The following is a 121,896-nucleotide window of genomic DNA, read 5'->3' on the forward strand; positions in this document are numbered from 1 at the left end:
ATTTTTAGTAGAGACGGGGTTTCACCGTGTTAGCCAGGATGGTCTCCATCTCCTGACCTTGTGATCTGCCCACCTCAGCCTCCCAAAGTGCTGGGATTACGGGCGTGAGCCACCGTGCCTGGCCTTTTTTTTTTTTGTACAGACGAGGTCTCCCTATGTTGCCCAGGGTGGTCTCAAACTCCTGAGCTCAAGTTATCCTCCTGCCTCAGCCTCCCAAAGTGCTGGGATTACAGGTGGGAGCCACCACTCACTGCCTTTTTAACTGTTAATTTAGAAATAATGATACATTCTGTTGAAGTTGGAAAAAAAGTACAGAGGTTCTGTGAATAATTTATGCAATTTTTGATGACTATAGTATAATATCAAAAGGAGGAAATTGATACTGGTACAATCCACCAATTTAATTCAAATTTATTCAGTTTTACAAGCACTTATTTGTGTGTGTGTGTGTGTGTGTACTGCTATGCAATTGCACCACATACATACACACGCACAAATCTTTTGTTACACGAATCACATGCGTAGATTCATGTAACAACCACTACCATCAAGATTCAGAATCATTCCCTCAGCACAAAGAGCTGCTGCTAGACTTTCATAGGCCCTTCTCCCCATCCCTGTCTCCTTGACAACCACTAATCTCTTCTCCATTTCTGTAATTGTGTTATTTCAAGAATGGTACCTAAATGGAATCACACAGTATAAAACCTTTGAGATTGGCTTTTTTTCCACTCAGCATCATTCCTTTGAGAACCAACTAAGCTGTTGCATTTATCATATGGAGGTACCACTGTTTATTTAACCATTCACTCACTGAACAACATCTGGGCTAATTCCAGTGTTTGGCTGTTACGGATAAAGCTGCTAAAGCCATTCATTGTACAGGTTTCTGTGTGAACGTAAATGTTAATTTTTCTGGGATAGATGCCCAGGAATGTAATATCGGGTCATATGGTAGTTTCATGTTTAGTTTTATAAGAAACTGTCAAAATATTTTCTGCCAGTCTGTAGCTTGTCTTTTCATTCTCTTCAAAGAGTCTCTCTGAGGGCAAAAATTTTTGGTTTTGATGAAGCCCAATTAATCACATTTTCATTTTATGGATTATGATTTTGCGTCATGTATGACACTTTCTCAGGCCTGAGGTCATGAGGATTTTTTAGGCTGGGGGTGGTGACTCACACCTGAAATCTCAACACTTTGAGGGTCCGAGGCGAAAGGATGACTTGAGCTCAGGAGTTTGAGACCAGCCTGGGCAACATAGTAAGACCCCGTCTCTATAAAAAGTACCAAAAAAAATGAGCTGCGCATGGTGATGCATGTACACCCGTAGTCCCAGCTACTGGGGAGACTGAGGTGGGAGGATCGCCTGAGCCAGGGAGGTTGAGGTTGCAGTGAGCCAAGATTGTGCCACTGCACTCCAGCCTGGGTGACAGAGTGAGGTCCTGTTTCAAAAATAAATAAATAAAATAAAATAATAAAAAATAATAGTGTACTCTACAGCAAAGGTTTCTCATCAGCTTGTGACAGGCTATTAGTGTTGTCACTGTCCTATGTTACTCTTATGTCTAAAGCAAAACCTATTCTTAAACTAAGAATGCTTTTTCTTTTTAAAGTACTAGGACATTTCCATAAATTCTGGATCTTTATTCAGTTAGTTAACATTATTACCTTGTTCCCTCAACCATGAACATCTTGTGACCAAGAGTGCCCAACCCTCGGGGAATGTAACCCAGCAGGTTTGGCTTTTTCTGGACTTTATTTTTTTTGCGACAGTCTTGCTTCGTCATCCAGGCTGGAGTGCAGTGATGCAATCACAGCTCACTTACAGCCTTGATCTTCTCATGGGCTCAAGCAATCCTCCTACATCAGCCTCCTGAGTAGTTGGGACTATAGGTGCACACCATCACATCTGACTAATTTTTGTATTTTTGGTAGAGAGAGGGTTTTACCATGTTGCCCAGGCTGATCTTGAATTCCTGGCCTCAAGCCATCTCCCACCTTGACCTCCCAAAGTGCTGGGATTACAGGCGTGAGCAACTGCACTCCACTCCTTTTTACTGTGTTGTCTTCCAATCCATGAACATGCTATGTCTCTCTATTTATTTGGATCTCCTCTGATTTCTTTCATTTATATTTTGTAATTTTTTTTTTTTTTTTGAGGAGTCTCACTCTGTCACTCAGGCTGGAGTGCAATGATGCAATCTCTGCTCACTGCAACCTCCGCCTCCCAGGTTCAAACGATTCTCCTGCCTCAGCCTCCCGAGTAGCTGGGATTACAGGCGTGCGCCACCACGCCTGGCTAATTTTTGTATTTTTTAGTAGAGACGGGGTTTCACCATGTTGGCCACGCTGGTCTTGAACTCCTGGCCTCAGGTGATCTGCCCGCCTCGGCCTCCCAGAGTGCTGGGATTACAGGCATGAGCCACCATGCCCAGCCTATATTTTGTAATTTTTAAAATACTAACCCTTTACATGTTTTGTTAGCTGTATACCTAAGTATTTTATCTTCTCTAGAGCAATTATGTATGGTATTGTGTTTCAAATTTTGGTGATAATATATAGAAATGCTAATCTTTTTTTTTACTCCAATAAAACTTTATTTACAAAACCAGCAGTCCACTGAGGTCAGGAGTTCGAGATCAGCCTGGCCAACATGCTGAAACCTGTCTCTACTGAAAATACAAAAAATTAGCTGGGCCTGGTGGCAGATGCCTGTAATCCCAGCTACTCGGGAGGCTGAGGCAGGAGAATCACTTGAACCCAGGAGGCAGAGGTTGCAGTGAGCCGAGATCACACCACTGCACTCCAGCCTGTTCCACAAGAGTGAAACTCTGTCTCAAAACAAAAACAAAAACAAAAACAGTGGTCCATATTTGATTGCTGGGCCCTACTCTAAGATAACATAAAAATAACTTGGCCGGGCACGGTGGCTCATGCTCGTAATCCCAGCACATTGGGAGGCCGAGGCAGGCGGGTCACCTGAGGTCAGGAGTTCAAGACCAGCCGAGCCAACATGGTGAAACCGCATCTCTACGAAAAATACAAAACTTAGCTGAGTGTGGTGGTGGGTGCCTGTAATTCCAGCTACTCAGGAGGCTGAGGCAGGAGAATCGCTTGAACCTGGGAGGCAGAGGTTGCAGTGAGCTGAGATCACGCCATTGCACTTCAGCCTGGGCAACAAGAGCAAAACTCCATCTCAAATAAGTAAGTAAATAAATAAATAAATAAAACTTAAAACAGATATACTCAGGGTTTCTTCTCACAGACAGAGTTCCATTATTTCTAAATAAGCAAAAAATGACAATTATCTTTTCCATTTTAAAAATTTTCTTTTCTTTCTTTCTTTCTTTTTTTTTTTTTGAGACAGAATTTTGCTCTGTTGCCCAGGCTGGAGGGCAGTGGTGCGATTTCAGCTCACTGCAACCTCTGCCTCCCGGGTTCAAGCAATTCTCCTGCCTCAGCCTCCCGAGTAGCTGAAATTACAAGTGCATGCGCCACACCTGGCTAATTTTTTGTATTTTTAGTAGAGGCAGCGTTTCACCATGTTAGCCAGGCTGGTCTTGAACTCCTGACCTAGAGTGATCCACCTGCCTCGGCTTCCCAAAGTGCTGGTATTACAGGCATAAGCCACTACACCTGGCCCATTTTTAGAAATTTCTAACATATGACTGTCAGAAATATTATGATTAGTCCAGGTGCGATGGCTCAAACCTGCAATCCCAGCACTTTGGGAGTCCGAGGTGGGAGGATCACTTGAGGTCAAGAGTTCAAAACCAGCCTGGCCAAGAGTTTGAAACCAGACTTGGCAACATAGTGAGACCCTGTCTCTACAAAAATAAAAAATGAAAGAAAAAATAGCCAGTCATCATGGCACACACCTGTAGTACCAGCTACTTGGGAGGCTGAGGGGGGAGGATTGCTTGAGCCCAGGAGTTCAAGGCTGCAGTGAGCTGCAACCTACTGTACTCCAACCTTTGTGACAGAATCAGACTGTCTCTGAAAAAAAAAAAGCTGCGGGCCGGGCGCGGTGGCTCACACCTGTAATCCCAGCACTTTGGGAGGCTGAGGCGGGTGGATCATGAGGTCAAGAAATCGAGACCATCCTGGCCAACATGGTGAAACCCCGTCTCTACTAAAAAATACAAAAATTAGCTGGGCGTGGTGGCATGCACCTGTAGTCCCAGCTACTTGGGAGGCTAAGGCAGGAGAATCCCTTGAACCTGGGAGGCAGAGGTTGCAGTGAGCCGAGATTGTGCCACTGCACTCCAGCCTGGTGACAGAGCAAGACTCCGTCTACAAAATAAAAAATAAAAAAGCTGGGCGCAGTGGCTCATGCCTGTAATCCCTGCACTTTGGGAGGCTGAGGCAGGTAGATCACCTGCAGTCAGGAGTTCAAGACCAGCCTGGCCAACATGATGAAACCCTGTCTCTACTAAAAATACAAAAAAAATTAGCCAGGTGTGGTGGCAGGTGCCTGTAATTCCAGCTACTCAGGAGGTTGAGGCAGGAGAATCACTTGAACCCGGGAGCCGAGATCTCGCCACTGCACTCCAGCCTGGGTGACAAGAGGGGAACTCCTTCGAAGAAGAAGAAGGAGAAGAAGAAGAAGAAGAAGAAAGAGGAGAAGGAGAAGAGGAGGAGGAGGAGGAGGAAAAAGGGGAAGGGGAAGAAAAAGAAACAATATGATTAATTTTAGGCCAGAGTCACACAGCTAGCACATATCTCCATGACTAAACCATATCAATTCTAAATCCCTTTTATATATCTCCTCATCAAATGAAAATAATCTCTTTGATGCTTTTTCCCCTGGATGAAACCTTTAGATGGAAGATCACACATGGCCAGAAATTCAAGTGTGGGGGCCATAGGCTGTTGGCTCTCTAAAGGTTCGCTGAAAATCACTGACATGAGGTGAATGGATTAACAGGAGAAAAGGCATCCAGATGTATTTAACATGTGTACAGAGGAGCCTCCTTAAATACCACTTCGAGGTTACAGAAATAATGGGGTTTTAGATTCTGGTCACCCAGATTATGGGAGGGGGAGAAGAGGCTTGGCTGGCAAAGGTGGCCTTATTATGCAGACGAAGCTTCCCCCCTCAGAGAGAATTGATGGTGAAGGTGTTTTTTTTTGTTTTTTTTTTTTGAAACAGTCTGTTGCCCAGGCTGGAGTGCAGTGGTGCGATCTCAGCTCATTGCAACCTCTGCCTCCTGGGTTCAAGCAATTCTCCTGCCTCAGCCTCCCAAGTAGCTGGGATTACAGGTACTTGCCACCATGCCAGGCTAATTTTTGTATCTTTAGTAGAGACATGGTTTTACCACATTGGCCAGGCTGGTCTCGAACTCCTTACCTCAGGTGATCTGGCCTTCTTGGTCTTCCAAAGTGCTGGGATTACAGGCGTGAGCCACCGCACTCAGCCTGATGGTGAAGATTTTTAAAGGTGCTGGATTCTCAATCTCTCCTGGATCCAGGGAAAGGCAGAGAAAGGGAGGGGGCATGGATGCATTCATGAAGATTCTCTACAGATGCACATTTTCCCCACTTTAGACAGCTCTGCAAGGCCGCTGCTGTAAGGATGGCCAAGCGGCAGCCATTTCAAAATATGTCAAAGAAATGTATTCTGGGGTAAAATATTTTCATTTCTTTCATAAGCAACCTATTGGTCTTTGTTATATACATAGCAAGTTTGTTGTCAAGCCCTTTTATATCTTCATATGTTGTGTATGAATTCTTTTTTTTTTTTTTTTTTTTTTTTGGAGACAGAGTTTCACTCTGGTGTCCAGGCTGGAGTGCAGTGGCGTGATCTCGGCTCACTGTAACCTCTGCCTCCTAGGTTCAAGTGATTCTCCTACCTCAGCCTCCCGAGTAGCTGGGATTACAGGCATGCACCACCACGCCTGGCTAATTTTGTATTTTTAGTAGAGACGGGGTTTCTCCATGTTGGTCAGGCTGGTCTCGAATTCCTGACCTCAGGTGATCCGCGCCACCATGCCCAGCTAATTTTGTATTTTTAATAGAGATGGGGTTTCACCATGCTGGCCAGGCTGGTCTCTAAATCCTGACCTCAGGTGATCTGCCCACCTCAGCCTCCCAAAGTGCTGGGATTACAAGCGTGAGCCACCGCGCCCAGCCCATATGTATCAATTCTGACATTTACCTTTCTTCCCCTTGTGAAGGGAAACTAAAAACGCAGGACCCCAATTCACTTTGCCAAAAGGAAAAAATTAAGCTGAAAGCTGAGTCATGCAACTAGCTGTCTTTCCTTTTGTTCCTAAGCCAATAGCTACAGATAAAAGGTTAAATATCTGTAGGGGTAGCTACTGTGTGCTCCCTTATCTTATGTAAAGTGATTTACTGAGTGCAAGATGAATACATAATTGACTCTTCCTGTACCTGCTCCTTTCCTCTTGCAACATGTGGATGACCCATACCCTTCTCCCTCTTTCCCCTCCAGCCTGCTTTTCCCCTTTAAATATTGAAGCCTTCAAAATCATCTTTGGAGAAAGGCACAGATGTGTCTCCTGGGCATTGTCCTTAACCTTGGCAAGTAAACTTTTTTTTTTTTTTTTTTTGAGACGTATTCTTGCTCCGTCGCCCAGGCCAGAGTGCAGTGGCGCGATCTCAGGTCACTGCAACCTCCCCCTCCCAGGTTCAAGCGATTCTTATGCCAGCAGATGGCTAGGGAGTAAGACTCGAGAAATGACATGGTGCTGAGCCCTGTGGGTTTTCTTACGTATCCAAGACCAGGTGCTGGAGAAACCAGCAACCCAGAACACCAAGTGGTGCAGACAAAAAAGACCCAGGAAAGCCTGGCCGGCATGGTGGTGCGCGCTTGTAGTCCCAGCTATCCAGGAGGCTGAGGCGTGAGGTTCAATTGAGCCCTAGGAGTTCAAATCCTACATGGGCAACATAGTGAGACCCCCATCTCTAAACAAACAAAGACCCAGAGACCCAGGGAAACCTCTTTCCCTTAGCCAAAGGACCAGGTAAGGAAGGGGCAGCCTCGTAAGACAGTGTAAACCAAAAAGTATCTCAGACAGGTCTCAATCAATTTCGAAGCTTACTTTGCCAAGGTTGGAAAAAAAAATCATGTATATTTAAAGTAATTAGTAATATGTGTTTTTTATTTTTTTATTGAGACAGAGTCTTGCTCTGTTGTCCAGGCTGGAGTGCAGTGGCGCAACCTCAGCTCACTGCAACCTCTGCCTCCTGGGTTCAAGTGATTCTCCTGCCTCAGCCTCCCGAGTAGCTGGGATTACAGGCATGCCCACCACACTCGGCTAATTTTTGTATTTTTAGTAGAGACAGGGTTTCCCCACATTGGCCAGGCTAGTCTTGAACTCCTGACCTCAGGTGATCCACCCGCCTCGGCCTCCCACAGTACTGGGATTACAGGCGTGAGCCACCGCGCCTGGCCAAAAGTATCCCAGAGAGGTCTCAATCAATTTTGAAGTTTACTTTGCCAAGGTTGGCCAGGCATGGTGGTTCATGCCTGTAATCTCAGCACTTTGGGAGGCCAAGGCGGGCAGATCACCTAAGGTCAGGAGCTCAAGACCAGCCTGGCCAACATGGTGAAAGCCCCTCTCTACTAAAAATACAAAATTAGCCAGGTGAGGTGGCGCACACATGTAATCCCAGCGACTCTGAAGGCTGAGGCGGAGGTTGCAGTGAGCCGACATTGTGCCACTGCACTCCAGCCTGGGTGACAGAACGAGATTGCATCTCAAAACAACAAACAAACAAAAAAATGTGCATGTTAAGTAATTAGTAATATGTTTAGGCTTGTGCCTGCCATTTAATTTTATTTTTATTGTAAATTGGCAAATTATAATTGTATGTGTCTATGGGGTTCAAAGTGATGTTAGGATATATGTATACAATGTGGAATGATTGAATCAATCTAATTAACATATTCATCACTTCAAATACTTGTCATTTTTTGTGATGAGAAATTTGAAATTTACTGTTAGCAATTTTAAAATATATAATATGCTATCATTAATTATAGTAATCATACTATGCAAAAGCTGTCAAAAAACTTTATCCTGTCTAACTGAAACTTTGTATCCTTTGACTGACATCTCCCTATTCCCCTCACCCTGAGCCGCTGGTAACTACGATTCTATTCTCTGCTTCTATGAATTTGATTGTTTTAGATTTCATACATAAATGAGAACATGTGGTATTTGTCTTTCTGTGTCTGGCTTATTTTACTTAGCATAATGTCCTACAGGTTCATCCATGTTAGTGCAAATGACAGAATTTCCTTCCTTTTAAAGGCTGAGTAGTGTTCCATTGTGTGTATTTACCACATTTTCTTTATCCATTCATGTGTTGATGGACACAGGTTGATTCTCTATCTTGGCTATTATGAATAATGATATCATGAACATAAGAGTGCAGATATCATTTTAACGTATTGATTTCAAATCCTTTGGATGTATACCCAGAAGTGGGATTTTTAATTTTTAAGGAACCTCCATACAATTTTCCATAATGGTTGTACAAGTTTACATTCTCCACAACAGTGTGTAAGGGTTCCCTGTTCTCCACATTCTCACCAACATTTGTTATCTTTCATCTTTTTTAAAATTGTATTTTATGGTCTGGGTACGGTGGCTCACGCCTGTAATCCCAGCACTTTGGGAGGCCAAGGCGGGCGGATCACGAGGTCAGGAGTTTGAGACCATCCTGACCAACATGGTGAAACCCTGTCTCTACTAAAAAATACAAAAATTAGCCAGGTGTGGTGGTGTGCACCTGTAATCCCAGCTACTCGGGAGGCTGAGGCAGGAGAATTGCTTGAACCCAGGAGGCAGAGGTTGTGGTGAGCCGAGATCCCACCACTGTACTCCAGCTGGGGCAACAGAGCAAGACTCTGTCTCAAAAAAAAAAAAAAAGAAATTGTAGGGGTCTCACTGTGTTGCCCAGGCTGGCCTAGAACTCTTGGGCTCAAGCAATCCTCCCATCTCAGCTTCCCTAGTAGCTGATACTAAAGGCATCCACTGCTGTGCCCAACTTCGTCTTTTGGATAATAGCCATTCTGACAGGTGTGAGGAGATATCCCAGTGTGGTTTAAATTTGTATATTTTATTATTTTTTTATGTTTGTTCCCTCTGATTCTCATTTATTTGTTTCTCTCTCTTTGCCTTCCTTGAGGTGGGTACATGACCGTTGTTTTTAGAATTTCATTTTGACTTATTTATATAATTTTTGAGCATATCACTGCTATGTTGAATGTTTGTGTCCCTTCCAAAAATTCATGTCTAAACTTGATCCCCAATGCAGCAGTGTTGGGAGATGGGGTCTTTTGGGATGTGTTTAGGTCAAGAGGACTCTGCCCTTATGAACAGATTAATGCTGTTAGAAAAAGGCTTCATGGAGGGAATACCTCCCTTTTTGGCCTTTCCCCTTTTTTTGCCATGTGAGGACACAGTGTTCCCCTGCTCCAGAGGATGCAGCATTCAAGGCATCATCTTAGAAGCAGAGAGCAGCCCTTCCCAGATGCCAAACCTGCTAGTGACTGGATCTTGGACTTCTCAGCCTCCAGAACTGTGAGAAATAAAGTTTTGTGTTTTATAAATTATGCAGTCTCAGGTATTCTGTTACAGCAGCACAGAATGTACTATGACAATCACTTTGTATGATCTTCTTAGTGATTGCTCTAGGTATTACAACCTGCATGTGTAACTTATCACAGTCCACCGATGTCAGTGTTTTACCACTGTAATTGACATGGAAGAATTTACTTCCCTTTAGATCTCTTTACCCATCCTATTTTCAAAATGTAATTGTCCTAGGTATTTCCTCTATATACATTGAGAACCATATCAAATGGTGTTACAATGTTTTGCTTCAACCATCAAATATGGTTTTAAAACCTCATAAGAAAAAAAAAAAAAGCTCATGAAGAGAGTATTTACTCCTGTTTTAACCAATTCTGTTGTTCTCTTTTCCTTTCTGAAGTTCCAAGCCTTCATCTGTTATTTCACTTCTGTTTGAAGAACTTCCTGTCACCTTTCTTTAATAGCAGATGTCCTGGAAACAAATTTGCTATGGACTGAACTTTGTCTCCCCCAAAATTCATGTGTTGAAGCCTTCACCTCCCATGTGACAGTATTTGGATGAGGGACTTTGGGGAAGTAATTGGGTTTAGATGAGGTCATCACGGGCCCTTGTGATGGGATGAGTGCCCTTATAAGAGACACCAGAGAGCTTGTTTCCCCTACCCTTCTCTCTCCTCCCACCATGGAAGGACACAGCCAGGAGGCAGCCCTCTGCAAGCTGCTAAGAGAGCCATTTCCAGGAACCAGATCAGCCAGCATCTTGACTGAGGACTTCCCAGCCTCCTGAACTGTGAGAAATGAATTCATGTTGTTCAAGCCACCCAGTCTATGGTATTTCGTCATGGTAGCTTGAACTGATTAACACAGACTTGTTTTAGTTTTCCTTCGCCTGAGAATGTCTTTATTTCTCTCTCATTCCTGAAAGAGACTTTCCCCAATGTAGGACTCTCAGTTGACAGTTCTTTCAGTACTTGAAGAATATCATGCCACTTCCTTTTAGTTTCCCTAGTTTCAGATGAGAACGCCACTGTCATTCTAATCAGTGTCCCGTATGCCTCATGTGTCGTTTCTCTCTAGCTGCTTTCAAGGATTTTCCTTTGTTTTTAGTGTTTAGAGGTTAAACGATGATGTATGGGCATGGGTTTCGTTTGGTTTATCCTACTGGGGTTTGCTCAGCTTCTTCAATCAGTAGGTTTATGTCTTTTGCCCAATTTGGGAAGCTTGGGCCGGGTGCAGTGGCTCATGCCTATAACCCCAGCCCTTTGGGAGGCCGAGGCGAGTGGATCACCTGAGGTCAAGAGTTTGAGACCAGCCTGGTCAACATGGTGAAACCACGTCTCTACTGAAAAAAAAAAAAAAAAAATTAGCTGGGCATGGTGGCACATGCCTGTAGTCCCAGCTACTCAGGAGGCTGAGGCAGGAGACTTGTTTGAGCCCACGAGGCAGAGGTTGCAGTGAGCTGAGATCGCACAACTGCACTCTAGCCTGGGCAACAAAGGGAGACTCTGTCTCGAGAAAAAAAAAAAAAAATATATATATATATATATATATATATATATATATGAAGCTTTCAGCCATTATTTCTTCCAATATTTTTTCATCACTACTCTGTTTCTTGTCTACTTGTAGAAGTCCAGTCTAGTGATATAAATCTTAGATCTTTGTTATTGCTCTGCAGGTCTCTGAGACTGCCCATCTTTTTTCAGTGTATTTTATCTCTGTTGATGAGATTGGACAATTTCTACTGTTCTGTCTGCCAGATCACTTCTCTGTTACATTCATCCTGCCATTGAACCCTTTGCATTAGTTTTAACTTTTTTTTTTTTTTTTTTGAGATGGAATTTTGCTCTTTTTGCCCAGGCTGGAGTGCAATGGTGCGATCTCGGCTTACCGCAACCTCCGCCTCCCAGATTCAAGTGATTCTCCTGCCTCAGCCTCCTGGGTAGCTGGGATTACAGGCATGCGCCACCACGCCTGGCTAATTTTGTATTTTTCATAGAGACAGGGTTTCTTCATGTTGGTCAGGCTGGTCTCGAACTCCCGACCTCAGGTGATCCACCCACCTCGGCCTCCCAAAATCTTGGGATTACAGGCGTAAGCCACAGCGCCTACTTTTTTTTTTTTTGACAGAATCTCCCTCTGTCGCCCAGGCTGGAGTGCAATGGCGCGATCTTGGCTCACTGCAACCTCCGCCTCCCGGGTTTGAGTGATTCTTCTGACTCAGCCTCCTGAGTAGCTGGGATTACAGGTGCGTGCCACCACACCTGGCTAATTTTTGTATTTTTAGTAAAGACGGGGTTTCACCACCTTGGTCAGGCTGGTCTCGAACTCCTGACCATGTGATCTGCCCGCCTAGGCCTCCCAAAGTGCTGGGATTACAAGCGTGAGCCACTGCATCTGATTAGTTTTAACTTTCATTTATAATTTTTATTTCTATCATTTCTATTTGGTTCTTTTTCTATATCATCTATATGGTGAGATTTTCCTTCTTGTTTTTTTTTAAACAGGGTCTCACTCTATTGACCAGGCTGGAGTGCAGTGGTGCAATTACGGCTCACTGCAGCTTCAACCTACTGGGCTCAATCGATTCTCCTAGCTTAGCCTCTCAAGTAGCTGGGACCTCAGGTGCACACCATCATACCTGGCTACTTTTTGTATTTTTTGTAGAGGTGGGGCTTCACCATGTTGCCCAGGCTGGTCTCGAACTCCTGGACTCAAATGATTCAACCGTCTTGGCCTCCCAAAGTGCTGGGATTACAGGCGTGAGCCACCACGGCTGGCACAAGGATTTCTATTTCTTCTTTTGTTTCCAGTTTATTTGTAATTCCTTATTGAATCATTTTTATGATGACTACTCTAAAATCCTTGTCAGATAATTCCAGCATCTGATTCATGTTGTTATTGGCTTCTGTTTCTCTGTTTTGTTTTTTGGCTTTTTTTTTTTTTTTTTTTTTTTTTGAGATTGAGTCTTGCTCTATCATCCAGGCTAGAGTACAGTGGCATGATCTTGGCTCACTGCAACCTCTGCCTCCCAGGTTCAAGCGATTCTCCTGCCTCAGCCTCCCGAGTAGATGAGATTACAGGTGCCTGCCACCACACCCGGCTCATTTTTGTATTTTTAGTAGAGACAGGGGTTTCACCATGTTGGTCAGGCTGGTCTCGAACTCCTGACCTCAAGTGATCCACCCGCCTTGGTCTCCCAAAGTGCTGGGATTACAGGCGTGAGCCACTGCGCCTGGCCTGTTTGTTTGTTTATTTTGTTTTTGTTTTTGTATTTTGGAGACAGAGTCTTACTCTGTTGCCTAGGCTGGAGTGCAGTGGCACAATCATGGCTCACTGCAGCCTCAACTTAACCTGGGCTCAGGTGATCCTCTCAGCTCAGCCTCCCGAGTAGCTGGGACTACAGGCATGTGCCACCACGCCTGGCTAATTTTTCTGGGGTTTTTTTTGTTTTTTGTTTTTTGTTTTTGTAGAGATGAGGTTTCACCATGTTGTCCAGGCTGGTCTTGAACTTCTGGGCTCAAGTGATCTGCCTGCCTTGGCCTCCCAAAATGCTGGGATTATAGATGTGAGCCACCCTGCCCAGCCACTGTTGGCTTCTATTGATGGTCTCCTTTCATTTACATTGTGATTTTTCTGGGTTTTGGTATGACATCTGATTTTTTATTGTATCCTGGACATTTTTATATGCTAGGACATTCAGGGTCCTATTTAAATCTTCTATTTTAGTAGGCAGTCATTATGTTTAGGTTTAGCATTCAGGTTCCAATGACAATTAAAAAAAATTCGTGGAGACAAGATCTTGCTCTGTTGCCCAGGCTGGAGTGCAGTGGTATGATCATAGCTCGTTGCAGCCTTGACTTCCTGTGTTCAAGCGACCCTCCTTCTTCAGCCTTTTGAGTAGCTGGGACTATAGGCACGTGCCACCATGCCTGGTTAATATTTTAATTTTTAGTAGAGACGAGGTCTTGCTATGTTGCCTGAGCTGGTCTGAAACTCCTGGGCTCAAGCGATCCTCCCACCTCACTCTCCCAAAGTGCTGGGATTACAGGTGTGAACAACCACGCCCAGCCTCCGATGACAATTTTGTTTACAGAGACCTTGCAGTGTCCTTCTGGTCTGTTTCATTTGCCTGGTTCCATTAGGGCGTTATCTCAGTCTTTATTGGTGCCAGGGGCAGATGTTGCTTCCCTGGTTCCATCTGGTGCTGCTGTGTAGGAGATGGAAGATGTGGAGTTGGGAGGTGGGAGGACTGTTTTCAGCTTCAGGTGTTGGTAGGCCTTCTGCTCCATTTGCCTTGGTGCTGGACTTAGGAGTAGAAGGTCTTCTCCCCTTCCCCTGGGTCTGCATGATGCAAAGTTTTTTGTTTACGTTTTTGTTTTTGTTTTGAGACGGGGTCTCACTCTGTTGCCCAAGCTGAGTGGAGCGGCACAATCACAGCTCACTGCAGCCTCAACCTCCTGGGGTCAAGCAATCCTCCTGCCTCAGCCTCCGAGTAGCTGGGACTACAGGCACGCACTACTATGCCCGGCTAAATTTTTATTTTTTGTAGAGATGGGGTTTCACAATTTTGCCCAGGCTGCAAAGTTTTAAACAGAGTTTTTTGTGTGTGTGGTTGCACTGCTGCAAATGGCCCAGGGCACCTCATCAGACTTTCACTTAGTTGATCTGTCTGTGAATCAGATCCTGTTAGCCTCAGGAATCTCCATGTATCAAGGCAAGTGCCATATGCAAAATCCCAGGGGGCAGCATGACATAGTGGCAACTTCTTTTTGCCATAGCTTCTAGTCTGCATAATTGTCAGTCCCTGGCATTCAAAAGGCCCATTAGGCCTGACCGGCCCAAGTGTGATGGCACTCTGTATAGCCCGTTGGATTTTTTTATTCAGAGCACTGCCATCTCTATTAGGTTTTTGTTTAATACAGTGATCTTCTCCACACCCCTCCTCCATCTTGTGTTATTTTACCGATACCTCATGGCTGGGTGGAGGAAGCCAGGTGGACTCCTGCTTGTGTTCTATCCCACAGCTGCCGTTTTAATTGTAGCATTCCTCCATTGAGAACATCTCATATAATCAGGAGAAGGCGGGGCATAGTGGCTCATGCCTGTAATGCCAACACTTTGGGAAGCTGAGGTGGGAGAATTGCTTGAATCCAAGAGTTTGACAGCCTGGGCAACATAGTGAGACCATGTTTGTACAACAAATACAAAAATTAACTGAGCATGATAGTGCACACCTGTAGTCCCAGCTACTCAGGAGGCTGGGCAGGAGGATCGCTTGAGCCTGGGAGGTCGAGGCTGCAGTGAGCCATGATTGTGCACTGCACTCTAGCCTGGGCAACAGAATGAGACCCTGTCTCAAAAAAACAAGAAAACCAGGAGCAGTATTACACATCTATTATTACAGTACTTTTATTATTTATTTTATTTTTTTTTTGGAGACTGAGTCTTGCTCTGTTGCCCAGGCTAGAATACAGTGGAGCAATCTTGGCTCACGGCAACCTCTGCCTCCCGGGTTCAAGTGATTCTCCTGCCTCAGCCTCCCAAGTAGCTGTGATTACAGGTGTGCACCACCACGCCTGGCTAAATTTTTTTGTATTTTTAGTAGAGACAGGGTTTCACCATGTTGGCCAGGCTGGTCTTGAACTCCTACCTCAGGTGATCTGCCTGCCTCGGCCTCCCAAAGTGCTGGGATTACAGGCGTGAGCCACTGCGCTCAGACTATTACGGTACTTTTAGCAGCATCAGTTCAAACCACTTGAATGTGTGTCCGTCAAGTAAAACATAACACAGTTTGAACAAGTATCCTTCACAGTGGCAAATCCGTGTGGGTCTGCAGCAACCTCAATCCTTGCCTCATAAGAAGAAAGAATTCAACTGAGGGGCATAAAGCAGAAGGAGAGACTGAGGCAAGTTTTAGAGCAGGAGCAAAAGTTTATTAAAAAGCTCTAGAGCAGTAACAAAAGGGAGTAAAGTACACTTGGAAGAGGGCGAAGTGGGCGACTTAAGAGTCAAGTGCATGGTTTGACCTTTGACTTGGGGTTTTATACTTCAGCATGCTTCCAGGGTCTTGCGTCCTTTCTCCCCTGATTCTTCCCTTGGGGTGGGCTGTCCCCATGCACAGTGGTCTGCCAGCACCTAGAAGGGGCCACATGCACACTGTGTTTACTGGAGTTGTACGCAAGCTCGATACCAGTTAAACTCCGCCTCTTAGTGCACATGATTGAGCCCATTCGCCCAGCTCCTGGGATCTTATCAGAAAGCTGCTGTTCACCAGCTTCAGGTGTTTTCTATTTATTGGGAGACCACCTTTCCCTGGTGCCAACCTCAACCAATTACCACTTTAGAAAAACAGTTTAACAACCGCCTGACTGTCACCTGATGGTGGCCTGACATTCCTGGGGGTGGGGGTGGGGGCTCTCCTGCTCTGCTCGTGTCTGCCTGACTACCTACTGTAACAGTATCAACCATGGTGAGGCACCCCTGAGAACCTGAGAGGGTGTCACAGGTTCGATGTGGTCAATCTATTAGGAGCAGGTGGGGGCCGATGCCTAGTGTAATGGGGACTCTGTAACCACAAGACTAATGGACTAATGGTCTGGCATCCGAATCAGAAATGTAGAGTTCTCTACTTTGTAACAAACAGCATCTTTTCCCCCTCTTGGCTTCCAGAGAGCTGAGTATTTTGAATCCACCCCTGCAGATTCAGTATAAGAAACTTTACTTGGCAAGCAGGACTCTGGATTTTGTTGGGGTTGACCAGCTACCCCTGCTGGTGGAGGCGCGACAACACCTTAGTTCGGGCTGTTGAGACTAAGGCTTTTTTTTTTTTTTTTTCGAGATGGCGTCTCACTCTGTCACCAAGGTTGGAGTGCAGTGGCGCGATCTCAGCTCACTGCAACCTCCACCTCTCGGGTTCAAGTGATTCTCCTGTCTCAGCCTCCCGAGTAGCTGTGATTACAGGCACTCATCATCATGCCCGGCTAATTTTTTGGTACATTTAGTAGAAATGGGGTTTCGCCATGTTGACCAGGTTGTTCTTGAACTCCTGACCTCAAGTGATCCACCCGCCTCATCCTCCCAAAGTGCTAGGATTACAGGTGTGAGCTACTACGCCCAGCCGAGACTAATGCTTTTGAATCGCCACCCAACGGAACATCAGCTATGTAGTGAAAGCTCCGGACATCAGAGGGTAGAGGCACTTGCACTGAGAACTCACCCACTGGTGACAAATGGTAGTAGGGTTTTCCCTATGAGTGCTTTTTACATGTAGTAGTGCCCTAAAAAGAGAAAAAAAGTATGTGTGATCAGACCTCGGCGGCGGGGGGGCGGGGTGGGGGGGTGTCTCCCCATTGCCCTTAACTTGGCTTATAGAGCTCCTCTGTCTTCTCTCCAAAAAGACATTGTGACCTTACTTGGCTTCACGTTGGATGCCAATTTGTCAAGCGGCCAAGCAGTTGTTAAGCAGCAGCACAGTAAAGTTGGCTTGTCACATTTCTATAGATTCAACTGGTAAGGAGACAACAAACTCATTTTTATTTTTATTTTTTTTCAGACACAGTCTCACTCTGTCACCCAGGCATGAGTTCAGTAGCACAATCACGGCTCACTGCAGCCTCGACCTCCCAGGCTCAAGCGACCCTCCCACCTCAGCCTCCCGAGTAGCTGGGACTACAGGTATGTGCCACCATGCCTGACAATTCTATTTTTATTTTTTGTAGAGATGGGGTCTTGCTATGTTGCTTCAGCTGGTCTTGAATTCCTGGACTTAAACATTCCTCCTGCCTCAGCCTCCCAAAGTGTTACGGATTACAAGTGTGAGCCACCTTGCCCAGCCGCATAAGGATTTATTATGTACACACAGTAAAAGCAAGGTCATTGTATCATCCCAGAGGATGACACTCAACTAGATGACACAAAACATGCATGGTGGCTCACTTTGTTATGGATGACCCTCCTCTAAACTACAGCCAAGCTGTCTTAAAAATTACAATGAAGTCAGCTGGGTGCGGTGGCTCACGCCTGTAATCCCAGCACTTTGGGAGGCCGAGGTGGGTGGATTACTTGAGGCCAGGAGTTCAAGACCAGCCTGGCCAACATGGCGAAACCCCGTCTCTACTAAAAATGCAAAAAATTAGCCGGGTGTGGTGGTTCGTGCCTGTAGTCCCAGCTGCTTGGGAGGCTGAGACACTAGAATTGCTTGAACCCGGGAGGCAGAGGTTGCAGTGAACTGAGATTGTGCCGCTGCACTCCAGCCTGGGTGACAGAACAAGACCCTGTCTCAAAAAAAAAGAACCAGGGAGGCAGATGAGAAACGGCTTTGTGATAGCTCTTCATAGGACTGCTGTGTTCCAGGCGAAGATGCCAGGGCATGCCACCAGGATTCAGGTGACTGCTCTCAAGCTTTGACTCTGTAGCCTATGCAGAGAAATGCCAGGCTGCCACGGCACCTGGCTAGAGCCCTCCACATACAATTTATACAATGAAACAAGCCTTATAGCTTAGAATCTTATCAGTATTTATTTATTTATTTATTTATTTATTTTGAGACAGAGTTTCGCCCTGTTGCGCAGGCTGGAGTGCAGTGGCACGATCTCAGCTCACTGCAGCCTCCACCTCCCAGGTTCAAACGATTCTCCTGCCTCAGTCTCCTGAGTAGCTGGGATTACAGGTGCCCACCACCATGCCCGAGAGACAGGGTTTCACCGTGTTGGCCAGGCTGGTCTCGAACTCCTGATCTCAGGTGATCCGCCTGCCTCGGCCTCCCAAAGTGCTGGGATTACAGGCGTGAGCCACCGTGCCCGGCCCCTTATCAGTATTTTCTAGGAAATGTTAGTCTAGGCATCAAGGGTTAGTGAATAGAGAATCTTAAGTGGTACCATTAGCTGTAAGATTGTCTTATTGAAACCTGCTTAATGTGGTTCAAATAAAAAATATACTGTTAAAAACATTAAAACAGAAAAATAAATGTTTTATTATTCATGTGCCATTATTACAACTGTGGAATTCCCCTAATAAAAATGTAGGAGCAAATAGGTTAAATAACAATTAAATGGGCAAATCTTTTTTTTTTTTTGAGACCGAGTTTCACTCTTGTTGCCCAGGATAGAGTGCAATGGTGCAATCTTAGCTCACTGCAACCTCCGCCTCCTGGGTTCAAGTGATTCTCCTGCCTCAGCCTCCCGAGTAGCTGGGATTACAGATGCGAACAACCATGCCCAGCTAAATGTTGTATTTTTAGTAGAGACAGGGTTTCGCCATGTTGGTCAGGCTGGTTTCAAACTCCCGACCTCAGGTGATCCTCCCGCCTCGGCCTCCCAAAGTGTTGGGATTACAGGCATGAGCCACCGCACCCGACCATAGTGACTTTTTGCAAACCCTCAAGGGCTGTAAACAAAACAACTTTCCATTGCCAGAGAATTATATTTAAATCAACGTTACTATCCAAATGTCTAAATGTCTTTAACACATGGTTACTTGTTTACTTTTTCTCTAATCTATGCAGGATAAATTCAGATTCTTGTCCTCAGGAGTTTGGATTAAAAATATACTTTGTATTGCTGGTAATATTGTCATAAAATTAAATTTTCTTATAAAGATACATTAAAAAGCACAGGGAGTGCTGGGCTTGGTGGCTCATGCCTGCAATCCCAGCAATTTGGGAGGTCAAGGCGGGCAGATCACTTGAGGCCAGGAGTTCGAGACCAGCCTGGCTAACATGGTGAAACCTCGTCTCTACTAAAAATACAAAAAAAAATTAGTGGGGAGTGGTGGCATGGACCTGTAATCCCAGATATTTGGGAGGTTGAGGAGGAAGAATCGCTTGAACCTGGGAGGCAGAGGTTGCAGTGAGCTGAGATCACGCCACTGCACTGCACTCCAGCCTGGGAGACCCCGTCTCAGAAGAAAAAAAAAAAAAGAAAGAAAAAGAACAGACAAAATGAATCTACGGTGCAACAAGTGAGGGTAGGAGGCAAATGCTTGGGAAGGACACAAAGGGAGGTTCCGGGGGTGCTGGTGATGTTCTGTTCCTTGACCTAGGCATTGTCACTGTGGGGAATGTGTATTCACTTTGGAATAATTCGGTCAGTTGGACCCATGGGTTGTGTATATTTCATGCACGTCCGTGTGAAGAGACCACCAAACAGGATTTGTGTGAGCAACAAGGCTGTTTATTTCACCTGGGTGCAGGCAGGCTGAGTCCGAAAAGAGAGTCAGCGAAGGGAGATAGGGGTGGGGCCATTTTATAGGATTTGGGAAGGTAATGGAAAATTACAGTCAAAGGGGGTTGTTCTCTGGTGGGCAGGGGCGGGGGTCACAAGGTGCTCAGTGGGGGAGCTTCTGAGCCAGGAGAAGGAAATTCATAGGGTTAATCACTCAGTTAAGGTGGGGCAGGAACAAATCACAATGGTGGAATGTCATCAGTTAAGGGGGGGCGGGGCCTTTTCACTTCTTTTGTGATTCTTCAGTTACTTCAGGCCATCATGGTGTATACGTGCAAGTCACAGGGGATGCGATGGCTTGGCTTGGATTCAGAGGCCTGACAATATATATTTTTTTCCTGGCAGGTGAGTGGTTACACACTCCATTCCTTGGTGGATTTTGGCTTCCATGGCTACCGTCCTGCTACTTTGTACATTTTTCTGATAAAAGCTTCAGTGAAAGGTTTTACAAATCAACTGAAAGAATAAACTATGAAGAGGAAAATGGCCTGGGAAAAAATGATTTCATACAGATAAGCTTCCCAGACGCTCTTGTTTCCTGACTCCCGTCCAAGCGTGGTGGCCAGCCATCTAGGCAGCCTTCCTCAGGCTTTCTCTTGGCTTCCGCCTTTGTCTGCAGCCCTCCTTTCTTTTCACTCCAGGGGCTCTTTATTGATCTCCTTGCTGCCATGCCTTCTGTTCCCATGGTAACGCAGGGGCTGCCCCATGCTGTTATGCACTTTTCTCTCCTAGGCTCAAAACAAGCATTGCAGAAACGGTTCTTTGGAACGTGAGTCCCCCTAGATACTCTACGGAAAGAGAAACCGGTTCACGGTCAAAATAATTTTCAGGGGGCAGATATGGTGGCTCATGCCTGTAATCCCAACACTTTGGGAAGTCGAGGTGGGAGGATCGCTTGAGGCTAGCAGTTCAAGACCAGCCTGCGCAACAAAGTGAGACACCCTGCCCCCCCCTACACACACAATCTCTAAAAATAAATAATGAATGCCCTTACTCTTGGAATTTCCCAGTACATATTAGCATCTTAAAGGCTCTGCACCTGTTTAACCAAAATTTTCCCTAACTTTTTTGACCCTGGAGAGCCCTCCCACCGCTTTCCCTTTAACATTTGCTGATGCCCTGGGGGACTATCTTTTGTGGCAACCTTTTTGGGAAATGCTGCCCTTAGCCCTTTTTATATAACTATTTGATGGACAGCTCTATCTGGATGTCACAAAGATACATCAAACTCATCTTGTTCAAAACGGATCTGATACTGTCCCTATAATCTTCAGTTCCTACATCTTATCAGTCCTCCAACCCTAGGATTTACTTTCTTCAAATGTCTCTCAACCCCCTGACACATCTCATGCTTACTGCTTTTTTTTTTTTTCAATGGGGCCTCCCCCTATTGCCCAGACTGGAGTGCAATGGCACGATCTTGGCTCACCACAACCTCCACCTCCCGGGTTCAAGCAACTCTCTTGCCTCAGCTTCCCAAGTAGCTGGGATTACAGGCGCCTGCCACCACGCCCAGCTAATTTTTGTATTTTTAGTAGAGATGGGGTTTCACCGTGCTGGCCAGGCTGGTCTCGAATCCCCAACCTCAGGTGATCTGCTGCCTCGGCCTCCCAAAGTGCTGGGATTACAGGTGTGAGCCACCGTGCCCGGCTGCTCACTGCTTTTTAAAAAAATTAATTTATTGATTTTTATTTTTGTAGAGACAGGGGTCTCACTATGTTGCCTAGGCTGGTCTTGAACTCTTGGCTTCAAGCAATCCTCCTGCTTCAGCCTCCCAAAGTGCTGGGATTACAACCGGGCACTACCATGCCCAGCTAATTTTTGTATTTTTAGTAGAGACAGGATTTCACCACGTTGCCCAGGCTGGTCTTGAACTCCTGGGCTCAAGTTATCCACCCCCCTCAGCCTGCCGGAGTGCTGGGATTACAGGTGTGAGCCACCACACCCGACCTATATTCCAATTTAACAAGCTCTGACTTTGCAAAAGAACACCAAGATCTTGGTTCCAGTTGTCAAGAAAAGGTTTCCCTGGGGTCAGGGTGTATGGGCCAGGAGGTGCACATGCAGCGGGCCTCATGGTACAGGGAACCTGGCTAAGAGTGTTCCCTATTTTTACTTCAGGCCTTGATTACATTTTGCACCTGGACTTCTGCAGTAGTATCCTAAATATCTATCTGATCCCCACTTCTCTCCCCCTCCTTAAATGTACACTTTGCACTGCAACGCGACTGCTGGAAATACACCGTGATTATGTTATTCCCACTAGTTAAAACTTCCCATTGGGCCAGGCACCGTGGCTCACACCTGTAATCCCAACACAGGGAGGCTGAGACGGGCGGCTCACTTGAGCTTAGGAGTTGGACACCAGCCTAGCCAACATGGCAAAACTCCATCTCTACAAAAAACACAAAAATTAGCCAGGTGTGGTGGTGCATGCCTGTAATCCTAGCTACTCAGGAGGCTGAGGGAGGAGAATCACTTGAACCCAGGAGGAGGAGGGGGATATAGTAAGCCGAGATTGTGCCACTGCATTCCAGCCTGGGCTACACAGCAAGACTCTGTCTCCTCCCCCCCCCCAAAAAAAAAAGAAAGAAAGAAAAGAAAAGAAACAAGGTCGGATGTCGGATGTGGTGGCTCACGCCTGTAATCCCAGCACTTTGGGAGGCCGACGTGGGTGGATCACGAAATCAGGAGTTTGAGACCAGCCTGGCCAACATGGTAAAACCCTGTCTCTACTAAAAATACAAAAAATTAGCCGGGTGTGGTGGCAGGCGCCTGTAATCCCAGCTACTCGGGAGGCTGAGGCAGGAGAATTGCTTGAACCTGGGAGGCAGAGGTTGTAGTGAGCCGAGATCATGCCACTGCACTCCAGCCTGGGCAACAGAGCGAGACTCTGTCTCAAAATAATAATAATAATAATAATAATAATTTTAAAAAGAAAAGAAAAGAAACAAACCTCCCATTGGCTTCAATGAAAAGCTTGAATTCCATCAGCTCTGAAGCCTCTCATGCCCACCTTCTCTTCCCCTGGCCTGTGTACAGATCACAGAAGGTAGCAAATCTAATCCCACCCTGCACTCACTCTGCCTAGAATTTCTTTATCATCTTTATAGATTAGTAGAGTCAGACCTGGGTTCAAATCCCTGCTTTACATCTTGCTAGCTATGTGACCTCATGCAGAGTATTTCAGCACTACAGGCCTAATTTTCCTCATCTGTAAATTGGGAATCATCATAGACCCAGTGCTTAGCAAAAACAAGCAAACAGGCCAGGTGCGGTGGCTCACGCCTGTAATCCCAGCACTTTGGGAGGCCGAGGTGGGTGGATCACATTAGGTCAGGAGTTTGAGACAAGCCTGGCCAACATGGTGAAACCCTGTCTCTACTAAAAATACAAAATTTAGCTGGGCATGGTGGTGCATGTCTGTAATCCCAGCTACTCGGGAGACTGAGGCAGGAGAATCGCTTGAACCCAGGAGGTGGAGGTTGCAGTGAACTGAGATCATGCCATTGGACTCCAGCCTGGGCGACAAGAGCAAGACTCCGTCTTAAAAAAATAAAGAAATAGGCCGGGCACGGTGGCTCATGCCTGTAATCCCAGAACTTTGGGGGGCCGAGGCAGGCGGATCACGAGGTCAGGAGATCGAGACCATCCTGGCCAATACGGTGAAACTCCGTCTCTACTAAAAATACAAAAAATTAGCTGGGCATGGTGGCAGGCGCCTGTAGTCCCAGCTACTCTGGAGGCTGAGGCAGGAGAATGGCATGAACCCGGGAGGCAGAGCTTGCAGTGAGCTGAGATCATGCCACTGCACTCCAGCCTGGGTGACGGAGCAAGACTCAAAAAATAAAACAAAATAAAATAAAATAAAATAAAATAAAATAAAATAAAATAAAATAAAAAAATAAAATAAAATAAAATAAAATAAAATAAAAATAAAATAAAATAAATAAAATAAAATAAAATAAAATAAAATAAAGTAAAAATAAAGAAATAAATACAAATAAAGCTGTGGCCGGGCACAGTGACTGATGCCTATAATTCTAGCACTTTAGGAGGCTGAGGCTAGAGGATTACTTGAGCCTAGGACTTCGAGACCAGCCTGGGCAATATAGCAAGACCCTGTCTCTCTAAAAAATACAAAAATTAGCTGGGTGTGGTGGTATGTGCCTGTAGTCCCAACTATTCGGGAGGCTGAGGTGGGAGGATCGCCTGAGCCTGGGGAGTTGGAGGCTGCAGTAAGCTGTGATTGCGCCACTGCACTCCAGTCTGGGCCATAGAATGAGACCCTGTTTCAAAAAAAAAAACAAATAATTTTAAGACTCAACGTTTTGTATACAGCCCTTATTCTAACTCTGAATCTAATATTTAACCAAAAGTTACACATCTCAAGCCAGGTTCACCCAGAACACTGCTAGAGAGGATCGACCACCTTAACCCCACCCAGCTTCAAGCTTTACAAGGAGACCCAAGCTGCACACGGGACTCTGCTTACGATGCTGAGGAGAAGGTATGTTGAGAGCCTGCATACCCCTTCACCCTGAGATCTGATTCCCTGTCATCTCCAACATCCTGTCTTTCTGCTGTCTTTCTGGTCGCCCCCCTCCAACTTCCCTCAAGCCCCATGCCCCTATTACACCCAGTAACTTCTCACATCAAGCCTTTGTGTTTGCTCTTTCCCAGGTGCCTCGGTGGCTTGCTGCTCCCTCCTGTCTTTGCTCCTATAGCACCCCTGCATGGAGTCCTGCCTTGACCTTCTTGCCCCAAGTCAGAAAGCCATCATCCAGAATTTGAAAATGATAGCTTTTCACTGGTATATCTATACCGATGGATCTATTGATTGACTTATTGATAGATATAGTGCCCTCTTTAACTTGCTTTTGGCCTGACCTGTCTGGAGTGCAGTGGCATGATTTCAGCTCACTACAGCCTCCACCTTCTGGGCTCAAGCGATCCTCCCACTTCAGCCTCCTGAGTAGGTGGGATTACAGGCATGCGCCACCACGCCCAGCTAATTTATGTATTTTTAGAAGAGATGGGGTTTTGTCATGTTGCCCAGGCTGGTCTCGAACTCCTGAACTCAAGTAATCTGCCCGCCTCAGCCTCCCAAAGTGCTGGGATTACAGGCATGAGCCACGGTACCTGGCCGCAAGGGGATTCTTAATGTAATTGTTCACTTTACATTATATAAAAATGTAAAATGATTACTTTTTATATAATTATATATGTATATCTCTAAATTTATACTTTCTTGGTTTCCCTGTTGATATAAAAGCTCTTTTCTTTATTTTCTTTCTTTATTTATTTGAGACGGAGTTTCGCTCTTGTTGCCCACGCTGGAGTGCAATGGTGCAATCTCAGCTCACTGCAACCTCCGCCTCCCTGGTTCAAGCGATTCTCCTGCCTTAGCCTCCCGAGTAGCTGGGATTACAGGCATGCGCCACCACACCCGGCTAATTTTGTGTTTTTTGTAGAGATGGGATATCTCCATTTTGGTCAGGCTGGTCTCGAACTCCACACCTTAGGTGATCCACCCGCCTCGGACTCCCAAAGTGCTGGGATTACAAGCGTGAGCCACTGCGCCCAGCCTTCTTCTCTTTAAAAGTATGGTCTGCCATTGAGATTTTATTAAGTTAACCATGTTCTTAATCCTGGCACAATCCCCTAGGCTCCATCTAGAAAGCTGACGATCTCCTTCGGGCAAGCTCACTGGGGATTTGCGGTTGTAGACGAGGGGAGTAGGGGGCGATTTCAACGAACATAGCCCTCCCGACAGCGGTGCTATTCATCCTTCAGCATCCTTTGCCTTAACCTCAAACAAAATGGCGGCGCCCACACTGTAGCCTTCCTTGGGCGCCGCCATGTTGGATGACGTTTAGCCTCTCCCTCTCCCGAGAGTCAGCTCCTTGTTAGCCACGCCCACCCCTGGGCTTGCGTGATTCCCCCTCCCCCGGATTCACTAGGCCTGAATCCCATCCTCCTCACCACACCTGGCCAGGCCTGGTTACGATCCAGTCTCCAGCACATATGTACTCTGCCGAGCATTCTGTCTCTGATCGTGACCTCCAGGCCTCAGCGTGACCTGCCAAACGTTTCCATGGGAGATCTGAGGCCTGCATTGCTAGTGCCCCCACTGTAACTAAGGGGCTAGCTTGTTGCTAGGAGTTTCCTTGTAGCTAAATTCCAGTTTAGGAACTTAAGCTGCTTGATTGCAGGACAAGACCCTAAATCCCAGGCCTAAGCGTAGTGTTAATGTCAGTCCCTAGACTGATCACCAAGCCCAAGCTTGCACCCCTCAACCGATTAGACGCCCACCCACCAAGGGGAATGCCTCATCTGAGTCCACTCTCAGCACTCCCATCGTCACCCCACCCCCGCCAGCATGGCACTCTTGACCCTGTCTGAGCCTCCGTGTGGCCACCTGGTCCCATTCAGAGGTGGAGAGCAGGTGGTGAGACGCACAAGAGTTTATTCCGAGCTCCTTGCGTTGGCCCCTCGCACACTGCTCAGTAGCTTTGTCTCGAGGCTTCCTCTGTCCTCGCATAGTGAGCGGCGAGCAGTGGTCGGCTTCTGCAGTCGGCTCGGGCGGATCATGCACACTGAGAGGAGAGACATGGTACCCGCAGGGAGAGCAGCTGGGGGCCGCTGAGGAGAAAGGGAAAACAATACAAGGGACAATGAGGGTCAGGACACAAACATCCCTACACACTCTCCTCAGGCTGTTCCCTTCACCTTAGGACACTGTCCTTCCCTCCTCCTCCCTCCCACACTGCCTCCCAGGCATCCCTCCCTGCTCCTGGGGACAAGCAGGTCCCTGACATCATTGACCCTTCAGGCCCACGCACAAGTGCCAACCTGTTCTGGCTGCGGTTCACAGGCCGGCCGGGAAACAATAGCTTTAGCTCTTATACAGGAACACACACGTCTCATGCCCATCCAGGAAAGAATGGGTAAGCCTCTGCCTGAATGGCCAACATTCACCACCGCCACCCAGGGCCTTCAGAGACGTCTTGAGGCAGGAACTGGCGTCTTGGGAGGTGATGATCATGATCATAGAGTCCCTGAGACCTGCCCACTGATATTTGTCATCAATGAGACTGTTAATGCCCACTGGGGGCACAGTGCGGGAGGACTTGGCGATCGTCATCAGCAGCAAGAAGTTACCTCTAGGGTAATGACTCATTCGGAACGCAGTGGCTCATGTCTGTAATCCCAGCACTTTGGGAAGCTGAGGCAGGGGGATCAGTTGAGGCCAGGAGTTCAAGACCAGCCTGGGCAACATGGTGGAATCCCTTTTCTACAAAAAGTACAAAAACTAGCCGGGTGTGGTGATGGACACCTGTAGTCCCAGCTACTCAGGAGGCTGAGGCGGGAGAATCACTTGAACCCAGTAGGCAGGGGAGGCGGAGGTTGCAGTGAGCTGAGATCACCCCACTGCTCTCCAGCCTGGGCAACAGAGTGAGACCTCAGGTGATCCACCCGCCTCAGCCTCCCAAAGTGTTGGGATTACAGGTGTGAGCCACCACACCTGGCCAGCTCACATTTATTTCAGTATTTGATATGAGAAGTGTTTGGGGTCTTTATTTAGAAGTTTGGTGATATTTTGGTGATCAGAAATATGCCATAGGAGCTTAACCCTTGTTATGCCAATTAGCCTATAGAAAGATTGGTTTTTGTTATATGTTGTTTCTCTTCAATTCAAAGTTTCCAAGAACCTTTGGAGAATGTTAAATGAGGACTTCCTGTATACCAGATGAGTTGAAGAAAATTTCAAGATGTGAATAAGAAAGCAACTAGGGTTTTACAATGTGATCTCATCTTCGTACAAAAAAAAAAAAAAAAAAAAAGCCAGGCACAGTGGCTCAGGCTTGTAATCCCAGCACTTTGGGAGGCTGAGGCAGGCAGATCACCTGAGGTCGGGAGTTCGAGACTAGCCTGACCAACATGGAGAAACCCCGTCTCTACTAAAAATACAAAATTAGCCAGGCATGGTGGCGCATGCCTGTAATCCCAGCTACTCAGGAGGCTGGGGCAGGAGAATCACTTGAACCCGGGAGGTGGAGGTTGTGGTGAGCTGAGATCGCGCCATTGCACTCCAGTCTGGGCAACAAGAACGAAACTCCATCTCAAAAAAAAAAAAAAAAAAAAAAATACAACCTAACCGGGGGAGGGGGGAGGGATAGCATTAGGAGATATACCTAATGTAAGTTAATGAGTGCAGCACACCAACATGGCACACGTATACATATGTAACAAACCTGCACGTTGTGCACATGTACCCTAGAAGTTAAAGTATATTTAAAAAAAAGGATATATATATAAAATACAACCCAACCAAAAACAGTTCACATATGTGTTGGTTGTGTGCCCTTGAGAAATTTCCTTAGCTTCTCTGTTTGTCAACACCATGGAGATAATAACAGTATAGGGTTTTTGTAAAATATAGTGTGTATGTAAAGTCCTGGTTCTTGCTTTGTAGTAAATGTTCAATACATGTCAGCAACCTATCAGAAAAAGGCATGGAAGGACATTGCCAATCGAGAAAAATGATAAGACAAGTCTCAATCATTTTGGTTTATTTGCCAAAGCTAAGGAAGTGCGCCCATGACACAGCCTCAGGAAGTCCTAATGACATGTGCCCAAGGTGATTGGGACATAGCTTGGTTTTATACATTTTAGGGAGACATGAGACATCAATCAATATATGTAAGAAGTACACTAGTTTCATGCAGAAAGGCAGGCACGACTCTTGAAGCTGGGAGGGGGCTTCCAGGTCACAGGTAGGTGAGAGAGAAATGGTTGCATTCTTTTGGTTTCTGATAAGCCTTTCCAAAGGAGGCAATCAGAATATGCATTAATCTCAGTGAGCAGAGGGATGACTTCGAACAGAATGAGGCTGATTTGCCCTGAGCAGTTACTAGCTTGAAGGGGCTGAAGATATTTTCCTTTCACAACATAAACCAGGATGCAGAAACTGGTTACCAGGTGGAAGGAGGAAAGAAAACAAAATAGCATTAAAATAGATAGCTGTGAAAAATCATTATAATAGCATAAATATTATGATCCACTTTGGTAGAATTACGTGTGTATGTGTGTAGTGCTAACTGTACAGTGGTAGGATTTCAGTCATTGATAATTTTTTCTTTTTTTCTTTTTCTTTCTTTCCTTTTTTTTTTTTTTTGTTATGGAGTCTCGCTCTGTCACCCAGGCTGGAATGCAGTGGCATAATCTCAGCTCACTGCAACCTCCGCCTCCCAGATTCAAGTGATTCTCCTGCCTTAGCCTCTCAAGTAGCTGGGATTATGGGCGTATGCCACCACACCCGGCTAATTTTGTGTTTTTAGTAGAGATGGAGATTCACCACGTTGGTCAGGCTGGTCTCGAACTCCTGACCTCCAGTGATCCACCTGACTCAGCCTCCCAAATTGCTGGGATTACAGGGGTGAACCACCGCACTTGGCCTTTTTCTTTTTCTTTTTCTTTTTTTTATTTTTGAGACGGAGTCTCGCTCTGTCACCCAGGCTGGAGTGCAATAGTGCGATCTTGGCTCACTGTAACCTCTGCCTCCCGGGTTCAAGTGATTCTCCTGCCTTAGCCTCCCAAGTAGCCGGGATTACAGGTGTCCACCACCATGCCCAGCTAATTTTTTGTATTTTTAATAGGGATGGGGTTATGCCATGATGGCCAGGCTGGTCTCAGAGTCCTGACCTCAGGTGATCTGCCTGCCTTGACCTTCCAAAGTGCTGGAATCACAAGCATGAGACACCGCGCCCAGCCCCAAACCATTTGAAAGTTAGCTGCACACAGTAATATCCTTCAATTCTAAATAATTCTAAATAATTCCCTAATATTCTAAATACTTCCCTAATATTGCTTAATATCCAGTCCATATTTAATTTTCCCCAGTTGTCCTATACATCTTTTTTTTTTTTTTTTTTTTTGAGACGAAGTCTCACTTTGTTGCCCAAGCTGGAGTGCAGTGGCGAGATCTCGGCTGACTGCAACCTTCACCTCTCGGATTCAAGCGATTCACCTGCCTCAGCCTCCTGAGTAGCTGGGACTACAGACACCTGCCACCATGCCTGGCAAATTTTTGTATTTTTAGTAGAGACAGGGTTTCACTATGTTGACCAGGCTGGTCTTGAACTCCTGACCTTGTGATCCGCCCCCCTCGGTCTCCCAAAGTGCTGGGATTACAGGCATGAGCCACTGCGCCCGGCCCCCATACATCTTTTATAACTTTTTTAAAACACAAGACTAAGTCCAGGCTCATTTATTCCATACGGTTGCACCTCTTTAGTCTGTTAAACTAAAACAGTGTGTTCATTTTATTTTTATTTATTTATTTATTTATTTGTTTTTTCAGATGGAGCCTCCCTTTTGTCACCCAGGCTGGAGTGCAGTGGCACGATATGGCTCAATGCAACCTCTGCCTCCTGGGCTCAAGCGATTCTCTTGCCTCAGCCTCCCGAATAGCTGGGACTATAGGCACCCACCACCATGCCCGGCTAATTTTTGTATTTTTAGTAGAGATGGGGTTTCGCCATGTTGGCCAGGTAGGTCTTGAACTCCTGACCTCAGGTGATCCACCTGCCTTGGCCTCCCAAAGTGCTGGGATTATAGGCAGTGTGTTCATTTTAAATATGCCAACCCCCAGCACTTAAAGACGCCTGTAATCCCAGCATTTTAGGAGGCTAAGGCAGGAGAATCACTTGAGTTCAGGAGTTTGAGATCAGCCTGGACAGCATAGTGAGACCCCCCCCACCTCAATCTCTACAAAAATAAAAATAAAAATAAAAATATTAGGCAGGCATGGTGGCAGTGTTTTGTTTTGTTTTGTTTTTGAGACAAGGTTTCACTCTGTCACCCAGGCTTGAGTGCAGCAGTGCAATCTCAGCTCACTGTAGCTTTGGCTTCCCAGACTCAGATGATCCTCCCATCTCAGCCTCCCAAGTAGCTGGGACTACAGGGGTACACCACCACGTGTGGCTAATTTTTGTTTTTGTTTTTTTTTTTTTGAAGATACGGGGTCTCACTGTGTTGTTCACAATGTCATCCAACTCATCTTTTAACTTTTTCCCTGAAGAAAACAAAATGCCACCATCAGGCACGGTGGCTCATGCCTGTAATCCCAGCACTTTGGGAGGCAAAGGCTGGCAGATCACTTGAGACCAGGAGTTCAAGACCAGCCTGGGCAACATAGCAAGACCACCTCTCGATTATAACGTTATTACTTTTTTTAAAATGCCACCAGTTCATGTATTTAGACAACTTTATCACTATTGCTCAGGGGAAAAGCCTGTCTTGGTCTAGGACAATTCCACAGAACATTCTTTTATTTGGTAAAGTGGGAAATTCTAAGATCTGGTAGTGCATTAATCTAATTACTAAAATTAAAATGATACTACTTATACCATACTTGAATTACTGACTTTTCAATAATTTGAAAACCAAAAAAACCCATTTAACACTAAAAGTGAAAATAATTCCAACGTTGTTTCACTTGAAGAAAGCGGGTCCCAATCCTGTTGTGTTGCCGGTGTCTAACTTCTAGCTTTTTGCTAATCAACAAAGCCATCCTTTCTGTCTCACAAACTGTTCCCTGGACGTTTCACAATCTTTGTTGCACGCATTAGGGCTTTGTGGGTGATGATAAAAAGGGGGTGTTTTGTTTCATTTTATCATTAGGACCTTTAAGAGAGTAGCAAGTTATTCTGCTGGACTTCCCAAAAATGTAGCTGGGAAGAACAATATAGCTGATCAAAAGCTGAAAATTACTTTCAAGGACTCAGGAAGGGAACGTGTGGTACGTGCTGCACGGTATCTATTAAAATAGCCACTGTGCTGAAATCCCTTTGTGGGGAAAGGTAGAGACTTTTACAAATTCCAGACAAAATGTTACTTCTCTGGGTATGACCACAGTAACAAGGACACAGAAAAATAGGTCAGAACCAGAGGAAAGACGGCGTTATCTGTCCTGAGAATCAAAGCCTCCTATGGATCCTCACTCTGAGAGTGCCTGGGAATAAGAAGCTGAGTTTCATCGACAGCAGCAGGAAGTGCAGAGTGAGAAAAGCAGGAAGAAAGTTCTAGTAGCCGCAGAAGTTAGTTGCTTTGACCATGGGCATGATACCAGAATTTCAGAAGTGACAGAAAAAGCAGGCAGACAGATGGCAGAGATGTTTGCTGGAACCCTCAGGCCCTAAGGAAGAGTCTTGATTATGTTATCATCACTTCTGAACACTTTAGCAACCATAGCTCTCAGTCTGTGAGGAAAAGCCCTGCTGGCCTTTGAGACTGGTGTGAGGGACTGTCCTGCTCTGGAAAATGTGAGAGGGCTAAATCGGAAAAGCCCAGGCAGGGTGTCCAATCCTTGGGCTTCTCTGGGCCACATCGGAAGAAGAAGAATTGTTTTGGGCCACACATAAAATACACTAATACTAATGATAGCTGATGAGCTAAAAAAAAAAAAAAAAAAAAAAAAAACCAACAACAACAAAAAAAACACAAAACATCTCATAATGTTTTATTTTAAGAAAGTGTTGGGCCGCATTCAAAGCCGTCCTGGGTCGCATACGGCCCGCAGGCCGAGGGTTGCACAAGCTTGGCCTAGGGTTTCTTGGTGAGATGAAAGCTGTGATGGGGCTATTGAAGCCTAAAGAATCATTTTTCACTGTTGTTTTGGAGGGTAACCAATTAGCATTTTCTGCGTGGTTGTTTGGGCATCACAAGAAAAGGGCTTCTGAGAAAGCCCCGGCTCCTGGGACAACAGCACAGGTCACAACTTCAACCTCCAGCCCCTGCAATGCGCAAGGAGAGAACAATCGTGCTTCATGTGGCCATATTGGCACGATTGTTCCAACACCTTTATCACGGGCCATGGGCCACAGAGGGACTCGGGCCCTGCCTGGCTCCTTCTTAGAATGTGCATTTTCACAGCTCATGGGGCAGGAGCTGGTGAAACTGGCCCCTTCCCCAGGGAGCACTGATGCATTTCTAATACCAGGATGAAAACCAGTGCCAGGCCATCGAGACAATCGATTTCTCAAATGCTGATGTCTTGCAGATGTAGTGGCCTGAATCTATTTTTTTTTTTTTTTTTTGAGATGGAGTCTCTCTCTGGAGTGCAGTGGCTGGAGTGCAGTGGCTCGATCTTGGCTCACTGCAACCTCTGTCTCCCAGGTTCAAGCAATTCTCTTGCCTCAGCCTCCCGAGTAGCTGGGATTACAGGCATGCACCACCACACCCAGCTAATTTTTGTATTTTTAGTAGAGACGGGGTTTCACCATGTTGGTTAGTCAGGAGGATCTCAATCTCTTGACCTCCTGATCCGCCTGCCTCAGCCTCCCAAAGTGCTGGAATTACAGGCTGAGGCACCGTGCCGGCCTTCTTTTTTTTTAAGAGACATGGTCTGGCTATGTTGCCCAGGCTGGAGCACAGTGGTGTGAACTTGGCTCACTGCAGCCTTGACCTCCTGGGCTCAGGCAATAATTCTCCCACCTCAGCCTCCAGAGTAGCTGGGACTACAGGCACATGTCACCACGGCTGGCTAATTTTTAAATTTTTTGTAGAGACAGGGTCTCACTGTGTTACCCAGGCTGGTCTTGAACTCCCGGCCTCAAGGGATTCTCCCATCTAGGCCTCCCAAATCATTAGGATTACAGTTGTGAGCCACAACACCCAGTCATGGTCTGAATCCATAACTCACTATCCCAGTTATGACCCCAGGAAGCCTCAGATTTGCCGTGTTAGAATCTGTGTGGCCATCTGGTTTAATGGGGCTGATGAAGATGCTTCTTAGCAGTTCTTAAATTCCCATGATAAGACATTAGCAATTGAGGCCCTCAAAGAGTTGTCTCCAGCAAGCATAAGACAACCCAGTGTCTCACCAAAAGATTTCCCCCAGACTTACTTAAATACAGAAGGTGGCAGGGTACAGTGGCTCATGCCTGTAATCCTAGCACTTTGGGAGGTCAAGGTGTAAGGATCCCCTGTTCAAGACCAGCCTGGGCAACATAGCAAGACCCCATCTCTACAATAAATTAAATAATAAATAATAATAATGGTAATTAGCCTGGGCTGCAGTGAGCCATGGAGTGTGGAGACTTACTTGAGGCTGGGGTGTTGAGGCTGCAATGGGCCATGATCATGCCACTGCATCCAGGCTGGGTGACAGAGGGTCACCCTGTCTCAAAATAATAATAATAATAATAATAATAATAATAACAACAACAATAATCTGTAGATAATCTGTACATTGTGCCACTGCACTTACTCCTGCCTGGGTGCACTCCAGCCTGAGTGACAGAGCAAGACTCTGTCTCAAAGAAAAACGAAAGAAAAAATATATATTTTGGTATGCACAAAATATGTACAGATTTTTTTTTTTTTATTTATTTATTTATTTATTTATTTATTTTTTTAATTTCTGAAGTATTTATTGATCATTCTTGGGTGTTTCTCGGAGAGGGGGATATGGCAGGGTCATAGGATAATAGTGGAGAGAAGGTCAGGAGATAAACACATGAACAAAGGTCTCTGGTTTTCCTAGGCAGAGGACCCTGCGGCCTTCTGCAGTGTTTGTGCCCCTGAGTAATATGTACAGATTTTTAACAAAATGTGTACAAATTTTTTTTTTGAGACAGGGTATCACTCTGTCACCCAGGCTGTTGAATGGCACAATCATGGCTCATTGCAGCCTTGACCTCCCAGCCTTAAGTAATAATTCTCCCTACCTCAGCCTCCCAAGTATCTGAAACTACAGGCGTGGATCATCACACTCTGCTAATTTTTGTTTTGTTTTGTTTTTAGTAGAAACTGGGTTTTGCCATGATGCCCAGGTTGGTCTCGAACTCCTGGGCTCAAGTGATCCGCTCATCCTTGGCCTCTCAAAATGCTGGGATTACACGTGTGGCTAACTTTTTTTTTTTTTTTTACTTTTTTGTAGACATGGGGTCTTGCTGTGTTGCCCAGGATGGTCTTGAACTCAATCGATGCTCCCACCTCGGCCTCCCAAAGTGCTGAGTTTACTGGCATGAGCCACTGTGCCCAGTCCACGTATAGAATTTTTTTAAATGTATTATTTATTATTATTTTTTGTTTGTACAGAATTTTTATGGTAATAATTACAAAATGCCAATGCAAGAAATCAAAGGGCAAAATCAATGTAGAGATATACCATGTCCAGGAGTTAGTAAAGTCAATACAATAAAGATGTCAGTCCTCCTAAGAGGATCTATAGGCTTAATGCAATTCCTACCAAAATCTCAGCAAGGTTTTTTTTGTAGGCACAAACAAGCTTACTGTAGAATTAATATGGAAAGCAAAAGAACTAGAATGGCTAACACAATTTGGAAAAGAAGAATAAAATGAATGGGCTCACTCCACTTGATGTTAGGGCTTACTGTATAGCTATAGTAATTTGGGTGGTGTGATATTCGTGAAGGAATAAACATATAAATCGGTGGAATGGAATAGAGAGCCCGGAAATAGATACACACACAAATTTTATTTTATTTTATTTTATTTTATTTATTATTTTTTGTGTGTGTGATGGAGTCTTACTCTGTCTCCCAGGCTGGAGTGCAGTGGTGCAATCTCGGCTCACTGCAACCTCCTCCTCTTGGGTTCAAGCAGTCCTCCCACCTGAGTCTCCCAAGTAGCTGGGATTACACAAGCGTGTGCCACCACACCCAGCTAATTTTTGTACTTTTAGTAGAGACAGGGTTTCACCATGTTGGCCAGGCTGTCTCGAACTCCTGACCTCAATGATCCGCTGGTCTCAGCCTCCCAAAATGCTGGGATTACAGACGTGAGCCACCACACCCAGCCTAACCACCAGATTTTTGACCAAAGGTGTAAAAGCAATTCAATGGAGGAAAATACAGCCTTTTCAACAAATGGAGCTGGAGCTATTGGACATCCACGGGCAAAGAAAAAAAAAAAAAACCTTGGACACAATTTATAGAAAAACTACCTCAAAGTGAATCAGAGTTAAATGCAAAATGTCAACCTACAAACTTTAGAAAAAAAAATGTAGCAGAAAATCTTTGGGGTCACAAGCTAGGCAGACTTCTTAGACTTGACACCAAAAGCATGATCCATAAAAAAATTGGATTAACTGGACATCATCAAAATTTGAAACTTTTGGCCAGGTGTGGTGTGGCTCATGTCTGTAATTGTAGCACATTGGGAGGCCCAGGAAGAACTGCTTGAGACCAGGAGTTTGAGAGCAGCCTGAGCAACATAGTGAGACCCCGTTTCTACAAAACAAAGAAACAAACACAAACTAAAAAACTTTTGCTCTGCTGAGGACCCCATTAAGAGGATGAAAGACATCTGCAAACTACATACCCTATGAAAGAGTAGGATTTTGAATATATAAATAACTTTCAAAATTCAATAGTAAACAAAAAATCCAATGAAAAAATCTCCACAAGAGATGAACAGACAATTCCCAAAAGGATATATAGATGAAAAATATTCACATGAAAATATATTTTAAGGGCTGTGTGTGCTGGCTCACCCTTATAATCCCAGCACTTTGGGAGGCCAAGGTGGGAGTATCACTTGATCCTAGGAGTTCGAGGCCAGCGTAGGCAATATGGCGAGATGCTGTCTCTATTTAAAAAAAAGAAAATTAGCCAGGCATGGTGGTGTGCGCCTGTGGTCCCAGCTACTCTAGAGGCTGAGGTGGGGGGATCGCACAAAATACAACCCTGTACATGAATGTTCATAGCAGCTTTATTTGTAATAGCCACAAAGTGAAACAGCCCAAATGCCTTTTCAACATTAGGGATGAATGTTTATCTCTGTGATATGTGCATACTATGCACATATCTATGCACATTCTATGCACATACTATGGAACAGTGCTCAGCAATACAAAGGAGCAAACCCTTGATACATGCAACGATTTGGATGGATTTCCACGGGATTATGCTGAGTGAAAAAGCCAATCTGAAAAAATTGCGTATTGTATGATTTCTTTTATACAATAACCCTGAAATGAGAAAATAGAGATTAGGTGCTATGAGGGATTAGGGTGGTGGAGAAGGTAGGTGTCTGTTCCATTTATAGAGGGGTAGCACAAGAGAGCTTTGTGGGGATGGAAGCCTTCTCTGTCTTGAATGTGGTAGTGGTTACATGTGAAATAACTGAATGGAATTAAACTCACACAAATAAGTGCACGCAAAACTGGTGAAATCTGAATACACTCTGGATTGCACCAACGTTAATATCCTGGTTTTGACATGGTACTATAGTTACGCCGGATGTTACCATTTGGGGAATTGAGTGAAGAGTGCATAGGTCTTCCCTATATAATTTTTGTTACCACTGCATGTGAATTTATAATAATAATAATCATCATCATCATCATTATTATTTTGAAACGAGGTCTTGCTCTGTCGCCCAGGCAGGAGTATAGTGGCATGATCTGGGCTGACTGCAACCTCCCCCTCCTGGGTTCAAGTGATTCGTGTGCCTCAGCCTCCCAAGTAGCTGGGATTACAGGGGTGTACCATCACACCCGGCTAAGTTTTGTATTTTTAGTAGAGACAGGGTTTCCCCATGTTGCCCAGGCTGGTCTCAAACCCCTGACCTCAGGGGATCCACCCACCTCGGCCTCTCAAAGTGCTGGGATTACAGGCGTGAGCCACCAGGCCTGGCCTTCACTTTTTTTTTTTTTCCAAGACGGGTTCTCCCTTGGTTGCCCAGGCTGGAGTGCAGTGGCACAATCACAGCTCACTGCAGCCTTGACCTCTTGGGTTCAAGTGGTCCTCCCACCTCAGCCTCCTGAGTAGCTGGGACTGCAGGCTTACACCAACAGGCTCAGCTAGTTTTTGTATATTTTGTAGAGCCAGGGACTCCCTATGTTGCCCAAGCTGGTCTGGAACTCCTGGGCTCAAGCAATCTGCCCACCTCAGCCTTCTAAAGTGCTAGAATGACAGGCATGAGCCACTGTGCCCGACTAGAAAGGACATTATTGAGACAAGTGGTAAAACTTGAATGGAGTTTGAGGATTAGATGGTAGCAACATATTACATCATTTCCTGATTTTGATGGCTATATTTTGGTTATATAAGAGCACGTTCTCATTTGGAGGAAATACACATTAAAGCATTCAGGGCTGATGAGGCACCAGGTTAGCAACTTAATTTTTTTTTTTTTTTTTTTTTGAGACGGAGTCTTGCACTGTCACCTGGGCTGGAGGGCAATGGCACGATCTTGGCTCACTGCAACCTCTGCCTCCCGGGTTCAAGCGATTTTCCTGCCTCAGCCTCCCGAATAGCTGGGATTACAGGCGCCCACCACCACACCCAGCTAATTTTTTGTTATTTTTAGTAGAGATGGGGTTTCACTATATTGGCCAGGCTGGTCTTGAACTCCTGACCTCGTGATCCACCCCCCACTTGGCCTCCCAAAGTGCTGGGATTACAGGCGTGAGCCACCATGCATGGCCTTTAATTTTTTCTTTCTAACCCAAGTATGTGACCAAGCACTTTAATTTTAAGTAGTTCAAAAAGAAAAGTTATGTGTACTATACCTGTGACTTTTCTGTAAGCTTGGGATGTTTTCAAAGCAATATATTGTTTAAAACATCAACCAAGGTTATCTGCACAATTTTTTTTTTTTTGAGACAGAGTTTCATTCTTGTTGCCCAGGCTGGAGTGCAATGGCACGATCTCGGCTCATCGCAACCTCCGCTTCCTGGGTTCAAGCAATTTTCCTGCCTCAGCCTCCTGAGTAGCTGGGATTACAGGTGCGTACCACCACACTGGACTAATTTTTGCATTTTTAGTAGAGATGTGGTTTCGCCGTGTTGGCCAGGCTGGTCTTGAACTCTTAACCTCAGGTGATCCACCTACCTTGGCTTCCCAAAGTGCTGGGACTACAGGCATAAGCCACTGCGCCCGGCCTGCTTTTTTGTTTTTGCTTTTTGTTTTGTTTTGCTTTGTTTTTGAGACAGGATCTCGCTCGGTTGCCCAGGCTGGAGTGCAGTAGTGCTATCTCAGCTCACTGCAGCTTCTGCCTCCTGGGTTCAAGCAGTTCTCGTCCCCCCAGCAGCTGGTACTACGGGCGTGTGCCACCTCACCCACCTAAGTTTTGTATTTTTGGTAGAGACTGGGTTTCACCATGTTGCCTAGGCTGGTCTCGAACTCTTGACCTCAAGTGATCCTCCCGCCTTGGTCTCTCAAAGTGCTGGGATTACAAGCATGAGCCACCACACCTGGCACTTTTTTTTTTTTTAAACCAAAAAAGAAAGGCTAGGCTTGATGGCTCAAGCCTGTAATCCCAGTACTTTGAGAGGCTGAGGTGGGAGGTTTGCTTGAGGCCAACAGTTTGAGACCAGGTATGCCACTTCATAGGCTTGCTATATTGATAGCAAGACCCTGTCTCTACAAAAAATTTAAAAATTAGCTGGGCGTGGTGGTGCATGCCTGTAGTCCTAGCTACTGAGGAGGGTGAGGTGGAAGGAAGGCCTAAGACTGGGAGGTAGAGGCTGCAGTGAGCTATAATCCAGCCACTGCACTTCAGCCTAGGCAACTGAGTGAGACTCTGTCTCTAAGTTAAAAACAAAAGCAAACAAAAACTACCTAGTGGAATCTGTAAGATACAGCTAAATTGAAACAAGAAAAATCATTGCCTCAAAAACTTACCTTAACAAGAAAAAAGTGATGATTAATGAATTGACTATCCAATTCAAGAAGGAAGAGGGGACGGGGCGCGATGGCTCACGCCTGTAATCCCAGCACTTTGGCAGGCCGAGGTGGGCAGATCACCTGAGGTCAGGAGTTCAAGACAAGCCTGGCCAACTTGGGGAAACCCCGTCTCTACTGAAAATACAGAAGTTAGCCGGGCGTGGTGGTGCATGCCTGTAATCCCAGCTACCCGGGAGGCTGAAGCAGAAGAATCACTTCAAGCCCAGGAGGTGGAGTTTATAGTGAGCCGAGATCGAGCCACTGCACTCCAGCCTGGGCGACAGAGTGAGACTCCTTGTCAAAAAAAAAAAAAAAAAAGCAGCAGAAGGAATAAATAGATAAAAGAAGATATTAAATTATAAAATTGAAAAAGCAATAGCCCAAATATATACTTTCAAATAATTTTCCTTTGGATAATAAATATAGATAAGTCATTAGTGAACTAATTTGAACAAATGCAGATAGTAAGGAGTACAAGAGAAGGGCCAGATGCGGTGGCTCACGCCTGTACCTTGGGAAGCCAAGGCGGGCAGATCACCTGAGGTCAGGAGGAAAAAAAGGTATTAATACGGTAGGAATAGTAGTTGAATTGTATTTATTATTATTATTATTGTTTTTTGTTTGTTTGTTTTTGAGACAGAGTCTCCCACTGTCACCCGGGCTGGAATGCAATGGTGCAATCTCGGCTCACTGCAACCTCCGCCTCCCGGGTTCAAGCAATTCTCCTGCCTCAGCATCCCGAGTAGCTGGGATTACAGGTGCACACCACCACACCCAGCTAATTTTTTGTATTTTTAGTAGAGGCAGGATTTCACTATGTTGGCCAGACTGGTCTCAAACTACTGACTTGGTGATCCGCCCCCCTCAGCTTCCCAAAGTGCTGGGATTACAGGCATGAGCCACCGCTCCCGGCCAAATTTTATTTTTTAATGTCTTTTTGAGACAGGGTCTAGCTCTGTCTCCAGGCTGGAGAGCAGTGGTGCAATGATGGTTCACTGTGGCCTCAACCTCCTGGGTTCAAGTGATCCTCCCACCTCAGCCTGGTGAGCAGCTGGGACTACAGGTGCTTGCCACCACGCCCAGCTAATTTTTTAAATTTTTTTGAAGAGGCTGGGTGCAGTGGCTCGTGCCTGTAATCTCAGCACTTTGAGAGGCCAAGGTGGGTGGATCACTTGAGGCCAGGAGTTCAAGACCAACCCTGCCAACATGGCAAAACCCGTCTCTACTAAAAGTACAAAAAATGAAAAAAAATTAGCTGGGCATGGTGGTGTGCCTGTGGTTCCAGCTACATGGGAGGCTGAAACATGGAATCGCTTGAACCCAGGAGGGGGAGGTTGCAGTGAGCTGAGATTGTGCCACTGCACTCCAGCCTGGGTGACAAAGTGAGACTACGTCTAAAAAAAAAAAAAAAAAAGGCCAGGCGCTGTAGCTCACGCCTGTAATCCCTGTACTTTGGGAGGCCAAAGAGGGTGGATCACCTGAGATCAGGAGTTCGAGACCAACCTGGCCAACATGATGAAACCCCATCTCTACTAATAACACAAAAAATTAGCTGGGCGTGTGTGGTGGCAGGCACCTGTAATCCCAGCTACTCAGGAGGCTGAGGCAGGAGAATTGCTTGAACCCAGGAGGCAGAGGTTGCAGTGAGCCGAGATCATGCCACTGCACTCCAGCCTGGGCAACAAGAGTAATACTCCATCTCAAAAAAAATAAAAATTAAAAAATTTTAAAAATGGTTCTCCTGAGGCAGGAGAATTGCTTGAACCCGGGAGGCAGAAGTTGCAGTGAGCTAGATTACATCACTGCATTGCAGCCTGGGCGACAGAGCGAGACCGTGTCTCACCTAAATAAATAAAGGAAAAGAAAAAAAAGCCATATCTCAACATATCATTTGTAATATAACCCAGGAAAATAATTCAGGAAATAAGCTTTTCAAAACACGGAACTGACACATACCCACTCACTCACCCCAGGCACCCCGCATTCCTCACCCCGCAGACTCTCTATTAGTGACCCCATAGATAGGCACAACTTGGCTTTCCCCTACCCCTATCCCTGAGCGAAGTCATCATTCCTGACACAAGCCAGTGTCTAGGTGATTTGCTGTAACAAAGACCCCTTCTGCCTTACATCTGGTCCCGTCTCTTACTCCTGGCTTATATAATTGCCACCTTTCGCATCCTTCTTAGCAGCTGTGAAGTCTCAGTTTGCCCACAGCCAATATGGCCTTGGTGGCCTTGGGGGTCTTGCTCCTTCAGGTGCTTGGGGGCTGTCCGTCTGTCCGCAGTGACACCTCCCAAGGCGCAGCTTCTCCAGCGAGTGGGGCTCAGGTGTGGGGGCAGTGCAGGTGGCAGCCAGGGGTGGGGTGGGGTTGGGCGTGGAGTTGAGCATGGAGTTGGGTAGACAGAGGTTGGAGTGTTGGAACTGCTTCTCACAGTGTGACGTTTGGAGAACTCAAAGACATAAAACTCTAAAAACACATAAAGTCAATTATGGAGATATAAAAAGTCTATACACATACGTGATATATGTTGGATTTTAAGATCATTTTCATAAAAATTTTTGAAACTTGTAATAGTTACAGGCCAGTTCGTTACACTTTTTATTACCTTTGGTTCATGTGTTTTAAGTTTCCATAATAAAAACTTTTTAAAAGGCTGAAGTGCAATGGTGTGATCTCAGCTTACTGCAACCTCCGCCTCCTGGGTTCAAGCAATTCTCCTGCCTCAGCCTCCCAAGTAGCCGGGATTACAGGCATGCAACACCATGCCTGGCTAATTTTTTTTTTTTTTTTCAGACAGAGTCTCACTCTATCGCCCGGGCTGTAGTGCAGTGGCACGATCTCGGCTCACTGCAACCTCTGCCTCCCGGGTTTAAGCGATTCTCCTGCTTCAGCCTCCCAAGTAGCTGGGATTACAGGCACCTGCCACCATGTCCGGCTAATTTTTTGTATTTTTAGTAGAGACAGGGTTTCACCATGTTGGCCAGGCTGGTCTCAAACTCCTGACCTCGTGATTCACCTGTCTCGACCTCCCAAAGTGCTGGGATTACAGGCTTGAGCCACTGCACCCGGCCCTATTTTTGTATTTTTAGTAGAGACGGGGTTTCACCATGTTGGTCAGGCTGGTCTCGAACTCCTGGCCCTCAGGTGATCCACCTGCCTCAGCCTCCCAAAGTGCTGAGATTACAGGTGTGAGCCACCGCGCCTGGCCCTTCTTATTTATTTTTGAGATAGGGTCCCATTGTGTCACCCAGGCTGGAATGTAGTGGCGCAATTCGGCTCATTACAGCCTTCACCTCCTCAGCTCAAGCAATCCTCCCACCTCAGCCTCCTGAGTACCAGCTCAACTAGTTTTTGTATTTTTTGTAGAGACAGGGTTCTCCCTATGTTGTCCAGGCTGGTCTGGAACTCCTGGGCTCAAGCAACCTGCCCACCTCAGCCTCCCAAAGTGGTGGGATTACAAGTATGAACCACCGCCTGGTTACATGTCGTATTGACTTTATATCCTTCTGTATCTGTGATTGCATTTCCTGATATATATGTATGTGTAGTGTGTGTGTGTGTGTGTGTGTGTGTGTGTGTGTATGTGGTGTGTGTGTGTATCCTACTCATGTATTGCTGTATAACAGATTACCCCTGACCATGTTGGCAGAGGGAGTGCTTCTGTTGTACCAAATGGAAACCACCTGAGATGGCACCCATCACCTAGAAGCCACCCACCGACAAAGCCATGTTGTCTACCCCATGTTAACACTGTGGTACCAGAAATAAGGAAAGTCCTTATGACTCTGAGAGACCTGAAGGGGGTTTGCTGGGTGAGTGGTGGGGTCTGTTTGGTGAGTAATGATATAGTCTATGAATACAATGATGGGGAAGTCTGTGGCCTGAGTGCTGGGGGTTCTGGCGTCCTGTAGGCTGAGTGATGGACTCTGTGGGGTTAGGTATGCAGCATTGGGGCAGTGAGTGACAGGAGTGGCTCCATCATGGCTCACTGCATCCTTGACCTCCTGGGCTCAAGCAATCCTCCCACCTCAGCCTCCTGAGTAGCTGGGACCACAGGCACGCGCCACGATGCCTGGCTAATTTTTTAGTTTTTTTGTAGAGGTGGAGTTTCACGTGCTGCCCAGGCTGATCTTGAACTCCTGGGCTCAAGTGATCTGCCTGCTTCAACCTCCCAAAGTGCTGGGATTACAGGCATGACCCACCTCGCCTGGCCAATTTTCATTTCTCTAGGATAAATGCCCAAGAATGCAACTGCTACATCGTATGTTTAATTTTATAAGAAACTTCCCAAACCATTTTCCAGGGCAGTTGTACCTTTCTGCATTACCACTAGCAATCTAAGAATGATCAAGTTTCTCCACATCCTAGCCACCATTTGGTGTCACTATATTTTATTTCAGGTGCCCCGGTATATGTATACTGATATCTCATTGTAGTCAAAATTTGTATTTCACTAATGGCCAGTGATGTTGAACATCTTTTCATGTACTTATTTGCCACCTGTATACCCTCTTTAGTGAAATATCTCTTCATGTCTTTTGCCCATTTTCCAATTGGATTATTTGTTTTTATCCGATTGAGTTTTGAGAGTTCCTTAAATATTCTGGAAAGTGGTCCTTTGTGAGATATACAGTTTGCCAATACAGTTTGTTCAGGTAAATGATAGCTATTTTAAAATTTGTATGTCTGCATCTGTGATTAGATCTATGCAATATATCTCACAAAGTATATATCTCAAAACACGTTTATGAGCCTAACGTATTTTATAGCATTATTTCCTTATTATCTTTGTAATGGCTTTGTAAGATGTATAGTTTGCCAATATTTTCTCCCGGTCCGTAACTTGTCTTTTCACCTTCCATCTTCACATGAGATTTTATAGAATAAAAGTTTTACATTTTTGATGAGGGACAGTTGATCAAGTTTTCCTTTAATAGATCATGCTTTTGGTGTCAAGTTTAAGAACTCTGGGCCAGGCGCGGTGGCTCATGCCTGTAATCCCAGCACTTTGGGAAGCTGAGGCGGGTGGATCATGAGGTCAAGAGATCAAGACCATCCTGGCCAACATGGTGAAACCCCGTCTCTACTAAAAATAGAAAAAATTAGCAGGGCATGGTGGCACGTGTCTGTAGTCCCAGCTACTCGGGAGGCTGAGGCAGGAGAATCGCTTGAACCCAGGAGGCGGAGGTTGCAGCGAGCCGAGATCGTGCTACTGCACTCCAGCCTGGTGACAGGGCAAGACTCCATCTCAAAAAAAAAAAAAAAAAAAAAGAACTCTGCCCATCTCCGCTGGGCGTGGTGGCTCACGCCTGTAATCCCAGCACTTTGGGAGGCCAAGGCGGGCGGATCACTTGAGATCAGGAGTTCGAGACCAGCCGGGCCAACATGGTGAAACCCCGTCTCTATTAAAAATACAAAAATTAGCTGGGCGTGGTGTTGTACGCCTGTAGTCCCAGCTACTCGGGAGGCTGAGGCAGGAGAATCGCTTGAACCTGGGAGGCGCAGATTGCAGTGAGCCAAGATCGCACCACTGCACTCCAGCCTGGGTGACAATAGCAAAACTCCATCTCAAAACAAAAACCAAGAACTCCACCCATCTCAAAATTCCAAAAATTTTTTTCCTATGCCTTTTTCCTACAAGTTTTACAGTTTTACATTTTGCACTAACCCTTTGTGTAAGACGTGACTGAGTTTGAGATTCAGTTTTTCCCTATGGATCTCCACTTGCTCCAGCACCATTTGTTGAAAAGTCTATCCTTCTCCACTATATTGCTTTTGTAACCATACTTGTGTGGGGCTTCTTCTGGGTTTTCTATTCTGTTTCATTGATTTATGTGCCAGTTCCTCCACCAATACCGCACTGTCATGATTAATGTGGCTATATAGTAAGCTTTAATACTGAATAGAATGATTCCTTCTACTTTGTTCTTCTATCTCAAAATTGCCTTAGCTATTCTAGTTCCTTTGTCATTCCATATTAATTTGAAACAATTATTGTCTATGTCTGTGAAAAATCTTTGTTGGGATTTTGATAGGAATTGCATTAAACTCAGGTACCAATTTTGGGGAAAATGGGCATTTTTTTTTTTTGAGATGGGGTCTCACTCTGTCACCTGGGTTGGAGTGTAGTGGGGCAATCTCGATTCACTGCCTCCACCTCCCAGGCTCAAGTAATCATCCCACCTCAGCCTCCGAGTAGCTGGGACTACAGGCATGTGCCACCATGCCCAACTAATTTTTTTTTTTTGGTAGAGATGGGGTTTTGCCATGTTTTCCAGGCTGGTCTCGAACTCCTGAGCTCAGGAGTTCCACCCTCCTTGGCCTCCCAAAGTGCTGGGATTACAGGCGTGAGCCACCATGCCCAGCCTGAAAATGGGCATATTTACTGTGTTGAGCTTTCCAATCCATGAACACAGCGTGCCTCTCCATTTATTTAGTCTTTTTTTATTTTATCAGGATTTTGTAATTTCATCATATAGATCCTGTGTAAGTTTTGTTAGGTGTACACCCACATATTTCCTTTTCTTAGGACTAATTGTAAGTTGTATTGTATTTTAAATGTCAGTTTCTATATGTTTATTGTTAGTATACAGTGTGATTGTTTTGCTTGTTGATCTTCTTTTTTTAGAGATGGGGTCTCCCTCTGTTACCCAGGCTGGAGTACAGTGACATAGTCATAGCTTACTGCAGCTTTGAACTCCTGGGCTCAAGGGACTCTCCCAAGTAGCTGGGATGACAGATGCATGCCACCATCCTTGGCCAATTCTGTTTTGGTAAAGATGGGGTCTTGCTATGTTGCCCAGGCTGGTCTCAAACTCCTGGCCTCAAGCAATCCTCCTGCCTTAGCCTCTGGAATAGCCAGGATTACAGGTGCAAGCCACCACACCCAGCTCTTTCTTGTTTTTGCTTGTTGATCTTGTATTCAGCAATCTCACTGAGCTCCCTGATGAATTCTAGTTGGCTTTTTTTTTTCTGTAGATTTCTTGGGATATTTTACATAGACAATCATAAATGATAGACAATCATATCATTTACAAATAGGGACAGTTTTATTTTTCCCTTTATAATTGGTATGCTTGTATTCCCTTCTTTGTGTTATGGTGACTAGAACGTTTAGTACTATGTTGAATAAGAATGGTGAGAGAAGGCCGGGTGTGGTGGCTCATGCCTGTAATCCCAGAACTTTGGGAGGCCAAGGAGGAGGATCACTTGAGTCCAGGAGTTGGAGACCAGCCTGGGCAATATGGTGAAACCCTGTCTCTACAAAAAAACACAAAAATCAACTGGGCATGGTGGCACACACCTGTGGTCCCAGCTACTTGGGAAGGCTGAGGTGGGAGGATCGCTTGAGCTTGAGAGGTCAAGACTGCAGTGAACCATAATCTCACCACTGCATTTCAGCCTAGGTGACAGAGTAAGACCCTGTCAAAAAATAATAATAATAATAATAATAAATAATAAAAATGAAAAAATAAAAAAAAGAAGAAAAGAAAAAGAATGGTGAGAGAAGATATTCTTGCTCCCTATCTTAGGGGGAATAATTCAGTCTTTCACCAGTAATGTGATGTTAGCTGTAGGTTTTTTGTAGATGCTCTTTATCAAGTTGAGGTCATTCTCCTCTATTTCTACCTTGCTGAGACTTTTTTTTTTTTTTTTTTGAGATGGAGTCTCGCTCTGTCACCCAGACTGGAGTGCAGTGGCTCGATCTCAGCTCACTGCAACCTCCGCCTCCTGGGTTTGAGCAATTCTCCTGTCTCAGCCTCCTGAGTAGCTGGGACTACAGGTGCCCACCACCACGCCTGGCTAATTTTTGTATTTTTAGTAGAGACAGGGTTTTACCACATTGGTCAGGCTGGTCTCGAACTCCTGACCTCAGGTGATCCACCCACTTTGGCCTTATCAAGTGCTGGGATTACAGGCATGAGCCACTGAGCCCAGCTGCTGAGACTATTTTTTAAAAATCAAGAATTTGTGTTGGATTTTTTCAGATGTCTTCTCTACATCTACTAATGTGATTGTATAATTTTTCTTCTTAGGTTGTTAATATGGTGGATGACATTGATTGATTTTCAATACTGAACCAATATGCAATATTAAACCAAATTGCATATCTTGAATTAATCTCACTTGGTCATGGTTTATAGCTCTTTTAATACATTGTTGTATTTGGTTTGCTAATATTTTGTTGAGGATTTTTGTGTCTAGGTTCATAAAGGATATTGGTTTGCAGATTTCTTTTTTTCTTTCTTTCTTTCTTTTTTGAGATGAAGTCTCGCTCTATCAACCAGGCTGGAGTGCAGTGGCGTGATCTCAGCTCACTGCAATCTCCACCTCCAGGGTTTGAAGTGATTCTCCTGCCTCAGCCTCCCGAGTAGCTGGGATTACAGGTGTGCACCACCATGCCCAGCTAATTTTTGTATTTTTAGTAGAGACGGGGTTTCACCATGTTGGTCAGGCTGGTCTCGAACTCCCGACCTCAGGTGATCCGCCCACCTCGGCCTCCCAAACTACTGGGATTACAGGTGTGAGTCATCGCTCCCGGCCAGATTTGTTGTTTAATGTTGGCATTGGCTGAGTGCAGTGGCTCATGCCTGTAATCCCAGCACTTTGAGAGGCCGAGGCAGGTGGATCACAAGGTCAGGAGCTTGAGACCAGCCTGACCAACATGGTGAAACCCCGTCTCTGCTAAAAATACAAAAATTAGCCGGGTGTGGTGGCAGATACTTGTAGTCCCAGCTACTCGGAAGGCTGAGGCAGGAGAATTGCTTGAACTGGGGAGGCGGAGGTTGCAGTGAGCCAAGATCTTGCCATTGCACTCTGGCCTGGGTGACAGAGCGCAACTCCGTCTCAAAAAAAAAAAAAGTTGGCATTGCCTGTTTTTGTCTCAGGGTAATTCTAATGTCATAAAAGGAGTTGAGAAGTGTTCTCTTCCGTTTTCTATAAGCGATTACATAAAAGTGCTGTTAATTCTTCTTTAAATGTTTGGTAGAAACCTCCAGTGAAACCATCTAGATTTGGAGATTTCATTTCCTTGAGCTTTTAAATTATAAATTCATTTAAATTTATTTAATGGTCATTCAGATTATTTACTTCATCTTAGTTAAGTTTTGGTAGTTTGGGATATCCGAGGAATTGGTCCATTTTGTCTAAGTTATCAAGTTTATGAGCAGAACGTGTTTTGTAGTATTATTCCCTTATTATCTTTGTAATGGCTTCAGAATCTGTAATGATAAGCCCTATTTTATTTCTGATATTTGTGATTTGTGTCTTTTAATATTTGTCAGTCTTCCTAGAGGATTATAAATTTTATTGAACTTTTTTTTTTTTTTTTTTTTTTTTTTTTGAGACAGAGTCTCACTCAGTCGCCCAGGCTGGAGTGTAGTGGCGCAATCTCGGCTCGCTGCAACCTCCACCTCCCAGATTCAAATGATTCTTCTGCCTCAGCCTCCCAAATAGCTGAGATTACAGGTGCCCCCACCATGCCCAGCTAATTTTTGTATTTTTAGTAGAGATGGGATTTCGCCATGTTGGTCAGGCTGGTCTTGAACTCCTGACCTCAGGTGATCTGCCCATGTCGGCCTCCCAAAGTGCTGGGATTACATGCGTGAGTGAACTTTTTGAATTACCAGTTTATTTATGTTTTTTTTTTTTTTATTTGAGTCAGGGTCTCACTTTGTCGCCCAGGCTGGAGTGCAGTGGCAAAATCTGGCTTGCTGCAGCCTCGACCTCCCAGACTCAAGTGATGCTCCCACCTCAGCCTCCTGAGTAGCTGGGACTACAGGTGTGCACCACCACACCCAGCTATTTTTTAAATTTTTTTGTAGAGACAGGGTCTTACTATGTTGACCAGGATGGTCAAACTCCTGGCCTCAAGTGATCCTCCCACCTTGGCCTCCAAAAGTGCTGGGATTACAGGCATGAGCTCAACCTGATTGTGTTTTGAACATCTTCTATAACCTTGCTGATTTATGTCTAGTAGTTGTATAAGATGGGGAGCAGTGGGTATTGATGTTTCCAACTATAATTGTGGATTTAAGAATTTCTCCTTTTAGCGCTATCATTTTTTGCTTAATGTATTTTGAGGCTCTGTTGTTCAGTGCATAAATAATTAGTATATTTATGATTTGCTGGTGGATTGATTGGTACTTCTATCATTATGCAATATTTCTCTTTTTCTCTAGTAATTTTCTTTTCTCTGAAGTCTACTTTATCAGGTTTTAAAAGCCACTTCATTATTTTTCATTAATATTTGCATGGTATAGCTTTTTTTTTTTTTTTTTTTTTGAGGCAAGATGTTGCTCTGTTGCCCAGGCTGGAGTGCTGTGATGTGATTATGACTCACTGCTGCCTCGACCTCCTGAGCTCAAATGATCCTCCCACCTCAGCCACCTGAGTAGCTGGGACCACAGATGTACACCACCACACCCAGCTAATTTTTTGATTTTTTTGTAGAGATGAGGCCTGGCTATGTTATCTGGGCTGGTCTTGAACTCCTGGACACAAGCAATCCTCTTGCCTCAGCCTCCCAAAGTGCTGGGATTACAGGTATGAGCCACCCAGCCCAGCTAAATGTCTGTCTTTGAATTGGCGTATTTAGACCATTTACATTTGAGGCAGTTATTGCTATGTTAACACTTGTGTTTTTCATTTTATTATTTGTTTTCTGTTTGTTTTCTTTGGTTCTTGGTCCTTTGTTTTTCTTGTCTTACTGTGGGTTACTTGAATACTTTTTAGAATTCTATTTTGATTTATTTAATGTTTTTGAGTGTATCTTCTCCTTCCTTGTATAGTTTTCATAGTGATTGTTCTGGGTATTAAAATACACATGTGTCTCTTAGTCTCTTGTCACAGTCTATTGTGTTTTTTTTTTTTTTTTTTTAGAAGGAGTTTAGCTCTTGTTGCCCAGGCTGGAATGCAATGGAGTGATCTTGGCTCATGCAATCTCTGCCTCCCCAGGTTCAAGCGATTCTCCTGCCTCAGCCTCCCTAGTAGCTGGGATTACAGGCGCGCGCCACCATGCCCAGCTAATTTTTTGTATTTTTAGTAGAGACAGGGTTTCACTATGTTGGCCAGGCTGGTCTCGAACTCCTGACCTCAGGCAATCCACCCGTCTCAGCCTCCCAAAATGCAAGGTTTAGAGGCGTGAGCCACCACGCCCGGCTCAGTCTACTGTGTCAATAACGGTGTCTTTTTTTTTTTTTTTTTTAAATAGTGGTAACCTTCCTGCTATTAACCGTGTCTTTTACTTTCTGTTTTCTGATCCTTTACCATCTGGAGCCTTGCTGACTATGGAGGGGCTGTCCCTTCCAGGCTTCGCCAATTCCTGGAGATAGTAGGCAACTTGTCCGTGGGTGTACCTTTCAAATGCAAAGCAGCCAATCCAGAGTCCGTAACCCCAACCATCTCTTCTATGGGGCTGTCACATTCTTGGCCACTATCCCCCTGTCCTAACCATGCCAGGGGCAGGCAACTAGAAACTGTCTCTATGCCCCATATGCTGAAATTATTCAAACAAGCTAATCCTAAACCTTCTTACCCTGCATTGCCAGAGACAGAGAGATGGGGATGCATGTTATGGTGTCTTTTTTTTTTTTTTTTTTTTGAAACAGAGTCTCGCACTGTCACCCCAGCTGGTATGCAGTGGTGCGATCTTGGCTTGCTGCAACCTCCACCTCCTGGGTTCAAGCAATTCTCCTGCCTCAGCCTCCTGAGTAGCTAGGATTACAGGCACGTGCCACCATGTCTGGCTAATTTTTTGTATTTTTAGTAAAGATGAGGTTTCACCATGTTTGCCAGGTTGTTCTTGAACTCCTGACCTTGTGATCCACCCACCTCGGCCTCCCAAAGTGCCGGGATTACAGGCGTGAGCCACCATGCCTGGCCTTTTTTCTTTCTTTCTTTTTTTTTTTTTTTTTGAGGCAGGGTCTCACTTGTTGCCCCGGCTGGAGTGCAGTGACATGATCTCGGCTTACTACAACTTCTGCCTCCCAGGTTCAAGCAGTTCTCCCGCCTCAGCCTCTCTAGTAGTTGGGATTACAGGTGTGCACCACCACGCCCAGCTAATTTTTTGTATTTTTTAGTAGAGACAGTGTTTCACCATGTTGGCCAGGCTGGTCTTGAACTTCTGACCTCAAGTGATCCACCTGCCTTGGCCTCCCAAAGTGCTGGGATCACAGGCGTGAGCCACCGTGCCTGGCCTGGTGTCTCTCTCTCTCTCTCTCTTTTTTTTTTTTGTGGAGATGGAGTTTCTTCCTTGTGCCCAGGCTGGAGTGCAATGGCGCGATCTTGGCTCACTGCAACCTCTGCCTCTGGGGTTCAAGCGATTATCCTGCCTCAGACTCCTGAGTATCTGGGATTACAGGCGCCTGCCACCATGCCCAGCTAATTTTTTGTATTTTTAGTAGAGACGGGGTTTCACCGTGTTAGCCAGGATTCCTTCCCTCCCTTCCCTCCCTTCCTCACTCCCTCCCTCCCTTCCTTCCCCCCTCCTTCCTTCCTCCTATTTTTCTTTCCTTCTTTCTCTTTTTCCCTTCCTTTCTTTCTCTTTCTTTCGTTCTTTCTTTCTTTCTTTTTCTTTCTTTCTTTCCTTCCTTCCTTCCTTTTTTTCCCTCCCTCCCTCCCTCCCTCCCTTCCTTCCTTCCTTCCTTCCTTCCTTCTTTCTTCTTTGCTTCTTTCTAAGGGTCTGGCTCTGTCTCCCAGGCTGGAGTGCAGTGGCACAATTCCTGCTCACTGCATCCTCTGCCTACTGGGCTCAAGCGATCCTCCCACCTCAGCTTCCTGAGTAGCTGAGACCATAGGTGCATGCCACCATGCCTGGCTAATTTTTGTATTTTTTTTTTTTTGGTAGATGTGGGGGTTTCACCATGTTGCCCAGGCTGGTCCTGAACTCCTGGGCTCAAGCAATTTGCCCACCTTGGCATCCCAAAGTGCTGTGATTACAGGTGTGAGCCACCGTGAGCAGCCAAACTATCTTTTCAATGGCAGTTGTCTACTGACCTGTTGGCCTTATGGTACCTGAATAAGAAACACCTATTGTCTTCCTTTGTTTAGGCTGCTCTCTCAAAATATCATAGACTGGGTAATTTGTAAACAACAGAAATGTACTGCTTACAATTCTGGAGGCTGGGAAATCCAAGATCAAGGTGGTGGCAGATTCAGTGTCTAATGAGGACTCATTCCTCATGGATGGTGCCTTCTGTGTCTCCTCGCATGGCAGAAGGGGACAAGAAGCTCCTTCAAGCCTCTTTTATAGGGTCACATCACTAAATCCTACTTATGAGCGCAGAGCCTTTATAATCTATTCACCTCCTACAGGCCCACCTCTTAATACTATTGCTCTGGAGATTAGGATTTACTGTATGAGTTTTGTATGAATTCAGAATATATATATATATATATATGTATATATATGTGTATATATATGTATATATATATATTTGTTTGTTTCTTTTTTTGTTTTTTGTTTTTTGAGACAGAATCTCACTCTGTCTCCCAGGCTGGAGTGCAGTGGTGCAATCTCGGCTCACTGCAACCTCCGCCTCTTGGGTTCAAGCAATTCTCCTGCCTGAGCCTCCCGAGTAGCTGGGATTACAGGCATGCACCACCACGCCCAGCTAATTTTTGTATTTCTAGTAGAGATGGGGTTTCACCGTGTTGGTCAAGGTGGTCTTGAACTCCTGAGCTCAAGTGTTCCGCCCACCTCAGCCTCCCAAAGTGCTGGGATTACAGGCGTGAGCCACCACACCTGGTCTCATATTTTAAACCTATAGGTATTAACAATTTTTCACTTTCTGTGAAATGTGGAAACCTCACTTTCATTTAGGTCCTTTACCTAACCCACTTTTAAATATCATTGCTTTAGTATCAAATGGTATTATAATTTTTGTTTCAATCATCAAATATGGTATGTAAAACTCATGAGGCAAAGGAGAGTCTATTTTATGTACCCATATTTCTGCTCTTTTCATTGAGCGTTTTTCCTTCCTGATGCTCCAAGAATTTTTCTTCTTTTCCTTTGTTTGTTTCTTTTTCTTTTCTTTTTTCTTTTTTTTTTTTTTTTGAGACAGGGTCTCACTCTGTTGTCCAGGCTGGAGTGCAGTGGTGCTATTATAATTCTCTGTAACCTTGAACTCCTGGGCCCAGGTGGTCCTCCTGCCTCAGCCTCTGGAGTTACTGAGACTACAGGAGTGCACCACCATGCCTAGCTAATTTTGAATTTTTTTGTAGAGATGGGGGTCTTGCTATGTTGCTCAGGCTATTCTCAAACTCCTATCCTCAAGCAATCCTTCAGCCTCAGCCTCCCAAAGTGCTGGGATTACAGGTGTGAGCCACTGCACCTAGCTGAATCTTTCTTTTCTCATTTTCTTTTTCTTTTCTTTTCTTTTCTTTTTTTTTTTTTTTGAAGAACTTCCTTAGCCAGTTGTTAAGGGTAGGCCTGCTAACAACAGATTATTAAGTTTTCATGTCTATGTCTTTATTTCCCTTTTTACCTGACAGTTTCACCAGATATAGAATTTGTAGTTGACAGCTCTTTTCTTTCCAGCACTTTGAAAAATGTTATGCTACTTCCTCCTGACCTCCAGATGAGAAATCTCCTGTCTTTTTTTTTTCTTGCTCAGGAAAGGAAGAATGCTGACATTTAAATTGATGTTCTGCTATGAGTAATGCTTGTTTCTCTCTGGCTGCTTTCATGTTATTTTCATTTTCTTTAGCTTTCAAAAGTTTTTGTTTGTTTGTTTGTTTTTGTTTTTTGAGATGGAGTTTCACTCTTGTTGCCTAGGCTGGAGTGCAGTGGCGTCATCTTGGCTCACCACAACCTCTGCCTCCCAGGTTCAAGCGATTCTCCTGCCTCAGCCTCCCGAGTAGCTGGGATTACAGGCATGCGCCACCACACCTGGCTAATTTTGCATTTTTTGTATAGACGGGGTTTCACCACGTTGGTTAGGCTGGTCTTAAACTCCCGACCTCAGGTGATCCGCCCACCTCAGCCTCCCAAAATGCTGGGATTACAGGCATGAGCCACCACGCCTGGCAAAAGTTTTATCATAATATATCTAGACATCGACTTCTTTGAGTTTATCCTCTTTGAGATTCCCTCTGCTTCTTGGATTTGTAAGTTTGTGTCCTTTGCCAAATTTGGGACACTTCATTCATTATTTCTTCAAATTCTCTTTTGGCCTCATTGCCTTTCTCTTGTCGTGGGACTTCCATGGTATGAATACTGGGTGATATGGTTTGGCTCTGTGTCCTCATCCAATTTTCATGTAGAATTGTAATCGTCACATTTCAGGGGAAGGACCTAGTGGGAGGTGATTGGATCATGTGGGCAGATTTTCCCCATGCTGTTCTCTTGATAACGAGTGAGTTCTCACAAGATCTGATGGTTAAAAAGTGTAGCACTTCCCCTCTTTGCGTGCTCTCTCTCTCTCTCCTGCCACCATGTAAGATGTGCCTTGCTTCTCCTTCCCCTTCTACCATGATTGAATTGTAAGTTTCCTGAGGCTTCCCCAGTCATGTGGAACTGTGAGTCAATTAAACCTCTTTTCTTTATAAATTACCTAGTCTCAGGTAGTTCTTTATAGCAGTGTGAAAATGAACAAATAAGGCTGGGCATGGTGACTCATGCCTTTAATCCCAGCACTTTGGGAGGCCGAGGCGGGTGGATCACCTGAGGTCAGGAGTTTGACACCAGCCTGACCAACATGGAGAAACTCCATCTCTACTAAAAATACAAAATTAAAAATACAAAAAAATTAGCCGGGCATGGTGGTGGGTGCCTGTAGTCCCAGCTACTCAGGAGGCTGAGGCAGGAGAATGGCATGGACCTGGGAGGCGGAGCTTGCAGTGAGTTCAGATCATGCCACTGCACTCCAGCCTGGGTGAAAGAGCAAGACTCAAAAAAAAAAAAAATAAATATAAATATAAATAAATAATAAAAAATAAAAATACAAAATTAGCCAGGCATCATGGCGCATGCCTGTAATCCCAGCTACTTGGGAGGCTGAGGCAGGAGAATCACTTGAACCTGGGAGACAGAGGTTGCAGTGAGCTGAGATCATGCCATTGCACTCCAGCCTAGGCAACAAGAATGAAACACCGTCTCAAAAAAAAAAGAAAGAAAAGAAAAGAAAAAGAAAACGAACGAATGCACTGGGTCTTTTGTTGTTGTCTCACAGGTTTTCGAAGCTCTGTTCAATATTTTCTGCCAGTTTTCACTCCTTTATTCATATGGGGTGAATTTTACTGATCTATCTTCAAAAGTTAACTGATTCTATCTTCTGTCTTCTCCATTCTACTATTGAGCCCATCCAGTGAGTTTTTTTTTTTTTTTTTTTTTGAGACGGAGTTTCATTCTTGTTGCCTAAGCTGGAGTGTAATGGTGCAGTCTTAGCTCACTGCAACCTCTGCCTCCCAGGTTCAAGTGATTCTCCTGCCTCAGCCTCCCAAGTAGCTGGAATTACAGGCATGTTCCGCCACACCTGGCTAGTTTTTGTATTTCTAGTAGAGACAGGGTTTCACCATGTTGGCCAGGCTGGTCTCGAACTCCTGACCTCAAGTAATCTGCCCACCTCAGCCTGCCAAAGTGCTGGGATTACAGGTGTGAGCCACCACACCAGGCCCCAGTGAGATTAAAAAAAATTTTTTTTTTATTTTGTTGTTGTTGTTAATAGAAATGGGGTCTCACCATTTTTCTCAGGCTAGTCTCTAACACCTGGGCTCCCCGCCTCGGCCTCCCAATGCTGGGATTACAGGTGTGAGCTACTGCCCCCGGCCATGGTTTTTATTTCTGTTATTGCCCTTTTCAGTTCTATATTTCCATTTTTTTGTATTAATAATTTCTATTTCTTTGCTGGGATTTTTCTGTTTTCTTATTTGTTCCAAGAGAATTTGTAGAATTTGTAGTTGATTGCTGAAACTTTTTATGATGGCTGCTTTAAAACCCTTGTCAGATAATTCCATCATCTGAGTCATCTTTAAACAAAAAAAAATTTTTTTAATTTGCATGTCATCCTTGCACAGGGGCCATGCTAATCTTCTCTGTATCATTCCAGTTTTAGTGTATGTGCTGCCAAAGTGAGCACATCTGAGTCATCTTGATGTTGGCGTGAGTTGGTTATCTTTTCGTATTCAAGTTGTGATTTTCTTGGTTCTTAGTATAATGTGTAATTTTCTATTGTATTCTGGCAATTTGTTTTTAATTAAAATTTTAAAATGGCCAAAAATTGTGTGTGTGTGTGTGTGTGTGTGTGTGTTTATATATATATATATATATATATATATATAGAGTACAACATAACGTTTTGAAATATATATACATTGTGGAATGGCTAAATTGAGCTAATTAACATGCATTACCTCACATATTTGTCATGTTTTTGTGAGAGTACTTGAAATCTATTATCTTAGCAATTTATTATATTTAATTAATTAATTTATTTTTTTGAGACAGAGTCTCACTTTGTTGCACAAGCTGGTGTGCAGTGGTGCAATCTGGGTTCATCTCAGCCTTGACCTCCCGGGCTCAGGTGATCCTCCCACTTCATCCTGCTGAGTAGCTGGGACTACAGGCACCTGCCACCATGCCCGGCTAATTTTTGTATTTTTTGTGGAGACAGGGTTTCTCCATGTTGTCCAGGCTGGTCTTGAAGTCCTGGGCTCAAGTGATCCTCCCGCCTCGGCCTCCCAACGTGCTAGGATTACAGGCGTGAGCCACCACACCCGACCAGCAATTTTCAAGAATACAACACCACCAGGCACACGGTGGCTCATGGCTGTAATCCCAGCACATTGGGAGGCCAAAGCAGAAAGATCACTTGAGCCCAGGAGCTTGAGACCAGGCTGGGCAACATAGCAAGAACTCGTCTCTACAAATAAAAAATTAGCTGGGCGTTGGTGGTGCACACTTGTGTTCCCAGCTACTCAGGAAGCTGAGGCAGGAGGATCACTTGAGCCCAGGAGACCGAGGCTGTAGTGAGCCGTGATTACGCCACTACACTCCAAAGACACAGGGAGACCCTGTATCTATTTAAAAAAAAAAAAAAATACATTACTCTTAACTATAGTCACTGTGTTGTACAATAGATCTCACTTATTCCTGCTAATTGAAACATTGTATCCTTCACCAACATCTCCCCAACCCCCTTCACCCCCAGCCCCTAGTAACCACCATTCTACTCTCTGCTTCTATGAGTTCAACTTTTTTAGATTCCACATGGAAGTGAGACCATGTGATATTTGTCTTTCTGTGCCTGGCTTATTTCCTTATCATACTGTCCTCCAGGTTCATTATATAATTTCCTTTGGTTATGTATCCAGTAGTGAGATTGCTGGATCACATGGTAATTCTATTTAAATTTTTTTTTGTGTGTGAGATAGGATATTGCCCTCTCCCCCTGGCGGGAGTGCAGTGGCACGATCAATCGCAGCTCACTATAGCCTCCACCTCTTGGGGTCAAGTGATCCTCTTGCCTCAGCCTCCCAAGTAACTGGGATTACTGGCGTGTGCCACCACACCCAGCTAATATTTGTATTTTTTGTAGAGTCTTGCTATGTTGCCCAGGCTGGTCTCTGCCTCCTGGGCTCAAGTTATACTCCCTCCTTGGCCTCCCAAAGTCCTGGGATTACAGGTGTGAGCTACTGTGCCTGGCCTATTTTTAATTTTTTGAAGTGCATCCTGGTCTATTATGTTAGGAGACTCAGAGTCCTATTTAAGTCTTATTTTAGCAGGCAGTCACTCTATTTAGGTTTATCATGTAGGTTTTGGCCTAGTTTTTCTTCTGTGTTTCTAATGGCTGTTTAGTCTTCAGAGCCTTTGTGGTGTTATTTTTGTCTGTTTGGTCTATCTGGTACCTCTGAGGCTCCCACTTGTCTCTGCTGGTGCTGCCTGAGGAAGCAGGGGAAATTTCTACAGGCCAGGTCTCCACGTCTTTCTTTCTTTTTCTTTCTTTCTTTCTTTCTGGCCAGATCTCCACGTCTTTCTCTTTCTTTTCTTTTCTTTGCTTTTTCTTTTCTTTCTTTCTTTCTTCTTTTCTTTCTTTCTCAGAGTCTCACTCTGTCACCTGGGATGAAGGAGAGTGGCGTGATAATGGCTCACTGCAGGCTCGACGTCCTGGGCTCAAGTGATCCTCCTGCCTCAGCCTCTCGAGTAGCTGGGATCACAGGCATGTGACATCACGCCTGGCTAATTTTTAATTTTTGATAGAGACGAGGTCTCCTCATGTTGCCCAGGCTGGTCTTGAACTCCTGGGCTCAAGCAATACTCCTGCCTCAGCCTCCCAAAGTGGTAGGATTACAGGAGGGAGCCACTGCGCCCGGCCTCCGGGTGTTTCTTGATGGTGGGGCGATGTGATGAGATCCCCCTACCAGTGCCTTCTGGCTGCCCAGGTGTCTCTGCAGGGAAGCGGAATCCCAGGCCTGCAAAGCCAGTGGGGCTTCCTGGGCCAGGATGCTTGTTGTAGCTGGGTCCCCTTGCTGGTTCTGCCTGTTTGCCCCGGTGCCTCTGAGCAGGAGAGGGATTTTCTGAGTCTGGTCACCTGCTGTGGTTATATCATTTCTGCCAGTTGCACCTACTAGTCCCAGGCTTCCTGTTGGGAGAAGGGAGTCTCGGGTCTTCAAGGCACCTAAGGTAAGGGATTGTCCAGGCCTGGCCTCTTGCTATGGCTGTGTCTTTTTGATGCAATACAGTTTGTCTCTGTCCGCCTGGGCAGGGTGGGGTTGCAGGGAGGTCCCTTGTTGGGGAGCCTTATCCCTGGCCCTGTGGAGAAGGACAGCACTTTTCAAGACCACTTATTGTTAGTGGGTTCCCGATCCACCCCCTCACTGTTGGTGTTGAGTTTACCTCACGTTATCAGAGGGACTTCCCTTTCATCCAGGGGAGGAACTAGCCTATTGGGGCTGCCTTCCATAGCTTGAATCAGGGTCAGGAAATGCTGGGCTTGAGTTGCCTTCTGGTGGGTGGGGGGACATAAGATGCCCTGTAATAGTGCTGTTTCTCCAGTCTTGGAATCCTAAATGAGTTCACTTTCTTTTTCTTTTTTTTTTTTTTTGAGATGGAGTTTCGCTCTTGTTGCCCAGGCTGGAGTGCAATGGCACGACCTTGGCTTACCGCAACCTCCACCCCCCAGGTTCAAGCGATTCTCCTGCCTCAGCCTCCCGAGTAGCTGGGATTACAGGCATGCACCACTATTTCTGGCTAATTTTGTAGTAAAGATGGGGTTTCTTCATGTTGGTCAGGCTGATCTCAAATTCCCGACCTTAGGTGATCCGCCTGCCTCAGCCTCCCAAAGTGCTGGGGTTACAGGCATGAGCCACTGCACCTGGCCAAGGAGTTCAGTTTCTTCTTACCGCCATTCATAGTTTCCCTTTGGTTGTCTCTTGTACTATTTCCAGGGTTGATAGTTGTGCTCAGCAGGAAAGAGCAGGGAGAAATAGGTCTATGTTATCTTGTCCAGACTGGAAATCTCTATTTTTTAACCACCAATGCCTCTCAGGTCTGACCTTAAACCCTCTGTTAACTATTCCATCAACAATGCCTACTCTTTTTTTTTTTTTTTTTTTAGACGGAGTCTCACTCTGTCGCCCAGGCTGGAGTGCACTGGCGCGATCTCGGCTCACTGCAAGCTCCACCTCCTGGATTCATGCCATTCTCCTGCCTCAGCCTCCCCAGTAGCTAGGACTACAGGGGCTCACCACCACGCCTGGCTAATTTTATTTTATTTTATTTTATTTTATTTTGTATTTTTAGTAGAGAAGGGGTTTCACTGTGTTAGCCAGGATGGTCTTGATCTCCTGACCTTGTGATCTGCCTGCCTCGGCCTCCCAAAGTGCTGGGATTACAGGCATGAGCCACTGCGCCTGGCCTTTTTTTTTTTTTTTTAAGGAGTTTCGCTCTTGTCCCCAGGCTGGAGTGCAGTGGCATGATCTCAGCTCACTGTAACCTCCGCCTCTCAGGTTCAAGCCATTCTCCTGCCTCAGCCTCCTGAGTAGCTGAGATTACAGGCATGCGTTACCATGCTGACCTAATTTTTGTATTTTTAGTAGAGATGAAGTTTTACCATGTTGGCCAGACTGATCTCAAACTCCTGATCTCAAGTGATCCACCTGCCTCAGCCTCCCCAAGCGCTAGGATTACAGGCTTGAGCCACCGCTCCCGGCCTCTTTTTTTTTTTCTTTTTTGGAGTCGGAGTCTCACTCTGTCACCCAGGCTGGAGTGCAGTGGCATGATCTCAGCTTACTGCAAGCTCCACCTCCCAGGTTCATGCCATTCTCCTGCCTCAGCCTCCCGAATAGCTGGGACTACAGGTGCCCGCCACCATGCCTGGCTAATTTTTTTTTGTATTTTTAGTAGAGACAGGGTTTCACCGTGTTAGCCAGGATGGTCTCGATCTCCTGACCTTGTGATCCACCTGCCTTGGCCTCCCAAAGTGCTGGGATTACAGGTGTGAGCCACCGTGCCTGGCCTCTTTTTTTTTTTTTAGAGACAAGGTCTTGCTATGTTGGCCAGGGTAATCTGAAACTCCTGGCCTCAAGCAATCCTCCTGCCTTGGCCTCTGAAAGTGCTGGGATTACAGGTGTGAGCCACCATACCCAGCCTACAATGCTACTGTTGTCTGTCCTTGAATATGGGCTTCTGTCAACAATTCACCCTCAATGCCCATCTTTCATACATCTTTAACTCTGGCCTCTATTAACTCTTACCATTCATGGTCCTCTGGTCTATAATACAAAATCATGTCTCTCTCAGCTTGATGTGATTTAGGAAAAACCAAAAGTACTTTTCCTACTCTTTTTTTTTTTTTTTTTTTTTTTTTTTTTGTAACAGGTTCTCTCTCTCACCCAGGCTGGAGTGCAGTGGTGCCATCAGGGCTCAGTGCAGCCTCAACATTCCAGCTGCCAGCTCAAGTGATCCTCCTACCTCAGCTTCCTGAGTAGCTGGGACTACAGGCACCCAGCTAATTTTTTTTTTTTTTATGGAGTCTCGCTCTGTCACCAGGCTGGAGTGCAGTGACACAATCTCGGCTCACTGCAACCTCCAACTCCCTGGTTCAAGGGATTCTCCTGCCTCAGCCTCCCGGTAGCTGGGATTACAGGCACATGCCACCACGCCAAGCTAATTTTTTTTTTTTTTTTGAGACTGTATTTTGCTTTTTCACCCAGGCTGCAGTGAAGTGGCATGATCTCGGCTCACTGCAACCTCCGCCCCCCAAGTTCAAGCGATTCTCCTGCCTCAGTCTCCCAAGTAGCTGGGATTACAGGCACGTGCCACTGCGCCTGGCTAATTTTTGTATTTTTAGTAGAGATGGGGTTTCACCAAATTGGCCAGGCTGGTCCTGAACTCTTGACCTCAGGTGATCCACCTGCCCTGGCCTCCCAAAGTGCTAGGATTACAGGAGTGAGCCACCATGCCCAGTAGCTAATTTTTTTTTAAGAAACGGTACATTAGGGCCGGGCGCGGTGGCTCATGCCTGTAATCCCAGCACTTTGGGAGGCCAAGGTGGGCGGATCACGAGTTCAGGAGATCGAGACCATCCTGGCTAACACGGTGAAACTCTGTCTCTACTAAAAATACAAAAAAAATTAGCAGGGCATGGTGGCGGGCACCTGTAGTCCCACCTGCTGGGGAGGCTGAGGCAGGAGAATGGCGTGAACCTGGGAGGTGGAGCTTGCAGTGAGCCAAGATTGCGCCACTGCACTCCAATCTGGGTGACAGAGCAAGACTCCGTCTCAAAAAAAAAAAAAAAAAAAAAAAAGAAATGGTACATTAGGCTGTTCTTGCACTGCTCTAAAGAAATACCTGGGGCCATGTGCAGTGGCTCATGCCTGTAATCCCAGCACTTTGGGAGGCCGAGGCGGGCAGATCACGAGGTCAAGAGATCGCGACTATCCTGGTCAACATGGTGAAATCCCGTCTCTACTAAAAATACAAAAATTAGCCAGGCATGGTGGAGCGCACCTGTAGTCCCAGCTACTCGGGAGGCTGAGGCAGAAGAATCACTTGAACCTGGGAGGCAGAGGTTGCAGTGAGCTGAGATCACACCACTGCACCCTAGCCTGGCGACAGGGTGAGATTCCGTCTCACAAAAAAAAAAGGCTGGGCGCGGTGGCTCACGCTGTAATCCCAGCACTTTGGGAGGCCGAGGCGGGCGGATCACGAGGTCAGGAGATCGAGACCATCCTGGCTAGCACGGTGAAACCCCATCTCTACTAAAAAAATACAAAGAAATTAGCCGGGTGTGGTGGCAAGTGCCTGCACTCCCAGCTACTCCGGAGGCTGAGGCAGGAGAATGGTGTGAACCAGGGAGGCGGAGTTTGCAGTGAGCCAAGATTGTGCCACTGCACTCCAGCCTGGGCGACAGAGCGAGAGACTCTGTCTAAAAATAAAAAATAAAAATAAAAATAAAGAAATACCTGAGACTGGGCAAAGAAAAGAGGTTTAATTGGCTCATGATTCCACAGGCTATACAGGAAGCATGGTGCTGGCATCTGCTCAGCTTCTGAGGAGGCCTCAGGAAAATTACAATCATGACAGAAGGTGAAGAGGAAGCAGGCACGACTTACATGGCTGCAGCAGGAAGAGAGAGGGGGAGGTGCTACATACTTTTAAATAACCAGATCTTTTCATAACTCACTCACTCACTATCCAGAGAACAGCACCAAAAGGATGATGTTAAACCACTCATGAAGGAACATCCCTATGATCCAATCACCTCCCACCAGGCCCCACCTCCAACTTTGGGGATTACAATTCAACATGAGATTTGGGAGAGGACACAGATCCAAACCATATCAGATGGGGGTCTCACTATGTTGCCCAGGCTGGTCTCAAACTCCTGGCCTCAAGTGATCCTCCTGTTTCAGCTTCCCAAAGTGCTGGGATTACAGGACCAGTCACAGTGGCTGACTGGTCTGCTTTTCCTACACTCTACTCTCACTCAGCACTTCTGATACCAGATGTGTGGAGGTTCCCTAGTGCCCCCCGCCCCTCAGCAAATTTCTGGCACATTCTCCAGCAAACACCAGTTCGGTGTCCTCTAATTCAATTCCATTCTAACATTACCTACCTGGAAGTCAGACCCCCTAGAGTTATAGTAGGCAGCTAGTTAGGCATAAGCAGGGCAGGAGAGGGCTTTCCTCCCACACCTATGACCAGCAATGTCAGGTGACCATCAGTCTTAGTACCATGGGCTCAGTACCACAAGACCTCCCCCAACTTCAGATGCCAATGGCAAGCACAGGTTGTGACCTATGCTTCTGCTGCTGCTTCTTTTTTTTTTTTTTTTTGATGGAGTCTCTCTTTTTCCCAGACTGGAGTGCCGTGGCGCTATCTCGGCTCACTGCAGCCTCCACCTCCCAGGTTCAAGCGATCCTCCTGCCTCAGCCTCCTGAGTAGCTGGGACTACAGGCATGAGCCACCTCACCTGGCTAATTTTTGTATTTTTAGTAGAGATGGAGTTTCACCCTGTTGGCCTGGCGGGTCTTGACTCCTGACCTTAAGTGAGCCATCTACCTCAGCCTCCCAAAGTGCTGGGATTATAGGTGTGAGCCACCACGCCTGGCCCCAGGCTAGTCTTGAACTCCAAGGCTCAAGCAATCCTCCCACCTCGACCTCACAAAGTGTTTGGATTACAGGCATGAGCCACCACCAATGGTGCTTTTGGTTTTTTATGGAGGCTTCATTACCTAGACATGATTGGTTAAACCATTGGCCATTAGTGATCAAGTCAATCTTCAGCCACTCTCCCCTCCCAGGAGGTTGGGGGTGGGGCTTAAAGTCCCAACTCCCTATTTAGTTGCTCAGCCCCCAACCTGAAGCTATCTAGAGGCCCCCAGCCACCAGTCGTCTCATTAACAAGCAAAAGACACTCTTATCATTCTGGATATTCCAAGGGTTTTTGGAGCCATTCGTCTGGAAACTGGGACAAAACCAAATAAATATTCCACAATATCACTCAGCTCCATCACCATCAATGGCATGTTATTGAGGCTGGGTGCGGTGCCTCACCCCTGTAATCCTGGCACTTTGGGAGGCCAATATGGGAGGATCACTTGAGCCCAGGAGTTTGAGACAAGCCTGGGCAACGTGGCAAAACTCTGTCTCTACAAAAATTAGCTGGGGTGTGGTGACTTGCGCCTGTAGTAGCAGCTACTCAGGAGGCTGAGATGGGAGGATCATCTGAGCCTGGGAGGTCAAGGATGCAGTGAGCTGTGGTCATGTCACTGCACTGCAGCCTGGGCGACAGAGTGAAACCCTGTCTCAAAAAAAATGTCATGTTGTCTAGAATTGTGCCATCAGATAAGGCCGAAATAGCCACATGGTTATTGAGCACTTGAGGCTAATGAGGCCAGGTACAGTGGTCATGGCTGTAATCTCAGCATTTTGGGAGGCTGAAGCAGAAGGATTGTTTGAGCCCAGGAGATCGAGGCTGCAGTGAGCTATGATTGTACCACTGCCCTCCAGCCTGGGCGACAAAGCAACACCCTGTTTCAAAACAAAACAAAACAAAAACTATGAGGTTAATCAGATTGAGGAACTGAATTTTTAAATTTATTCATTTTAGTTAACTTAACATTTAAATTAGATACTCACACACCCACTATGTACCCACAAAAGTAAAAAATAAATAAAATTAACACACACACAATAAAATAGATAATTCAATTATTGGAAAACTTTTAAAGTATATTTGGAATGACTTGTGAATTTGTTGTTGTTTGTTGTTTATTTATTTCTAGAGACAGGATCTGTCTTTGTTGCCCAGGCTGGAGTATGGTGGCACAATCATAGCTCACTGCAGCCTGGAACCTCTGGTCATAAGCCATCTTCCCTCCTCAGCCTCCTGAGTAGCTGGGACCACAGGGGAGCACCACGATGACTAGCTAATTTTGTTTAGTTTTTGTAGAGACAGGGTCTCACTGTGTTGCCCAGGCTAGTCTGGAACTCCTGGCCTTAAGTAATCCTCCCTCCTTGGCCTCCCCAAGTACTGGGATTACAGGCATAAGCCACTGTGCCTGGCCACTTGAGAATATTTTTGTTTTTGTTTTTTGAGACAGAGTTTCGCTCTTGTTGCCAGGCCAGAGTACAATGGCGTGATCTTGGCTCACTGCAACCTCCACCTCCCGGGTTTAAGCGATTCTCCTGCCTTAACCTCCCAGGCACACGCCACCACACCCGGCTAATTTTTTGTATTTTTAGTAGACACGGGGTTTCTCCATGTTGGCCAGGCTGGTCTCAAACTCCTGACCTCAGGTGATCGACCCACCTCGGCCTTCCAAAATGCTGGGATTCCAGGCGTGTGCCACCACGCCAGGAATGTTAACCTATGTTTTCAACTAAATTTTGTGAAATCTAAGTACAAATCAAGTATTTCTGATGAAAATTTAACTTTCAAAATTGAGATGTGCTGTCAGTGTAAAATACACATCTGATTTCACAGTCTTATTACCACAAAAAGAATGCCAAAAATCTAGGTAATTTTAAAAATGTATTACCTGTTGAAATAAGAATGTTTGGTTAATGTAGTTCAAACAAAGTATGTTATTAAAGTTAATTTAACTTATTTATTTTCCTTTTTGTGTCATCTGTCTGCAACCTCTCATGTTACATCTCCTCCCAGTCTTCCACTTGGGTTGGAAATTGAGGCTGCTGTTCTGTGTCAAAGTGATTTAGTCTCTCAGGCATTAAGATGCTTCATTCTTAATGATGTAATTTGAACCGCAAAATTATGTCGCCTAGTGACAAGGATGTTCGCATTTCATTGGCCATGGAGACTAAAGCTTGCCTCCCACGCAGAGCCATTGGCTAGCTGCGCCATCTCTCCAAAGCAACCTCGGGCTGTGCCCCTACCCACTTCAACTACCTCCAGCTGTGCTATTTACCTGCACCCCCGTCAGGCTATGTTCGTCCTGACCCTTCCTTGCACTGGACAATGGGGACTTCTGCTAATTTACAGATCAGGCAGCCTCATATTGACCTGGGAGACCAGAGCCTGTTTCTTATATTCAGCCATTAGCTAACTGCGCCTTCTGTCCACAGCTTCTCAAGCTAGGCTTTGGCTGCCTCACTTCACATGGCAACGGGGTTAGTTACTACCTAGTAACAGTTTACCATGACTGCCATAGGCTGAAGAGACTAAAGCCCATCTTCTCGTGCATTCATTGGCTAACTATTTATAGCAACTCAGGTCCCTTTCACCCTGCACATAGCAACAGGGGCTTCTCCCTAGAACAGGCTGCTACTTCATTCCATTGGCCACCAGAAACCAGATCCCACCTCCCCGATGCAGCCACTGGTCAGCTGCACCATCTGTCTACAACTCCCCAGATTTGGTCTAGACAAGAAATCTCAAACTGCTGGTTTCTATGAACTCTGCTGCCACCACTGCTCATCTGGCTGGACCTCGAACTTGGTCATCTGTTATCTAATCCACCGTCAATAATTCTCTTGTCAAAATCTAAAATCTGGGCCCCTGTTAACATTTTCACCACTTCTGGACCAACTTTAAACCCCATCTTTTTTTTTTTTTTTTTTGAGACAGTCTCACTCTATCGCCCAGGCTGGTGTGCAGTGGCGCGATCTCAGCTCACTGCAACCTCTGCCTCCCGGGTTCAAGCGATTCTCCTGTCTCAGCTTCCCGAGTAGCTGAGATTACAGGCGTGAGCCACCACATCCAGCTAATTTTTGTATTTTTGGTAGAGACAGGGTTTCACCATGTTGGCCAGGCTGCTACAGGCGTGAGCCACCACGCCCGGCTTCCCAGCAGTATTTAGTCTGACCTCAATCTAGTGCTCTGATAACTCTTCCACCATCAATGCCTTTCTGGTATAGCTTAGCATTCAGCCTTTAACTATTCCCCCAGCAATGCCCCGCTGACCTGGAGCCTGAATCAGGCCTATTCATTTTTCCACCGTCAATGCATATACTAGGACTGATCTCAAACTTCACCTCTGTGAACTCTTCCAACATTAATGGCCTTGATAAAGACTACCAAGGTCACATCCATAGTCCCGAAAGAGATGGGTTTATTAACCTGCTGTGGCAAGGAAGACCACACCCCACAGGAACTGTGGGGATGTCTCACCTAAGGTAACTTAACTTGTTCCAGTTTGCCTAGGACTTTCCTGCTTTTAGTACTGAATGCCCTTGTCCCAGTAAACCCTATTCCTGGGCAAACAGGATTGGTTGATCACCTTAGTGTCAATGAACAAAGGAAGAAATGGGATTAGTATAGGATATAGGAGTGGAGTTTAGGTAAAGTTTAAATGAAGCAGTGTTTTGACAAGCCCAAAAGCAAAGGAGGTTGGTATGGGAAAGAATTAACACTAGGTTCAGACTGTGAAGCAGACTTAGGGTCCTTTTTCTTTAGAAACACAAAAGAAGCTGGGTGCAGTGGCTCACGCCTGTAATCCCAGCACTTTGGGAGGCTGAGGCAGTTGGATCACCTGAGGTTAGCAGTTCGAGACCAGCCTGGCCAACATGATGAAACCCTGTCTCTACTAAAAATACAAAAATTAGCTGAGTGTGGTGGCACATGCCTGTAATCCCAGCTACTTGGGAGGCTGAGGCAGGAGAATTGCATGAACCCGGGAGGCGGAGGTTGCAGTGAGTGGAGATCACACACTGCACTCCAGCCTGGGCAACAGAGCGAGACTGTGTCTCAAAACACACACACACACACACACACACACACACACACACACACACACACACACAAAAGATAGGCTGTGTGCAGTGGCTCAGGCCTGTAATCCTAGCACTTGAGGTGGGTGAATCCCTTGAGCCCAAGAGTTCAAGACCAGCCTGGGCAACACAGTAATATCTTGTCTTTACAAAAAATGAACAAAGGTAGCCGGGTGTTGTGGCGTGTGCCTGTAGTCTGTCAGCTACTTGGGAGGCTGAGGTGGGAGGATCACTTGAGCCTAGGAGGCTGAGGCTGCAGTGAGCTGTGATCATGCCACTGCACTTCAGCCTGGGTGACAGAGTGAGACCCTATCTCAGAAAAAAAAGAAAAGAGAAAAAGAAAAGAAAAAAATAAACACTAAACATAGATGTGAAGTTTTGGCTTCAGATACCCATTATCTGAAGCTCTGCACCTGGGTCAGAAATCAAGGCTGTTTCTCTGTGTCAAAGTAACTTAGATCCTCCAGGGAAGAGTAGGAGGTTTTATTCTTATTGAGATTATTTCAAACAGGAAAATTTCCGATAGTCTATGATTTTAGAGAACAAGTTTTCTCTGCAGGGCTAGGACTAGGGTAAGGTGAGGGAGGCATTCACCTTAAGTGTAAAATATAAGGGGGTACTAAAAAAAACTCAGTAATCAAGATCAATACCATTTGATTGATTGAGACAGTGTTTCGCTCCATTCCTCAGGCTGCAGTGCAGTGGTGCGATCATGGCTCACTGCAGTCTGGACCTCCCAGGCTCAAGAGATCCTCCCACTTCCTCACCTCCTGAGTAGCTGGGACTACAGGTGCGTGTCACCATGCGCAACTAATTTTGTTTATTTTTTGCAGAGATGAGGTCTCACTATGTTGCCCAGGCTGGTCTCAAGTGATCTGCCCACCTCGGCCTTCCCCCAAATTCTGGGATTACAGGCGTGGACTATCGCACCCAGCCAAGATCAATAACATTTTTTGTTTGTTTGAGATGGAGTCTCGCTCTTTCACCCAGGCTGGAGTGCAGTGATGTGATCTCGGCTAACTGCAACCTCCACCTCCCAGGTTCAAGCTATTCTCCTGTCTCAGACTCCTGAGTCACTGGGACTACAGGCATGCACCACTATGCCCGACCAATTTTTGTATTTTACTAATACAAGAGATGGAGTTTCACCGTGTTAGCCAGGTTGGTCTCGAACTCCTGACCTCAGGTGATCCACCCACTTTGGCCTCCCAAAGTATTGGGATTACAGGTGTGAGCCACGGCACCAGGCCCCCTCCTCTCCCCTCCCCTCTCCTCTCCTTTTCTTTCTCTTTTAGACAGGGTATCACTCGGTTGACCAGGGTGGAGTGCTGTGGTGCGATCTCTGCTCACTTGCAATCACTGCCTCCCGGGTTCAAGCCATCTTCCCACCTCAGCGTCCTGAGTAGCTGAGACTACAGATGCACACCACCACACCCGTTAAGTTTTGTATTTTTGGTAGAGAAGGGTTTTGCCATTTTGCCGAGGCTGGTCCTGAACTCCTGACCTCAAGCGATCCTCCTGCACCCCCTTCCCAAAGTGTTGGGATTACAGGCATGAGCCGCCGCACCTGGCTGTTTTCTAAGCATTTTTCTTTTTTTAAAATACATTGAAATGGGGTCTCACTCTGTCACCCAGGCTGGAGTGCAGTGGTGCAATCATAACTCACTGCAGCCTCTAACTCCTGGGCTGAAGCGATCCTCCCACCTCAGCCTCTTGAGTAGCTAGGACTACAGGCGTGTGCCACCACACCCGGCTAATTTTTGTATTTTTAGTAGAGACGAGTTTCATCATGTTGCCCAGGCTAGTCTCGAACTGTGGATCTCAAGTGATCCGCCCACCTCAGCCTCCCAAAGTGCTGGGATTAGAGGTATGAACCACTGCGCCTGGCCTCTAAGCATTTTTCTATTGACAATTTGCTAAAAAAATTAGTTGTCCATGGCCAGGCGCGGTGGCTCACGCCTATAATCCCAGCACTTTGGGAGGCTGAGGCAGGCAAATCACCTGAGGTCGGGAGTTCAAGACCAGCCTGACCAACATGGAGAAACCCCGTCTCTACTAAAAATACAAAATTAGCCGGGCGTGGCGGAGCATGCCTATAATCCCAGCTACTCGGGGGGCTGAGGCGGGAGAATCGCTTGAACCCAGGAGGCGGAGGTTGTGGAGAGCCGAGACCGTGCCATTGCACTCCAGCCTGGGCAACAAGAGTGAAACTCAAAAAAAAAAAAAGGAAAAAAAAACCATTGGTTGTCCATATCAAAGGCTATTATTATTATTCCTAACTACTATCATTGTAGTGGGGCAAGGAGGGTAACGGAGATGGGGGGAATTCAAGTCTTCTCCATGATAACTGCAGCACATCGAGAGATTGTACACCCTGACTCCTTTCCCCTCTTCTCCAGTGGTATCGCCCACGACGGGCACCTGTGTTAACCTGATTTCTCCCCCTCTTCCCAGTGGTATCTCCAAGGGGGGGATTGTACCACCTTGACTTCTTCCCCCTCTTGCCCAGTGGTGTCTCCCTTGAACATCAGAACACGCCCCCCTCCTCCCTGGGTAGGGGGCGCACCTCTGCTTCTTTAAACTTTGCCCAAACTTATAGAACCGAGTTCCAAAGACCAGCTTCTCCCAGAATCTTGCCCTTAGAGGGTTCTACCCGTGAACGCCCTCTCGCCCCCGCCTTCTGTGGAACAGCCCACTGTACGGATGGGTGCTAAGATGGCGGCTCCCATGAGACACGACATAGCGCAGCCATATTCCTCGCCTGACAACGCCACTCATGGACCAAGTCTCCGCTGATCCGTAACAGCGCTGTGTTCAGTGAGTAGACTACAACCTCTCAGTCCTAATGATCGTGTGCAAAATCAACAGCCCTAGAAGGTGCAGTGTCAGGGGTGAGGACAGGAAACGGAAATCCCCCTCAGAGGCCGTTTAAGTCTTCTTGGCGCGCGACGCTAAATGCAGTGCATGAGGTTTTATGGCGTGATAGTCGCTCAGGTGATTTTGAGGCTTTGTTGCCTTCGGGGGATGATGCATTGGCAGTTGTGGTGTCAATTGGTGGGGAAATAAAGAACCTAATGAATGGGAATCTATGAGCGTCAGGGATGAGGGCCTCTGGAGTAGTCAGGTTTTAGATTCCCTGCTGTGTCTTGATGTCCAGCCTTAATAGTGTGCGCTTTAGGTTTTTCCTTTATCAGTATTCCCAGAGGTTTGCTAATTTCATTAGCCTTTCCAAAAAAACAACTTTTGACCTTGTTGCTCCTCTGATCACAGATCTCTTCTGATGTACCTTCGTTTTCTATTTCTTTCATTTCTGCTCTTATCTGTACTGTTTTCTCTAACTTCTTAAATTGGATGTTAATTCATTAATGCTCAGCCTTTCTTTGTTAAAAAAAATTTTAAGAGCATGCGTTTTTCCTTAAGAATCTCTTTAGCTGCAATCAAGAATATTTTGTATACACCATCTTTTCTTTCTTTCTTTCTTTTTTTTTTTTGACGGAGTCTCGCTCTGTCGCCCAGGCTGGAGGGCAGTGGCGCGATCTCCGCTCACTACAACTTCCGCCTCCCAGTTTCCAGCGATTCTCGTGCCTCGGCCTCCCGAGTCGCTGGGATTACTGGCACGCGCCACCACGCCCAGCTAATTTTTATATTTTTAGTGGAGATGGCGGTCTTGCCATGTTGCCCAGGCTGGTCTCGAACTCCTGGATTCAAACGATCCACTCGCCTCGGCCTCCGAAAGTGCTGGGATTACAGGCGTGAGCCACTGCCCCAGGCCGACTATTTTATATTTGTCAAAATTTTTTTTCTTTTGTAATCGTATAGGCCCACCTCCTTAAAATGTTTATTCTGGCTGGGCGCGGTGGCTTACCCCTGTAATCCCAGCACTTTGGAAGGCCGAGGAGGGCGATCGGTTGAGTCCAGGAGTCGAGACCGGCCTGGGCAACGCAGGGAGAACCCTGTCTGCCCAAAAAAAAAAAAAAAAAAAAAAAAGAAAGGAAGAAAAATTAGCTGGGCGTGGTGGAGCGTTCCTGTAGTCCCAGCTACTCCGGAAGCTGAGGTGGGAGGATCGCCTGATTCCGAAAGCCGTGATTGCACCCCTGCACTCCAGCTTGGGTGACAGAGGGAGACCTTGTCTCAAAAAAAAAAAAGTTATACTTACACTTACGTATTTTATATAGTTTTTGCTATCATTATTTATGCAATTTTGTTTCCATTGCCTCATTGTTATTATACAGAGAAACTATCTGCTTTTGGCCAGGCGCGGCGGCTCATGCCTATAATCCCTGCACTTTGGGAGGCCGAGGTGGGAGGATCACGAGGTCTGGAGTCTGAGATCAGCCTGACCAACATGGTGAAACCCCATCTCTACTAAAAATACAAATATTAGCCGGGAGTGGTGGCGCACGCCTGTAACTCCAGCTACTCAGGAGGCTGAGGCAGCAGAATCTCAGAATTGCTTTAGCCCAGGCAGAGGTTGCAGTGAGCCGAGATCGTGCCACTGCACTCTAGCCTGGGCGGCAGAGTGAGACTCCATCTCAAAAAAAAAAAAAAACCTATCTGCTTTTATAATTTTACCTTGTATCCAGCCCCTTACATTATATTATACCCTATTAATTTTAGTAGTCTTTTAGCAGTCTGGTAGGTTTTCTATGTATAAAATCATCTTATTGGATAGAAAGCTACATTTTCATTTTCATTTCTTCCCACTGTTCATGTTCACCCTAATTATTATTTTCTTTTTTGTTTCTGCCTTTTTTTCTTTTTCTTTTTCTTTCTTGCTTTTTTTGTTTTGTTTTGTTTTGTTTTTGGGGTGAAGTCTTGCTCTGTCGCCCAGGCTGAAGTGCAATGGCACGATCTCGGCTCACTGCAGTCTCTGCCTCCCGAGTTCAAGCAATTTTCCTGCCTCAGTCTCCCGAGTAGCTGGGATTACAGGTGTGTGCCACCATGTCCAGCTAATTTTTGTGTTTTTAGTAGACACGGGGTTTCACCATGGTCTCGAACTCCTGACCTGCTGACCTCAGGTGATCAGCCTGCCTTGGCCTACCAAAGTGCTGGGATTACAGGCGTGAGCCACCTCCTCCGGCCTCTTTTTTTTTTTTTTTCTTTAATAGAAACAAAGTGTCACTCTGTCGCCTAGGCTGGAGTGTAGTGGAGTGATCTCAACTCACTGCAACTCTGTGTGTGTGTTTTTGTTTGTTTGTTTGTTTTTTAAGGATACTGGGTTTTGCCATGTTGTCCAGGTTAGTTTTGAACACCTGGGCTCAAGGGATCCTCTTGCCTCGGCCTCCCAAAGTGTTGGGATTAAAGCCGTGAGCCACTGCACCTAGCCTGATTATTTATTTCTTTTCTTTTCTCTTTCTTTTTCTTTCTTTCTTTCTCTCTCTCTCTCCTTCCTTCCTTCCTTCCGTCTTTCTTTCTTTCTTTCTCTTTCTTTCTTTCCTTTCTTTCTCTCTCTCTCTCTTTCTTTCTTTCTTTCTTTCACAAAGTCTTGCTCTGTCACCCAGGCTGGAGTGCAGTGCCGCCATCACAGGTCACTGCAGCCTCCACCTCTCAGGCTTAAGCTATCCTTCTGCTTCAGCTTCCTTAGTAGCTGGCACTACAGGTGTGGACCACCACACTCGGATTATTTTCTTTCTTGTAAAGACAGCGTCTCACTTTGTTGCCAAGGCTGGTTTCAAACTCCTGGACTCAAGCAACCCTCCTGTCTCAGCCTCCCAAAGTTCTGAGATTACAGGCATGAGCCACTGTGCCCAGCCCACTCTATTTCATCTTCTCTTGTGTGAGCTAGAGCCCACAAAACAATTTTGGGTTATAGCAGACAGTACTAATTTTACGGCAATAGCTTCATCATTTTACTTTTTAGCATGGTGTTTCAGGGTTATGTTTCATAATTGATTTTTGTGGCATTTAAGTGATTTACTTTTTCCCTGATTTTAGTTTGAGCTTATATTAGTAATGGCTGCTGAATTGCGTTGGATGCTTTTTTGGTGTAAGTTAACAGCAGAGTGTTTCCCCCTGTAATTTGTTGATGTAATACATAACATTAGGCCGGGTGCGGTGGCTCACGCCTGTAATCCCAGCACTTTGGCGCTTTGGGAGGCTGAGGCGGGAGGATCACTTGAGGTCAGGAGTTCGCGACCAGCCTGACCAACATAGTGAAAACCCGTCTCTACTAAAAATACAAACATTAGCTGGGCGTGGTGGCGGGCGCCTGTAATCCCAGCCACTAGGGAGGCTGAGGCAGGAGAATCGCTTAAACCTGGGAGGCGGAGGTTGCTGTGAGCCGAGATCGCACCATTCCACTGCAACCCGGGCGACAAGAGCGAAACTCCATCTCAAAAAAAAAAAAAAAGAAAAAGAAAAAATACATAACATTATTAAGATTGAACCATTTTTTTCTGGAAAGAAGAGGCTAAAAGCTTCCCAGTAAAAGAATTTAAGAGGGATATTTCATCTAAGAGTGGAAGAAAACAAAAGACGGCAGAAGAAAGGACCGGCCGATTTCCTTTCATTTAGATTATCAGCTTTCCAGGTTTCCTGCCCTCACAGTCACCCACCAGGTCCCCTTGAACCTGTCCATTACCTGCCCACCCCATGGGCCTTAAGCACCCTTAAGCACCCTTAAGCACTGCCCCAGTTCTACTTCTCCTAAACCCAGATCTGCCTTGAACTTGAACTGAGGTGTAGGCTGGCTGAGTAGCGAGTGAAGCACCTGGTAGAGCCACTCAAGAAGGGACCCCAAGCTCATTAATCTGGCCCCAAATTTGATCATTTTGTAATCCACCTTGACTCATGCTCTGGGGATGCTGAACATTGTGGCATGAATATGGGATGACACTGATGATACGGATACTGTCCTTTTAGGATTTCTTGGTGTCTCTGTGGAGCCATTGAGCCTTACCCCTTACTGGAGGCTGCAGGACCCTCTCTACACACAGACAGCTGTCCAGCACGGAAGGTGGGCTGAGGCCCAGGGTGAACATGCCAGCTAATGGGACATCACCCCAGAGATTCCCTGCCCTGATTCCGGGAGAACCTGGCAGATCTTTTGAGGTAAGGAAGAGGATCCTATTTTTTTCTATATGTTCTTTATTTTTTTATTTATTTTTAGTTAAATTTATATTTTGAGATAATTGTAGATTCAAATGCAATGTACCATTTACCTAGTTTTTGTCCCCAGTAGTAACATCTCGTAATACCCAGGATATTGACATGCAGAGCATTTCCATCCCCACAAGGATCCCCCATGTTGTCATTAAATAGACACAACCACTTCACTTCCTCCATCACTCCCCTCTTAACCCTGGGGCACCACTAATCTGTTCTCCAATACTATAATTTTTTCATTTCAAGAATGTTGTGGCTGGACGTGGTGGCTCATGCCTGTCACCTGTAATCCCAGCACTTTGGGAGGCCGAGGCAGGTGGATCACTTGCGGCCAGGAGTTTGAGACCAGCCTGGCCAACATAGTGAAACCCTGTTTGTACTAAAAATACAAAAATTAACCAGGTGTTATGGCGCGCACCTGTACTCCCAGCTACTCGGAAGGTTGAGGCTGGAAAATCACTTGAACCCGGAGGCGGAGGTTGCAGTAAGCCAATATCACGCCACTGCACTCTGCCTGGGTGACAGAGTGAGACCCTGTCTCAAAAAAAAATATATGTTTTATTTGCCGAGCATGGCGGCTCATGCCTGTAATCCCAGCTCTTAGGGAGGCAGAAGCAGGAGGATAGTTTGAGCCTAGGAGTTTGAGACCTGCCTGGGCAATATAGTGAGACCCTGTTCTCCACAAAAAGGAAAAAAAAAGGACAAAAAAGAGAGACTGTTGTATTAATCGGATTGTACAGTATGTATCTTTTGGGACTGGCTTTCGTCATTCAGCAAGATTCTGTGGAGATACCAATAGCTAACAGTATATCAATAGTTCATTCCATTTTTTTTTTTTTTTGAGACAGACTCTCGCCCTGTCACCCAGGCTGGAGTGCAATGGCGCAATCTTGGCTCACCGCAACCTCTGCTTCCCGGGTTCAAGCTATTCTCCTGCCTCAGCCTCACGAGTAGCTGGTATTACAAGTGCATGCCACCACACCTGGCTAATTTTTTGTATCTTTAGTAGAGACGGGGTTTCACCATGTTGGCCAGGCTGGTCTCGAGCTCCTGACCTCGTGATCCACCTGCCTCAGCCTCCCAAAGTGCTGGGATTACAGGCGTGAGCCACCGTGCCCTGCCCATTCCTTTTATTGCTGATACTTTTCCATGGCATGGATGTACCAAACAGTTTAACCATTCACTGGTTGAAAGACATCTTGGTTGTTTCTAGTTGTTGGATATTATGAATAAAGATCCTATAATAGTTTGTGTAAGGTTTTTGTAGGGGCGTGATACTGTGAAATATATAATTGGTCTTTCCTGGCAAACAACTCCTAATATCCTCGGAATCTCTAAAGTACTAAAGTGTCTTTTTGTATGCTAATGAGTTGACTGATGCCTGGCAGTCCCTAGGCAGCTTCCGAATGGGGCTGGTCACCAGAAAGACTAAGGTAGGTTTAGAGGGTTGGGACTCTCCAACCACCTGAAGGGGAGAGGGTGCTGACAGTCAAGTCCATCCACAAGGGCAAATGATTTAATCAATCATGCCTACATAATGAAGCCCCCCTAAAACCCCAAAAGGATAAAGTTTGGAGAGCTTCTGGGTAGCCGAACACATGGGGGTTCCTGGAGGGTGGTGCACCCAGAGAGGGCATGAAGACTCCAGGCCCCTTCCCACATGCCTTGCCCTATGTATCTTTTTATTTGGCTGTGATTTATTTGTATTCTTTTTTTTTTTTTTTTGAGATGGAGTTTCGCTCTTGTTGCACAGGCTGGAGTGCAATGGCGTGATCTCGGCTCACTGCAACCTCCACCTCCCGGATTCAAGTGATTCTCCTGCCTCAGCCTCCCCAGTAGCTGGGATCACAGGCATATGCCACTACACCCAGCTAATTTTGTATTTTTAGTAGAGATGAGGTTTCTCCGTGTTGGTCAGGCTGGTCTCAAACTCCCGACCTCAGGTGATCCACCCGCCTTGGCCTCCAAAAGTGCTGGGATTATTGGTGTGAGCCACCACGCCCGGCCTGAATTTGTATTCTTTAATATCCTTTATTGGTGGGAGAGGCTGGAGAATTGCTTGAGTCCAGGAATTCAAGACCAGCCTGGGCAACAAAGTGAGACCTCATTACTACAAAAAATAAAGCTCATGTGGAGCACGGTGGCTCATGCCTGTAATCCCAGCACTTTGGGAGGCCGAGGTGGGAGGATCGCTTGAGGTCAGGAGTTCGAGACCAGCCTGACCAACATGATAAAACCTCATCTCTACTAAAAATACAAAATTTAGCTGGGTGTGGTGGTGGGCACCTGTAATCCCAGCTACTCGGGAGGCTGAGGCAGGAGAATCACTTGAACCTGTGAGGCAGAGGTTGCAGTGAGCCGAGGTCGCACCACTGCACTCTAGCCTGGGCAAAAGAGCAAGACTCTGTCTTAAAAAAAAATCAGTTATAATAAACCAGTAAACATAGTCAGTTTTGTGTTTCCTGTTGAGGGTGAGCGGCCACTGTCTGGGCCGGTGGCTCACAGGTAAAAGAATTTACCACGACAGTTGTAGGTAAAGAAAGGCAGATTTATTAGAGAAAGTAGAAAAATACATTGCAAGAGAGCAACAGGTAGAATCAGCAAAAAAGGAACTGACTTCGAGGAAACGAAGGCTTGCTGGAGATTTTATAGTATGGTTCTTGGGCTGTTTGATAACGCCAAGGTAGCAGGGAGCTAACTTGCATTCTTCTGTCAGCCAAGGTGTTTGATGATGAATTGGAGTGTTTGATGATAAGCAGGAAGTTTGTGAGTTATGTACATTATTTGCTCAAGAGGACTATATGTCCTAGGCCATAAAGAAAGACAGACCCATAACTTAAACTTATCTGCGTCTTCTTTTTGTTTATATGTCCTGGAGCAACTCCTTTTCCCTAATTAGGACTCCACATTTCCCTGAGTTTTTTTTTTTTTTTTTTTCTTAAAGGCAGGGTCTCTGTGTCACCCAGGCTGGAGTGCAGTGATAGCTTACTGCAGCCTCAGCCTCCTGGGTTCAAGTGATCCTTCCAAGTAGCTAGGACCACAGGTGTGTGCCACCACACCCGGCTCATTAAAAAAAATTTTTTTTTTTTTTACAGATGAGATATCACTTTGTTTCCCAGGCTGGTCTTGAACTCCTGGCCTCAATCGATCCTCTCTCCTTAGCCTCCCAAAGTGCTGGCATTACAGGCATGAGCCACTACTCCCACCCTTTCCTTGAGTTCTATGAGCCACTCTAGCAAATTAATTGAACCCTAGGAGGGGATTGTGGGAAGCTTGACTTGTAGCTGGTCAGAATGAAGCTCTGGAGTCTGAAGTGGGGGTAGTCTTCAGAACTGAGCCCTCAAGCTGTGGGACCTGATGCTATGTCCTGGCAGATAGTGTCAGAATGGAATTGAATTGGAGGACACCCAGCTGTTGTCTACTGCAGAATTGACCTCTTGCTTGATGTGTGAGGAAAATCCCTTACTCATCTGTTGTCACAGCATGTTATGAGAGTCTAGTAGGAGAAACTGTGTTTGTATTTCTACTCCTACACAGTGGGGTAAATGTATGCGAGAACAATTGCGGGATTGTATGCCAAGTGCATATAGAACAGAATTAAGAGACAATCTTTTTTTTTTTTTTTTTTTTTTTGAGACAGAGTCTCACTCTATCGCCCAGGCTGGAGTGCAGTGATGTGATCTTGGCTCACTGCAACCTCTGCCTCCCCGGCCCAAGCAATTCTCATGCCTTAGCCTCCTGAGTAGCTGGGATTACAGGCGCCCAACACCACACCCTGCTAATTTTTTGTATTTTTAGTAGAGACAGGGTTTCACCATGTTGGCCAGACTGGTCTCCAACTCCTGACCTCAGGTGATCCACCCGCCTTGGCCTCCGAAAATGCTGGGATTACAGGTGTGAGCCACCATGCCCAGAAATCTTTTTTTTTTTTTTTTTTTTTTTTTTTTTGTGAGATGGAGTCTCGATCTGTCACCCAGGTTGGAGTGCAGTGGTGCAATCTCGGCTCACTGCCACCTCTGCCTCCCAGGTTCAAGCTGTTCTCCTGCCTCAGCCTCCCAAGTAGCTGAGATTACAGGCACCCGCCACCATGCCCGGCTAATTTTTTTGTGTTTTTAGTAGACACGGGGTTTCACCACATTGGCCAGGTTGGTCTCGAGCTCCTGACCTCAGGTGATCCGCTTGCCTCAGCCTCCCAAAGTTCTGGGATTACAGTCGTGAGCCCTGAGCCCGGCTGACAATCTTTTTTTTTTTTTTTTTTCAGACAGAGTCTTGCTCTGTCACCCAGGCTGGAGTGCAGTGGCGCGATCTTGGCTCACTGCAACCTCTGCCTCCCGGGTTCAAGTAATTCTCCTGCCTCAGCCTCCTGAGTAGCTAGGATTACAGGTGTGCGCCACCATGCCCGGCTAATTTTTGTATTTTTAGTAGAGACACGGTTTCACCATGTTGGCCAGGCTGGCCTTGAACTCCTGACCTCGTGATCCACCCACCTCGGCCTCCCAAAGTGCTGGGATTATAGGCATGAGCCACCGTGCCTGGCCGAAAATAATTTTTAATACAGTTTTAGAGGTACAGAAAAGTTAAGATAGTACCTATAATTCCATATGCTGTCACCTCCTCAACCCCCCCACAACTGTTGCAGTTTTCCCTATTATTCACATCTTGCATTAGTGTGGTACATTTGTAAAAATTAATGAACTGATAGTGATATATTACTATTAATTATAGCCTACAGTTTACAGTAAGGCTCACTGCTTTGTGTTGTACATACGGGTTTTGGCAAATAGATCATGACATATATCCACCAGTGCAGCTTCATACAGTTTCATTCCGTTTCACCTGTGCTTCAGCAATTCATCCTGCCTTTCCCTCTGCCCAAACCTCTATCAACCACTCATTTTTTACTGTCTTTGTAGTTTTGCCTTTTTTTTTTTTTTGACACAGTGCCTCACTCTGTTGCCCAGGCTGGAGTGCCGTGGTGTGATCACTGCTCACTGCAGCCTCCACCTCCCAGGCTCAGGTGATCCTCCCATCTCAGCCTCCTGGGTAGTTAGGACCACAGGCACATGCCACCATGTCTGGCTAATTTTCAGTATTTTTTATAGAGACACGGTTTTACCATGTTGCCCAATGTGGTCTTGAACTCCTGGGCTCAAGCAATTTGCCCACCTCAGCCTCCCAAAGTGCTGGGATTTACAGGTGTGAGCTATTATGCCAGGTCTAGTTTTGCCTTTTCTAAAATGTCATGTAGTTGGAATCATGTAGTATGTAGTCTTTTCAAACTGGCTTCTTTCACTTAGCAATTTGTATTTAAGGTTCCTCCATGTTTTTTTGTGGTTTGATAGTTCCATGAATTGGAAGTACCACAGTTTGCTTATTCCTTCACCTACCGAAGGGCACTTTCATTGTTTATAGGTTTTAGCAATGATGAAAAAAGCTACTATGAACATTCATGTGCGGATTTTTGTGTGAACATGTTTTGAACTCAATTGGCTAAATAACTAGGAGCATAATTACTATGTCATATAAGCTTTATAAACTTTATAAGAAACTGCCCAGGCGGGGCGTGATAGCTCACACCTATAATCCCAGCACTTTGGGAGGCTGAGGCGGGTGGATCACCTGAGGTCAGGAGTTCGAGACCAGCCTGGCCAACATGGTGAAACCCCATCTCTACTACAAATACAAAAAATTAGCTGGGTGTGGTGGCAGGTGTCTGTAATCCCAGCTACTTGAGAGGCTGAGGCAGGAGAATGACTTGAACCTGAGAGGCAGAGGTTGCAGTGAGCCACGATCGCGTCATTGTACTCCAGCTTGGGCAACAAGAGTGAAACTCCGTCTCAAAAAAAAAAAAAAAAAGAGAAACTGCCCAACTGTCTTCCCAAGTTTTTCACGATTTTGCATTCCCACCAGCAATGAATGAGTATTACTGTTACTCCACATCTTCACCAATGAAACCACCATTGCAAAATTGTAACTGAGACAGTGAAAGAGATCTAATCTAATCAACCCCATCTTTCTTCAAACCTCCGAGCTGTCCTTGTTCGTTCCTGAGCATAGGCTGAACTAACTTAGAGAGGAACTTAGTTTATAGTTTAAAACAAAGATGGTAACAGGCTTTTCCCAAGGCAAATCCCCTGCTTGCCTGGGGACTAGATTGCCTTTGTAGGAATAACAAATTAGCCACCAGATAGAAATTATGGTTTAGGAGTCATGCAGCCGGAGACTACAAGATTCTGACCCTCTCTAAACTGCTCCTAAGATCAGTGCTTGAGATATTTTGCAGACCCTGGACCTAATGGATCAGCTGGCAACACCCAGATCGATAAACTGGCTCATCTGATCTTGTGGCCCCCACCCAGGAACTGACTCAGCACAAGAAGACAGCTTCCATTCCCTACGGATTCATCTTTGACGTGACCAATCAGCACTCCCGGCTTACACTGGCTCTCCTCTACCCCCGTTCCCCTCCCCCCCCCCCACCAAATTATCCTTTAAAAACTCTGATCCCCAAATGCTCGGGGAGACTGATTTGAGTATTAATACAACTCCGGGTCTTTGTGAATTACTCTGTGTGAATTACTCTTTCTCTATTGAAATTTCTCTGTCTTAATAAATCTGCTCTGTCTGGGCAACAGGCAAGGTGAACCCATTGGGCGGTTACACCAGCATTTGGTATTGTCAGCTTTTTAATTAATTAATTAATTATTTTGAGACAGTGCAGTGGTATGATCACAGCTCACTGTAGCCTCAACCTCCCTGGGTTCAGGTGATCCTCCCACCTCAACCTCCCAAGAGTAGCTGGGACTACAAGCATGTGCCACCACGCCTGGCTAATTTTTGTATTTTTAGTAGAGACGGGGTTTCACCATGTTGTCCAGGCTGGTCTTGAACTCCTGGCCTCAAATGATTCTCCTGCCTCAGCCTCCCAAAGTGCTGAGATTACAAGTGTCAGCCACCGTGCCCAGCCTTTGTTTTTTTTTTTTTTTAAAAACATTCTGATAGGTGTGTGGTCCTATCTCCTTGTTTTAATTTGCAATTCTCTAGTGACATGATGTTGAGGACCTTTTTATATGCTTATTTACCATCTGAATGTCTTTGATGAGGTTATCTTTTCAGATCTTTTGCCCACTTTTTAATTGAGTAGTTTGTTTTCTTATTGTTGAGTTTAATAGTTCTTTGTATGTTTTGGATACTGTAACCTCCCAATGGGTTCCCCTTGCCCGCTGCCTAGACAGAGCTGATTTATCAAGACAGGGGAACTGCACTAGAGAAAGAGTAATTCATGCAGATCTAGCTGTACAGGAGACTGGAATTTTTATTATTACTCAAATCAGTCTCCCTGAAAAGTTGGGGATCGGAGTTTTTAAGGATAATTTGGTGGGTAGGGGCCAGTGAGTTAGAAGTGCTGATTGGTCAGGTCATGGATCAAATCATAGGAGTTGAAGCTGTCCTCTTGTGCTGAGTCAGTGCCTGGGTGGGGGCCACAAGACCAGATGAGCCAGTTTATGGATCTGGGTGGTGCCAACTGATCAATTAAGTGCAGAGTCTGCAAAATATCTCAAGCACTAATCTTAGGTTTTACAATTGTAATGTTATTCCCAGGAACAATTTGGCTAGAGTCAGAATCTTGTAGCCTCTAGTTGCATGACTCCTAAATCATTATTTCTAATCTTGTGGCTAATTTCTTAGTCCTACAAAGGCAGTCTAGTCCCCAGGCAGGAAGGGGGTTTGTTTTGGGAAAGGGCTATTATCCTCTTTGTTTCGGCGTTAAATTATAAGCCAAGTTCCTCTCACGCTGGGCGCGGTGGCTCATGCCTGTAATCCCAGCACTTAGGCCGACGCAGGCAGATCACCTGAGGTCAGAAGTTTGAGACCAGCCTGGCCAACATGGTGAAACCTCATCTCTACAAAAATATAAAAATCAGCCGGGCGTGGTGGCCTGCACCTGTAATCCCAGCTACTCGGGAGGCTGAGGCAGGAGAATCGCTTGAACCCAGGAAGCGGAGGTAGCAGTGAGCCGAGATCGTGCCACTGCACTCCAGCCTGGGCGACAGTGCCAGACTCTGTCTCAAAAAACAAAACTAAGTTCCTCTCAAAGTTAGTTTGGTCTGTGCTCAGGAATGAACAAGGATAGTTTGGAGGTTAGAAGCAAGATGGAGTTGGTTTAGGTTGGATCTCTTTCACTGTAATAATTTTCTCATTATAATTTTACAACGGTGGTTTCAATACAAGTCCTTTATGAGATAAGTGTTTTGCAAATATTTTCTCCCAGTCTGTGGCTTGTCTATTCTGTCATCAGCGTCTTTCACAGAAGAGAAGTTTCTAATTTTAATAATGTACAACGTACTGTTTTTTTTTTCTTTCACAGGTCATACTTTTGGTGTTGTATTCATATACATATATATTTTTATAGAGATGGGGTCTCACTAGGTTGCCCAGGCTGGTCTTGAACTCCTGGGCTCAAGCGATACACCCACCTCAGCCTCCCAAAGTGCTGTGATTACAGGCATGAGCCACTGCACTTGGCTGGTGTTGTATTTAAAAACTCATCACCAAACCCAAGGTTACTTGGATTTTCTTCTTTGTTATCTTATAGAAATTTTATAGTTTTTCATTTTACATAGAGATCTACAATCCATTTTGAGTTAATTTTTTTTTTTTTTTTGAGACAGGGTCTGCACTCCAGCCTTTGTCACCCAGGCTGGAGTGCAGTGGTGCGATCTCAGCTCACTGCAACCTCTGCCTCCTGGGTTCAAGCAATTCTGCCTCAGCCCCTGGAGCAGATGGGACTACAGGTGCACACCACCACAACTGACTAATTTTTGTATTTTTAGTAGAGATGGGGTTTCACCATGTTGGCCAGGCTGGTATCGAACTCTTGACCTCAAGTGATCCACTGCCTTGGCCTCCCAGTTTTGAGTTAATTTTTGTGAAACATATAAGGACTGTGTCTAGATTCTTTTTTTTTTTTTTTTTGCATATGGATGTCCAGTTGTTCCAGCACCATTTGTTGAAAAGACTTATTTCTTCACCGAATTTCTTTTGCTCCTTTGTCAATGATCAGTTGACTGTTTTTGTGTGTATATATATTTCTAGGGTCTCTATTCTGTTCCATTGATCTATTTGCCTATTCTTTCACCAATACCTCTGTCTTGATTAGTCTAGTTTTATAGTAAGTCATGAAGTTGGGTAGTCTCAGTCCTCTGACTTTGTTCTTGTTTAGTACTATGTTGACTATTTTGGATTTTTGCCTTTCCATATAAACTTTAGAATCAGTTTCTTGATAGCCACAAAATAATTTGGTGGGAGTTTGATTGGGATTATGTTGAATCTCCTGATAAAGGTGGGGACAATTGACATGTTAACAGTATTGAGTCTTCCGTTTAGCAGCAGAGAATCCATACGGGTCTGCAGCAACCTCAATTCTTGCCTCCTCAGAAGAAAGAATTTGAGGGGCATAAGACAGAGTGAGAGACCGGGGCAAGTTTTAGAGCAGTAGTGAAAGTTATTAAAAAGCTTTAGAGCAAGGATGAAAGGAAGCAAACTACACTTGGAAGAGGGCCAAGCAGGCGACTTCAGAGATCAAATGTGCGGTTTGACCTTTGACTTGGGGTTTTATGCTTCCTGGGTCTATATAACTCCTCCTTTGATTCTTACCTTGGGGTGGGCTGTCCACATGTGCTGTGGCTTGTCAGCGCTTGGGAAGGGGCCGCATGCGCATTGTGGTTACTGAAGTTGTACGCATGCTCACTTGAGGAGTTTTTCCCTTACCAGCGGAGTGTTCCTGAAGGAAGGTTATATACCAGTTAAACTCGGCCATTTTGCATCATAGTGCATGCACATGTCTTGAGCCCACTGGCCCAACTCCTGAGATCTTATTGGGAAGCTGCTGATCACCAGTTTCAGGTTTTTTGGTATCTGTTGAGAGACTGCCTTTCCTTGGCGCCAGCTGCAACCAATTATTATTTTTATTTTTTATTTATTTTTCTTTTTTTTTTAGGAGGAACAGGAGAAGCAGGAGGAGGAGGATGAGCAGGAGAGAAAGGAGGAGGAGAAAGAGGAGGAAGAGGAGCAGGAGGAGGAGAAAGAGAAGGAGGAGCAGGAGGAGGAGAAAGAGAAGGAGGAGCAGGAGGAGGAGAAAGAGAAGGAGGAGCAGGAGGAGGAGAAAGAGAAGGAGGAGGAACAGGAGGAGGAGGAGAAAGAAAAGGAGGAGCGGGAGGAGGAGGAGAAGGAGGAGGAGCAGCAGGAGGAGGAGGAGCAGGAGGAGGAGGAGAAAGAGGAAGAGGAGGAGCAGGAGGAGGAGAAGGAGAAGGAGGAAGAGCAGGAGGAGGAGGAGCAGGAGGAGGAGAAGCAGCAGGAGGAGGAGCAGCAGGAGGAGGAGGAGCAGGAGGAGGAAGAGGAGCAGGAGGAGGAGCAGCAGGAGGAGGAGCAGGAGGAGGAGGAGCAGGAGGAAGAGCAGAAGAAGGAAGAAGAGCAGGAGGAGGAGCAGGGAGCAATTATTATTTTAGAGAGACAGTTTTAACAACTGCCTGACCATCACCTCCTGGTGGGGTTTGAGGAGAGGTGCTCTCCTGCTCTGCTCATGTCCAACTACCTAACATAACTACCTAATTACTATAACATTTCTGTCAATAAACATACAATATCTCTCTGTTTACTTATATATTCTGGTATATTTCATGTCAAATTTTGTTTGATTTTCCTCGTGTATGTCTTCTACATATTTTGTTAGGTTTATGTATATTTTATCTTTTTGGTGCTAACGTAAATGGTATTATGTTTTTAATTTTAAATATCAATTGTTCATTTCGGGTATATAGGAAAACAATTGACTTTTATTAAGCCTGTATCCTGTGACTTTATTATAATCACTTAATAGTGCCAGAAAATCCTTTACTGAAATGAATTGTGAGAGTAGCTAAATGATAGGGGTAGTATGTTTGATTTTGAATGCTGTAGAGTGGAAGAGCATGTCTGGGTTGATGCAGGACCCACAGCTCATAGTGATCAATCACAGATGGCTGTACTTGAGCCAGACACACAAAAACACAAGAAGTTATTCATGAGGGAAGACCTAGCATGCCAGACTTGCTCAAAGCCACTGTAAAGTGTGTTTACCCTGTCAGCGGAAAGAGTCAAATTCTGTAAAATATTTTAAGAGACTTATTCCAAACCAGCACTCAGGAGATACTGAGAACAGGTGCCCAAGGTATGTGTTAGATGTCCACTGATTCGGTTCAGAAAGGTGGGACAACTTGAAGTGGGGGCTTCCAGGTCATAGGTAGATAAGAGACAAAAGGTTGCATTCTCTTGGGTCTTTGATCAGCTTTTCACTGAATACATAATTTACATGTGAGAGGGGATAGAATAGTCTGCTTAATGAAACAATAGGGCAGAGGAAGCAATCAGATATCCATTTGTCTCAGTGAGCAGAGGGAGGACATTGAGTTCTGTCTGTCCTTTGTCGTCCTGCACCTGTGAAGATAAGCTATCAATTTACGTTGCCAGGGTGAAATTCAACAGAACTTTTTTTTTTTTGAGACGCAGTCTCGCTCTGTTGCCCAGGCTGGAGTGCAGTGGCGTGATCTCGGCTCACTGCAACCTCTGGCTCCCGGGTTCAAGCGATTCTCCTGCCTTAGCCTCCGAGTAGCTGGGATTACAGGCTTGTCTTGGACTCCTGACCTCGTGATCTGCCCGCCTCGGCCTCCCAAAGTGCTGGGATTACAGGTGTGAGCCACCGCACCCGGCCCAGAACATCTTAAGGTAAAGGTCTTGAGGCCCACAAGGTCTTTTCTTGTGGGCAAATTGTGAGGGAGGCATGTAGCCTTTTTTTTTTTTTTATTTATCTTTGTAGCTATCTTATTTGGGAATAAAATGTGAAGCAGGTTTGCCTAACACCCTTTGGCTTAATGATTTTGGAGTCCTGAGATTTATTTTCCTTCACAACCCTAAGTACAGGACTGTGTAACATATGCCAAGAGGAGCACCCTTGATGAAGCAGCTGATATGCTTCATATGCAGGCCATGTGGGACTGGCTTTATGGTGCCTATGATATTCACCTGCTGAATATACCCGTTACCCAGGCCATATTCAGCTATGGTTAAGGAGTCTTTTTGCATAGGCACCCCATGTAAACTTACAGCTGCAAAATACAGCAATAGTCCCAAAAGCCTCATTGAATTTGCTGCCTTAGCTTCCCTTCAGGGATCCCACAGCTGCTAATGAAAACATTAAGTTAACGTGAAAATGGGGAGAAGCCTAGGGAAGGGTCAAGTCTACCAGCAAAGTGGAAATCTCTCAGTGGCTATTAAGAAATGGGATGGCCGGGCGCAGTGGCTCACGCCTGTAATCCCAGCACTTTGGGAGAACGAGGTGGGTGGATCACAAGGTCAGGAGTTCGAGACCAGCCTGGTCAATATGGTGAAACCCCATCTCTACTAAAAAATACAAAAAAATTAGCCAGGCGTGGTGGCGGGCGCCTATAGTCCCAGCTGCTCGAGAGGCTGAGGCAGGAGAATTGCTTGAACCTGGGAGGCGGAGGTTGCAGTGAGCTGAGATCGCACCACTGCACTCCAGCCTGGGTGACAGAGAGGGACTCGGTCTCAAAAAAAAAAAAAAAGAAAGAAATGGGATGGCTGGGCTTTGTTTGGTGGCTCACATCTGTAATTCCAGCACTTTAGGAGGCTGAGACAGGTGGATCGTTTGAGCCCAGGAATTCAAAACCAGCCTGGGCAACATAGCGAAATCCCATCTCTACAAAAAAAAAAAAAAAAAAAAAATTAGCTGAGCATGGTGGTGCACGCCTGTAATTCCAGCTGCTTGTGAAGCTGAGGTAGGAGGATCACTTGAGCTGGGGAGGTCAAGCCTGCAGTAACTATGATCGCACCACTGCACTCCGGCCTGGGGGACAGAGCGAGACTCTGTCTCAGAAAAAAAAAAAAGACCAAGGGCAAAGGTTCTTTGGCTCCACCCTGGGATGGGGACCCAAAGCTTTATGCACATAAAATGGGTGGTGAAGAGAAGTTTCTGGGTAAAATGGGAGGAAAAGAGAACTTTCTGGGATTCCTTTACATGGAAGCCTCATACACGGAGGTACCAAAATCCATTAGTGAAGCTGTAACACCGGCTACAACTAGACTGGGAGAATATAGAAATGTAACAGTTGATAGGATTAAGGTGTACATTTGGGTGAAAATTGGAATGTGTTTAAACAGGCTTTGTGGCTGGGTGCGGTTGCTCACCCCTGTAATCCCACCACTTTGGGAGGCCGAGGCGGGTGGATCACTTGAGGTCAGGAGTTCGAGACCAGCCTGGCTAACATGGTGAAACCCTGTCTCTACTGAAAATTAAAAAAAAAAAAAAATTAGCTGGGTGTGGTGACACGTGCCTGTAGTCCCAGCTTCTCGGGAGGCTGGGGCAGGAGAATCGCTTGAGCCTGGGTGGGGGAGGCTGCAGTGAGCCGAGATCGCGCCACTGCACTCCAGCCTAGGCGACAGAGCGAGACAAAGTCTCAAATAAATAAGTTTTTTTAAAAAAATAAAAATAAACAGGTTTTAGCTGAATGTTTTATGGGAATGGATATTATGACTGACAGGGAACACTTCCCCTAACTAGTATTGTGACACTGAAACCTGTTGATGAAATCCCAATGGAGGAATGTAAGAGTTGATGGGATTAAGGTGAAAGTTTGGAAAATTTGTAGATTTGAACAGGTTTTATTTGAAATGGTTGCATCTCTTTTACCTCAATGTATTATGGAGGTTGAAATTGTATCTGACTGTGGAATGTTTCCCCTCTCTAGTATTGTAAATTCACCGTTCAACCAGTATTACTTGGACATGCTAAATGGGAACCAGTAAGATTGCCCAAGCCCACGAAGTATAGAATAGAACCTGGGGTGCCGCACAGACAGATTATCTGTACAATAGCCCTTTGTGGAGCAGAGACCGGCGCTTATGGCAAAAGCCTAAGAGCGCCTCCTAGTGGTAACCTGGGACTTTGGACTAGAGAATTTCCAGTTGAGCTTGGATTAGACATTAATTGAAAGTGCCCTTATGATTGAAGGACATAAAATAATTTTGAAACCTAAAATATCCATGATGTCTTGGGTGATGGTGTAACGCTCCAACAGGGAGTGCAGTGCCCAGAGGAGTTCCATAATTACATGGAAATGGTTCGTACAAGAATATGCTGCCAGGGGAGTGCGGAATTAGCGGTTTTCACAACCAGGTAGACTCTTTTCCGCCGGGACTGATGGAGGAGGAGCTGGTCGGTTCTATCATCGATTGGACAATGCTCCAGCTCTCAACTGACCAACAAAAAGATGCTTGGTTTGTGGATGGCAGTTCCAAGGTGAATGGACTGCATCGTGTTTGGATGTCCCAATGGCCTCCATTATAGCAAAAGGATCCAATTTAGGATTATGTTTAGCATTTACTTGTCATCACTTTAGTGTTATTCAGTTGAGAAGGTTCCTTCTTTGCCTTTCATAACTCTTTGAAGATTTAATTAAATAATAATATTTAAGTATTTACAAATTTATATTCTCATCACATAAATTGGAATAATGATTATCGCAGCAGATCTGAATAGTCATACAAGTGAGTATATAGAATATATATTAGTTACCCCAGAGCATGAAGAGAGAAATTCTCATGAGCTAAATAGTCACATGATGGATTTTACGGTGTTACTCTAAGTCCACCTAGCATTTCCAGTTGAGCACATCCTTCCTAGGTGAAATGATAGAAAGAATAACAAACTCTTGAGTGCTAGCTCTGTATCAGGTGCTGCCCTAAGTGATTCCACGTGTGTATGCGTGTGTGTGTGTGTGTGTTTGAGACAGAGTCTTGCTTATGTTGCCTAGGCTGGACTGCAGTGGCACGATCTTGGCTCACTGCAACCTCCGCCTCCCGGGTTCAAGCTGTTCTCCTGCTTCAGCCTCCTGAGTAGCTGGGATTACAGATGCGTGCTACCACGCCCAGCTAATTTTTGTATTTTTAGTAGAGACAGGATTTCACCATGTTGGCCAGGCTGGTGTCAAACTCCTGACCTCAGGTGATCCACCTGCCTCGGCCTCCCAAAGTGCTGGGATTACAGGTGTGAGCCACTGCACCCGGCCGTGATTCCACGTATGAATTCACCCAAATTTCACAGATGACAAGACTGAGGCTCAGAGGAATGTAGTAACTTAGCCAGAGTAACAGCATGAGCGTGAGTCAGAGCCAAGATTTGAACCCAGGCAGCGTGGCTCCCACCACCATGTTCTTGCTTGTTCTCTTCTGTGTCCAGGAGATTCCTTCCTACCTGACCTTGTTCTCGACACTCTCTGGTTACTTCTGCGTAGCCACAGTCTAAAGCAGTTATACAACCATCCTAGGTGAGCTATGCATTTTTAAAAATTAAACTTTGATTTTGAGATCAGTATCGATTCCCATGCAATTATAGGAATAATACAGAGAGATCCTATGTGCGCTTTATCCAGTTTCCTCCAATGGTAACACCTTCCAGAACAATAGCACAGTATCACAACCAGGATGTGGCCATTGACACAACCCCAGGATGTCTCCTGCTGCCCTTTCACAACCACACCTGCTACCCTTGTTCCTGCCATCTATCCCCTCGAGGTTCCTAACCCCGACACTAATCTGTTCTCTATCTCTAGAATGTTGTCATTTCATGAGTGTTATATAAATGAAATTATACAGTATGTGACTTTTTTTTTTTTTTTTTGAGATGGAGTCTTGCTGTGTCGTCAGGTTGGAGTGCAGTGGTGCGATCTCGGCTTGCTGCAACCTTTGCCTCCCATGTTCAAGCAATTCTCCTGCATCAGCCTCCCAAGTAGCTGGGACCAGAGGCGTGCACTATCACACCCGGCTGATTTTTGTATTTTTAGTAGAGATGGAGTTTCACCATGTTGGCCAGGCTGGTCTTGAACTCTGGACCTCAACTGATCCGCCCATTTCGGCCTCCCAAAGTGCTGGGATTATAGGCGTGAGCCACGCCTCCCGGCTCCCAATTTGCCCTTTATTTATTTGTTATTTATTTGCTTGTTGCCTTTGTTTCCTGTGTATTTTAGGATGCTTCTAAGTATAAATAAATACGTATTAGAATAAAAGGAAGAAAAAAAAGAAGAAAATATCAATACAAGTTTTAGAAAGTAGGCATGCCTGTCAGCAATCCTACTGAGCCTACTGAACAAGAAAACTTTGCAGTCCTTTTTTTTGTTTTTGTTTTTGTTTTTTTTGAGATGGAGTCTCACTCTGTTGCCCAGGCTGGAGTGCAGTGGTGTGATCTTGGCTCACTGCAACCTCTCTTCAAGTGATTTCGTCCCTCAGCGTCCCAAGTAGCTGGGACTACAGGCGTGCACCACCATGCCCTGCTAATTTTTTTTTTTTTTGAGTCGGAGTTTTGCTCTTGTTGCCCAGGCTGGAGTGCAGTGGCGCGATCTCAGCTCACTGCAACCTCCACCTCCCGGATTCAAGTGATTCTCCTGCCTCAGCCTCCCGAATAGCCTGGGATTACAGGCATGCACCACCATGCCCGGCTAGTTTTGTATTTTTAGTAGAGACGGGGTTTCTCCATGTTGGTCAGGCTAGTCTCGAACTCCCGACCTCAGGTGATCTGCCCACCTTGGCCTTCCAAAGTGCTGGGATTACAGGCATGAGCCACCATGCCCAGCCTGATTTTTGTATTTTTAGTAGACGGGGTTTCACCATGTTGGTCAGGGTGGCCTTGAACTCCTGAGCTCAAGTGATCTGCCCATCCCAGCCTCCCAAAGTGCTGGGATTACAGGCGTGAGCCACCATGCCTGGTCCTGAAGTCTTGCTTAATCTGTATATTCTAGGAAGACACAGCAGAGCAGGAGCTGTAATCAAGAATTACAATGCCTCAGTCGGGCGTGGTCGCTCACACTTGTAATCCCAGCACTTTGGGAGGCTGAGGTGTTCTCAGGAGATCGAGACCAGCCTGGCCAATATAGTGAAACCCCCATCTCTACTAAAAATACAAAAATTAGCCAGGCGTGGTGGCACATGCCTGTAATCCCAGCTACTTGGAAGGCTGAGGCAGGAGAATCACCTGAACACAGGAGGCTGAGATTGTGCCACTGCACTCCAGCTTGGGTGACAGAGCAAGACTCTGTCTCAAAAAAAAAAAAAAAAAAAAGAATTACAATGCTTCTACGGAGAAATCAATAATTCCTTTATAGTGGAGAGTTCCTGATATTTAAATTTTTTTATTACTTTATTATTATTATTTTCTTAGAGAATTACAATGCTTCTACAGAGAAATCAATAATTCCTTTATAGTGGAGAGTTCCTGATACTTAAATTTTTTTTATTACTTTATTATTATTATTTTCTTTTTTTTTCTTTTCTTTTTTTTTTTGAGACGGTGTTTCGCTCTGGTTGCCCAGACTGGAATGCAATGGCGTGATCTCGGCTCACCGCAACCTCCGCCTCCCAGGTTCAAGCAATTCTCCTGCCTCAGCCTCCCGAGTAGCTGGGATTACAGGCATGCACCACCACACCCGGCTAATTTTGTATTTTTAGTAGAGACAGGGTTTCTCCATGTTGAGGCTGGTATCGAACTCCTGACCTCAGGTAATCCACCCGCCTCGGCCTCCCAAAGTGCTGGGATTACAGGCATGAGCCACCACACCCGGCCCTATTATTATTGTTATCTTAGAGACAGGGTCTTGCTTCATCTCCCAGGCTGGAGTGCAGTGGCACAATCGTAGCTCATTGCAGCCTCGAACTACTGCACTCAAGTGATCCTCCCACCTAAGCCTCCTGAGTAGCAGGGACTACAGGTGCTTGTCATCACACCCAGCTAATTTTTTTGATTTTTAGTAGAGATGAGGTCTATGTTGCCCTGGCTGGTCCTGAACCCCTGAGCTCAAGTCATCCTCCCGCCTCAGCCTCCCAAAGTGCTGGGATTCCAGGCCTGAGCCACTGTGCCTGGCTATGTGTTTTTTTTTGAGTCAGAGTCTTCCACCTGAGTCTCCCGAATAGCTGGGACCACAGGCGTCACCAACATGCCTGGCTAATTTTTTAATTTTTATTTTTGTAGAGACAGAGTCTCACTATGTTGTCCAGGCTAGTCTCGAACTCCTGGCCTCAAGCACTCCTCCTGCCTCAGCCTCCTGAGTTGGTGGGATTACAGGTGTGAGCCACTGCATGCAGCAGTTCCTAATACTTGAGTGTCAAGAAATCTTCTGGGGTGTGCTCAGAGCAGGGGGCCTAAAGAATGCTTCTTCTGTTTACAACACACCCAATAGGAATCTGGGGTCATTGTGACGAGGGGCACAAAACTTGTGACCTCTCTATGAACAAATGCTCCACATGTGAAAAAAAGAAATCTTTTGTTAAATCTTCATATGGATGATGGAAACAATATTTTCTTTTCTTTTCTTTTTTTTGAGATGGAGTCTCGCTCTTTTGTCCAGGCTGGAGTGCAGTGGTGCGATCTCAGCTCACTGCAACCTCCACCTCCCAGGTGGAGTAGCACCACCACACCTGGCTAATTTTTGTACTTTTAGTAGAGACAGGGTTTTACCATGTTGGCCTGGCTGGTCTCGAACTCCTGACCTGAAGTGATCCATCCGCCCTTGGCCTCCCAAAGTGCTGGGAGTACAGGTGTGAACCACCACACCCAGCTGGAAACAATATTTTCAATTACAACCTTGTCATAAGTGATATGACAGGTCTTCTGTGGCTGTTTGTCTTTTTGAAAAGATTTTTTCATTAATTTTTTTTCTTTTTTCTTTTTTTTGAGACAGAGTCTTGCTCTGTCGCCCAGGCTGGAGTGCAATGGCAGATCTCAGTTCACTGCGACTTCTGACTCCTGGGTTTTAGCGATTCTCCTGCCTCAGCCTTCCAAGTAGCTGGGAGCCATTAATTTTTTTTTTTCAAGACAGAATCTTGCTCTGCTGGCCAGGCTCAAGTGCAGTGGCCTGATCACAGCTCACTGCAGCCTCAATCTCCCAAGCTCAAGCAGATCTTCCCACCTCAGCCTCTCGACTAGCTGAGACTATAGGCGCTAGTAATTTTTTAATTTCTTGTAGATAGGAGGTCTCCCTATGTTCCCCAGTCTGGTCTGGAACTCCTGGGCTTAAGTGATCCTCCCTCCTTGGTCTCATTCAGTTTTTAAGTAAGATTTTAAAAACTACAGGATGAAGGGCGGGCACAGTGGCTCATGCCTGTAATCCCAGCACTTTGGGAGGCCGAGGTAGGCGGATCACTTGAGGTCAGGAGTTTCAGACCAGCCTGGCCAACTTGGCAAAACCCCGTCTCCACTAAAAATACAAAAATTAGCTGGGTGTAGTGGCACATGCCTGTAGTCCCAGCTACTTGGGAGGTTGAGGTGGGAGTATTGCTTGAGTCCAGAAGGTCGGGGCTGCAGTGACCCAAGATCATCCCACTGCACTCCAGCCTGGGCGACAGAGCGAGACCCTGTCTCAAAGAAAAATAAAAGGAAGCAGTGGTTATTGCATATTGTACTGTACTTGTCTCGCTACCACTGAGTAGAATTTGCGTTCCACGTGTTTTCATCTTTACCATCCTCTTGAATCTTCAGTCTATCTTCCCTTCCTTTTTGATGTCTTCATGCTTTTCCAGCACTCTTTTTCTGGCTGGTTCTATTTTTTTCTGAGTTGGTAGATGATGCACAATTTGAGTTGTCCGATGATTTTGTTCTCAAAGAAGCCTGTGTGGGAGGAGCATTACTAAATAAGGAAGTGCTAGTCAATATCCAGATGACTAGGAATGGATAAAGTATTGTTCCCAACAGGGATCCAGTGTCCCCACGGGATGAGCATACCTTGGATATAGTCAGTCTTCCTATCTGTGCCTCAAACTGCTGTGCTGCTTCTTAAGGAGCTTCCAAAGGGAAACTGATTTGTGAAGGGAGAACCATCAAAAAGACAGAGTTGAATGACTGCAGTAGTGCTTCTTTGTCTTGTATAAGATTTCCTCTTGAGCTGGGCACAGTGGCTCATGCCTGCGCAAAATGCCCAGCACTTTGGGAGGCCGAGGCGGGCGGATCACCTGAGGTCGGGAGTTCAAGACCAGCCTCACCAACATGGAGAAACCCCGTCTCTACTAAAAATACAAAATTAGCTGGGTGTGGTGGTGCATGCCTGTAATCCCAGCTACTCGGGAGGCTGAGGCAGGAGAATCACTTAAATCTGGGAGGTGGAGGTTGCAGTGAGCCCAGATTGCGCCATTGCACGCCAGCCTGGGCAACAAGAACGAAACTCCGTCTCAAAAGAAAAAAAGTTTTCCTCTTGAATTCCATTTCTGCCTGTTTTTAGCAGAGCAGCAGCTTTGGCAGCTTCTCTCTCTGTCTCTCTCTCTCTCTCTCTCTTCTGGTCTTTGTGAAATGAGCAGCACTCTGCGTGATTCCATGCAGTTGTCTGTTTCATATGTCTTTCAGCTGCCCTATATTCTGCCTTTCCTGTTTCTTTGTTCTTACATTCTTTTTGTCAATTGTTCTTGTTTCTTTTGATATACAGCATTTCTCTTTCAGTTTTCCTTCTCAATTTCCCTCTTGATCTCTTTGTTCTTCCACTTACCTTTTCAGGTATTTTGGTTAGTCTTAGTCTGTTCACTCTGACAGTGAGGTTCTTGGTAGGTCTCTGATTTGACCTTCCTCTAAGCTCCCTTTGAGGCAATGACATGCCCTGATCTGTTTCCTCTTGTTTAATATATATGACTTTGTGTCAGGAAAGGTAGGTGGTGTATCACAAAACTCAACATTTCTGCACTGAAAGTTTTCCAAAGTGTTACAAGTGTTACTGGGTTCAAATGAGGGATGAAACATGACTAAACTTTCTGACTGGCTCCCATTTGCAACTCATGTTTCAGTTTTTAGTTAGTGCATCTTTTGGTTTACTCTCTTATCTGAAATACTTGGGACCAGAAGTGTTTTGGATTTTTTTTCTTATTTTGGAACGTTTGAGTTATATTCACTGATTCGGGATCCCTAATCTGAAAATCTGAATCCAAAATGCTTTAATGAGCATTTCCTTTGAGCATGATGTTGGCGCTCGAAAGGTTTTGTATTTTGGAGCATTTCAGATTTTGGATTTTTTTCCCCTCTCCTCTTCTGGAAAAAGACAGAGTCTTGTTCTGTCTTGCCCAGGCTGGAGTGCAGTGGCACGATCTCGGCTCAGTGCAACCTCCGCCTCCTGGGTTCAAGCAATTCTTCTGTCTCAGTCTCCTGAGTAGCTGGGACTACAGGCGTGTGCCACCACACCCGGCTAATTTTGTATTTTTAGTAGAGACTGGGTTTCACTGTGTTGGCCAGGCTGGTCTCGAACTCCTGACCTCAGGTGATCCACTTGCCTCGGCCTCCCAAAGTGCTGGGATTACAGGCATGAGCCACCATGCCTGGCCAAGATTTTAGATTTTTGGATTGGGGATACTGAACCTGTATTGATTTTTTTCTTTTTCTTTTTTTTTTTTTTTTGAGAGGGAGTCTCGCTCTGTCACCCAGGCTGGAATGCAGTGGTGCAATCTCAGCTCACCGCAAGCTCCACTTCCCAGGTTCACACCATTCTCCTGCCTCAGCCTCCTAAGTAGCTGGGACTACAGGCAGCCGCCACCATGCCCGGCTAATTTTTTGTATTTTTAGTAGAGACGAGGTTTCACCGTGTTAGCCAGGATGGTCTCAATCTCCTGAGCTCGTGATCCACCTGCCTGGGCCTCCCAAAGTGCTGGGATTACAGGCGTGAGCCACGGCGCCCGGCCCTGAACTTGCATTGATGTTAATAGCAACAGAACTGTTTGAGGATGCTTCTGTCACTTTGTCATCGTCCTAACCTGAAGCCATCTGTGTAGGCTATTTATCATCAGCTGCCATGACACTATGACAACTGTGATGCTACTCTTGGCCACTGTGATGGTGACCTGAATGGTTCCCTGGAAGTATAGCATCATTCCCCTCTCCTCTTCTGGAAAAAGACACTTGTCATTGAATTTAGGGGCTACCCAGTTAATCCAGAATGATCTCAACTCAGATCCTTAACTACATCTGCAGAGATCCTTTTTCCAAATAACACCCAGGTAACATTCACTGTGCCTGGGTGTTAGGATGTGGATATATCTTTTGGGGGAGTGCACCATTCAACCCACTATAGTTTGTCCTCTAGCCTCCAAATTTATGTCCATCCGACATACAAAATACATTCATCCCATCTCAACATACCCAAAAGTCTTCATGCATTACGGCATCAGTTTCTGCCTGTGGATCTGTGAAACTGGAAAACAAGTTATCTGTTTCCAAAACTGCAATGGTGGGACAGGCATAGGATAGATATTCCCGTTCCAAAAGGCAGAAATTGGAAGTCATAAAGGGTTCGCTGGTCCCAATCAAGTTTGAAACCCAGTAGGGAAAATATCGTTAGATTAAGGCCTGAAAAGTATCCCCTGTTGAGGCCGGGCATGGTGGCTCACGCCTGTAATTCTAGCACTTTGGGAGGCTGAGGCAGGTGGATCACTGAGGTCAGGAGTTTGAGACCAGCCTGGCCAACATGGTGAAACCCCGTCTCTATTAAAAATACAAAAATTAGCCAGGCCTGGTGGCACACGCCTGTAAACCCAGCTTCTCGGGAGGCTGAGGCGGGAGAATCGTTTGAACCTGGGAGGTGGAGGTTGCAGTGAGCCGAGATCCTGCCACTGCACTCCAGCCTGGGGTATAAAGCGAGACTCTGTCTCAAAAAAAAAAAAAAAAAATCTCCTGTTGCTCTGCTCTCTTGGCCTCTGCCTCGCCCATGCCTCTGCACCTGTGGTTCTGCCCTTGGAGTCATTCTTCCTTTTTGTTGCAGGTAGCACATGCTTATAACCAGATAGTTCGATCAGCCCATTTCCTGCCTGTAAAGTTTTGGAAGTCTGACAGCCTTCTGTCATTTTGTCTTTTCTCTGTTTCTTTCTGTTTAAGCTGGCAGTGTTTGTACTGGTATAACATTCCCAAAAGCCTTGTCACTCTCCTGTGTGTGTTCCTATTAGACAAGAAGGCCATCCACAGAGCTTTCTTGGATAATCCCATCTCTATTCCTGATTCTGCTGAAATGGGTCATCAGATCCTTGAGTATCACAAAGAGCATGCTTTCCCAACAGTGAATTTTCTTTTTTTTCTTTTTGAGACAAGGTCTCACTCTGTCATCCAGGCTGCAGTGCAGTGGCATGATCACAGTTCACTACAGCCTCAACCTCCTGGGCTCCAGCCCAGCTGTCCTCCTGTCTCAGCCTCCCGAATAGCTGGGACTACCAGCGTGAGCTACCATCCCCGCCACCCCCCCCCCCTTTTTTTTTTAGACAAAGTCTTGTTCTGTTGCCCAGGCTGGAGTGATTAAACCATTAAACCATTGACCACTGGTGATCAAGTCAACCTTCAGCCACTCTCCCCTCCCAGGAGGTTGAGTATGGGGCTCAAAGTTCCAACCCCAATCAGGCACTTAACTAATTTTGTTTATTTTTTGTAGAGACGGGGTTTCACTTTGTTGCCCAGGCTGGTCTCGAGCTCTTTTTTTTTTTTTTTTTTTTTTTTTGAGATGGGGTCTCGCACTGTTGCCCAGGCTGAAGTGCAGTGGCACGATCTTGGCTCACTGTAAGCTCTGCCTCCCGGGTTCACACCATTCTCCTGCCTCAGCCTCCCGAGTAGCTGGGACTACAGGCACCCGCCACCACACCCGGCTAATTTTTTTGTATTTTTAGTAGAGACAGGGTTTCACCATGTTAGCCAGGATGGTCTCGATCTCCTGACCTCGTGATCCGCCCACCTCGGCCTCCCAAAGTGCTGGGATTACAGGCGTGAGCCACCGCGCCTGGCCCCTCGAACTCTTGAGCTCAAGTGATCCTCCCACCTTGGTCTCCTACAGTGCTGGGATTATAGGCATGAGCCACTGCACCTGGCCAACAGTGAATTTTCTAATTTTAGCATCTTTTACAATCTGGATAGGCTGAGAATCTCCCAAATCATCAAGTGCTGGTTCCTTTTTGCTTAACAGTTTCTTACTCAATGTATCTCTTATGTCTCACATTTTTCTGAAAGCTGTAAGAAAAAACCAGGCCGCCCCTTCAAACACGTTGCTCGAAAATCTCTCAGCTAAATAAATACCGAAGTATTTGTGTGGAAAGTACCTCTGGGTATTTCCAGAATAAAATTCTGTTAAGTTTTCTGCCATTATATAACAAGGATGGTTTTTCACCTAGTTTCCAATATCATGTTCCTCATTTCCTTCTGAGTCAAAACTAGAAGCACCTTTAACATTCATATTTCCAACATTTTGTGCAGGATGATGTTTGTATTCTGTAAGATGATAGAAGCTTTCTTAGTTGTGTTACTTCCTTCCCTCTGAGCCCTCCTCAGCAGTGTTTTGTTTTGTTTTGTTTTGTTTTGTTCTTTTTTTTGGCAGGATCTCATTCTATTGCTCAGGCTGGATGGAGTACAGTGGTGTGATCTCAGCTCACTGCAGCCTTGACTTCCCAGGCTCAAGTGATCCTCTCACCTCAGCCTCCCAAGTAGCTGGGACTACAGGAGCACACCACCATGTCCAGCTAATTTTTCGTATTTTTGTTGGTAGAGACGGAGTCTCACCATGTTGCCCAGGCTGGTCTTGAACTCCTGGGCTCAACCTATCCATCCACCTTGGCCTCCCAAAGTGCTGGGGTTACAGGTGTGGAGGCATCGCCATGTTGCCCAGGCATTGTTCACACTCCTGGGCTCAAGAGATCCTCCTGCCTCAGCCTCTCAAAGTGTTGGGAATATAGGCATGAGCCACTGCTCCTGGCTAGATTTTTTTATTCAAGAGATGGGCATCTTGCTGTGTTGCCCAGGCTGGTTTTGAACTCCTGAGCTCAAGCTGTCCTCCTGCCTTGGCGTCCTGAATAGCTGGGGCTACAGGTGTGTGTCACCATGCCTGGCTTAATTGTAGATGTTAATCACATCTACAAAATACCTTCACAGCAACACCTAGATTAGTGTTTGATTGAATAACTGGGGCATATATCCGGTCCAACTGACACATCAAATTGATTATTGCAATCCACCCCTCATTATCTTGGCACCTATACATATCTCTTTAAATCATACTTAATCTCTAAATAAAGATAACAAGCTCATATTTCTGCCTAACATGATGCAATTATCAAGTATACAGCTAAAAACACCTTCTTTTCCTCAGAAGAGGAGACAAAGTCAGTGGGTGATGCTCATACTTTCCCCTGATGTCCTGTAACTTAAATAAATAAATATTGTGGTCCAGGAGTGGTGGCTCACGCCTGTAATCCCAGCACTTTGGGAGGCCGAGGTGGGAGGGTCACTTGAGGTCAGGAGTTTGAGACCAGCCTGGGCAACATGGTGAAAACCCATCTCTACAAAAAAATGCAAAAATTAGCCAGGTGTGGTGGCGTGTGCCTGTGGTCCCAGCTACTCAGGAGGCTGAGGTGGGAGGACTGCCTGAGCCTTTGGAGGTCGAGGCTGCAGTGAGCTGTGATTGAGCCACTGCACTCCAGCCTGGGTGAGAGAGCAAGACCTTGTCTCAAAAAATGAATATTATACTATAAAGTTAAGTATTAATAATTTTTATGTTAGATGATAAGAGGATGAGAGGGAACAAAACAAATACTTGTGATGTATATGCATATATGTTTATATATCCACACACATATGCCTAACAAAATAAGGAAGAAATACTCATAAAAATTACAGTCCTGTAGCCAGGGGCAGTGGTGCACGCCTGTAGTCCCAGCTACTTGGGTGACTGAGGGAAGAGGATCCAGTCCAGCCTGGGTAACATAGCAAGACCTTGCCTCTAAAAAAAATTGTGTATTGGCTGGGTGCAGTAGCTCATACCTGTGATCCCAGCATTTTGGGAGGCCAAGGCGGGCAGATCATCTGAGGTCAGGAGTTCCAGACCAGTCTGACCAACATGGTGAAACCCCGTCTCTACTGAAAAGAAAAAATTAGCTGCGCGTGGTGGTGCATCCCTGTAATCCCAGCTACTCAGGAGGCTGAGACAGGAGAATCACTTGAACCCAGGAGGCGGAGGTTGCAGTGAGCCGAGATCGTGCCATTGCACTCCAACCTGGGCAACAAGAGCGAAACTCTGTCTCAAAAAAAAAAGTTATATATTTATATATAGTCCTAATTTCTGCAGCTGGTCACATGGTCATAGCTGGTATTTATAACTGCCTTCTTCTACCCATTCCAGATCCCTTTGCCCTCAGCAGACACCTGAGCTGCTTCTTTACCCAATGGGGTGACCCAAACCTTTATTATTGCAGAGTCTGGGTGTATTAGTCTGTTCTCACGCTGCTAATAAAGACATACCCAAGACTTGGTAATTTGTAAAGGAAAGAGGTTTAGTTGGCTCATGGTTCCACATGGCTGAGGAGGTCTCACAATCATGGCGGAAGGCGAAAGAGGAGCAAACTCGCATCTTACATGGTGGCAGGCAAGAGAGCATGTGCAGGGGAACTCTCCTTTATAAAATCATCCATTCTTGTGAGACTTATTCACTATCATGAGAACAGCACAGGAAAGACCTGCCTCTATGATTCAGTTACCTCCCACTGGGTCCCTCCCACAACACGTGGGAATTATGGGAGCAACAATTCAAGATGAGATTTGGGTGGGGACACAGCCAAACCCTATCAGCTGGTTACTGTTAGTCCTGCCTGAATTGAGTTGTTGTAGTTTTCAATTGACTTTAATCACAGGGCATTGTAGTGTGCTTTAAGGGGTCCTCTGTGTTCCAGGCCTACTCTTCTTTATCTTCATTGTTTAATAGCAACCCAGTTTCTTTTTTTCTTTCTTTCTTTTTTTTTTTTTTTGAGATGGAGTCTCACTCTGTTGACCAGGCTGGAGTGCAGTGATGCGATCTTGGCTAACCACAACCTCCGCCTCCCAGGTTCAAGTGATTCTCCTGCCTCAGCCTCCCAAGTAGCTGGGATTACAGGCATGTGCCACCATGCCTGCCTAATTTTTGTATATATATATTTTTTTGAGATGGAGTCTTGCTGTCACCCAGGCTGGAGTGCAGCGGCACAATCTCGGCTCACTGCAACCTCCGCCTCCTGGGTTCAAGCGATTCTCCTGCCTCAGCCTTCCAAGTAGCTGGGACTACAGGTGCCTGCCACCACGCCCAGCTAATTTTTGTATTTTTAGTAGAGACAGGGTTTCACCATGTTGGCCAGGGTAGCCTAGAACTCCTGACCTCAAATGATCTGCCCGCCTTGGCCTCCCAAAGTGCTGGGATTACAGGCGTGAGCCACCGTGCCCTGCTGCAAGCCAATTTCATCTTGGTAGTTAGGATCAGATGCTCCAGCCAATACAGCAACTCCCTTCTTTTCCTGTTGCTTCAGAGGCATGAGAAGCCTCAAGTGGCCGTGTGGCAGTCTTAGCTTCCAGTTCAATGAAATCACTGTTGTGTCTCTTGGTGGAAGCTTTCCTCCTTTTGGAACGGAGACCCCTACACCAGTGGAGCATAAGATTATGAAGGTAGGAAATAAAAATTTTGCTAGTAGGTTACTAGGGGTAATAGTGAGTAGTGCCATTTGCATTTCTGTTTGTTTTTGTGGTTTTTTTTTGAGATGGAGTCTTGCTCTGTTGCCCAGGCTGGAGTGCAGTGGTGCCATCTTGGCTCACTGCAACCTCCGCCACCTGGGTTCAAGTGATTCTCCTGCCTCAGCCTCCTGAGTAGCTGGGAGCCATTTGCATTTTTACCTCCTTGATTCCTGGACCTGTGAATCCTGGCTATGGGAGAAATCACACCATATATTAAATGTGGATTCAGAGAATATTCAGACTCCTGCAGGACATTGCCCCAGCCCAGCAAGGTATTGCCACCTAGCTGGCACTGTAACTGAGTCTTCAAAAAGCATGGTGAGGAACATGGTGAGACTTGTAAATTCCATGAGCATGGTCCTATTGCCCCACTCCTTTTGCTGTGAAATAAGTTCCTTGGTCAGAAGCAATGCTTTGTGGAATACCATGATGGTGGATTTCCTTTGTTGCATAACCCATGTATTCATTCCTTTACTTTCAGCTATTATTTCTTTTTCTTTTTCTTTTTTTTTTGAGAGAGAGTCTTGCTCTGTCTCTCAGGCTGGAGGCTGGAGTGTAGTGGCACAATCTCGTCTCAATGCAACCTCCACCTCCTGGGTTCAAGCGATTCTCCTGCCTTTGCCTCCCGAGTAGCTGGGATTACAGGCTCATGCCACCACAGCCAGCTAATTTTTTTTTGTGTGTGTTTTTTAGATGAAGTCTCACTCTTGTCACCCAGGCTGGAATGCAATGGTGCGATCTTGGTTCACTGCAACCCCTGCCTCCCAGGCCCAGGCGATTCTTCTGCCTCAGCCTCCCGAGTAGCTGGGATTACAGGCGGCTGCCACCATGCCCAGTATTTTTAGTAGAGACAGGGTTTCACCATGTTGGCCAGGCTGGTCTTGAACTCCTGACCTCAGGCTATCCTGCCTGCCTCAGCCTCTCAAAGTGCTGGGATTACAGGAGTGAGCCACCGCACCCAGCCTGTATTTTTTAGTAGAGACGGGGTTTCGCCATGTTGGCCAGGCTGGTCTCGAACTCATGAGCTCAGGTAATCTGCCTGCCTTGGCCTCCCAAAGTGCTGGGATTACAGGTGTGAGCCACCACGTCCGGCCTATTCTCTCTATTTCTCTCTATTTGTCACTGATTTCTACCCACACGCTGTTCTGGTCCAGGTTGCTGGCAGCAATATTGGTCTAGCAAATGCCTCCCTGTTGGTCTTTTCCCATTCATATAGCATATGGTTATATTGGTACCGAACTCATGGGGTATCTCAACCACTAGACAGTGCATCTGGATTCACTGTCAACCTGAATTTTGTCAGATGGGGTGAAGGCACAATCTATCTCATTAGGCCCATAGGAATTTTGGCATATATATATTTTTAAAGTATAGTTACAGATTCTTGTTAAGGATCATCTCTGCTTCCAGCACCCACAGTTGTAGCCCTGGTCCTGGAACCATTGAAACAAGCAGTAAGGAAGAAAGTTTAGGTAATGTAGGGGAGAATTGTATAGTCATATTAGCATCCTCCCCCATCACCTTTACACCTCATCTCTCAGGAAAGTGGAGGAATCTCAGAATCTATCTAGCAAGAATTTTCCATTGATTCTGCTCATGTTGACTGTGAGCACAAACTTGGGAAGGTGCGTAAGCCAGCTCTTTAAGCCCATGTCTCCTCTCTCTCTCTCTCTCTCTCTTTTTTTTGAGACAAGGTTTGGGTCTTTTGCCCAGGCTGCAGTGCAGTGGTGTAACCTTGGCTCACTGCAACCTCAGCCTCCAGGGCTAAAACAATCCTCCCACTTCAGCCTCCTGAATAGCTGGGACTACAGGCATACACCATCATGCCTAGTTAATTTTCGTATTTTTTGGTAGAGATGTGGTCTCCCTATGTTGCCCAGGTTGGCCTCAAATTCTTGAGCTCAAGTGATCCTCCTGCCTCAGCCTCCCAAACTGTTGGTATTACAGGCATGAGCCACGTTGCCCACTTTCTGTTCTCTCTCTTTTTTTTTTTTTTTTTGAGACAGAATCTTGCTCTGTCACCCAGGCTGGAGTGCAGTGGTGCAATTTCGGCTCGCCACAACCTCTGCCTCCCTGATTTCAGTGATTCTCGTGCCTCAGCCTCCCAAGTAGCTGGGACTACAGGTGCGCACCCAGCTAATTTTTATATTTTTAGTAGAGACGGTGTTTCATCATGTTGGTCAGGCTGGTCTTGAACTCCTGACCTCAGGTGATCTGCCTGCCTGCCTTGGCCTCCCAAAGTGCTGGGATTACAGGTGTGAGCCACCGTGCCCAGCCTTTCCCGTCTCTCTCTCTCTCTGTGATGATGATGATGATGATGATGATGATGATGATGATGATGATGATGATTTTAGAGACAGGGTCTAGCTATGTTGCCAAGGCTCGTCTCAAACTCTTGGGCTCAAGGGATCCTCCCAAGTTGGCCTCCCAAAGTGCTGGGATTATAGGCATGAACTACTGCACCCAGCGTTTGACAGATGTTTTAATTGTCCATTCCAATTCTGTGCCAAACTACAACTCTGAGGATGATATGCAACATAGTATGTCCATTTGGTGTTTTATCTTTTTGCCCATTGTTGGACACTATGCACTGTAAGGTGTGTTCCTTGATCTGAAGAAATGTAACATGGCAGTCTAAATTGGTATGGTATCTTCTATTTCTTTTCTTTTTGCTTCTTTTCTTTCTTTTTCAAGACAGAGCCTTGCTCTGTAACCAAGGTGGAGAGCAGTGGTGCTATCAGGGATCACTGCAGCCTCGACCTCCTGGGCTCAGGCGATCCTCCCGCCTCAGCCACCTGAGTAGCTGGAACTACAGGCATGTGCCACCATGCCTGGCTAATTTTTTATATTTTTTGTACAGATGGATTCTCCCTATGTTCTCCAGGCTGGTCTTGAACTCCTGGCCTAAAGCAGTCCTCCCATCTCGGCCTCCCAAAGTGCTGGGACTATACGCATGAGACCCTGTGCTCAGTCATGAGAGCTGTTCATAGGGTGCCGTCCATGTGGCAATAGGAGCTGTCAGTTCCTCTGGTGGTTTCAAAGTTGGCCGTAGAGGAAATGCTGAATACCATGAGTACTGCCTTGCAATCCTCCAGTAGCATGTTCTTGTATAAACTGTTTCCATTATATTATGGAACTCTTCTGGGCATTGCCTTCTTTATTAGAATGTTTCTTTGATATCACCTAGGACATTATGGGTATTTCAGGTTTCAAGATTATTTTATCTTTCATTCACAAAAAAATCACCATACCACCACATCTGGAAATTCTCTGATCCAAAACCTCAGCCATTGCTGTTGGGTAGCACTCACGGGCTTTTGCCACAATCTCCAGTCTCTATAAATACAAGTTGCAGACATTTTCAAAATCATGTCTGCCTGTGGATTTTATATAAGGGCTCAAAAGCATCAAGAGAGCGTCTGCGCTTTGCAATTCAGACATAGCCTGCTTAAATATGGCCTTCTTTTGTGTTGTTTAATGGAGGGAAGCTAGCAATATTCTCAGATGTGGAATATGCATCCTGCAAATGACAAGTAACCTGATTAGGTACTGTGTTTCTCGTGTAGTACCAGAGGTAGTAGGCAGTGACAGCAGTTCATTTTTTTCTTGCTTGGGGAATGTTAGGGGTGGATCCTGCCCAGGTTATTCCTAAGAATTTCACCATCTGAGTGGGCCCTTGGATTTTTGTTGCATTTATCAACCACCTCTGTTGGTCATGTATGTCACTATTGTATTTAAGTCAGTCCTAGCTTGCTCTTCAGTTTTTTGTTTTTTGAGACAAAGTCTCACTATGTTGTCCAGGCCAGAGTGCAGTGGCACAATCACAGTTCACTGCGGCCTCCACCTCCCTGCCCCAAGCGAACTTCCCACCTCAGCCTCCCAGGTAGCTAGGACCACAGGTGTGCACCATCACACCCACTAATTTTTTATATATGGAGAGACAGGGTCTCACTATGTTGCCCAGGCTGGTCTTGAACTCCTGGGCTCAAGCAGTCCTCCCGCTTTGGCCTCTCAAAGTGCTGGGATTACAGGCAAGAGCCACCATGCCTGACCGAGAACTGTAGCTTCATAGTAAGTGTTGAAATTAGGTGTATAAATCCTCTAGCTTTTTTCTTCCTTTTCAAAATTGCTTTGGCTGTTCGAGGCCCTTTAAATTTCCATATGAATTTTAGAAGCAGCTTGTCAATTTCTAATTATTAATTTTGTTTTATTGATTGTGATCAATGTTGTTTGTAATATATGTATCTTAAGGAACTTACCGAAGTTGTTTTCTTTGTGCCCTAGTATTTGACCAAGTTTTGTGAATATTTTATGTGCACGTGAGAAAAAGTATATTCTATATGATCAGGGTGTGGTGTTCAATATATATACATCCAAAAGATCAACCTTACTGATTATGTGGTTTAGGTCTTTTATATTATTACTTATATTTTGTCTATTTAATCTGTCTCATTCTGTGAATGGTATGTTAAAAGTCTCCCATTAGAGAATATTTCTATTTCTTCTTTCATTCTTGTAGTTTTCGGCTTATATAGGCTGTTGCTGTTACTTTATTGTTTGCATTTGATAAATTTTTTAATTTTTTTTTTTTTTTGGAGTTGGAGTCTCGCTCTGTCGCCCAGGCTGGAGTGCAGTGGTGTGATCTCAGCTCACTGCAAGCTCCGCCTCCCGGGTTCACCCCATTCTCTTGCCTCAGCCTCCCTAGTAGCTGGGTCTACAGGTGCCCGCCACCATGCCCGGCTAATTTTTGTTTGTAGTTTTAGTAGACATGGGGTTTCACCGTGTTACCCAGGATGGTCTCCATCTCCTGACCTCGTGATCCGCCTGTCTCGGCCTCCCAAAGTGCTGGGCTTACAGGTGTGAGCCACCGTGCCCGGCCTAAAGATTTTTTATGGATCTAGAGGATACAAGTACAGGTTTGTTACATGCATATATTGCAGAGTGGTGAAGTCTGGGCTTTTAGTGTCACCATCACCTGAATAGGGTACATTAAATCGGATGATTAAATAAGCTCCAGGCCGGGCACAGTGGCTCATGCCTGTAATCCTAGCACTTTGGGAAGCCGAGGCGGGTGGATCACCTGAAATCAGGAGTTCGAGACCAGCCTGACCAACATGGTGAAACCCCGTCTTTACTGAAAATACACACACACAAAAAAATTAGCTGGGTGTGGTGGCAGACACCTGTAATCCCAGCTACGAGAGAGGCTGAGGCAGGAGGATCGCTTGAACCCAGGAAACAGAGGCTGCAGTGAGCCGAGATCACACTACTGCACTCCAGCCTGGGCAACAAGAGTGAAACTCTGTCTCGAAAAACAAACAAAAAAATAAGCTCCAGAGTCTTGTACTATAATACCCCAGTATCTAGTTATTATTATTTTTTGAGATGGGGTCTCACTCTTGTCACCCAGGTTAGAGTGCAGTGGCAGGATCTCGGCTCACTAGAGCCTCAACTGCCTGGGCTCAGGTGATTCTCCCACCTCAGCCTCCTAAGTAGCTGGGACTACAAGTGTGCACCACCACACCTGGCTAATTTATTGTATTTTTAGTAGAGACTGGGTTTTGCCCTGTTGCCTAGGCTTGTCTCGAACTCCTGGGCTCAATTGATCTGCCTGCCTCAGCCTCCCAAAGTGCTGGGATACAGGCATGAGCTACCTCGCCTGACCAAGATATTGTTTACTCATTATACAAAAATCCAAAAGTTATATGTTATATCAAGAACCAGGAACATTTCAATTTGAATGAGAAAAAAATCAATGGGTGCCAGCACTGAGATGATACAGAGTTTAGAATTACTTGACAAGGATTTTAAAGCAGCCATCATAAAAATACTTCAACAATTATGAACACACTGAAAACAAACTTTTTAAGAAAGTTTCCATAAAAAAATAGAAATCCCCAGCAAAGAAATAAAAGACATAAAAAGTCGCCGGGCACAGAGGCTCACGCCTGTAATCCCAGCAATTTGTGAGGCCGAGGTGAGCAGATCACTTGAGGTCAGGAGTTGGAGACCAGCATGGCCAACATGGTGAAACCCTGTCTCTACTAAAAATACAGAAATTAGCTGGGTGTGGTGGTAAGCGCCTGTAATCCCAGCTACTTGGGAGGCTGAGGCATGAGAATTGCTTGAACCCGGGAGGTGGAGGTTGCAGTGAGCTGAGATGGAGCCACTACACTGCAGCCTGGGCGGCAGAGCCAGACTGTTTGTTTGTTTGTTTGTTTGTTTTGAGATAGAGTCTCACTCTGTTGCCCAGGCTGGAGTGCAGTGGCTTGATATCGGCTCACTGCAACCTCCATCTCTCAGGTTCAATCGATTCTGCCACCTCAGCCTCCCTGTAGCTGGGATTACAGGCGTGTACCACCATGCCCTGCTAATTTTTGTATTTTTAGTAAAGACGGGATTTCACCATGTTGGCCAGGCTGGTCTCAGACACCTGATCTCAGGTGATCTGCCCGCCTCGGCCTCCCAAAGTGCTGGGATTACAGGCGTGAGCCACCGCACCTGGCAGACAGAGGGAGAATCTGTCTGAAACAAACAAACAGCCATAAAAAGTAACCAAATGGAAATTTTAGAACTTAAAAATATAATAATCAAAATGGAAACTCAGAAATGGACTCGACAGCAGAATGCAGATGACAAAGGAATCAATGAACTTAAGCATAGAAAAAAACCCTGCATTATCTATATATAAATGAGTGACTGAATATGATGTTGTGAACCATAACACCAGTCTAGATATCTAGACTTGGGTTTCAGGTATGGCTTTCTCTAATTCCTAACCAAGTGCCCTGGATATTATTCTTATTCTCTATTTTCTTGACTTTGTTTATTTATTATTTATTTTTTTTAATTTTTTTTCACTTTTATTTTAGGTTCGGGGTACTGTATTAGTCTGTTCTCACACTCCTATAAAGAACGACCTGGGTAGTTTATAAAGAATAGAGGTTTAATTGACTTATGGTTCCACAGGCTGGACAGGCTTCTGCTTCTGGGGAGGACTCAGGAAACTTACAATTATGGTGGAAAGTGAAGGGGAAGCAAGGCATGTCTCACATGGCAGCAGGAGAGAGAGAGCAAAGGGGGAAGTGCCACACACTAAACAACCAGATCTTGTGAGAACTCAATCACTATCACAAGAAGAAGGGGGAAGCCGGATGTGGTGGCTCACGCCTGTAATCCCAGCACTTTGGGAAGCTGAGGCGGATGGATCACCTGAGGTCAGGAGTTCAAGACCAGCCTGGCCAACATGATGAAACCCCATTTGTACTAAAACTACAAAAAATTAGCTGGGCATGGTGGCATGCGCCTGTAATCCCAGCTACTCAGGAGGCTGAGGCAGGAGAATCACTTGAACCTCAGAGGTGGAGGTTGCAGTGAGCCATGATCGTGCCATTGCACTCCAGCCTCAGCAACAAGAGCAAAACTCTGTCTTGAAAAAAAAAAATGAACAAGGGGGAAATCCACCCCCAATCACTTCCCAGCAGGCCCCTCCTCCAACGCTGAAGATCATAATTCAACATGAGATTTGCATGGGGTCACAGAGCCAAACCACATCAGGAACATGTGCAAGTTTATTAGGCATTTGGTAAATTTTTGTCCAACCCTTTAATTTTAGCCTTTTGCATGACTGTGTTTTAATCATGTCTCTTGTATGCAGCATAGTCCTGGGCTTTGCTTTCTGAGACAATATTAAACCCTTTTTATTTTATTTATTTTTTTGATTGTATATGTTTTTATTTTATTACTCACCTAAATATTGCTGACCCATCAATAGAACAGCCCAGCCTGACATATGTAATAGTAATCAAATGCATTTGTCTTTTGTACTTTGCTTTTACATGGAAAACGTAACTTTTACATATTTTTAGGTTTTTTCATTTTTATTTTTCAGTTTTTTTTATTTCAATAGGTTTTGGGGAATGGTTGGTGTTTGGTTACATGAAGTTCTGTAGTGGTGACTTCAGAGATTTTGGTGCACCCATCACCCAAGCAGTATACCCAATGTGTAGTCTTTTATCCCTCACCCCCCTACCCTTTCTTCTCAGTCCCCAAAGTCCATTGTATCATTCTTATGCGTTTGTGTCCTCATAGCTTTGCTTTAATATTTTATTAAAAATATTATTATTATTATTTTAAATAGATAGAGTTGGTATCTTCCTATGTTGGCCAGGTTGGTCTTGAACTCCTGGCCTCAAGCAGTCCTCTCACATCAGCCTCCCAAAGTGCTAGGATTATAGGTGTGAGCCACCACATTTGGCTCCCTTTTTCCTTTAATAAGCGAATTAAGCCCATTCGTATTTATTCGCATTACTGTTAAGCTTGGTCTCAATTCTCTCATTTTATTTTATGTTATAATTACTGTGTGTATATATTACATTTACTGTATTTCTTTCTCTCTCTCTCTCTTTTTTTTTTTTTTTTTTTTGAGACAGAGTCTCACTCTGTCACCTAGGCTGGAGTGCAGTGGCGCGATCTTGGCTCAATGCAACTTTGGCCCCCCCAGTTGAAGCGATTCTCCTGCCTCAGCCTCCTGAGTAGCTGGGATTACAGGCATGCACCACTACACCTGGCTAATTTTAAAAATTTTTAGTAGAGACAGGGTTTCGCCACGTTGGCTAGGCTGGTCTTGAACTCCTGACCTCAGGTGATATGCCTGCCTGGGCCTCCCAAAGTGCTGGGATTACAGGCGTGAGCCACTATGCCCGGCCGAAACATGATTGACTTCGATGAGTTGACTTTGTGTCCTGCAGTCTTGCTAAGAGCTTCTTTGTAGATTCCTTGGGATTTTCTACATAGACAATCATATTGTGTGAGAACAGAGACAGTTTTATTTATTCTTTCCAACCAGTTATATGCCTTTTATTTCCTTTTTCTTGCCTGATTTCACTAAAGTAGGACTTTGAATAGGATTTTGATTTCGAATAGGATTTGTAAAAGTGGATGTCTCTTGCCTTTTTCCTGATCTTCTAGGGAAAGCATTCAGTCTTTTTCATTACATATGATGTTAGCTGTAGGTTTTTAGTAGATGATCTTTATCAGGTTAAAGAAGTTTCCTTCTATTCCTACTTTGATGAGAGTTTTTGTCAGGAATGAATGTTGAATTTTGTCAAATGACTTTTCTGTATCAATTGATGATTGTGTGGTTTTTCTGTTTTAGTTTCTTAATATGGTGGATTATATTGATTGATTTAAAAATGTTCAGCCAGCCTTGCGTTCTCTGGATAAACACCAACTGATCATGCTATGCGTTTACATATGTTGCTTGATTTGATTTGCTAATATTTGTTGAGGCTTTTTACTTCTATGTTTATAAGGGATATTGGACTGCAATTTTCTTTTCTTGTCATGTCTTTGTCTGATTTTGTAACCAGGATAATGATGGCCTCATAAAATGAGAAGTGTCCTTGTCTAGAAAATGGAAGAGGAAAGATTGTATAGAATTGATGTATTCCTTAAATATTTGGTAGAATTTACTAGTGAAACTATCAAGGCCTGGGAATTTCTTTTTTGGAAGGCTTTAAACCACAAATTCAGTTTCTTTAATTGATATTCCACTCAGTTGTCTGTTTCTCTTTGGGTAAGTTTTGGTGTTTTGTATATTTCCTGGAATTGGTCCATTTCATCTAAGTTGGTGAATTTATGTGAATAAAAATGTTCATGGCATTCACTTACTCTCATTTTAATGTCGTTGGAGGTATATAGTAATATCTCTTCCATTTCTTTTCTTTTCTTTTTTTTTTTTTGAGATGGAGCTTGGGTCACTGCAACCTCCACCTCCCGGGTTCAAGCAATTCTCCTGCCTCAGCCTCCCAAGTAGCTGGGATTACAGGCCTGCACCACCATACCCAGCTCATTTGTTACCTATCACTTTAAACTGGAAATGGCACTGTTACTTGAAACTGTCTCCCCTCTTACCTTCCAACACCCCACACTTTCCTGGTTCTATTTCTACCATCTAATAATTGTATTAGTCTGTTCTTGCATTGCTATAAAGAAATACCTGAGATTGGGTAATTTATAAAGAAAAGAGATTTAATTGGCTCATGGTTCTGCAGGCTGTACAAAAAGCATAACGGCTTCTGGGGAGGCCTCAGGAAACTTCCAATCCATGGCAGAAGGCAAAGAGGAAGAAGGAATAATTTTTTTTTTTTTTTTAGACGGAGTTTCACTCTTGTCGCCCAGGCTGGAGTGCAAGGGCATGATCTCGGCTCATTGCAACCTCCGCCTCCTGGGTTCAAGTGATTCGTGATTCTCCTGCCTCAGCCTCCTGAGTAGCTGGGATTACAGGTGTGCACCACCATGCCCCGCTAATTTTTGTATTTTAGTAGAAATGGGGTTTCACCATGTTGGCCAAGCTGGCCTCAAACTCCTGACCTCAGGTGATCCACCCACCTCAGTCTCCCAAAGTGCTGGGATTACAGGTGTGAGCCACCGTGCCCGGAGGCATATCTTTGTGTGTGTGTGTGTAAGATAGGATCTCGCTCTGTCACACAGGCTGGAGTGCAGTGGTGTGATCTTGGCTCACTGCAGTCTCGACCTCCTGGGCTCAAGTGATCCTCCTGCCTCAGCCCCTCAAGTAGCTGGGATTATAGGCATGCACCACCATGCCTGGCTAATTTTTGTTTGTTTGTTTGTAGAGACAGGATTTCACCATGTTGCACAGTCTGCTCAAATTCCTGGGCTCAAGCTGTCCACCTGCTTCAGCTTCCCAAAGTGCTGGGATTACAGTTGTGAGCCACCGTGCCCAGACAGCAGGCACATCTTACATGGCCAGAGCAGGAGGAATTGGGGCACAGGTGCCACACACTCTTAACCAGATCTCATGAGAACTCACTATGGTGATGACAGCACCAAGGGAGGATGGTGTTAAACCATGAGAAACCACCCCCATGATCCAATCCCCTCCCACCAGGCCCCACCTCCAACATTGGGGATTACAGTTCAACATGAGATTTGGGTGGAGACACAGATCCAAACCATATCAAGAATTTACTCTGCAACCTTCATAGCATATTGGTGTTCCCTCAAACTCTGTACTTGGTGCTTCTCTCAAACTGTGCTCCTTCTTAGCTATCCAATTTATTCTGGTGGTTTCTGCTAGTACTGGAATGATCTTACCCCCCAAACCTTGGCCTCTGCTAGCCTTCTCTCTTGAGCTCCAGCTGGACATCTCCGTCAGTATGTTCCATAAACACTCCAAAGTCTATCTCAATTTTTCTTCCATCAACTCATTGTCTCTTCTGTTTTGCTAATATCTATACATGGCTCCAGCCTCATCCCAGCTGTTCATGCAGTTATCCTGGGAGCAATACTGTCTCCGTTTCTCCCACAGAACAGCACTTCTGTATTATTTATAAGTATAAATATATTTCATTTCTTTGTTTTGAGACAGGGTCTCTCTGTCACCCAGGCTGGAGTGCAGTGGCGCAATCTCAGCTCACTGCAACCTCCACCTCCCAGGTTCAAGTGATTCTCCTGACTCAGGCTCCCAAGTAGCTGGGATTGCAGGCACCTGCCACCATGCCTGGCTAATTTTTTTTTTTTTTTTTTTTGTATTTTTAGTAGAGATGGGGTTTCACCATGTTGGCCAGGCTGGTCTCAAACTCCTGACCTCAAGTGATCTGCCTGCCTCGGCCTCCCAAAGTGCTACAATCACAGGCATGAGCCACCATGCCCAGCCAGCTTCTTTTTTTTTTTTTGAGACGGAGTCTTGCTCTGTCGCCCAAGCTGGAGTGCAGCGGTGTGATCTTGGCTCACTGCAACCTCTGCCTCCTGGGTTCAAGTGATTCTCCTGCCTCAGCCTCCTGAGTAGCTGAGACTACAGATGTGCACCACCAGGCCCAGCTAATTTTTGTATTTTTAGTAGAGATGGGGTTTCACCCCATCTCTGTTGGCTAGTCTGGTCTTGAACTTCTGACCTCAGGCAATCCGCCCAGCTTGGCCTCTCAAAGTGCTGGGATTGCAGGTGTGAGCCACTGCGCCCAGCCTTCTTCTTCATTTTTTAACCCAGCAACTTGCACATGTCCAGGCACATAGTTTTTGTTTGTTTTTTTATTGGTTTTCCAGAAATATGCTTACTGAGGCCCATAGTGTTAACTCAGGAGTGCAGTGATCTTTTCTTCATGCATTAATAAATTAACACAGTAATAGAGCTGTTCCGGGTACCCCCCACCCCAAAAGTATATCAAGCAAGACACAAAATCAGGTATCCAGTGTAGCTCTATTTAGTCAACTTTCAACAGGGCTCCATTGAGAAGATTAGTTCCTGCACATCTTTTTCATGCATCCCATTCTGATCATTGGAGATTGTTATTACAGGGGTCCGTGTCATTCGAGGATGTGGCTGTGGATTTCACCCGACAGGAGTGGCACAGACTGGACCCTGCTCAGAGGACCATGCACAAGGATGTGATGCTGGAGACCTACAGCAACCTGGCATCTGTGGGTGAGGATGATTGTCCGTGTAACTCCTGAGAGCATGTGTTTCCTTTCTTGGTTGCTGTAACATGTGCAGCCTTGTGAGGGTTTAATGATATTGAGAGTCACAGATGAGTAATCAGTTTAGGGCACCAGGAAAAATGTGTGCGTTCTTACTTCCCCAATGAAAGGTTTAAATGGGCCCCCTTCCTTGTGCAGCTCATGAAGATGCACCTTCCTCCTCCATCAGAGGCCCTAGAGCTCAGACAACTTGGCCCACGTCCTGTGCCATTTCCCATTAACAGGCCTCTGCGTGGCCAAACCAGAGATGATCTTCAAGTTGGAGCGAGGAGAAGAGCTGTGGATATTAGAGGAGGAATCCTCAGGCCATGGTTACTCAGGTAAGTGGGCAAGAACTGGACATATGGAAAATAGGGGAAATAAGAGCCCAGGAATTCAGGTCAAAGGGTATACTTGTGCAACACTTTCTAGGAATCTCTTTTGAGAGTTCCTAGCTCTTTGAAAATAAGGACGGAAGGTCTACATGCTTCAGATACCAAAGTCACACATCTTAATATCACACTCAAACTTCAGTGCTTTCTCCTGTTTTATCTTGATTTTTTTTTTTTTTGATGGAGTCTCACTCTGTCATCCAGGCTGGAGTGCAGTGGTGCGATCTCAGCTCACCACAACCTCCACCTCCCGGGCTCAAGCGATTCTCCTGCCTCAGCATCCTGAGCAGCTGGGATTACAGGTGCGTGCCACCATGCCTGGCTAATTTTTGTACTTTTAGTAGAGACAGGGTTTCACCATGTTGGCCAGGTTGGTCACGAACTCCTGACCTCAAGTGATCCGCCTGCCTTGGCCTCTCAAAGTGCTGGGATTACAGGTGTGAGCCACCGCACCTAGCCTTTATCTTGATTTTTAAGTTATTTACCACTCTTATTTATCTCTGCCTCATCTTAAACATTTATTCTTTTATTTTTTTGAGACAGAGTGTCTCTCTGTTGCCTAGGCTCGAGTGCGGTGGTGCAATCATGGCTCAGCCTCAAATTAAAACCTCACCTGCCCGGTTTTAAGCGACCTTTCCAGGGCAGCCTCCCTATTAGCTGGGACTACAGGCACATACCACCACGCCTGGCTGATTTTTGTATTATTATTATTATTTTTTGTAGAGACAGAATCTCACTATGTTGCCCAGGCTGGTCTTGAACTCCTGGGCTCAAGTGATCCACCTGCCATGGCCTCCCGAAGTGCTAGGGTCAGAGGTATGAGCCACCATGCCTGGCAACATTTATTCTTCCTTCCCTCCATTGCCTTGGATGCTTTCTGTTTTCAGGCATTCATTCATATATTCATTTAGTCATCCATGAAACTTTAAATGAGTATCAGTTATATGCTGGGTATGTTCTAGGTGTGGGAAACTGGTAGTGAATAAAATAATATCTCTGTTCTCTTGGAGCTTACAATATAGTGGGGAAAGTGACCAGAAACAAACAAATACATCATATGTTTGATGGTGAAAAGAAAATCAGTGCAAGGTAAGAAGGATAGATACTGATTTTTAGGAAATAGAGGGTTTTTTGTTTGTTTGTTTTTTGACAGAGTCACACTCTGTCACCCAGGCTGGAGTGCAGTGGCACGATCTCAGCTCACTGTAACCTCCACCTCCTGGGTTCAAGTGATTCTCTTGCCTTAGCCTCCCCAGTAGCTGGGATTACAGGCGGGCACCATTATGGCCAGCTAATTTTTGTATTTTTAGTAGAGATGGAGTTTTGCCATGTTGGGCAGGCTGATCTCAAACTCCTGACCTCAAGTGATCCACCCACCTTGGCCTCCCAAAGTGCTGGGATTACAGGCATGAGCCACTGTGCCTGGCTGGAGTAGAGTTTTAAAGGTTGTGTTAAGGAGTTTAATTTTATACTGTGACAAGAGAAGCCAGTTTGGGATTTTACATAAAAGAGTGACATGCTGTGATTTATTTTTAAAGGATCTCTCTCACTGCTGTGTGGCAATGGTTCTGTTGGGGATAATGCCCTCAGGCATGATAATGACCTTCTTCACCATCAGAAGATTCAAACATTGGATCAAAATGTTGAATATAATGGATGCAGGAAAGCCTTCCATGAGAAAACAGGCTTTGTTAGACGTAAAAGAACACCCAGAGGAGATAAAAACTTTGAATGTCATGAATGTGGGAAAGCTTACTGTAGGAAATCAAACCTTGTTGAACATCTGAGAATACACACAGGAGAGAGACCCTATGAATGCGGTGAATGTGCAAAAACCTTCAGTGCAAGATCATACCTCATTGCTCATCAGAAAACTCACACAGGGGAGAGGCCCTTTGAATGTAATGAATGTGGGAAATCTTTTGGCAGGAAGTCACAGCTCATCCTACATACAAGAACACACACTGGAGAGAGACCCTATGAATGTACTGAATGTGGGAAAACCTTTTCTGAGAAGGCAACCCTCACGATTCATCAGAGAACTCACACAGGGGAGAAACCCTATGAATGTAGTGAGTGTGGGAAAACATTTAGTGTAAAGATATCCCTTACCCAACACCACAGAACTCACACAGGGGAGAAACCTTATGAATGTGGGGAGTGTGGGAAAAACTTCCGTGCAAAGAAATCCCTAAATCAGCATCAAAGAATTCACACAGGTGAGAAACCCTATGAGTGTGGTGAATGTGGGAAATTCTTCCGAATGAAGATGACTCTCAATAATCATCAGAGAACTCACACAGGTGAAAAGCCCTATCAGTGTAATGAATGTGGGAAATCTTTCAGGGTGCACTCATCTCTTGGGATCCATCAGAGAATTCACACAGGAGAGAAACCTTACGAATGTAATGAGTGTGGTAATGCTTTCTATGTGAAAGCACGCCTAATTGAACATCAGAGGATGCATTCAGGAGAGAAACCATATGAATGTAGTGAATGTGGGAAAATCTTCAGTATGAAGAAATCCCTCTGTCAACACCGGAGAACTCACACAGGAGAGAAACCTTATGAATGTAGTGAATGTGGAAATGCCTTCTATGTGAAAGTACGCCTCATTGAACATCAGCGAATTCACACAGGAGAGAGACCCTTTGAGTGTCAAGAATGTGGGAAAGCTTTCTGCCGGAAAGCACACCTCACAGAACATCAGAGAACTCACGTAGGCTGGTCCTGGCATTGTAGAATGAAGAAAGCCTCTCGCTGAAGACTTCCCTCACCATTGGATCAAGCTCCTTGGGGCATATGATCACCAGGGCACACAGTGTGCCTGTGAAAATTTGGCACTTACATTTGTATCAAAATATGTCCTGATCCCCTTAGGGGATAGCTCATTGTTTTTATTTGGATTTCCTTAATTAGTGGTGTGTGAACATCTTATCTGTTGATTGGCTATTTGGGGTTTTTCTTCTGTGCATTGACTGTTCATGTCCTCTGCTCATTGTTTTCAAATGGGCTGTTCATCTCTTGCTTTTTGGTTTAAATGTTGTTGTTTTTTAACATATGAGAATATAAAAATCCTTTTTTTTTCAGTCATATGTGTTGCAAATATCTTCTCCCAGATGGTCGTTAGTTTTTTAAATTTTGTCATCTGTTTTCTTCTGCTGAAGTTTTATATTTTATTTATTTATTTATTTTTTATTTTTTTGAGATGGAGTCTCACTCTGTGGCCCGGGCTGGAGTGCAATGGCATGACCTCAGCTCATTTCAACCTTCGCCTCCTGGGTTCAAGCGATTCTCCTGCCTCAGTCTCCCGAGTAGCTGGGATTACAGGTCTGCACCACCATGCCTGGCTAATTTTTGTATTTTTAGTAAAGACGGGGTTTCACCATGTTGGCCAGGCTGGTCTCTAACTCCCGACCTCAGGTGATCCACCCGCCTCAGCCTCCAAAAGTGTTGGGATTACAGGTGTGAGCCACCATGCCCGGCTAAAGTTTTATATTTTAATATTATCAGTTTCAAGGTGATAATATTCTCCTATACTTTCCTCTAAAGGTTTTCCTTTCAACATTTAGAATTTCAATCTCCTGTGAGACTTTTTTGGTATAGCATGAAGTGTGCAATACATACTACTATATTGTCTTTATATAATTTTACATAAATGGGCTCACACTGTATTTAAAGTTCTGCAGCTTGCTTTTTTCATGTAATGTTACCTTTCCAAGATCTGTCCTTGTTGATAAGTATAGGTCTGGCTAGTCATTTATCTCTCCATTCCCCTAGTAAAAGACATTTGTATCTTTTTCGAGTTTAGTGTCTAAATCTAGAAGTGGAACTGATGGGTCATAGGATTTAGGCAATGTACTGGTTATTAAGCTATTGTGTCCCAGCTCCAAACCCACCCTTCTTGACTGTGCTTTATGACTCTACAAACCACATTTTGGCCTTGTCAACTGCTCCCTGTTGGGCCTTGCCAATAAGAGATACTAGATATAAACTTTGGGGCTGGAGAGGGAAGAAGGGACTTGCTCCTTTTTTTCTATTCCTATTAGCTTCCTGGTCATTGGAGTGTCCGCTCAGCATTGCTTCTTCACTCAGACACCAGCAGTTCCTTGTCATAGCAGCAGTTTAATCTAGTTTGCAGCTTTCCAGCACTCACAGATGGTAGCCCATCCCCTCTGAGACACAAGCATCAGCTGGCTGGTGTCACCTCCTTAGAGATGTGAATTCCAGTCACATGGGACCCCTCCTCCATCCTTCTAAGTTTTAGTAATTTCAATTTATGGTTGGGTGCAGTGGATCATGCCTGTAATCCCAGCACTTTGGGAGGCCAAGGTGGGTGGATTGCTTGAGCCCAGGAGTCAAGACCAGCTTGAGAAATATGGTGAAACCCTACCTCTACAAAAAAATTCAAAAATCAGCTAGGCATGGGACCACACCTGTGGTCCCAGGTACTTGGGAGTCTGAGACTGGAGGTTGAAGCTGCAGTAAGCCATGATTGTGCCACTGCACTCCAGCTTGGGCAACAGAGCAAGACCCTGTCTCCAAAATAATTGTCAACTTCTTCCCTTTGTTATGCCAGCCCAGCTGTTTTCTGCAGTTGCTACCTCCCTGATAACTTGAATGTTCTCTTTTTGTCTCTTCAGTTATTTGGTTTACAACCTCATAACTAGTTAAAATTATTTATAAGTTCTCTCTGTTAAAATAACTAGTGTGGTTTTTGTCTCCTAGTTGGGCTCTGATTGATACAGAAGGTTTTTTAACTTTATTAAGTATTGACATTTCCCTTCCAAATTGTATTAATTTATACTCCATGAGCAGTTTGAGAAAGTTTTCATTTTGCCATTCAGCAGCACTTATTATCAGTCCTTTAAATTATTGCCAATCTGTAAGATATGAAATGGCTTTGAGCCTTGGCTTCCATGAATGTGGTTTGTCTTTCTTTCTTTTGTTCTTTTCTTTTCTTTCTTTCTCTCTTTTTCTTTATCTCTCTCTCTTTTCTTTTCTTTTTTATTTTTATTTTTTGAGATGGAGTTTCACTCTTGTTGCCCAGGCTGTAGTGCAATGGCATGATCTCGGCTCACTGCAACCTCTGCCTCCCAGGATGGAGCAATTCTCATGCCTCAGCCTCCCGAGTAGCTGGGATTACAGGCACGCATGACCACACCCAGCTAATTTTTGTACTTTTAGTAGAGATGGGGTTTCACCATGTTGGCCAGACTGGTCTCAAACTCCTGACCCTCAGGTGATCTGCCCACCTCAGCCTCCCAAAGTGCTGGGATTACAGGTGTGAGCTACTGCGCCTGGCCTATTTATTTATTTGAGACAGAGTCTCGCTCCATCACCCATGCTGGAGTGTGGTTGTGCAATCTTGGTTCACTGCAACCTCTGCCTCCTGGTTCAAGTGATTCTTGTACCTCAGCCTTCCGAGTAGCTGGGACTATAGGTGCACACAACTACGCCCACCTAATTTTTGTATTTTTAATAGAGATAGGGTTTTGCTATGTTGGCCAGGCTGGTCTCGAACTCCTGACCTCAAGTGATCCGCCTGCCTCAGCTTCCCAAAGTGTTGGGATTGCAGGAGTGAGCCACTGCACCTGGCCTGTCTTTATTTTTTAACTCATCTTTCCTATCCTTCAACAGTATTTTATGGTTTTCTCCAAGAAATTGTCTATGAAAGTTAATTTTTTAATAGCAGTTTTGCATTTATACAGGTATACACATATATATTTCAAAATATGATGTTGTGGGGTTTATATATATACTTACACATAATATTTGTGTCTCTCTCTCACACACACACGCACATCTCCCCACACAACATTTTTATTTGATGTGGGCAATTTTCATTTCATTTTACCCAAATATTTACCACCTTGGTTGCACTTCATTACTTTATGCGTTTCATCCAGGATCATTTTCTTCTTTGCCTGAAAAATACTCCATAGAGTATCCTTTAGTAAGAGTCTGTTAGTGGTTAACCTCTCAGTTTTGTCTAAAAATGTTCTTCATTTTACCTCTTGTCACTGGCTGGGGCCGGCATCGCGGGTGGTAAAAGAATTTACCAAGACAGTCATGAATTAAAGAAACCAAGTCTATTAGAGGGAAAGTAGGTTGCAAGGAGGCAATGGGCAGCACAGCAGAGAAAGGGGCTGTCTGCAAAGAGGCAAGAGCTGGAGGGAA

At 45.4% G+C, this 121,896-nt stretch overlaps 1 protein-coding gene and 2 non-coding genes across 5 annotated transcripts; 2 read left to right on the top strand and 1 right to left on the bottom strand.

The window, feature by feature from the left end:
* Positions 1-56,471: 56,471 nt before the first annotated feature.
* On the bottom strand, positions 56,472-56,578 carry LOC129025484 (U6 spliceosomal RNA). The gene has a single exon (XR_008497240.1). It is a non-coding gene; the product is annotated as a U6 spliceosomal RNA (small nuclear RNA).
* A 14,098-nt stretch (positions 56,579-70,676) lies between these two features.
* ZNF157 (zinc finger protein 157) lies at positions 70,677-119,951 on the top strand. Of its 3 annotated transcripts, XM_054471005.2 has the most exons (5): positions 70,677-70,989; positions 75,034-75,222; positions 115,166-115,292; positions 115,570-115,665; positions 117,255-119,951. In XM_054471005.2, exons 2-5 carry the CDS (start codon positions 75,151-75,153, stop codon positions 118,478-118,480), a joined length of 1,521 nt encoding a protein of 506 aa, XP_054326980.1. In that variant the 5' UTR covers positions 70,677-70,989; positions 75,034-75,150; the 3' UTR covers positions 118,481-119,951. The 3 variants fall into 3 exon arrangements, 2 of the variants coding, with proteins under 2 accessions (XP_054326980.1, XP_063516384.1); XR_010125413.1 differs by lacking the exons at positions 70,677-70,989; positions 115,166-115,292; positions 115,570-115,665; positions 117,255-119,951 and adding exons at positions 71,051-71,166; positions 76,125-76,491; XM_063660314.1 differs by lacking the exons at positions 70,677-70,989; positions 75,034-75,222 and having other exon boundaries at positions 115,189-115,292; positions 115,484-115,665; positions 117,255-118,697.
* LOC129025567 (small nucleolar RNA SNORA11) lies at positions 93,497-93,625 on the top strand. Its single transcript, XR_008497312.1, has one exon. It is a non-coding gene; the product is annotated as a small nucleolar RNA SNORA11 (small nucleolar RNA).
* Positions 119,952-121,896: the final 1,945 nt, after the last annotated feature.

Source organism: Pongo pygmaeus, chromosome X (genome assembly GCF_028885625.2).
Source record: "Pongo pygmaeus isolate AG05252 chromosome X, NHGRI_mPonPyg2-v2.0_pri, whole genome shotgun sequence".
Lineage (NCBI taxonomy): Eukaryota > Metazoa > Chordata > Mammalia > Primates > Hominidae > Pongo > Pongo pygmaeus.

Bases quoted from the DNA above. Each gene is read 5' to 3' on its own strand.
- ZNF157 (XM_054471005.2), top strand. From the start codon at position 75,151: ATGCCAGCTAATGGGACATCACCCCAGAGATTCCCTGCCCTGATTCCG. The intron at 115,293-115,569 runs GTGAGGATGATT...TCCCATTAACAG, and splicing joins CAGCAACCTGGCATCTGTGG to GCCTCTGCGTGGCCAAACCA. The intron at 115,666-117,254 runs GTAAGTGGGCAA...TTATTTTTAAAG, and splicing joins CTCAGGCCATGGTTACTCAG to GATCTCTCTCACTGCTGTGT.